General features: G+C 41.9%; 1 protein-coding gene across 4 annotated transcripts; it reads right to left on the bottom strand.

Annotated features, from left to right (window-relative positions):
• Positions 1-9,092: 9,092 nt before the first annotated feature.
• SCML4 (Scm polycomb group protein like 4) lies at positions 9,093-82,849 on the bottom strand. Of its 4 annotated transcripts, XM_083176939.1 has the most exons (10): positions 82,450-82,849; positions 42,159-42,370; positions 32,975-33,094; positions 27,786-27,915; positions 26,671-26,871; positions 19,751-19,945; positions 17,696-17,971; positions 15,623-15,768; positions 14,790-14,924; positions 9,093-11,567 (listed from the first exon to the last, which is right to left on the bottom strand). In XM_083176939.1, exons 1-9 carry the CDS (start codon positions 82,529-82,531, stop codon positions 14,799-14,801), a joined length of 1,488 nt encoding a protein of 495 aa, XP_083033065.1. In that variant the 5' UTR covers positions 82,532-82,849; the 3' UTR covers positions 9,093-11,567; positions 14,790-14,798. The 4 variants fall into 4 exon arrangements, with proteins under 4 accessions (XP_083033065.1, XP_083033064.1, XP_083033066.1 ...); XM_083176938.1 differs by lacking the exon at positions 9,093-11,567 and having other exon boundaries at positions 11,845-14,924; positions 82,450-82,845; XM_083176940.1 differs by lacking the exon at positions 9,093-11,567 and having other exon boundaries at positions 11,845-14,924; positions 17,696-17,968; positions 82,450-82,833.
• Between the last annotated feature and the right edge of the window lie 33,825 nt (positions 82,850-116,674).

Raw genomic sequence — 116,674 nt, 5'->3', positions numbered from 1 at the left:
ATAATGTACATTTCAAACCCCCAGGGGTTTCACCAATTGTGGTACAACTGGGCAGTGAAAATGAAAAATTAAATTTTTTACACAAAAATGCAGTTCTGGCTCAAAATTTTTCATTTTCATAAGGTATGAAGGAGAAAAAGCACCCCAAAATCTGTGCCCCAATTTCTCCCGAGTATGGCAATGCCTCACATGTGACCAAAAAATACCATTTGGGTGCATGGCAGGACTCAGAAGGGAAGGAGTGATATTTGGATTTTGCAGCACAGATTCTGGTGGAATTTTGGTGGGTGCTATGTCACATTAGCAAGACCCCCAAAGCACCAATACAGTGGAACCCCCCCACAAGTGACCCCATTTTGCAAACTACACCCCTCAGGGAATTCATCTAGGGGTATAGTGTACATTTCAAACCCCCAGGGGTTTCACCAATTTTGATACAACTGGGCAGTGAAAATGAAAAATTACATTTTTTTACACAAAAATGCAGTTCTGGCTCAAAATTTTTCATTTTCACAAGGAATGAAGGAGACAAAGCACCCCAAAATCTGTGCCCCAATTTCTCCCGAGTATGGCAATGCCTCACATGTGACCAAAAAATACCAGTTGGGTGCATGGCAGGACTCAGAAGGGAAGGAGTGATATTTGGATTTTGCAGCACAGATTCTGGTGGAATTTTGGTGGGTGCTATGTCGCATTAGCAAGACCCCCGAAGCACCAATACAGTGGAACCCCCCCACAAGTGACCCCATTTTGCAAACTACACCCCTCAGGGAATTCATCTAGGGGTATAGTGTACATTTCAAACCCCCAGGGGTTTCACCAATTTTGATACAACTGGGCAGTGAAAATGAAAAATTACATTTTTTTACACAAAAATGCAGTTCTGGCTCAAAATTTTTCATTTTCATAAGGTATGAAGGAGAAAAAGCACCCCAAAATCTGTGCCCCAATTTCTCCCGAGTATGGCAATGCCTCACATGTGACCAAAAAATACCAGTTGGGTGCATGGCAGGACTCAGAAGGGAAGGAGTGATTTTTGGATTTTGCAGCTCAGATTCTGGTGGAATTTTGGTGGGTGCTATGTCGCATTAGCAAGACCCCCGAAGCACCAATACAGTGGAAGCCCCCCACAAGTGACCCCATTTTGCAAACTACACCCCTCTGGGAATTCATCTAGGGGTATAATGTACATTTCAAACCCCCAGGGGTTTCACCAATTGTGGTACAACTGGGCAGTGAAAATGAAAAATTAAATTTTTTACACAAAAATGCAGTTCTGGCTCAAAATTTTTCATTTTCACAAGGAATGAAGGAGACAAAGCACCCCAAAATCTGTGCCCCAATTTCTCCCGAGTACGGCAATGCCTCATGTGTGACCAAAAAATGGCAGGACTCAGAAGGGAAGGAGTGATATTTGGATTTTGCAGCACAGATTCTGGTGGAATGTTGGTGGGTGCTATGTCGCATTAGCAAGACCCCCAAAGCACCAATACAGTGGAACCCCCCCACAAGTGACCCCATTTTGCAAACTACACCCCTCAGGGAATTCATCTAGGGGTATAGTGTACATTTCAAACCCCCAGGGGTTTCACCAATTTTGATACAACTGGGCAGTGAAAATGAAAAATTACATTTTTTTACACAAAAATGCAGTTCTGGCTCAAAATTTTTCATTTTCAGAAGGTATAAAGGAGAAAAAGCACCCCAAAATCTGTGCCCCAATTTCTCCCGAGTACGGCAATGCCTCACATGTGACCAAAAAATACCAGTTGGGTGCATGGCAGGACTCAGAAGGGAAGGAGTGATTTTTGGATTTTGCGGCTCAGATTCTGGTGGAATGAATGGTGGGTGCTATGTGGCATTAGCAAGACCCCCGAAGCACGGTGAAATTATGAACCTAATAATCCATAGATGTGTGGTATATTTTAAAACACTCCTTTATACATAGGCCGGGTTTGTCGGGGCAAGTGTCACACTGGAAAATAGTTTGCTTTCTTATTCCCTTTTTATAGCAAACTTTGCACCTTTTTTGTGTCCTGCCCTTTTTTCCAGTGGAGGGGATTTCATCAGGAAAATGCTGCCCTGGTACAAAACGGGGGCCAGTACTAGAAGTACTGGGGCCCTCTGCCTGCTGGTTCCCAAATATTAGGCCCTTTATGACTTCCTCTTGAAAGTGCATAAATGTCCCCCTCTGGCTGGTAGAACGGAATAGCACGTAAGCGTTATACAGTGCCATCTGGATGATATACACGGCCAGCTTCTTGTACCAGATTTTTGTTTTCCGCAGGGGACTGTACGGCTTCAGTACCTGATCTGAAAGATCCACTCCGCCCATGTACCTATTGTAATCCAGGATACAATTAGGTTTTGAGGTGTGGGTACTGGTACCTCGTACAGGGACGGAGGTGGTACTGTCTCCGTGAATTGTTGTCAGTATAAGGACATCCCTCTTGTCCTTATATTTGACCAACAACATATTTTCGGTGCATATTCCCCTGCTTTCACCCCTTCTCATTACTTGGGCAATGTGCGTTTTTGGGAGGCCTCTTTGGTTCTTGCGCACAGTACCGCAAGCTGCTGTACCTCTTGAACCAAGGGCCTTAAACAGGGGGATGCTGGTGTAAAAGTTATCCACATAGAGGTGATAACCTTTATCCAGGAAGGGGTGCACTAAATCCCAGACAATTTTTCCACTAACACCTACGAGGGAGGGGGGGCATTCTGGCGGTTCAATTCTTGAATCCTTCCCTTCATATACCCTAAACCTGTGAGTGTACCCTGAGGTGCTTTCACACAGCTTATACATTTTTATGCCATACCTTGCCCTCTTACTGGGAAGGTACTGGCGGAATTTAACCCTTCCTTTAAAATGTATAAGGGACTCGTCTATGCAAATGAATTTATCTGGGATGTACATCTCTTCAAATTTGGCACTGAAGTGATCAATGACCGGCCTGACTTTGAATAGCCGGTCAAAGGTGGGATCATCTCTGGGTGGGCACTGTGCATTATCGTTGTAATGCAAAAATTTAAGGATTAACTCAAAACGAGTCCGGGTCATGGCCATACGGTAAAGTGGGGTGCTGTACAGAACATCTGTACTCCAATATTGCCTAATTTCTGGCTTTTTTACTATGCCCATATGAAACACCAGACCCCAAAACGTCATCATCTCTACTGCATCTACAGGGGTCCACCTAGCAAATGATGACGTGGGGTTTTGAGCAATAAACTGCTGGGCATATAAATTAGTTTGGTCCACCATTAAATTTATAAAATCATCAGAGAAAAATTATTTGAAAAAGTCAATTTCTCTGAGACCTGTGGAATCAAATTGGATTCCTGGGATGGCCAAAAACTCAGGAACCTGGGGCTCAAAATTGTCTGGTGGTGGGGTCCATACGAGATCAATTATTGGGGGGGGGTCTCAGCTGCTCTAGAGGAGGAAGAGGAGCTAGAGGAGGAAGAGGAGCTTAAGATGAATCCTTCAAATTCCCCGCTTGCCTCACTGGCTGTGTCAGAGTCAGAGGCAAGCATGGCATATGCCTCCTCCGCTGAATACATTCTTCTGGATGACTGGGATGACATTTGGGATGACATTTGGGATGCCATTTTTATTTTTGTGTTTCTGGTAGTGAAATGTTTCAACACGTGTATAGTGTAGGGGGGTACAAACTTTATTTAAATGTAGTATGTAGTGTGTAGTGTGTATGTAGTGCAGAAAAAAAAAAAAAAAAAAGGTCCTGCGCCAAAAATTGAGCACAGATGTTGGTCAGTAACGTCCGTCACTGAACAGCGCTCAAAGGCAACAGGAATTTGATCAAAAAAATTTGATCAAAAAAAATTAAAAAAAGACCCCACCGCACCCTCAAAAAAAAAAAAAAAAGGTGATCAGTGATGCGACACTGATTACCAGTGAGGGGCAGCAGGTGCACAACCTTTGTTGCAACTGACAGTGCAACTGGCAGGTATATATAAAAAAAAAAACTCTGCACCCCCAAAAAGTTGCTGATCACCTCAGATATAGTGATCAGCACAAAAGGGGGGGGGGCAGCAGACACAAAATATAGCACTCTCTATCACTCTCTGTCACTATCTCTCTCTATCTCTCTCTATCTCTCTCTATCTCTCACTATCTATCACTATCTATCACTCTATGACACTGCAGCAGCAGCACTGACAGTTATATATATAAAAAATAACCCCTGCACCCCCAAAAAGTTGCTGGGGGTGCACAAAAGGGGGGCAGCAGACACAAAATATAGCACTCTCTATCACTCTCTGTCACTATCTCTCTCTATCTCTCTCTATCTTTCTCTATCTATCACTCTATGACACTGCAGCAGCAGCACTGACAGTTATATATATAAAAAATAACCCCTGCACCCCCAAAAAGTTGCTGGGGGTGCACAAAAGGGGGGCAGCAGACACAAAATATAGCACTTTCTATCACTATCTCTCTCTATCTCTCTATCTCTCACTATCTATCACTCTATGACACTGCAGCAGCAGCACTGACAGGTATATATATATAAAAAAAAAACCTGCGCCCCCAAAAAGTTGCTGATCAGTTAATTTATACTGATCAGCACAAAAGGGGGGGGCAGCAGTCAGTTGCACACGCAGTACAGCTGTATATATATAAAATATATATAGCACAATCTGTCACTATCTCTCTATCTCTCTCTATCTCTCTCTATCTCTCTATCTATAACTCTATCACACTGCAGCAGCACAAAATATAGCACTCTCTGTCACTAGCCCTCTCTATCTCTCTCTATCTCTCTCTCTCTATCTCTCTATCTATAACTCGAACACACTGCAGCAGCACAACACAGCACAGCACAACACAGGAAGTCACAAGAAGTAACAAGATCCAGGAACGCTACAAGCAGTGATCAGGTAAGTGTTTGCAAGGATCAGGTCAGTATATCGCGGCAGATAGGCACGGTGACCGCACTGCACGCAATTCCAGACCGGAATGGCGTCTGCAGTGCAGTCACCGTTAGTTTAAATCACCCTCCATGGCTGTGATTGGTTCGTCGGTCCGACGAACCAATCACGGCCTTTGGGGGCGGGTGGGGGGAGGTGGGGTGACACCAGTGTCACCCTTACACCCCGTGGTGATTGGTGCTGTACTTTACAGCACCAATCACCACCGATCCCTGTGTCACCGGCGAACGTTATTCGCCGGTGACACAGAAAACGCTGTAATTGGCTGTTCACACTGAACAGCCAATCACAGCGATCGCCGACGGGGGGGCGGCATCGCAGCCCCCCCTGGGCATGCAGGGACATGTCTGCTGTCAGGGACAGCAGACATGTTTAAACTGTCACCGCGTCTATAGACGCGGTGACAGTTTTAAGCCATGACGTACATTTACGCCATGTGTCGGGAAGTACATCCCGGCCATGACGTAAATGTACATCAAATGTCGGGAAGGGGTTAAATGAATTATTGTCTGTTTCCATGAAAATAAGGTTGGGACTATTGATCCTAAAAGGCGCACCCTGAACCTTTTATCCGATTTTACTACTGTTGTTCCATATCAGGCATAGGAACTCTACAGGGTTTGGCTGCCATTTATAAGTTTGATATACAATCAGGTATTTAGTAAGAACCATCACCAGCGCGATTTTGGTACCACACTCTAGAATATATATATATATTCACTGGGTAGCTTTGCACAGCCTTCTAAGTCAATAATGGCTGGGTGCCCGCACTGTATGAAGATAGATAGCATCAGCGTGTGTGCGGCACCCCAATATACTTGTCTCAGTTCGTTAAAACGAAAAGTTTATTTGCAACGTTTCACTGTCAACGTTTCACTGTCAGGCTAAAACAGCTTATACATATGGCGGGAGCCATCCCCTCCGTGCTGACAAATGACGTCAGCAGCGTCACGTGCACCGCAAGTCTAGCGTGCACCCATCACCATAACAACGGAACAACAATACATAGAGACAGCCGTGTCCTATAATGCAATGCATATATAAAAACAAAGATGGGAGTTAAACACGCTTATCTCACCATAAGTGGAAGGTACAGTGGGCTAGGTGTTCAGATGGTAAGTCCCGGGTAGGAGGGTGATGCACCACCGCACAGGCTTGAATAGGCGTGTATCACCTATTGAAGCCTGTGCGGTGGTGCATCACCCTGCTACCTGGGACTTACCATCTGAGCACCTAGCCCACCGCACCTTCCACCTATGGTGAGATAAGCGTGTTTAACTCCCGTCTTTGTTTTTATATATGCATTGCATTTATTGTACTGTCTGCACTTGTACTTTATGTGTAATTTTAATTCTTAAATTTATTTTGATATTTATTCTGAACTGTTACATCAATAAATTCTATCTGGTAAATACATCCCTAAAGGGGTCCAGATTTATTCTACATATTTTACATATCAATTGTGAGTCCTTTGCGCCATCTCTGTCTTCCCTATCTATAGAATATTACTTTGAGCTGCCTGGACAGATTCTTAATCCATACAGTGCACTCACTATGAGTCCTAGGGGATTACATGAATAAGGCTAATACTGTACAAAGCACAATCAATATGATCAAAGTCTTCTTAAGGATTAAAGAGTAACCTCTGTGATGTATGGATTACTTCTGTTATGTTTCGATGGAAGCCTTTCACCATACCAAATTCAATGCCTCTAAGCACCTTTTTTTATAGAGTTATTTTTACTTGAATGAACACACATTTACAGTTTACCTTTTGTCCCTTGGAAATTATTAGTAATCTGATTTCCTAATATGACTATGAGAAGGGCCATCTCTACCATCAGACAGCTCAGAGGTGGAACTATCATTGGTGCAGCAGGTGGAGTGGACCAGGGCTGAAATTCATCTTCCCCCACCTCCCCTCTTCTTACCTCTGTCCTAACATTGTCGGGCTGGGTGTCATTCCCACCTCCTTCTTTTTCATCCTCATCCTCACATTCAGGCCGTTATTCTAATCCTAACGCTCCCCTGTACATTCGCACAAGTGAGCGAGGTTTTGCCACTACGCATGCGCATAAGCATTTATGCACACGTGCAAGCTCCGTTTGCGAGTGGGCACAGTGAATTGATTATTCAGCAGTCTGTTCGCACCGAGCAGTGGGGGCAGGGGGCAGCAGGGATGAGTAGCGCCCATGTCATGAGCATGTCCATTAAAAAGCTGGGGCGTTCCCATGGTAATGTGGCTATGACGCAGGTGTGGGGGGCGGGCAGCTGATGTCACCGGATGTCAGCTGCCCACCCACTTCCCGTACAAGGATGCTGCAAACCTAAGTCACCAGAAAGTGAATTCGATTTGTGAGCGCTGTAGAATCATTCGATGTTCAGTGACCATCAAATGATTCGACCCTGCTGAATGTTTTTCAAAAAATCCATTTGCAGGTGTGAGGGGAAACTCGACATGTGAGGGGGGATGGACGGTCGTGTGGGTGGTGATTGGTTGACTCGCTAAGCTGCAGATTTCACAGCCCCATTCCCAATTCTGATTCTACCACCTGTGTAACATTTCAGGCATTTAGCACTTTCTCACTTTGGAAGAGACTTAGGGGTAGATTTATTAAGCTCGGTGATGTGATAAAGTGTCCAATCAGCTCCTACCTGTCATTTTTCAAACCAAGCCTGTAACTGCACATTTAGGAGCTGATTGGCCAGTGATAAAAAACAGACACTTTATCACTTCACCGAGCTTAATAAACCTGCCCCTAAAGCTTATGCCAGGTCTAGTTTTGCCTCATCAAGTGGAAACTCATCTGGCCTCACTTTCACATTTCGCTTATTTAAACTTCCACCCATCCACAACACTGCCACCTGACTTATTTTCCTCTCTCAACATTTAACTTCTGCCATTCTCTGTACCAGTCACCTTCAAAATTCTCTTCATCTCCAACCCCATTGCTGCCCACACTATCCCTCTGATCCTCATATATCTAACCTCCTCACTGATTTATGCTTCTCACTCCCATCTCCAAGACTTTCCTATGCGGCTCTATATTTGGGGGAAATGCACTCCATGGCCAATTTCATTAACTACTGGTCTCCAAGGCTGCTAGTGAGACTGAGACGTAAGAACTAATCTATTCATCAGCAAACCTTACTTTTGAATGCTGCAGTTTTTGGTCAATAAATGAAGTCAATCGAAAAATATTGGACAATGCCCTAGTCAGCAGTTGAAATATTATTATTGTCCTGCTTTATGTAGACTCTATATACAAGCAGTATGCACAGATGAAGCCAAACATTTTTATTATAATCATTACCAGATCCCTACATTATACAGTTCAAAAAACTTAGGTGAATGAGATGTACACCCATATTCACCCCAAATACTTCTCTCTCAAAATCTCCTGCGATGATCACTGAGAGAGCCTGCCCCGACCTTCCTTTGACATCCTGGGCCCGATTCAGATCTGATTACATGGCTGGGAATGTGTACAGTATATTTTCGATACACTGCGCATGATTACGGCCCGAAGTATGCATGCACAAGGCCATCCTGCAATGAAAGCCTGCCACTTGGCAAAGTGATTGACAGGAATTAGTTGTCTGGGGGTGAAAACTAGCCATTTAATGGGTATGCTTCAAAGAAATGCAGGCATGTCTAGGAAAATGCTGTGAGTGTCCAGGAAAATGCTAGGCGTGCCCAAGTGATTTATGGGAGGGTGTGTGACATTAGCTGCAGTCCAGATATGCCTTTATACATTGCACTACCCGGTAAAGTCCAGGTCTACGTGACATCTCTGAGTAGTTGTGGTCAGTGAAAAACTCATTCAATGGTGAGTCTGTTACGATGGGTTTTGGACATATTTGCATGGCTGTGAATGGATGTGTAGCTGTACACATCCATTGCGCAGTATGCACATTGATTCGCAAGGCGGTAATTTACTGTTGGGGGTACAGTATGTTATATAAAGCACAATGCTTTTGCTTTGTGCCCAAGTAAGAAGCTCTGTTGCATCCAGCAAGTTAGGTTAGATGGCTCAGAAAATCTGCAAGCAAAGTAAATGCATGTAAAGAAACGGACTGCGTTTAATTCATTGTGTTTAATCTCAATACTTTGACAGAATTGAAAACAAAGCATCAAATATGAAAGAAACTTAAAAAGTCATTTTTATTAGATTTAAAAACATTAAGGCCAAGTATATTCCATTTTTAATTACTATGCAAACATCAAAGATACAATACACATAACGGTAAATGTACAATTACAATATTGAAAACATGCCTCTAAATAGTGACATTGTACACTTTAATAAATTCCAAATAAAATATATGAAAAAACTGAAAGCACATTTGACACTTTTTACATTGTACATTTGGTAGTATTTCTCCTAACACACCGCACACATCAGTGATTGGCACCACCCATAGAACACATGCTGCTGTGTAATCCTTGGCTGTGAGCAGGAGTGTACTCCATGTATGGCAGATTGGTGCATATATAAAGTTCCATCATGCACCTTGTTTGACGCTGGTATGTTTAAGTATTTCAATGTACAGTATATTATACTTACATACATATATATAGAAAATACACATAACGTCTATGGGGCCATTATTGTCACAAAAGAAACCTAAATGTTACTCATAACACTTCTTCCATTCATCCACTGTTTCAGAGACCCAGGATCTTCTGGTCGGGTTTGGTCTATTAGACCAACAGTGTCTAGGTCTACAATCCAAAGGTTGACAACTAATGGTCGACAGCGTCAAAAGATACGTTTTTCATTTTTTGAGTGTCTATGCTCGCTGTGCTTCGGGTACGGTGCCTCGCTGCGCTTGTCGCACAATTATAGCCCAACTCTATGCCCACGTGGATGGTAAAGCATGAACATGTCATTTTATTTTACAAAAAACTCATGTCGACCTTAAAAATGCATGCCGACATTTTGACCATGTTGACCTTTTGACCATCAACCAATGGTTGTTGACCTTTTGATTGTCTACCTAGACACCATAGATCTAAAGCCTGGGTTCCCTTCCGGTCACAGTGCCTGCTTTGTCCATGGTTGATAAAAAAAATAGATGGTAGGTGTTGGCAACAACATAAACAAACTTGAGGGCATACTTACTTTAGCTAAACCACGTTCTGTGAAGGTAACTCTGTTTAACTGCCGAGGAGACATGACATATATGGCTAGATTACATTTTAGGTGCGCACTGGTCAAACACAATGCAATACTGTCTATGCGTCTTGGAGTATCTATTGTGATTACACTTTCTGTACATACAGTCTGACCTTATTTTAACACAAAATAAATTAACATAGAAAACACATGAATACTTCTTAGATGTGAAATACAGCTTTCCCTGAGCTTTCTAAGCCCAAACAGACAACAGACATTGCTACCGTCTTGCTTCTAGTGTATCTATAAGCTACATTTTGTAGGCATGACATATGTTTTGATATACTGTACGGCAACAATGGGCCTCATTGGTTATGTAAACATTTCAGTAGCGGCCCTCTAGGACAGGCCTCTTTCTAACTTGTCACATTGTTTATTCTCTATAATAAACTGCACTGCAAATATACATTTAATGTGGCATTATTTGGAATTAGCACCATGTATGTTATCATTAACTATATAATTTATGCATATAACCTTTCACAAAATACTGTGAGTCTCACCTCAAAGGTGCCCATACACGCTGTGATAGCAGAGTGTAATGCCATGTGATGTGCACTTCCGTGGGCATCGCATCGCACAGTACAAAAAGTATGTGCTGCACAGAATTTTTGTACTGCCCACGGATCGCATCGCATGCAAAACGCATGCATTACGATGTGATCCAGCCCACAATGCATTGTATGGGCACCTTAAGCTGTGTACACATGGTGCAATATATTGCTCAGTGTCCCGTTTTCATCAGCGACCAGAGATGGTCACTGATGAAAAAGAGACTCTGCCGGGGGAGCTGCAGAGGGAAGCAGCTGATTGCAGGAGCTAGCATGCACCCGGCGATTTATCGCCCACAGCACATATAAATCACTCAGCTTAAAATCACCTCATATGTACACAGCTTTACTATAGCACCAAACTGACCAATAGTAGTAAGCAGTAATTATGGAATTGGTGGGAAACAAATAGACACTGACATATTACAGTACTTTCTTTAGCACCAATTGGAAAAATGATTTGCCAACCTATTACATTTTTATGGCTGTTTGGCTATTACTGATGCCTCTACTGTACTGGAGTATATTGTGTACCATAGGTATTCCTAACACAATGAGGCTCATTTGCTAAGCACAGAATATGGTAATTTAATGATTGGCACCAATTTGTCTAATGGTGTGTACACATGGTGAGATTCCTTTGCTATTCGACTAAAGGTGTCCATACAATTGTTCAGTGCAATGAGATGCGCACTGCCGCACACATCTCATCGCACGGCTCAAAATGTATGTGCTGCTCATAGTTTTTGTACTTTTATATAAAGCTGACAGTAGAATTGGGAAACAAAACAGTATGTCCTACTGTACATTCGGACTGGAAAATTGTCCTTGTTTTTATTTTGATTCATTAGATTTTGCAGGAAGAGAACGAAGTATTTCAGTGCTGTAATAGTAGAAAAAACAAAAGGAATTCTACTTTAACACTTTATAATCACAATAAATACATAATCTTGTTCAATTATTATTTTTTAAATACCTTAAATTAAATTCATTTTCATGACACTGGGTCCAATTCAGATAAATTCGGCGGTATATTTACTAATATGAGAGTTGTATAGAAGATGGGATGTTGTCATTCTGATTCTATTACCTACTAGAAGGTGCTAAATAGAACTTCAATACATCTTAGTAAATTTATCTTTTGGGTTGGGGGGGGGGGGTTGGGGGAGTGTGCCGATATTTTGGACAGTTGCAAATATCGGCACACACCTATTAGAAAATGGCCGCATTTGAATTGTCAAAAATGTCCGCTAAATTGATATTCTGTGTCTATTTTCAACAATCTGTGGCCATCTCTACCGATCCACGGTATTTCCAACCAGGGTCTTTCCAATGTAAGTTCGATCTACTCTACACTGAAAAGTGCAGCTATTTCTGACTGTCAGAAATATGGGCACACATTGAATACCCCCTTAATATTTACACACATCTGCAATGTTTTTAGATCTGTACATGTGCAAACCCAGTGTACCGATGTCAGTCGCAGTGCCCCTTACTGCAGCAACATGATTGACATGGTACTGGCATGTAAAGTTGATACTGAGGTTGCCGCAAAAAGCATCTCAGAAAACAGGAGCGTGTCTGCCGCATTTCCAGTGGCTTTAACCAAGCATCCAATTCTGCGTTATCAGATATGGCAGTAGTTCGTATTACGTATCGTATTAAGTATCTTTTATTTCAAGATGTCTCTGCAGCATTTGCCTATTTCAGTACAGTTGCTGTGTACAAAAACGCAGCGGAGGAGCTAATAGCTTACAACTCTGAATCAGACCCGTAGTTGGCTAAATCGACACTTTGCATTTCAGATGACAGCATTCATGAAATTAAAAGAAATTGAGATGTCCCAGCTCAAGCATGGTATTCCAAGCATTCATGAGGCCAAAACATATTTGTACATACAAGTGTCAGATACATGGCAGTTAAATGTAATCATTCTGTAGAGTTTTATTATTATTCTATTTTATTTATAAAGTAGATTTCAAATAATGTATCTTACTTCAAAGCAACCTATTTACTGCATAGTTTAAAATGCACATATATATATTTATGTAGAATAATATTTTTTTATAGAAACGGTGTCTGGCTGATCCAACTGGACATCAGGGAAATCCTCTGGGGGCCTCAGTGCTTGAAACAATGCCCCTCAATGTACTGGCCATGCCCTTTCCCACAACAATTTTGTTGGTCCCTGTTTTACCCGGTGGGCTTTTAATTCTTTAATCTAGTACTGTACAGAATTGGACTTGAACAGACCAAATAAATAGTACATGTACAATCAATCTATTTTGAGGTCTGATTATTGGATTACACTGGGGAACAGTAGCATAAAATAGTTTTTTTGCTTTATGTGGATTTTTTTATTTGTAGCTGATAAACAATATACTGTAATATAGCCATATGATGTAGATATGCACAAATTAAAAATGGTAATTCCCTACCTTTGAGGTCGAATATGAACAATAACACAAAAATACTACTTTGTAGGCCAGATGTATCAAGCTTCAAAAGTGATAAAGTGGAGAGTGATAAATAACCAGCCAATCAGCTCCAACCTGTCATTTTTCAAACCCCCACATATACAGTAACATGGCAGGTAGGAGTTGATTTGCTGGTTGTTTATCACTTATCAAGCTTGATAAATCTGGTCCTTTAGATTAAGGGGGTGATTCTGGTTGATTCGCAAGGCTGTAACATAAACATTCATTCACAGGCTGTGGGGGAACACCCACATCATTCAATGGTCGGCGACCATCGAATGATGGCGATGGTGCACACATATAAAAGTGACTCTCAAATCACTTACATATGCATGGAGGCTCGGGAGGAAGTGGGCAGGCAGCTGACATCCAGTGATATCAGCTGGCCGCCTCTTGCACCCACGTCATCGGGGCATTTGCGTGAGAACGCCCAGCGTTCTCATGGGAACACCCATGAAATGCTGGGGAATCCCATATGTAAATGGTCCGGCCCCTCCATGCCCCCCGCCAGCAATGTGGGTGCGTGCATCAGGAGAACAGTTTATTCACCGTGGCTGCACGCACCCTGCGTCTGCACATGTGCAGAAATGCGCCTGCTCAAAACATCAGCCCCGTGCGAACAAAGGGCCTGATGCAAATGTGAGGAGAGTGCATAGGTGATCACCTGTCTAGTGTATACTGTGCATATCTGAAAACCTATTTTTCGCTGTATACAGCAAAACAACAAGAACTATACAGTTACCACTTTGTACAGTAAGTGCCTACGTAAGGATTGTAAACTATAATAGTTATGTCCTGGTAATTAAAAAAATTACAAGCATTGCACAGTGTAATGATATATGAGAGCTATAGAAAAAATTATATTCGAGCAGGAGACACTTTATAAGAGTGAAATCTGATATTCCTGGAAATCCAAAGTGATACTTTTAGGTTTCCATGAGACCCATGGTGTGTACACACGGTAAGATGTGCCTTAAGATCCTATCCATGATCCGATCAGATCGGATCGTGGATAGGATCTTAAGGCACATCCGGTTTGCATCCTATCTTGACTATATAGTGCAGATCTGCACTATATAGACAAGGCAGCCAAGACTTTCTGGCTTCCGATACGTGAACGCGCATCGGGATCGGATCGGGATCGCAAGGGTTAAAACCCTTGTGATCTGCATCAGATTCCGATCCGATGCCGATCCGATGTTGACTATATCATCAACATCGGAAAGGAAATCGGACCGTGTGTACACAGCACCAGTTAAAATGTCAATTATTGGTTTGATATTGGCTATTTGTTGTAATATAATGTTAACCGGGATCTCATTTCATCTTCCAAGTAAATAGTTCAGTGTTGGTTAGTAGTTCCATGCTTGCTTTGGCAGTGCTTTTACAGTAGCATCTACAGTAATGCGCTGAAGTGTGAATTCATTTTTGTTGATCTACAGTAATGTCAACCACATTCAGAGCAATGACTTGCACACCTTTTCAGTAATAAGGATTGGCTGATATGAAAATTACACAACCATTTTTAAAACACAAGCTTATGACAAAAATAAAAAAAGGTGTCATTATGGCCTTTTCATAAGGCAACATGTTATCACTCTACCATGTGACAGTGCTGAGTTACTAACATGGAAACATCAGAACTTCGCTTGTTTCAGCTTATCAATATGGTAGCAAAGCTTCAGGGCAGGCCCCAGTTTTAGTCCCAAATACTTCATAACCATGTCACTCCTTAGAAGAAGCAATGCATTGCCATCAATCTCCTATACAAAAAGAAACAGAAGGTCAACTTGGTCAGTTTTTATGTGCTTCAAAAGTGATACAATGGAGAGTGGTAGACAACCAACCAATCAGCTCGTGCCTGACAGTTTTCAAACACAGTCTGTGACATGGCAGGTAAGAGATGATTGGCTGGCTGCTTATCACTCTCCATTTGATCACTTTTGAAGCTTAGTGCATCTGGCCCATTGTGAGGTAAATTTACTAAAGCTTCTAAAAAAGAAAAGATGTGATGTTGCCCATTGCAACCAGTCAGATTCTGTCTATCATTTTCTAGTATGCCATAGAGAAATTATAGACAGAATCTCATTTGGTTGCTATGAGCAACAACATCTCTTTTTAGAAACTTTAGTAAATGTACCCCTGTAATACACATAAGTGTACAGCTCTTATATGGAGCCTAAGTGGGGAAACACCAGGGTCTAAGGATCAACATTCTGCAGAACTATAAATTGGGGCTGCAGATGTTTGGCCCACATTAGGAAGATGCTTTTATTCCTCCTGTAGATTATGTTATATCCATACATAGTTAAATATAACAAAAACTCTTGCTCATTAAAATAAGGGTAGATCTAAGTTTGATATATAGTACAGCATGAATATACAGTAAATGTTCTGCAATTGTTAATGCAAACTTGATTACTGTGTATCACTATTGTATTATGGTCAAAAAGTCACTTACATGTTTTCTGAAAAGGTCAACATGGGGTCCCAATGATTGTGGATCTGCATCTTTCACAAACCAGACGACATCTTCCACACTCCAGTTGGATGGATCCTTGCTAGTGGGTCGGACTGCCTCCTGGTTTTCAGGAGAAGGGCTTGAGGCTGTAATGAAGAAAATGTATTTACTGTACCGTTTGTGATTTGTCATATCTATGACACCAAGGTAGAAGTTGTTTCATTCTGAATGGAATGTCCTTTATGTATTACCTTCCTAGGCCTTTGATCACAGTTATACAACACTTTTGTAAATTCATAGACCTTACATGTAATACGTATGGGCCCTCATTCTGGTTGACATGCTATGCCTCAAATTCGCAGTGGACATGTATTTTAGTTTACTGCACATGCACGGCGTACACAATGCGCATGTGCCAACATTTTCAGACCTCCAAACTTGCATCACTACGAGCATAAAAATGATCGCATGCACACAACGAAAGCAAGGTGTGTTGTGGGTGTCTCTCTGGGCATGGCCTCGGAACACTGCCTTGAGTGCACCCACCTTTGTGTACCACTGCGAAGGCTCCTATTCAGATACGGTGTGGGCAGTGTTGCGCATGACTGCAAGCGAACGCTTGGCATTTGTATTTATACGTGTGGAAATGCGCACAAACGAGTAAACCAGAATCAGGCCCATGCGGAGGTCAGCCACAAAAACTTAACACATCTGGCCACTGGAATCAGTGGTAGTCATATGGATCACCTTCTCCTATCTTTGTCTCTACCTCGCCTCTGACTGTGCCAGTCTCTCTCACTTGCCCACCCTTTGTGTGTGTGTGTATGTGTGCATCTGTCTCATTGTTTTGTGTTTTCTTACAACTCCATGTGTTTCCGTCTCTAGGTAATGCATGTGCATCTTTGCCACCTGTGGCTTTTTGCCTCCACTCCTCTTGTTTTGACTTTCTCTGAAAGTGAGGGCAATTTCTTTGTGTCTGTTTTCTCTTTGCCCCTATGCCAGGTACAGTTTTCTGTTGCCCTGCACCTTCTTGAGGAGTCGGTGGAACCCTAGTGGATGCTGATCGAAGGCAACATGGGTAAACGGAGGTACAGATTTAGCATTAAAGCATTTAGGGGGTGCCAACATCTCTGTCAGAGATGTTCAAAATATCATCTAAAAATGCCAGCATCGCTCAAGTTTTTTATATAAATTCAAATACAAAATGTTGTGTAAAAAAAGATTACATTTCCTACATAAGGTAAACAATACAGGTCATCATGATGAATAAAAATGCTTGCTTGACAATTTTCCCACCTATTTTGACAAATTCACCTGGCACTCAAAGGGTTTAAATACATTATTATTTTTTAAACTTAGGAAACTAACGGCCCCCATACATAGAGCCGACTTGTCCTAAGGACAAGTCGGACCCAATTCTCCTCCGAGCTGCCCGGCAGCTCCCTGGGAGGCTCACATATGATTTAGGACTAGATGTGATATTTTTTACATGTGATAAATCGCATGCGATTTATCACATGTAAAAAAAAAAATAACAGGGAGCTGCAGGGCGGTGAGGAGCAGTGGGGGCGGGTGGCGGCGGCTCTGAAATGAGTGGCCGGCTAGGGAGGAAGCATTGGGGCAGCAGCATTATAAGATCAGTCGGGGCGTGCGGCAGTGACCATCTGTCTCCACTGTCCAGCGCCGTAGCGGGCGGGCAGCAGTGGCTATTACATCTTTAAAATAATGTGTCAAATGACTCTCAGGCTTTTGATGCACCCGCCCCACCGATTGCGATGGATCTTATGTCCCGCCGGTCCGACCCCTGGGGCCGGGTCCGATACGCACGGGACCGCGAATCGGACCCGACACCATGTCATGAAGAAACGATTTAGTCCGATTTAACGGGCCGATTGATCACAATCGGCCGAAATGGGACCAAATGTATGCCCACCTTAAGATACATATGTTTTAAAATAAATAGATACTGTAAATATGTATTTTCCACTGGCAGTTGCAGCACAGTCCAAATTCAAATAGGGGAACCACACCTACTGCCACTTCACTAGTTCATCAAAATATAAATGTTGTTACCACTTCTGTTTCCCTCATGATAACTTCCGCTTCGAGTCGGACTTGATGTTTGGCGCCTTAGTCCTACTGATGATTGGCCTCCTGAAGACATTTGGCTAGAGCGATGATTGCATGAAGACGAGGAACTTCCTCCCCCACCCAGACGTCCTTCTCCAGAGTTCTGTCTCATTGGGTAAAGAGAACCCATATAGTTGTAAGCAGAATCAGATGGATCAGCACTGTATCGCTTTGTATTCACAGGATCAACCAAATAATCTTCTGGAATTACAGTTTCTGCTGAGAAAAAGGCAACTACATAAACTCTTAAATAGTAAAATTAATATTACTGCTATCAAAAAGAAGTAACTGATTTCAGCAAAGGGCCGGGTGTTAGAAAGATAAGACATCTTTTTATTACTTAGATCCACATTAGAGCTAACTTGCATCTCTGATACCAGTGGCGTAACTAAAACTTTTGCGCCCCCCCGCCGGACAATTTCACCGCCCCCCCCCCGGGACAATTTTGCAGCTGCCCCCCCCCCCCCCCCCCCGTTAAAGGACCCCCCCGGGAGCTGGCAGGGGGGTCCGTGCGGCGCGGAGGTACCTGTATTAAAGGAGAGCCTGGAGGTCCCTGCGCTGCCTAGTATGATGCTGCCGGGGTCCCTGCGCCTGCGGCGCTGAGTATGATGCTGCCGGGGTCCCTGCAGTGAAGTGGAAATAACGCGCTATCTCCAGCGGAGATAGCGCGTTATTTCCACTTCACTGCAGGGACCCCGGCAGCATCATACTCAGCGCCGCAGGCGCAGGGACCTCCAGGCTCTCCCTTAAACAGGTACCCCCGCGCCGCACAGACCCCCCTGCCAGCTCCCGCTGCACCCACATGCAGTGGGGAGCTGGCGGAGATCCACCAGCGCCCGCAGCCCCCCGGCGCCTCCCCGCCACCGCGGGGGCTGCGGCCTAATTGTTACGCCACTGTCTGATACCCCTTTCACACTGCAGCTCTTAACTGGTAAATTGCCGATTTTTTTAGCCTTTTAAAACGATTAGAGCTGCAGTGTGAATGCGCCAGTCTGCATTTACCGGTTACAAATAACTTGCCAGTGCGCCAGATCAGGCAGCGGGGTCCGTTCATTGAATTCCGGGTGACAGCTCCTCCTGACTGATCTCTGCTTGCAGTCAGTGTTCCCTCTAAGCTGTGCGCGTGTGCGCGCGCACACAACTCGCCGAGCCCGCGCACAGACATTACAACTGAGCGCACAAAGGTTAAAATCTTGTTTTAGTGTGCCATGAGTTTAATAAGGTTGAAAATCACTGCTATAGTCTATATGTGTGGTGTGTGAAGTCTGTAAACATTCAAATTGCTTTATTAACTCAACAGAACTCGAAACCTAGGCCTGTATACGTTATGTGACGCACAAAAATGTACATTTCCTTCCAAAGTTGCACAGCCAATATCTTTTTCTGCACAAAGCCTTCGTAAAATTAGAGGGAACATTGCTTGCAGTGTCATCTGCCAGCACCTGGGGCTGCTCTCCTCTGCACAGTGAGGATTCCGCCGTGTCCGGCTCCAGGAGTACAGGGAAGGGTAGCACAGTGTGATGTGGCTGATGTGAACTAGGGAGGCTGCAAGCAGAGATCAGTCAGGAGGAGCTGTCACCTGGAATTCAATGAACGGACCCCGCTGCCCGATCTGGCACGCTGGCAGGTACCAGGAGAGGGGAGGGTGCAGGACAGGTACCGGGCGGGGGGGGGGGGGGGGTTGTAGGACAGGTACCATGGGAGGGTGGGGGTCTTGGGGGGGGGGGGTTGGGCAGGAAAGGTTCCAGGGGAGGGGAGGGTTTGTAGGCCAGGTACCAGGGGAGGGGGGTTCTGTTGCTGGGTTTAAAAAATGACAGGTAGGAGCTGATTGGCTGATTGTTTATCACTTTCCATTGTATCACTGTTGGAAGCTTGATACATCTGGCCCTCTGCCTGGTATCTTCTGCCAATTTCTGCAAGCTTGTTTATCTCCGTCCAACTCTCTGAGATGATTTTGAAACTTTAAAAATCAAATTTGATATTGAAACCAACTCTTACCTGACTCCATCCTTCCAGTATCATATTCCTTGGGGTTATCCAAATTAGTGCTATACTGTACAAAGGGCTGATTGCTGAATAGATTGTCACAGATGAGGCTGCGACAAAGCTTCTTCAGAAAACGCAGGACATATCCTATGCTGTTCACAACAGGAAGGCTGAGGAGGTGCTGTTTGCCTTCAAATGAAGCAGAAACTGAAAAAAGAGCAAATACACCAATTTATTATTACAAACACTGCTGTTACTTTACAGGTTCCAGTAAGCAATGTCATGCCCAATTTTTAGGACTTCTAGTGGATGTTGACACTTGTAGAACCCCTGGCAGTTAGGACTTATAAAGGAATATATTTATAAAAAAGAAATAGCTCACTGAATTGCAAGACACCTTTATTGAAATATACATTTTGTTAAATCCTTGTTTACCCATGTATTATTTAAAAACATCCTGTGGCATAGGTCCTTTTATTTATGCACCACGGAACTTGATAAAACAAATAATATGTGCTACATCCCTGATGGAGATGAGAGGTCACTTTCAGGCACTATCATACTGTAGGAATGAATGGACCACTCTGGTTGGACCAATTAGAGCAAGCCCATTCATGCTTATGAGAGTGTCCTTTGTAAACCCTCTCCATTTTAGTGACTCACTGGGTCCAAAAAGGTATAAATGATGTGAAGAAAAGTGTATTATAAAATACACTTTTATAAAGCAGTCACATACACTTAGGCCCTTATTCTGGTTCAATCACAAAGACAAATTCCTTCTCAAATGGACAAAACCATGTGCACTGCAGGTGGGGCAGATGTAACTTGTGCAGAGTGAATTAGATTTGGGTGGGGTTTTACTGCAAAGTGAGATCTATATTGCAGTGTAAAAATAAAGCAGGCAGTACTTACCCTGCGCAGAAACAAAAAAACACCTAAATCTAACTCTCTCTACATGTTATATCTGCCCCCCTGCAGTGCACATGGTTTTGTCCATTTGAGAAGGAATTTTCCTTTGCGAGTGAACCAGAATAAGGGCCTTAGTCAATTACTGTATCTTTCTCATTGTCAGGCATTTTTGTCTAAGACAATCATTGATGGTGTCATGAATTTTGTCACATGATGGTACATTTGCTGCAGCTCTGCAATCCACTCTAGTATTCATAGTATTCTGTATGCTTTATAATGTGCACTAGATCTTTTCTTGCTATAATAAATTCTCTTTTGTGGGAAAGACAGCTTACTAATTATCTCAGCAGCTACAAAATCATGAATGACTGAACAATTCTGGCAAAGCTGACTTTACTTGTGTGCCTTTCTTTCCCTCCGAATTGCCAGTGTTTATATGCTCTTTATGCACCTAGTCATCCCTTTTTTATCCTTTTCTTTCATTCCTGTACACATGCTCTGATTCAGAGGTCTACACAGCAGCAGTAGTGGCTGCCACAAGTGCATCTGTATGGCAATACTATTGCAGATGGAAATTATATTGAGATTTCCACCATGGCTAATTGGAATCCTATTGAGAAGCCAACTGTCCACAGTGCTAAACCACCAATATGCACACAGAGGCGCATAATTGTTCAGACATAGGCTACACCATTGGCCATTACAACTCAGAATGTCTAGCAGAAATGCGTCTTTTGATGCAGTCCCTGATACTGACATGCCTGTAATTAATAACCCCCCCAGTTACCGTTTAGGAATCTACATGCAATTCCTATCTATGTTCTCTGGCAGTAATCATCTCGGTGCATGTGCAGTGCGTCATCAACACAAAAAGGGGATTTATTCAAAGGTATGATAGGTGGCGCTTGACAAGATCGGCTCTAGTGGGCGGCTGTGTTCTGGGATAGTCTGTGCCGGAGACATTAGTCAAAGAGGAAAATGGTAGCAGCACTTGGATTTGCTTAAAATATGTAAAAATAAATTTAAAATAGGGATTGGATTGATTTTACAATTAAAATATTTAATAAGAGAAATGTTTAAGGTAAAAATACAATTATGTGACCGACATATAAACCACATCATCCTTGAAAAAAATGCTAGAAAGTGTAGCAGTAATAAAGATAGATTTGCTCAATTGATGGAGTGGACTGTCCGTTCCTAAGTGTGCCCCAGTGAGTGCATAAATGGATGACAGGTAGTAAGGGGTATAGAATTACCATCCACCTTAGGTGTAGTTGGAAGCTCTCGGCTTCCTCCCTTTCTCAACGGGCAAGCTGGTATGCAGGTGTGTTTGAAGTCAGTACACCATGTAGGTATAGAATGAGCAGATAGCACCAGGCAGGATGGCGGAGAATCCCGTTCCAGAAAATATAAGTACTTGGCAGATGGAAATGTGTTGAGCTGGCCCAGATAAGTCCAAGGTCCAAAGCAAGGGCAAAGTGAGCAGCAGGCATGTGACGCGTTTCACCGTATGAAGCAGATTCATTTGGTGAAACTCGCAGGAATGGACAGTCCACTCCATCAATTGAGCAAATCTACCGCATACACGTGTTAGAAATTTTTTCAAGGGTGATGTGGTTTTATATGTTGGTCACATAATTGTATTTTTACCTTTATCATTTCTCTTATTAAATGTTTTAATTGTAAAATCAGTCCAATCCTTTATTTTCATTTATTTTTACATATTTGAAGCAAATCCAAGCGCTGCTACCATTTTCCTGTCTTGGACACAAGTGCAGAATGAAATACTGTGTGCTTACATGTGTTTTTCTTAGACTTAATTGATGTATCGTCCACCATTTACATGGAGCCTATATGAAATTGGCTACATTTACTAAAGATGGGAGTTGTATTGAAGATGGGATGTTGCCAATATCAACCAATCAGATTCTACTGATTATTTATTTAGCACCTTCTAGAAGATAGTATATAGAATCTGATTGGTTGCTATTGGCAACATCACATCTTCAATCTAACTCCCACTTTAGTAAATTGACTGCATAGTTGCCTGTTGTTTACAGTGACCATGGGCAGTCTGAAATTTAATTGAGTTGCTCTTATACATTTTGGCACATGGAAATGTCCTATTTTCCAGTATTGAAACTGCCCAATGCATTTCTTCTTTGCTAAATGTTCTCAATATCTATTGTTATTTTCTATACAAATACAGTATTTATTTATTAATATAATTTTACATGCAAAAGTTCCACTATTATCACACTGATTAAACATGACATGATTGTGATTACAGTGTTCCAAGTTTCCATGGGCAGTAAAATCAGAAATGCATATAAGAAAAATGGTCACCTTTACAAATTCTCAGCATTGTACTCTGGCCTGCTTACAGCAGTGACACTTGTGTGAGATCAACCTGTATTACTTTCACACATGTCATATTAAACTTAGAGAGTGACGGAAACGTATGCTTACTTCCAGAGGGTATAACAGCCAGGAAAACATTTCTCATGTTTTAGAGATTATTATTTTCCATGTACATAAAATAAGTGGAATTATAGGATAACTTTGCAAAGGGGATGTGGGTGTAGTTCAATAATGATTTAATAGAATTGTGGATGCACCATTCCCTGGATCTGCAATGTTCATCATACTTTAAATAGTGCCCTCAGTGGCCTATATACAATGGGTATAAAGTGGGCAATGGAAATTTCTTTGCAGTGCCATCTAGTGCAGTACCTATTGCTGGCAGAACTATCTTTCCTGTGACGTTGCACAAAATATGGCACAAGGGCAACCAATAGAAAATACACTGGCACTGAGTTAGAGCCTTTGCTAATTTCTGCACAAGTACCATCTCTTTAAGGACATCTACGGAGAGTTATCCTGGAGGCAGTGGGCAGGGCCAGCATGTGCCCACTCTCCTATGAACTTATTATTCATGTCAAAGGGAAGTACACTGAAGAGGGGCATCTGCAGCCCAAACTGTTTTGTAAGAGGGGAGGATTGCAGCTGAGGGTTAGGGTATAGCGGATCGAAGCTGTCTACATCGACCATGTTATGGTCAACACCCTTAGTCGAACCCATCTTGATATAGACGCCTGAATATAGTCGGCCACCTCTAGATTGACAGTAACGGAAGTTAGATGCCAGTGTTAGAGCGACGGTCACATGGTTGACATGAGTTTTTCAAAAAAATTTGGTGCCGAATGTCACACAGGTCCTAGTGAACATTATATATCTGTGCTCGCCATGCTTCGGGCATGGTGCCTAGCTACGCTTGGCACACTATTATAATCTCACTCTAGGTCCATTTGGCACCAAAATTTTTGGGAAAACTCATGTCGACCATGTGACCATCAACCACACTCCCGTCGCTCTAATACTGGCATCTAACTTCCGTTGCTGTCGATCTAGACGCGGTCAACTATATTTAGGCGACTAACTAGACGGGTTCGAATAAAGGTGGCCATACACACGTAGATTTATCTTCAGATCTGGCTGGTTGGAACAAAAACATGGTTATGGATGAGAGCAACTGACAGTTGACCATTTGCTTGGAAATGCTGGAAAACTGCCAAACTGTCACTCATCCATAGCCATGTTTTTGTTCCAACCAGCCAGATCTGAAGATAAATCTTACTAGTGTATGGGAGTGGTCAACCATAAGATGGTTGCTCTAGATCTCATAGATCCGTTGATCGAATAATCAGTGTGAGGCTGCTACAGTCACAGTGAACCCTGGTGAATATAGTGAAAAGTACACATGTTCTTGTGGTTGTTTGCACACTAAAAATGTTCTCATTGGTTCTGTAAAGTTATCTTTATATTGCTATTTTAACACAATGCAAGTAAATCCTACCTTCTGTATTTTTTATTTAGACTTATATGTCTTAATTTTGTCTGTGGAGGCCCACACTGCATCTATCCTTATTGTATTTGAAGGGTTCTTTATTATGGTATAAAGCAATTGTTATGGGTAGTGTAGGTTTCATTTCTTTGCTTTGTCAGGTTCATTCAGCAACTACAGTAGCATTTCCCTTATCACGTGCACGTCAAGCTTCTATGGTGCGTCCGTCTCATGTGATACTTTTTTAGCAACAAAACGGATGCATCCAACATTTCTACTAGAGATTTGCTCTAGGTTTCATGGAACAAACACTAAAAAAACAGTGAAAGCAACAACAAAAGATCCAAGTGCAGCTCTAGTCATCCAAAAAAGACCATGTTATATCAATAAATGTATCTTCTAACCTGAATCGCATATTGATTAGCAGAAATCAATTCTCAAGCCACAATATATTGAAAATGCACCAAGACCATTTACTACAGTGTTTCTAATGTGCGCAATGTGTTAAATCCCTATTTTCATATACACACATACTCTCTTATACAGAGCAGAAAGAAGAGCAGCCATTTGATATATTAATATTCATTAGTATATATATATATATATATATATATATATATAGGGGTTGTTGCAGCCCGGCACTCTCCACAAAGTCTCAGCTGCCCTGGTGCCCCACCGAAGGGGTATTGGTAGGAAATAAATGCAGACTGGCACTCCGGGGTCTTTCAAACAAGCGTGTTGTCACAGCAATGAAACCAACGTTTCGGGGGTGGTCCCCCTTTGTCAAGGTGTACCTGTACACCTTGACAAAGGGGGACCACCCCTGAAACGTTGGTTTCATTGCTGTGACAACACTCTTGTTTGAAAGACCCCGGAGTGCCAGTCTGCATTTATTTCCTATATATATATATATATATATATATATATATATATATATATATATAGGATAATTATTTAACTTTTCTAACTGCACCCTATGTGATTATGCAGCGTCAATTCACTATCAAGCTCTTTGTTTTTGTTGCATTTCATTGTGATAGCATTCAGCAGACAGTATTACTACTTATATAAAGAAAACTAATGACCCGTTTGTAATGATTGGCAGTTGTGTCACCCCAACTGATGGCACTTCCACATCTCCCTGTCTCTGGCAACCTAATGTGCACATAGTGTATCTCACCTGGAAGTGTCAGCTACAGTACCTGCACAAACACATCCAGTACAGACCTTACTGCACAGCAGCAAACCTCTCGGATCCCATATACAAATACTTCATTTTTTTATTACAGATATGCAAAGTGATTGCTATCTATGATAGAGAAGACAAAATCACAGTACACTTTAAATGCCTTGAAAATTAAGCACAGTAATCAATGATTCTGGGCAGTACACATTTAAAGCATCAATTAAACAAGATGACTCCTGTATAACAAAATTTACTGCTGTGGCAAAATCAGCTAATGTAGTCATTAAACAGAAATGAACTCATTCCATTCATCTAGCACTTCAAATACTGTGCACTTCATAAGAATCTGGAAAACAAGTGACTCTATTACTATACAGTAAATATAAAAGGTGATGGATATAAACCAGACCGGACAGGTGTGTGGGGGGGGGGGGGTTGTGGAATGGCAGGACAGGTACCAGGGAATGGGTGGTATATTACTGGTGAATTACCGTTTTTGTACCTTTCAAAACGTGTTCAATGTTAAAGGTACAAAACGTAATTAACCAGTAATATACCGTTTACAACATGCAATGGGAAAGGGTATTTATGGCTCAGACCCGTTTGAAGACCAGTTTTAAAATACCGGGTCATAACCCGTTTAGGCAATGTGAAAGCAGCATAAGGTTGCAGATTCTTCATCCAAAAGAGGGTTTAAGTGGACAAGAAACAGATGATTAAATATAATAAAAATACACTTTTATATTTTATAGCAGCAGACAAATTTGTTATGCGTTTTTATTGGCTGCCTCTGCAGATTTACTTACTGCAATAAATAAAGTATATGCAATCACTTGCTGAATACCATTAAAAAATCCATCCCATTTTCAAGTCAGTGATTTTGAGTAAATTAAGAAAGCAAAATAGATGGCTAAGTAAACATGAGATGTTAAATAAGAAACTAAACTAAAAAGTGAAATGTGGGAATAAATAAAATTGCCATGTCTTTGTTACCTGACACCATTTCTCCTCCATAGCCCTGCTTTACAAGGGAGAAGACACTTTTCTGCTGATGGGCACAGTCAATGCAGGCTTGGACTGCTTGTTGCAGCACCATGGAAGGACGCTCCGGCCCAAAGTGATCAGGGAGTAGCTGGACCTTTTTTCTGTCAAGGTAAGGCCCTGTGTTAGCTTGTTTGTTCACATAAATGCAAACTGCAATTTAAAGAATAAAAAAAAAATGTTTGTTAGAGCTGACCAATAAAAGCAGTTGTATGACAATCTGATTGTGTTGATGACAACTAACATTTTTATTTTTCCTACTGGACCTATATGCGGCAGCGGTTACATTACTGCATACCAATTGCAGTGTGCCCTGGAATTACCAAACTACTATATACCAAGGCACAAGGCACTTCAGGTTTCATACAGACTATGGGCCAGATGTAATATAATAGGGTGTGAGAATAAGAAAGTGAGAGATTTGGATAGTTTTCCCATTTTTTTAAATATTGCAAATTAAACCTGTCGACCTAGTAACCATATCTCCTCCAAGGGTAACAGCAGTTTTCTACCCAGCTTCAGCTTCTTGCATTCCCCCTCTATTCTATCCAGTGGCGTAACTATACATTTTGCTCCCCCCTGCCAAAACGTTTGTGCCGCCCCCCCCCCCCCCCCCCCCCCCCAGGCATAACGGAGAAGCTGAAGCAGGTGAGAGGAAAGGAGACCAGCAGACACTGCTGCTTCCCTTGGCTTCAATGCATCCTAGGCCACCCTAGAACGCCCATCCTGTACACAGTAGCCAATAGCCGGCTCTGTGTACAGTTTCAGGGGGGATTTGTCGTCTCTGCCATGGCCGCACCCGCGCTGCGACTGACTCGCCTCCGGTGCTCGTCCAGTGGGCAGCGGCAGGCAGCAGCATGTCAGTGCATTGAGCGGGTGCCAGCGCCCACACAGACCCTGCTGCCACTTGCTCCCCCAAGCGGCTGCCTTACAGTAGTTACGCCACTGATTCTATACCCTAGCATGTGTCAAACCTGCCCCCAGTTGTGTTCCTGGTTCTTGTTATCATTCCTATATGTTGTGATTTGGTATTGTATTTTCTCAGTGTTCAAGACATGATCTTATACCTGTAAGTGCCTGTGGCACTGCAGAGTTGGGCACAGTAGCTGCATCCTGAGGAATAGAGCTGATGTCTGGTTCTGGGGTGCTGCGAGGAGGCGAAATTGCTAATGGGGTCATTACAACACGGGATTTCAGCTGCAAAACAGATAGACATTGTTAATAGAGAAAAATTGGAAAGTGTTCAAAACAGCATATTCAAATGTAATAAAACAGATGGTTCTAAATTAAATGTGTGAATGTTTTACAAAATAAATTGAAATTGTACCTAAAGTACAGTATAAAGTAAAGTACGGTATAGACTGATGCATTGTGATGGGTTATAGCCAATGTGTAAGTTAATACTGTGGTTAAAAAGCAATTTCCTTCTTTAAATTTATTTTTAAATGTATTTTTCTGATATTTTCCGAGTCATTTCAATTTACACGCTGAAGTAGTACAGGAAAATGGGTCAAACATGAAATCAGAGATGACCCAAATTCAGGTTTGCAATTTGGCCAAATTTGTGTCTTTAGCAAAGTTGGTTTTATCATAAACAGGAGGATTCAACACAATATTATATTTCTATATTTATTTAAATCAAATTTTAAAATGATACATTTTGTATATCAACATCTGCAATATGATTAAGATCACAAATGCATTGAAGGTACTGTAGTATTTTTATGACCTCCTCTAACCTGAATCCCTTATGCTTAGGTGTAAATGTACTCAAGTGTGAGTTATGTTGCCCATAGTAAGATTCTCACTATTATCCTCTAGAAGGTGCTAGATAAATGAAAAGTAGAATTTGTTTGGTTGCTATGGGCAACAACTTCTAAAAACTCACACCTTAGTAAATTTTCCCCTTAGAATGAGGCTGCCTGTAGAAAAAAGAAGAGGTAGCCATTACTTTGTCTAAAACACTCATTAAATTTCACCTTATCAAAATACTAACAGCTTCAAGGTGGAAAATGAATTAATAGCTTGCACTCTCATATATGCTGAAGAAGCCAACAAAATGGCTGTTTTCCCTCGCTGTGCACAATACGCACACTTTAACACCTATAAATAAACTGGTGAATTTACATGATTTATCTCCACAGTAATTACATGAGTAGTGGCTTTAAAAAGTGTTGACACCCTTTTTTCTCGCATCTTGGCATAAAAACAAATTTCTAGATTAAGACTGCATTTTTGTACTTTTTTTCTAGTTAATTACAAATAAGAACAAAGGATACTTTACTACATAAGCATAGATAGATATGCGTTCCTGAAAAGGGGAGAGACTTTGTCATGCTAGAGAAATGGCACATGCTTTGGGACCTGGTGGGGCCGGCCCTGGACCATGGTCAGGGCCGGCCCCACCATTATGCAGAGTATGCAGCCGCATAAAGTGCTACACTGTACAGGACACAGGATGCAATGGGCAACATCGGCGCTTTTCATTTTCAAAGCTTTTGAAATTTACTCGTAAGTGTACTTTGGCCAATTTTTCTGTAAGCGGCTCTACTACTGTGCTGCTTACAGACAATTTTTTTTTTACAGGGCATGGCCATACTCCTCCCATTGATCATGCCCCCTCATTTTACCGGTTCCAGCAGAGCTGTTGGCGCTCCTGCTTGTCAGACTACACCCTTTTCTGTGGCAAAATATAAAGTATGGGAGGAATACATAAAAGGGTTTATTCCATCAAGAGGCACCAAGATCTGTATTCTCTTACCAAGAATGTTTCGCTTTGGCCGACCCCGAATATCTATTGACATAACACTGGAAATGCTATTGCTACATACCATTTGGCAGTCTTGTGCAATCGGAACAACAACCTGACTGGGAATTAATCTCCCTTCAAATTGTGACTGTCCTGTCAGAAGCAGTATGGAGGTATGCATAAGTCCTTGCTCCAATAGTTTTATTTTAGCCACCATTACATAAAGCACAGATTAATGAAGTGCTTCGGCATCTCTGCCATAGAAAAGTGTAACTACCATTGTTACTATAATCCTCTTGGTGGCTTTCATACAAAATGCAAATATTGTGTATACTTGAATAATTAAGCACTGTCTGCTTTCTATTTGTAAATAATTAAGAAAAAAGCTTTGCTTATTTTATTTGACATGCAGAATGTGTTGAGATCAGTGGTAAGAAGAACAGAATAAATCCACACTATTTGCATAATTAATAACATTTAAAAAAAAATGCCAAAGGAATTGAATACTTTTTATAGCCACAATAAAGTATGTCTAAATACAACATTAAGTGATCAAACAAGGCACAATAATTCAGGCAGTAAATAAGGACACATTATCTTTCCCTTAAAAATAAATAGCGACTCTTTGATGTGATGTTTGTATTCATTATCCTGATGTACTTTTACTGCTTATAAGTAAATATTTTTACACTATGTGTTTATATTACATTAACTAGAACATCTTAGATTAATGAATTTCTCATAGCACAAACTAAGGGCCAGCTTCAGAGGTGGGCACTAATCGCGTCACCACTGCGTATTGTATGTATTGTATGCAGTGGATCTAATAAAGTATGCTATTGCTATATCTGCTGTCTTTAACACAGAGATATCACATCTGAGATCCAACGCAGCATCGGTAGCACTGTTGAAACTATATCCAAAGAAGCAGCTGCTGGCATGCCCACAAACACTAGCAACACACTTACAAAATGCTTGCAGGATACCTCCCAACTGTCCCGATTTTCTGAGAAACAGTCATGATTTTTTTGTGACTATCCCATGTCCCACCCACTGATGGCAGTGTCCCGCGGTGTTGGTGGGCAGTTGGGAGACCCTCCAGCTACTTGATGCCCATGGCATGTATTTACAGGAGAGAGAGTGACAGGGGCCAAGGCCAGCACATAGGTGAAAATGGGCAAGGCCATGCGGCAGTGCCTAAATCATAGAACCCGCCCCCCTGTCTGAGATGTCACGCTCCCTGAATTCAGACGAGCGTATTCAGCCCTCTTTACATTACAGAAAAGTTGGGAGGTACTGTATGTTGTAGCACAGTTTAAAATTCAAATAGGGGAGCCATACCAACTGCCAGTGAGTCCCATCCAGTGTTTGAAATTGCAGCTCGTGTGCCTCCCATATTTGAATTTTAAACTATGCTGCAGCCCACTTCTGGAGCCGCCACTGCTTTCAACACACTTGTATTTGTCTAGCCATACCTGTTACCACCACCAAATGCTCTTTAACTGTCGATTCAGCTGCATCCAAATCCTCACTATGACCGTCATATTAAATCCATTGTGCAGTGTGATTCAGTAGATAAAATATCAGCTTTTATTCTAAAAGAGCTGGTAATGTGTCCACCTCTGAATCAGTCCCAAAGTTAGCACCACTACACTAGCTCCCTTTCAATTGAAATGAGTGATCTTTTGAATGTTAATCAAAACAAAAAGTAACCCATTGAAAATGATTGGTTTTACATATTTACTGAAAGTCTGCGAGTCCTGTTGGAGAAAGTGCGCAATATAAATAAAACTTACTTACTAATTACACAGTTTCTGGCAATATGGAGGCTATTTACAAAGTGCACTTTATGCGCATCACATAACCTTCCTTTGGCACCAGCATGAATCGAAAGTTCACCACGCACACTTCATGGAGCATTACTTTTGGGAGATGCCCACTAAAACAAGAAGGATGCTAAGCTGTGCCAAGGCAAAAACATCCCTTTAGAAGCCACTCTAAGAAATGTAAATGTTGCATCAGAATCTGCACTTCTACCATTGAGTGGTATTCTATTTCAATAAAGTACGGTTCTCAATTTTGTTCCTAAAATACTGCTCTGTTAAGCATTGGCCATTTATTACATATTGGGACAAATATCATAGGGTGTAAGAATCAGAAATAGAGATTATTTGAGCGTTGTCCCATTTTTTTAAAGCAGCAATCACTTACATTGAAAAAAAAACAGGTTAATTTTGTTATTGAAATGATTGCCGCTTTAAAAAAAGAGGGAAATCTCCACTTTCTCATATTCTCATACCCTACATCTACTACCTTATTACATTTGGCCCATTGTGTCTATTGTATGTGCATACACGTATGCAGTGGGTGTTAAGCAATGAAACCTGGAGACTGCCAGCTCAGAGCTGCTGCTAAATCTTTTTGTGAGGGGGAAATGGCACGGTGGTCCTCTGTCCAATGACAAATCACAGTGCAAAAGAAAATCTTCAATTCTAGATGCACCTGTGGAAATACTTCATAATTTGCAAATAACATTCCTCACTTCGTCATTCTGTTTGGCCAACCTCTGCTATTCTGCAATATTGCACCAACAATAGACTCACACAGTGGGACCAAAGCTGTTTTATACTGCGCAGCTGACATATTGCACTTAGTAAATAACCTCATTTGTGTCTGACTCTGAGGTACATTTTCTAAAGCTTCTAAAAATGAAAAGAGGTGATGTTGCCTATAGCAACCAATTATATTCTATTTAATATAATTTTCTAGGATGAACTATAGAAATGATAGAATATGACTGGTTGATATGGGCAACATCACCTCTTTTTATTTTTAGAAGCTTTAGTAAATTTACCCCCCTGGCTTTGCATTACATTTAGGGCCTGATTCCAGTTGGTTTGCAAAAGCAAACTCCATCTTTAATGGACAAACCATGTGCATTGCAGGTGGGGCAGATGTAATATGTGCTGAGAGAGTTGCAATTGGGGGGAGTTATTTTGTTTCTGTGCAGAGTAAATACCGGCTGCTTTATATTTACACTGCAATATAGATATCAGTTTCAACACACCCCACCCAAATCTAACTCACTCAGCACATGTTACATCTGCCCCACCTGCAGTGCACATTGCTGTCTCCATAAAACAAAAATCAAACCAACCAGAATCAGGCTCTTAGTGTATTACTCACCTATACACTTGTAAAGCATGTTTAGCCAGATTTAATAACATTGTAATAAAAGTATATTTCAGAGGCTACAGTTATGACATTTTAAGATTATTTAACTTATATTAAATAAATGCCACTTTTGGATAGCACTGATAATATTGGTCATTCCATTACATAGTTCAAATAAAAAACATCTTAGCCGACCATACAGATTTGCTAATTGTAAATTAAAAAACACAGCGATCGGTATATTCTTGCCTCAGCAAAATCTGTTGAAAAATTCTGCATGTAAAGACAAAAGGTTGGTGGTGTATCCTGAATAAAAAAAAATCAAATACTCACACTCCGAAGATGCAATGCTTGAAGATTTATTGTGAGGGCATGCAGAGAGTAACAACGTTTCGGGTTGGCTATGGACCCTTCATCGGGTAGGGTGAACAGTGGTACAGGAGCCCTTATGTACTAAAACATAAGTGAGAACAATGCTATCAGTTCCCAATTCGGATACACCACCCTTTTCGTCTTTACAAACAATACATAGCAATGAATCACAATACTATAAACACACTCATGTTGTTACATATTGTTATCCTAGTGATGCACATGGAAGTAAATATAAAATAACCTGATACTAAAACAATCCTGACATGTGTCTACAGGTACAGTATGTGGTTCAGTAGAAAGAAATGAAATAATCTCCTACTAAAACAATCCTGACACTTGTACTTTGTATTAGCACCTATTATAGCACATGTAATGAGTAGTACAACACACCTGCTGGTCAATTGGCAGATGAACCCAGGTACTAGTATAGTCCAAATCGTCCATAGTCAAAATCTCAAGTAAATAATATAGTCAAGAATGTATGGTTCTAGACTCCGGGGAGTTCAAGGGAAACCACATAGTCAAAATCGTACACACTGTTGCCAAAATGAATGCCATGAAGACATGAATGCCAGTGCCAACAAAGTATGTAAAGGGTGCCGGGGCACCTCTATCTAGATTGGGTAATATGTACCTGCTCCTTCCCCCTCTCAGCGACACTGATTTTTGCATCTGAACAGCAAAATGTAATGCTGGGGGCATATGTAATATCAACATTTAAGCATTGCAATGGTGCATTTCTTCTATGTGTAACAGGAGACAACGGACCACACCGGTACCATTGCTTACCCCATGGCATAAGACACAGGTTGAAGACGACTAGAAATGTGTAGTTTGTTGCAACAAGTTGATGTTCCATCTGTTTTGGGCAGATGAACGGTAATGTTTATTAAGAAAACCCCATAAGACAATGTACTTGACATGCCAACAAAGGACGGTCCAGGGCATTGGCGGGTCTGTTCTGTGTGGGCTGTATGTATGGTATGCATTAGATCCCTTGATAGATCTGCAGACATCACTGACTAGCAGGTGCTGCTTAACCAAGCTTGTAGTTCATATGCACCCGTAATGCCATGCTCAGAGGGTAGCAGGTTCTTATAGCAAGACAATGTTCTACCATACAGGTTCAAAGCCATTAGGTTATGGCTGGAGGAGCATTTATCTGAGTTTGACATCATGAGTTGGCCCCTTGTTTGCTGGATTTGAACCCAACAGAACATGTAAGAAACATTTCAAAATGAAATGCCTAAAATGGCAGTGATCCATCATCGACAAATATTAGGGAATTGTGGACCTTTATTTAGGAGGCACGATGTACACTATCTACACAGAGAGCTTGTGAAGACCATGAACCATTGTGTTGCTGCTTTAAATTTAAAGGAAGACCTTCCGTGCACATTATTAGATACTGTAGGTGTTTCAGTTTTCTGGCACATGAGTCTATATACACGTTCTATAAATCCACACATACACAATGTACAATTGTGAGATGTACCGTAACACATACACACGGTAGCAAATTATATATATTTTATTAACATATGTTTGCTACCATTTTTGTTATGTTAAATGATTGCTACTAAATCAGTTAATGAGGATACAAAATATAATATTAGACTACGGATGTGAGCATTCTTTCTTATATAGTTATTTATATGGATTCTAGGAATTTAGATTACAGAAAGGAATCATGGTCCTTATTCAGATTTGGAAGCAAACATAAAATGTGACTGGAGAAAATCTGCATTTAGTTATTTTGCAGAGAAATCCAAGAGTCAACCAATACAAGTAACAGGGGATGTGGCTTCTCTGTGAGTACACATTACCGTAATTATCAGGAAGGGGGACCCTGGTTGGAGCTGCTCTTACTCAACTCTGGCATTCCAAAGCAGATACAGAACCCTAGAACACACAGACACTGTAACAACATGTTTTTTAGATGCTGCAGCTATTGGCAGGGGGAGCAGCTCAGATATAGTCAGCTGGAGCCTGGACAGCCTCCTGCCGTATCAGTTACAGGTGACACCCCCATAACAGCACTGCAGTCTAGGGATGGCCATCGTTGCCTTTGCCATCGATGGTTGCCATCGATGGCAAATGATTTTAAATCATCGATGGCCATCCCTACTGCAGTCCACACTACCTGGCATTCTTTGGAGACAGACTTACAGCAGACCTGTCTGGTGCTCTTTACAGGCTCTGTGTGGCTGGCATGTTGCAGTAGGGGTGTCAGGCATTCTGTGTGTCACCCACTGCCGTGTTGCATATTGCAACTTGGGATGGGGTGAAGGAGGGGTGCCCAAATTATATTTTTGCACCTGGGCTCACCACCTACAAGTTCCACCACTGGATCCTAGAGACATTGCTGTCTGCTCCACCCTAAGTAGACCCACCATTGATAAGCTACAGTCAGTAGTGAGGGGAGAGAAGAGATGGAAAGGGCAAAGCGGGATTAGCTTCAACACTAGCCCCGCTACCAGACATGCAGTCAGAGGCACACGTTTATTTTATAAATATTATTTTAACGTCTTTTCTATTTGAAGCTACAGCTATGCATGAGTCGCAGCATTTGCTCCCAGCATTATCTGGCTGTATTGTTTTTTGTGAATAGCCTGTTGGATCATGTGCCGTCCTCTGTAATCTCTCTGTGCTTCACACTTTCCTTCCTGTTTTCTCCTTTAACTGCCCCTCCTCCCTGCCTCTCTCTAGGCCCCCTTCTGCTTCACACTTTGTATCTCTCTCTCCCCAATGCCCACCGCCCCCACCCCCCAACTTCTCTCTCTTTATCTCAGTCTTCTTGTTCTGTATAAAAGTATAGATATGCCCCTAGTGGTGCTGCTTGGGGAAACTTTGCTCATTTCCAGGCTCTCCCGCCAGTAGCAGTGTAGCTATGGGGAGAGCTGCTGCTGGAGGCAGAGGCTGCATATGCACAAGATTTACCAAATACAACAGGCATGATTACATTTTATAATAATGTTTATATATGTCTCTTATTTAATTACATATTATTATACCACGATCTGAGGAAGTCGATGATACTGAGTAGGAGGAGGAGAAACGCATAATCCACAAATACCCACCCTCTCTGGATACAGTCTCTCTGGATACAGTACTTTTACCAGAGTCTATACTTATCTACCATCTTGGGGAAAACAAAGGATTAAAAATATCCCCCTGGATCTGCAGGACATACCCAGGGCTCCGGCACCAGACCACACATGGGAAGGTACACCTAACCAGGTCCCAGTGTGGAATTCCACTGGTCTGGCCATACCCAAAATAAGAGACTGTTCTGTTCTTTTTTATATATATATATTTTGACCTTTATTTTTATTTTTTATTATTTCTTGGCTTTTTAAACAACTAATCAACACTAACAGTGCCCGTTTTGCAAGGAATCAAGTCTTATACCCTGAACTTCTAAACACTAAAAAAGAGGACTTTTTAATACATACCTCCAGGCATTTATTTATACTAAAAAGCTGCTAAACCTAAATAACCACCTGAGTTTATACATTTAACTATATACAGGCCAGTGATTTATAATTTATGTATAATAAATACTAATTTTTCTAAAGATACTCTCCAGTGCAGTTTTTATATGGTTGATTTTTTATTATTATCTTTACCTGCAATTTTTACACCATGCAGCTCTACAGTGTTCTGTTGAGGTGGAACATTTTAACCTCCACATTGGCACTGCACAGTAATTCTTACAGAAAAGCATTCTAGTTTGCAGGTGGATGCCAAAACCCATACCACTGGCCCTGTCTCTGCCTAATGGGGGGGAGGGGGGTTAATTAGGTGGCATAGAGAAATGAGTTCTACCACCTCTGCATGACCACTTTATGCCCTGCTTATGTGATATGTATGTGAGTTAGATCACAGAGATTAGCTGATAGAGAAATATTAAGAGAAAGCAAACCTTGGAGAGCCAATGTTGATTGTACAGATTACATTCTGTTGCCATGGTGATGGAGTCATTGAGAGCGTCATGGATAACATACTTCTTATGAGTTGTAGTAAGCTGTTTGAATAATCTGTGACATTTAGAAATGGCTAATAACAGCCAGAATTGGCAGAGTGGGTGTTGTAAAAGGAGAAACAATTTACAAAATTAATCAAGTGAGTATGCAGAAAATCCCAGTGCTGCAGGATTCAGGAACAGATGGCTAAGATATAAAAGTAAAATGTGTATTTAAAAAAAAGTAAAAGTAAGCACAGAAGTGAAAAGGTGGCTTGTGGGACTGATTTACGAAGATGCTCCCTCCACTGAAAGGCCAATCTCTGTTTACAGTTTAGTCATATACAAATCCAGCTGTACTGTGGGCAATTCAAGTGGATGGATCACATACTGGGGGCAGGGTGGCATCTACCTCCCGTGCTTGTAATGATTCTGAAAATTTAAACTGTGCACCATGCACCCATTATAGATACGCCCATGGTCTTGTTACAAAATGCACTCGTGAGGAATAGTCTTACATTTTATTAGGGGGTGCACTGTCATAGGGGTCTAGCACCACCTATTGGGCTGCCCATTGGGTGTGTCTAATACAGCCAATCAGGCGTGTCTACCATCATCTATTGGCATGCACTACAATATAAAACGCCTCTCAGCCACACCATAATCTCCTGCCTATTTCAGTTTTAGGGCTAGATTCTCTAAGCTTCAAAAGTGATAAAATGGAGAGTGATAAACCACCAGCCAATCAGCTCCAACATGCCATGTCACAGACTGTGTTTGAAAAATGTCAGACAGGAGCTGATTGGCTGGCTGTTTATCACTCTCCATTTTATCCCTTTTAAAGCTTAGAGAATCTGGCCCTTAATCTTCTAAGTACTCTGTGTAACAGTACATGGAAATAAAGTCAAAAACATATATGGATGATGCAGGTATGTAGTGATATGACAATGGTCTAGTAATGCAAAATACACATAATTGATTGATGGTCGGAGGGATCCTGGAAGCCCTGTAGCTAAAGCACCGTAGTGTCAGTGAGGTGTATATAAAGGTGGGCACAGCATTAGGGGGTGCCTGTGCACACCTAACACTCAATGTGCGCTCGCCTATGTACTATAGCCGTATATGCAGTGTTACTCTCAATGCAGCTCTATGAGCAGTGGTGTAGTAATAAGGGTAGAAGCAGTAACAGACTCTACTTGAGGGCACGGCAGCAACTACTATATGCTACACAAACCCAGAACAGCCATAATAAAGGCAAGGAGAGGGCAGACAGTAACCAAGGCCTAAATGTTTTAAAGAGTTTAAACCAAGTATTGGTACATATCTGCTGACTTTATTACGTTGTACCTACAGCATCACTTATAGTGTGAACAACATATTTGCACGGAGCTGGACCGAAAAGAGGTCACAGCTAAGGGGCGGGTGGGTGAGGTATTTGGTATAGGGGGTGTGGCCTGGTGCCAAAACCCCCAGTTTTTAATTATTTTCAGAGGGGGTGCCCAGCCCTCTGCTAGTGAATGGGCAGCCCCTGGCAGCCTCCATCCCTCCCATGGGTGACATTGCCACCCATGGGAGGGACAGCGGGACAGTCTCCAAATAGTGGGACAGTTGGGAGGTATTTTTTTGGTATCCTGTAAAGATATACAGTATGGCAAAATGTAATAAGCAGCAGGATTTTGTGTCAGAGATTTAAACATTTTAGCATTCAGATGAAAGAAGCAATTTTTATTACGGTAAAAACAATTACTATTTTAAATCTGACTGCTAACACCAAAATCTAAGTACTTTTAAAAACCTGCTACCTATTATATTATTCCCCAAATCCTATTGTCATCTATAGATGTTTGCTAAATAGAGTGTGGAGGTCATGACCCCCTTTAGTAAATGTTGAAGGGGTTATTGCTTTTTCATAAATGGAGCCCTTAGGGTGTCCATTTGCAGATCACAGCCTTATAGACTTCTATTCCACAGATATAAATGGGCTCATTAGAACTGTGCTCCTGCTTTAGTTTGTCAGCAGCACATGATTTAAATTCACATTAACTTGCTCCGCACATGCTGACTAGGGTATTTTTTTTCTATTGTTTGAAATATTAAAAGAAAAAATTACTATACTGTACAGATTAAATATATAATTCATTGAAGTAGGCCTAATTTTTCAAATATGATTAGTACGCCCAAACAGATAAATGGCTATTAAGGCTTACTACCTATGCACATTCAATTAGTATATACAAATATATATTTATCTTGTTCATTTCAGACTGCTACATTAAGAAATCTAAATAAAAATAGCATAATAAATGTAAAAACTGACAACAAAAATTCGTTTTTATAATTTCAATAATAGCATGTCATTATATTTTGGTTAAGTGTATTATTTATTCCCTTCATCAGCATGTAAAGCTGGGTACACACTCGCCCTTACTCAGAACTAATTGCGGTACACATTTGGGTACTTATATGTTAGTTGGGCGCCCACTAAGCTATTTGATTAGTTTTACGCGTCCCCTCGCAGGGCTCGGTACGCTCGCCACGCTTCGGGCTTGGTGGCTCGCTGCGCTCGCCACACTATATATAATCAACTCCATGCCGACATGGATAGTGGGGGTATGAGCGTACTAACTATAGTGGGCGCCCAACTAACATATAAGTACCCAAATTTGTTCTCAAAATGGGCAAAACCATGTGCAGGTGGGGCAGATGTAACATGTATAGAGAGTTAGAGTTAGATTTGTGTGAGTTATTTTGTTTCTATGCAGGGTAAATACTGGCTGCATTATGTTTACACTGCAATTTAGTTTTCAGCTTTAACACACCCCACCCAAATTTCACTCTCTCTGCACGTTACATCTGCCCCACCTGCAGTGCACATGGTTTTGCCCATTTTGAGAACAAATTTGTACTGCTATCAGATCTGAATAAAGGCCACTATGCGATATGCTCAGTCAACAAAATCATTAATGATCTCCATTGAACTCCCCGGAGCTCCAGAATGAACGATATAGTGCATACACACTGAATGATTTGACATACAACAAAGATAAAGATACACTGTATAGATTGCTTAACCAGTAGCCATCTTGTTTTAGGAAAATTTATCTTTATCGCTTGTACTGTACATAGTGAACGGTGAATAGTATGCAACTAATTATAAATTAAATTGTCAAAACGGGGGTGTTGATAATGACCCGCAGGAGAGCCCATCATTAATTATATAGTGTGTACACGTAATCGTGCATATTGTTAGAAAATATCTTATATTGTTTTCCCAGCTTAAGCGTAATCTAATGCTAGACTGAGATCTGTCACAGAAGTGTAGTCACGTCTTCCCTGCCCTACACTAGCATCAATACAGAATTTGATTTCCACATTGGGAAACGCGTTAAACATCACTGATGCAGTGATTTTATGCATAGGACAGTGGTTCCCAAACTGTGTGCCGTGGCGCCCTGGTGCCCGGCTTGCTGTTCCATAAAAAATTATTTATTGTAATGTACAGTAATACCCAAAATGTGGACAGACAGAAGTGAATCCTGTCCATTATCACATAACTGACATTAAGGATGAGATATAAACACAATTTACTTAATTGAATAGTTTTTTCTGATTTTATCAATGAGAAACTTTTGCCCAAGGGGTGCCGTGAAAAAATTCTAATACTCAGGGGTACCGCCCGTCATACAAAAAAGTTTCGGAACCAATCGACGTAGGAAGTTCGAACCAAATCTAAATTTTAATACTGTTTCACATTGAAAAAGATATAAAAATTTACTTCCTATGTAGCTCAGGGCCGTCATAATGGTATTGTTGGACCTAAGCAAAGCAAAGCAAAGCACTGGGGCCACTAATTAAGTAAAACTAAATCAAACCTTCCTGGAGTGTCTTTCCACCTGCCATCCAGTAATTAGCATGCCTACAGCCATTAGCCAGGGTTGCCTACTTCCTGGCTGCCTGCTCCAGGAGGCACACGGGGTGGCTGATTGGCACACGGGGTGGCTGATACCCTGCCATTAGCTGATTGGCTGTAGGCCAGTACAGGATGTTTACCGGCAGCTCTGATTTTGTGTATTTCACAACCGAAGCAGCTGGGCAGCAATCTCTACTAGCCTCACAAGAAACTTCAGAGGCACCAGGAAACTCCTGATCAAAGGCCCTTAGAATTGTGGGGCCCTAGGGCAGCTGACCCTTAAGCCCATGCGTTAAGATGGCCCTGCTGCATCTACAGGGCTACCTGACCAGAAGCACAGACTCACCCTGTGCTCTACCAGTTATCTAATAAGAACTCAAAACGTAGGTGTATATTTACTAAAGCTTCTAAAAATTTAAATAGGTGATGTTGCCCATAGCAACCAATCAGATTATATCTATAATTTTCTTTGATGCAGTAATGATAGACAGAATCTGGTTTCTATGGTCAACATCGTCCCTCTTTTAATTTATAGAACCTTTAGTTAATTTACCCGTAACTGTTACATGTACAGTAGCCTTGGGTGGAGTGGCACAAGAGGCAATTATAATGAAATGCAATTTGCTTAAGTCTGCAATTCTCAGTGATTTTCTCTGCATTATATAAAGCTGTGGTATTTTTTATACCAGCCAGTGAGAGTAAGACTGTGATATGATGCCCTGCTCTCAGCAGAATGCAGGCCATTTCTACACACCCTATGCGGGGCAATAACCACTGTACTGTATGTTTGGAAAGGGCCCATGCACATACAAGAGTGGGGCTGGACTTGTGGTTTGTGAGTGGTATTCTCCTTTCATGCGTTCATTCAGACTAAAGCTGGGTATACACATGTAAGATCACATGATCTACTGACTGCCCAATATTATACAACAATATATCGTATACGTATCAGCGTACACAGTGAACAATATATCACATGTGGCGAAAGCTACCACACCACATCATAAAATGCATCTTATATGCAATACGATTGTGTGTACACACTACACATTAGGGGGTATTTATTTAGCCACATGCTTTAGCCCAAAGCTAAATGCTATCACCTGAGGTATTCATTTAGCAGTAAATACCCCTTGCTTTCACCAGCAAATAGCAGTGGGGTTAATTGAATACCCCCAATGGCTGTGAGGAGTGGTTGCAGAACTTGCAGGTACCAAATTATAAATGCACATTAACATGTGTAGAGACTGAGATACTCAGAACCGTACCTTGAACCCAGGCTTCCTGCCTCTCTTCTTTGGAATTTTTACAGTTGGGATGGATCCAGCTGACCCCGAATAGAGGTTGTGGACAGTCATTTTCAGAGGACTGGAATGAAGTGGGGGCCGCCCTCGCTTTCTGCCAGGTATTCTTGGAGATTGCATATCCCCAATGTGATCTCTCACTACAAGTACAGAATGATTCATGCACCAGAACAGGCCTGAAAAGGAAGAGAACAAGCATTTTGTTTATCATCAAATCCAGTTTGGTAAAGTAAAATCAGGTCCATAGTTTGGATGGTGCCAGGTTCAGTATGTGTAAAGCTGAGGCTTATATAGACAGATATTACTGTAGCATTCACCATAAATATAGCATCCTGCATATGGTCCTTGTTTAAGATGGACATTCCCTGACTTGCTTGCTATTACAGCTACTCAAAAGAACCTTTGACCCCGGGGCACATACTGATCTTTCCCGCGGCCAAACCCATGCTGTGCAGTCTGCTGTAACCACCAGCCGCACAAAGGTGGACTTTGGCTGGCAGTATCTTCATGTCTTCCAGATGGCTGTGCCAATGTAACTACCTGATGGAACAATCCGGGGGGGGGGGGGGCACCCAGCCACGTGCCCCTCCTTTCATTTCTGACGGCTGCCAGTCCAAGGCATCACAGAAACTCAGGGTTGATCTCATTCGGACTGAAATCGCTGGCACAATGGTGATGAGCTATTTATTACGATTTAAAAAGAGTAACCACAGTTGTTTGACAATAAATGGCTTCACCCAACCACAAACCACGAGTGAAAGAAAAGTTTGAGAGTTACCATTCATATTCTCTATGGGTATGTAAACTTATGAGCACAACTGTGTATATACACTAGCAAGCTCGCTCGAAGCAAAAGCTTTGAAGGCTAGTCTGCTACCTTCTGTGTTTGTACATGTGTGAGAAAGAGATGTAGTTTCACTCTCTGCCAGCAGATGCCAGTGTTTCGGAGACTCACACACACTAGACATACAGTATATATAGATGATGTGTGTGTATGTGTTTTGTAGCACTGCTGTCATTTTTAAAACTTTGCATCACAAGAGATTTTTTAATTTTTCAATAGAAATATCCCCACAATGTACTATGTGTATCTCATAGGTACATAGCGATAACCATTGTCCCTGCATGTTACATACCCAGCATATTGGAAAGACTTCTTCTGAGAATCTGACACTGCACATACGCACAGTCTAAATTTTTGGAGCTGGATGAGAGCTGTGGGTGAGAAATCTTAAGATCTCTCTCGAGGTAGCAAGCCTCCATAGGCATAAAGTGGTTTATGCCATCTCAGGATAGGGGTCAGACTGTAGTCTCCATTGGTAACATTGGGGACTGCGGTTTACAGCACTAATTAACTTTCTGCAGGAGATTTCTGTAAAGTATTCAGTATTAGGCTGTTAGTGCGGGAATGCATACAATTATGCAGAAACTGATACATAGACCCCTTAGAAAATGAAATGATTATATAATCTAATCATTGATAAATATTATGGTTTTTGAAATGTTGTAATATACTGTACAGGTCGAGTATCCCGTATCCGAATATCCGTTATCCGAATTATTCCGAAATACGGACATTCCAGAAAGTGAAAAATTTTTTTATTTTTTTGCTAAAAACTCACTGGGGACATATGTAACAGCATCACTGGGGACATGATATGTAACTGGCACTATATATGTGCAAGACAATGATTGCTTTGCATTCAAATTCAGTGCTGAGATAGTACACACATTTTGTTTCACGTTTTGAAACCTTGTTTTTTGAACAATTAAAATATGTTTGTGTGTATTTTATGTGGTAATAAAATATATTTGTGTGTATATTATGTGTTTATACAGCATAAATGCAAGATACTTCAAAATACATCATTGAAATATTAAAATATTCCGAAATACGGAATAATCCGTTATCCAAAATTCTCCTGGTCCCGAGCATTTTGGATACGGGATACTCAACCTGTATCTGCTTTTCTCATTTATTTTCTAAAGACATTACCGAGTGCTGAATGAATATAATATAGTTACATGGCTTTGTTCTAGTAATTAACTCACTGTATATTTATTATTTGTTTATTAAAAGTTATTTATACAGTATAGTGCATACATATTCCGCAGCGCTTTACAGAGAATATTTAATCATTCACATCAGTTTCTGCCCCAGTGGGGCTTACAATCTATATTCCCTACATGTATACCCTACAACAGATATTCCAGGGTTAATTTTGTTGGGAGACAATTAGCCTACCAGTACATTTTTGGATTGTGGGAGGAAACCAGAGTACCCGGAGGAAACCCACGCAAGTACGGGGAGAATATACAAACTCCGCACAGTTAGAGCCATGGTGGGAATCAAACCCACCACTTCAGCACTGTGAGGCAGTAATGCTAACCATTATACCATCAGTACTGCCCCAGTATATAGGACAAATGGGCTGATACAGAGCTCATTGCTATTCTGCAAAGTTGCAGATGACTGTAGATTGCTGCCTCTCTGGCAGAACGAAAACCCGCCCTGTGTAAATTTGCGTAAATTTGCGAGAGAACGAAATGCACTCGCAAATCCATACTCAATTTCCAAGCCATTTAATGGTTTTTCCAGTCTGTGCAAATGTATTTCTGACCCTTCCAAAAATCTGCAACAAAGACAGGCTGATCGAGGCTGATGCTAGCGTCAAAGACCCTCCTTGCCTGGGCACACCTGCATTTTTTCTGACACTCCCAGAAAAAGGCAGGTGTCCTACAAATGCCAAACGCCAGCTTCCAGTAAGTCAACCTCCAGTCACATTGCGTTTACCATCGAAACACAGTTTATTTCACTATGTGCGCACAAGGCCATTTGCTGATCAGCGATCAACTCTGAATCAGGCCTAATATCTGTTAAAATGATATTAAAAACAATTGTGATTACTAAACAATTGTACAGAATATAAATAATATAATTATAAGATACTGAAGGACTTTCTAAATAATTAAGGAGCATGTCTGCAATAGACAGACATATTATGAACATTGTCATAGAAGTTCCACTAATATCATGGAGTATGCACCTGTTCCCACCCGTGCACACACTGCTCCCACATTTTACAGGCTTATATCTCCTTATATTTACATTTTTATGTTTCTCTTTCCCTTTCTATCTTCATCCTCTTCTTTTTTTGGCATACATTACCAGATTTTAATTTTAACTAGCCAACTAGTTTGATGGCTGGATGGCTGGATGGCTGCACAAGCTTCAGAATCAGCTTAGTTCCTTTAAAAGGAAGTCAGACCAGCATGCCCTGCTGGTTATAGTTTATGCTTTGTTGCAAACTGGTCCATTTTCCAGGTGGCTGCCTCCCATGCTCATCCTGTGGAAACTCTGTCTATCTGCTGGACAACCTGCCAAAAAGTTTTGCCATCCATGCCTTGATCAGAATCCCTGGCCTGTTCCAGTTCTAAAGAGACGTTTTTAGGGGAGCCGCACTATGGAATTAGGAAAAAGTATTATGTTTATTCAATGTTCTTGGGGTCATAACTGACTGTCATTAAAGACATTTCTTCTGTTTAAAATCACCTCCCAATATTGACCCTTGGGTCTTAAATTGTATGTGTGATGGTCAGTGGTGCAGACCCGAGTTGTGGCACATATATTAAATAAAAAAAGAGAAGAAAGAAACTCGAGTGGGGTGCACAGTGCACCCCACGAGTTTATTTTTTCTCTTTTTTTCTTTAATATAACAGTTCCAGTTCTATTAACCTCTTTTTTGTCTCCCTCATGTCTCCTTGTGCTTAGCCTGCAAGTTTTTACCATCGACACTGTGCGATATTGCACCTCACTGTGCCTCCTCTTGGCTGCTGAGATCCAGCCTCGCTCTAGTCTGTGTGTTCTAGTCCAGTTTTGTATTCCATATTCTCCAGCTAATTCTGTTTGGTCTCTAGACAATTGTGTAAGCCCCTCCTGCTGGAGGTGTAACTCCTCGCAGACACCTGAGTTACGCAGTTGTACTGGATCCCCTAACATTAATACCTGTAGATCCAGTAATTACTGTAGCAGCTCTTTTATCCTAGGGCAGAAGCCATGTACTTGATCTTGGTGTTTGTCACCTTGCATTGACTGTAGACAACAGGTATGATGACAGAACACAGACGCATAGAAGGGTAGAGAAAAGCTGCTGTTTTTTATATACAAAATAAAGCAACTGATCAGAGTGGCAGGACTTGCGGCCATTTATTATGTAACATGTGCTATGCTAACATCTAGCTGATGTAGTTCATGGCACTGACCTGTATTTCTGAAAGGGAAAGACTGGTCACCTACATGACTTGGCTCTGGACTTTCCAATCCTCACCTGTTGACTGTAGCTCCATATCCATTGATCCATACTGTCTTGTGTCACCGGGTGTGGGGGACATTTTCTTGGCACTCTCTTCATTAATTTAGTATGTTATTTATATGGCGCAAATATATTATGCAGTTCCTAGAATATTTAGTCATTTACAGCAGTCCCTGCCTCAGTTAAGCTTACAATCTATAGTACCCACCACATATAAATGCATACAAACTAGGGTTTATTTTTAGAAGTAATAAATGAACCCGACTGCATGTTTTTGGATTGTGGGAGGAAATCGCGGTACCCATTGGACACCCACACAAACATGGGGAGAACATTAAAGCTTCATACTGGTAGGGTAGGTATTGGTTGCAATTGAATCCATGAACAATGGTAACCACTGTGCAATTGTTCTATCCCTAATACCAACTGAGCATCTCTTAAATGACACACCCTACCTTAATATTAATGCTGGCGATGGACATCTCTTTATAACCAACTTCTACCTATCTTCAACTACTACTGTTCTAAGGGCTAAGGGGTCCCGCAGTACTAGAACAAAGTACCCAATTAAGTTGCCACTGAATATATGAGCTATGGCTTCAAATAATTTGCATCACACTATATTAATTAAAATGTCAAGATTTCTATATATGACTAAACCCTAAAAGCAGCTCTGAGACCTGACACCATATCTCATTATTGGAAAACTTATCCAATTTAATATAAAGGCAAAAAAAAAAAACACAGGGAGTGTAGAATCAATCATGAGAATGAGCCTCAGCTGTCTGGGGCACCCGAGACAGGCAGGTTGTAATACAAGATCAATTCTCATCACTTTATATCTCAATGGGGGAATTCTAAAAAAATGGAGGAATCATATAGTGGATGTAAATGGTTTTTTACATGGTGTTAGAGTACTTTATATTCTATTAAAAGCACACCATCGGTTTATCTTTAGTTTAAACTGATAGTAAGCTGGAGGTAATTAGCAGGGAGTTCTATAAAAAGTACTTCTTTGCCTAATTAAAATATCTTTTGATACTGTAATGTGATGTTTTTAAGAGATAATTAATCTCTGTAATGCATCATCATCATCATCTCCATCTACACAGATATGAAAAGATTTGAAGTATGATATTCTAGTAATGTGTATGAACTGGTTTATCATTACCTAGAATTGTAATGCATGCTTTATTCTTTGTCTGTTTGACAACCTTTTACATTTGTCAATAAAGATACAGTAAGTGTTGTTCCAAAGTCCATTGGCTTTCTTGCCATACTTCTATGTATTTATGTAGATAGCTTTGAAAATCAAAATCCAGACTATTTCCATTTTCGGATGGATGCTTTCATATACTAAACTATTCCTATTAATTTGTTTCATTAATTTATCAATTCAAAATACCGTACACTGATTTACTCTGAGCATGTTCCCTGTGATATAAATAATGAATGATAATTAATAATCACACATTAGCTTTATGCCACCCATCTCACTATGCCAAATATATGTTTTGGAGGATTTTATTGTTACACTTTATGCAAAATGGTGAAGTCTGGCAGCCTTCCAAAGGGAACACAGTGCCATTTCTCAAGAGACCATTAATTAAATAGCTGGAAAGCCTTGATACAAAATAGGCATAAAATTAGAGTCTTGTTTTGCATTAGCTCAGGGTCACGGTAGTTATGATTAAAAAGAGAATGCACATTTCCATTTCTAATTCTTGGACTAAATTATACATTTTACTGGAAACAGACTTTTTTAGCGAAGAAGGCAGTACTTCAAATACATAGTTAAGAAGAATTTTATCTGTTCAGATATAATAAATATTAACATTCTGGTGGTGGCTGTACAATAAAAATACAAGAATACTGGAAGGAATTTGCAAGAGTGTGTGCTGTGTATCTTTAGACTGAACAGAATTTGTGTGTGTGTCTGAAATTACAAAATTTGCAGTCACTTGTCTGTTAAAAACGACACCGCCAATTTACTCTTGATCCAGTATTATGAAATTATTAACAGTGCGCTATATACAGTTATAATAAAGATTGACAGTGGGAAAAGTACCTTGGGCAGACAGATAGGGGGAAATTTACTAAAGGAAATTTGTAAAAAAACAGGTGTATTTGTATTTAGAAATACACTTATTTTTGACATTTACTATCCCGAAAATACGGCAATTCGTATTCGTATTGATGTGCTATCAATACGAATACGAATTGCCGTATTTTCGGTATAGTAAATGTCAAAAATAAGTGTATTTCTAAATACAAATACACCTGTTTTTTTTTACAAATTTCCTTTAGTAAATTTCCCCCAGAATATTCTAATATTCTATACATATTAAAAAACTTTAATTTAGAGATTGATCACACAGCAAAATAGCTCCATCACATTTTTAGTAACATAGTAAGTTACATCTTTCCTTAAATTGGCGGTTTTTGCTCACCCTTATGTCTGCTAATGGGTTTATTTATAACTAGCATTTGCCCGTGGCTTTACTTGTGTGAATGTGTGTTGTTGCTCAGCGGAAATAAAATACACCATGTTTAACGCGTCTGGTCTTTATTGCTCCTCTCCCTGATGTCGCATTGAGATAATACATACCTCAGTTTCTTTCTAGGTCAATAGGCTATACATGCTGAATATATAAATTCATAATTTCATCCAGTAGTTCTTGCGTAGTACCAGAATAAACAGGCGGACAGACAAAAATGTTAATATTTTGTTTGTTTCCAATGCTAGTTTTCAAAAAAATCCAAGTACAGACACAACTCTAATGGTGTGTACACACTTGTACAATCTGCATGAGATCCAGATGAGATTTTGACTGAATAGTCAAAATCTCATCGGGATCTCATGCAGAAAGTCTTGGCTGCATAGACTATATAGTGCAGATCTGCACTATATGTATGCAGATAGTCTAAATCAGGCATGTCCAACGTTGGCCCTCCAGATGTTATGAAACTACACATCCCAGCATGCTTTGCCACAGTTTTGCTATTAGAGAATGCTAAAACTATTGCAAAGCCTGCTGGGATGTGTAGTTTCAAAACATCTGGAGGGCCAACGTTGGACATGCCTGGTCTAAATTGTATACATAGTGAAAATCTCATCTGGATCTCACGCAGATTGTACAAGTGTGTACACAGCATTACAGTATGTGACAATGGGGTGATAAAATGTTCTGTACTTTAGTTATATAACAGTAATGAGAAAGGATTTTGCACTGTAATTTATCAAAATCCTTTTGCTGGGACAATAAGAGTAATGCCTGGTGGAGAGTGTATAGTAAAGTGATAGTTAGTATACTGTAGATACAGTATCACTTTTCTTACGGGGGCTCTTATACAGCTTTCCAACTGAGCACACAGCACTATTGGGCATGTGCTCTGTCTTCTGTCATCGGTGAGGCATCTAAAGGTTCTTCTCTGGTGGAACTGTAGACTGCAGCTATAGGAGTCATTTTTCCCTATTGCTGGAGGTACCTGTAATTATGATGATAATTATATTTGCCTAGGCCATGTGGAAAAAGCAATTTTGCTTTTAGGCTTTGTAGTACCAAACTTTTATCAAGAGGTAAAAACGGTATTATTCATGTTATCCATGTATCCACATAATGTAAGTGTTAAATGACTTTTTATTATAGCCCAAAAACTTGAAAGGAAGTTAATTTCCCAGGGTCTGGTATGGGACCATAAAAACCTGCACATAAACAATGATCATGTCTGCAGTTCAGGGAAGACCTGCGAACTACCCAGTTGTGATGCTTCCTTCCTGGCATGTGTATACCAGAACAGGTTGTTTGTTTACACAAGAACCAGGGCCTGAGCTTCAAATGCTATTGGTAGATAAGGCCATCCGCCCCTGACAGAATGTTTAAGAAACCCCAGAGTGCAACACGTACTCATTCCACGGTTTTTGGAGGGTTAAAAGAATACCAAAGGAGGGGGGCTAAGGGGGAGTGCAGCCTGGGTTTTAAATACGAGAAACACAGGTTGAAAACTGTCCATTATCTTTGAAGCAAGTCAGGGGGTGAACCATGATTCTATGAGGGCACCAGAATTTCTGAAGAGGCTTCACTTCTACATTGTTCCATGCTACATGTGATCTGAGTGGTGGGTCATTTCCCTAATTTTATTTTATTGAAATTCTAATTTCTTGTGTGTGACTATCTAAACTATTATATTCTTGTAACCTTTCTTTTTCTGTAACAACAAGCTTTGAAGTTTTGACTTGGATTACAAATTTTAATCTTAGTTCTGGTTTGCTGTGTTTTCCAACCCAAGTCCGAGAGGCGTGTTACCATTTACTTTATGTATTAATAATTTTGGGTGTGGGTAAGAGTCAGAGCTTGCCATGGGTAAGTTCGGTACTCTGTCTTGTGGTAGTGACCACCCTGATTTACCACTCGCGCTGAGGTAACCAGAAAGGTGTCACAGGCAACAAATCTCAGATTGGCTTATCTGGGGAATCGCCACGCCTAGAATTGTGACAGGCTTCATAGACAACTAAATAATAAGATTTAAAAATTATTTACAAGTAAATTCAACAAGGTGGGACATTTTATTAATGGATGGAAACATATAACAAGTATCTGGTGGGGCGCTGAATGGTGGGCTGCTGTCTGTGCTAAGCTGCAGGGTACTTGTGGAGTATCACGGCTCCCACGACCTTCATCGTATGCTGATTGTATGCTAAAAATCGCATCGCATACGATCAAATCGCATGCGATGCGATCGCACCCGATTTTCCACTGAAATGCATCAGAATGCATTGAAATGTGTATTAAACTTGTGAAATGCCCCCAAATGCCATTTTTCATAGTGCACCACCCCCACTATCAACGTGAACCCGAAGCGTGGCGAGCGCAGCGAGCCAGCGAGGGGCGGCGGTACGCGTCCTACGACCTTTTCATACCCCCACTATCCATGTCGGCGTGGAGTTGAGAATAGAAAGTGTGGCGAGCGCAGCGAGCCACCGAGCCCGAAGCGTGGCGAGCGCAGCGAGCCCCGCGAGGGGACGTGGATACCTTCACAGCTATACGCGTCCCCTCGCGGTCTTCACAGGTATCCGCGTCCGCTCGCCACGCTTCGGGCTCGGTGGCTCGCTGCGCTCGCCACACTTTCTATTCTCAACTCCACTCCGACGTGGATAGTGGGGGTATGAAAAGGTCGTAGGACGCGTACCGCCGCCCCTCGCGGGCTCGCTGCGCTCGCCACGCTTCGGGTTCACGTTGATAGTGGGGGTGGTGCACTATGAAAAATGGCATTTGGGGGCATTTCACAAGTTTAATACACATTTCAATGCATTTTGATGCATTTCAGTGCAAAATCGGGTGCCATCGCATCGGATGCCATCGTATGGCATCCAAAGCGATCGCATCCGATTTTTGAGCAAAAATGCTCAAAAATCTGTAAAAATCGTAATCGGGTGCCATCGCATCGCATCACATCGTATGCCATCGTATGGCATCCGATGCGATCGCATACGATTTTTGAGCAAAAATGCTCAAAAATCGGTAAAAATCGTATCACATCGTATGCCATCGTATGCCACTACATATGGCATACGATGCCATACGATGGGAGCCGTGATACTCCACAAGTACCAGCTGCAGTTATATAAAACGGGGGTGTCAGTCCCGTGTATACGTGCAATGAGAAAAAGGGGGTATAACTGCGCTATGTGGGTTGGTAACAATGAGTAAGTGAATACCTTATTAATTATATATAACACAATTTTAATTAAAAATAAAATGGATAAAAATATACATACAACATTTAAGGGTAAAAACAATAACGATAAGTGACCAAGTGGTCTATATATGTGTATAGTCACCAATAGGTCAAATGACCTGTTGTAGCTGAGTGTCCGTTCCTAGTTGTGCCTTGATAAAGTTGCTAGTGCAACGAAAGGTGTCGGTGTACCACACAAGTGACCTTTTATATCTCAATCACCATCAAGCTATTTTAATCTCCGGATCAGCCTCAGATCACAAAAAGCGGTTCTCCCGGGTGACGATCCGGTCGAGACCCTCATCTGCTTTCAAGGGAGCCAGTGCTACAAACGTCCCAGGCTAAACAAACACAGGAGGCTGCTTCCTCTATAAAGCCATTTTGACAACCTTTAACCTGCTTCCAGGATCAAGCTATACTAACAAGGCACAACTAGGAACGGACACTCAGCTACAACAGGTCATTTGACCTATTGGTGACTATACACATATATAGAGAACTTTGTATGTATATTTTCATCCATTTTATTTTTTAATTCAAATTGTGTTATATATAATTAATAAGGTATTCACTTACTCATTGTCACCACTCCACATAGCGCAGTTATACCCCCTTTTGGCCATTTTATTAGCCTGTTCATTCCCCATACAATAGTTTTGTATATAGACCGTGACCGTGGTTCCAATTATAATCACTGTTAAAAGTGGTATCTCCATGAAGCAGCAAGCAATCCAGTTGATTCTATGTCTTTGCTGCAGAAACTATTGTGCTCTCTGATAAATGGGCATCAAGCAGTCTCTCACTGAAACCATTAATGTCATATATCTTTGTCACCACAGCTGGAGATCTCACTTCTTAAGAAATTAAAAGCTCCTTAAATGTCTTAAATGATGAAAGACATAAATAACAAAAGTCACTAGGCTAAGAGAAAACTTCTTAGAGGAAAGCTATTATAGGCCAAGTTTGTAGTAACCTACTAAACTGTTACTATAACAGTTTCAGTTGTGTTAATAGATAATAATGCCTTTTTTTCAGGTGTTACCTACAGTACGTTACTGCTGCAAATGACAAGGTTTAGCCTGTTACTAGAAGCAATATACCAAAACATAGGAGGAAGCACTTAGACTTTGATCAAAGTTGTGCAAGAGTTTCAAAAGAATGTTCAATTATATTTAATTGTAACCAGTATTTGTTGGAAATATGTTTTGATGGTAATTTTCTTTGAAGCCGATAGAACAAAGAAAAGATACATGACAGCAAAAGTGAGTTGCTAATATATCTCACTCTTTATTCCAGGATCTAGCTTGTAGCAAAAAGGGATGGAGCATTATGAGCAGGGCCGCCAAGAGAAATCCTGGGCCCCGGTACAACAACTTCCTGGGGCCCCCACGGACGGAGCTCCCCACACACTCTGCGGACCCGTTGTTACGCCACTGCTTCCAAGGTGGATACACGTACAAAAATGTACACCTATTACACATGTCACACACCCATTACATATTATACCACATGCCAAAATGCTCATTACACGTTATGCCACACACCGTAATGCTCATTGCATATTAAGGGGTTAACATGCTCTGCCAGGGTTTAACATTCTCTGCCAGGGATTAACCTGTCTGCCCTGATTTACATGCTCTGCCAGGGGTTAACATGCTCTGCCAGGGGTTACATGCTCTTTGCAAAGGATTTACACATACCCTCCAACATGGCCCATTCCATTAGTTACAAAATGCTCTGTTCCTGGACTTCCCTGCAAGTGGCAGTTACAGATGTGAGCCTGCAGCACAGTCCAATATTCAAAAAGGGGTGGGGGGGGGGGGGGGGGTCACATATACTGCCACCCCAAGCATCACTGTCCTGGACTCACTGGCATTTGATGTGACTGCCCCTCTTAGAATTTTGGACTGTGCTGGAGTCCAACCTCTGTAACTACCACTGGCAGGGAAGTCCAGGAACAGACCATTTTGGGGAAGATGTATTAAGCTTGGAGAAGAGATAAACTGGAGATAAAGTGTAAGGAGATAACGCACCAGCCAATCAACTCCCAACTGTCATATTTCAAACACAGCTGATTGGCTGGTGCGTTATCTCCTTACACTTTATCTCCAGTTTAGCTCTTCTCCAAGCTTAATACATCTACATGTTGGGGGACTTACCATACCCTCCAACATGGCCCATTCCATTAGTTACAAAATGCTCTGTTCCTGGACTTCCCTGCAAGTGGCAGTTACAGATGTGAGCCTGCAGCACAGTCCAATATTCAAAAAAGGGGGGGGGTCACATATACTGCCACCCCAAGCATCACTGTCCTGGACTCACTGGCATTTGATGTGACTGCCCCTCTTTGAATTTTGGACTGTGCTGGAGTCCAACCTCTGTAACTACCACTGGCAGGGAAGTCCAGGAACAGACCATTTTGGGGAAGATGTATTAAGCTTGGAGAAGAGATAAACTGGAGATAAAGTGTAAGGAGATAACGCACCAGCCAATCAACTCCCAACTGTCATATTTCAAACACAGCTGATTGGCTGGTGCGTTATCTCCTTACACTTTATCTCCAGTTTAGCTCTTCTCCAAGCTTAATACATCTACATGTTGGGGGACTTACCATACCCTCCAACATGGCCCATTCCATTAGTTACAAAATGCTCTGTTCCTGGACTTCCCTGCAAGTGGCAGTTACAGATGTGAGCCTGCAGCACAGTCCAATATTCAAAAAGGGGGGGGGGTCACATATACTGCCACCCCAAGCATCACTGTCCTGGACTCACTGGCATTTGATGTGACTGCCCCTCTTTGAATTTTGGACTGTGCTGGAGTCCAACCTCTGTAACTACCACTGGCAGGGAAGTCCAGGAACAGACCATTTTGGGGAAGATGTATTAAGCTTGGAGAAGAGATAAACTGGAGATAAAGTGTAAGGAGATAACGCACCAGCCAATCAACTCCCAACTGTCATATTTCAAACACAGCTGATTGGCTGGTGCGTTATCTCCTTACACTTTATCTCCAGTTTAGCTCTTCTCCAAGCTTAATACATCTACATGTTGGGGGACTTACCACCAAATAAAAAAAAACCTGTGTGTCCAAACCAGGGCCCCCCTGACAGGCCCGGGCCCGGGTAAATTGTACCTGCTCCCCCCCTCTCTCAGCACCCCTGATTATGAGATGGGGTCTACTGTGGTAACAATGGCACATGGGACTAAAAGGATGAAGGGTTCTGGATGTCCTATCTAACACAGATGTCCTAATCTCTTGAAGGCATATTATACCTGTCTTGTAGCTTCACGTTGTTATCCTTTCTGCAAGTCAAACCTCAAATCAAATCGAAAAAAAGAAACCTTGATCGTGGTCACATAATAAATTATTGAATATATGATGTCTGTATGGTAGGGGAATATATTACAAATACAATCCAATGCTGTTATTTTATTCACTGTAAAATGCTATTTCAGTTCTTTTATTTATATTGAAATTCAACAATAAAAACCCCTCACTAAAGCAGTCCTCCTTATGGTAAGGAAACTTTAGGAAAAAAGCATATTACACGTGTATCTATTTTAATCCTTTTGAATGCCAAGGGAGTTTGTCAAAATAGGTGTGAAAATCGCCAAGAAAACCATTTTTATTAAATTCTTTGAGTGGCAACGTTGCTGTGAGAGATCCTCAAAATATCCATTAAAACGCCAGCATTGCTCACAGCGACTGTTATTTTTTGGGGGGTGCAATATTTAACTAAACTTCTATTATTTGACTTGGCTATAGTTACATTTATTTATTTAAACATTTTTAGTAGTTTATTCCACGATCGCTCACAGCACCGTTGGCACTTAAAGGGATAATACCGTCAAGGAATTCCCATGATGGGTCATTAATAAATGATTGCTTTCTTTTTAAACCTTAGTATTTCTCATATCATTAATATAATCATTGGCATTATATTAGTGTGAGGAATGCATGTAAACTAATTGCAAAAAAGAACTAAGGCCCTTATTCTGGTTGGTGCGGATATGTCCACGTGCGTTCGTTCCGCCGATGTTTTGTGTCTGCGCATGTGCAGAGGCATATCTGCGCATGTGCGAAAGGGACATACGTCAAATTTCTGCATGAATTGTTTACACTACAAACAGGGGGAGGAGAGGGGCGTGAAGGGCTGTTTGGCCTCATTAACATATGCATACGCCCCACGTTTCATGGGCGTTTCCATGCAAACGCTGGGTGTACGTATGGTAATGCAGCCGTGACGCACGTGTAGAGGGCGGACATATGACATTGCCGGATGTCAGCTGCCCGCCCAGATCCCTGCTTTTGCACGGAGAAATGCCCGAGTGGTCTGAGTTTGCGGGAGCTGCCTGACTGCTCGGTCCTGCATTCGATGGTATGCGACCATCAAATGATGGGGGAGGTTCCCAGAGATGGAGGAGGTGTATACATGAGAAATCCACTCGTGCTCCGTGCGGTCAGCAGCTTACCGCATTCGGACGGAGTGAGCGATCCGTACGGAAGGCGGGGTTTAGGACGCACGGTCCTGGCCGCATATTCGGCTCCGGCTGCACAGACCAGAATAAGGCCCTAAGTTATCTTAACAAAGTAATCTGGAAGGTGGAAGGTGATGTGTTAATCAATATTCTTGCATAATAAGTTAGCACACAAAGCAAATTAATATGTTAGTTACATATGGTGCAATTTGGTCGCTGAGCGATTTTGGCTTGTTATTGCTCGGTGACCATATTGCACAGTGTACCTTTTTTCAGTGACTTTTCAGTTTTGACTGACAAGTCACCACTGAAAAGACCAGCAATGGGTGGCTGCGGGAACACGCTCCTAGCAATTTATCATCTTGTACACAACAAAAACCCATTTAGCTAGCAGTACTGGCTAATATCGCCCCATGTGAACAAGGCTTAAAGAACAATAAGGAGTACAGCTTTCAAAAAAAAAAAAATCTTCTTGAGTCTGAGGAAATCAATATGACTACTTCCAAATTGATGCAGGCAGCATCTAATGTATACTGATTAGCTGCTCGGGAAATATCTTTCAGTTTTAGTGCTTTCTCCTCCTCTTATATCCATAAAAGGGGATACACAACATACCTTTGCTTGTATTACCATGTTTATATATGTCCTGCCGTTAGTCTCTACATACATGTAATAAAAAAAACCTTTTTGGATAGAAATAGCTTTTTTGAAACATTTGCCAATATTTATCTCATGCAATGAAGATATTAAGTTGAATACAAAATACAATATTTATGAAGGAAACATATGCAGCGCTTCTTCATAGTATTTTTACATTGTAAATATTCAACATCCACCAGCAAAGATTTGGACAGTGCAAGATCCTTTGAAATGAACAAGACGACTGAGAGATTTTCACTCAGCACTATTCACTAAGTGCCTTACATAGTTACACTTGGGTACTGTGGCCCGTTCACTTCTGTCATTAGAGATGTGCAGGTTTGTGTTTTAGAACTCCAAACTTCAACTAACACAAAATTAGGGGATATGGGCAGAACTGAGTCCCGAATCAGAGCTTCCCTTTGTTCCAGAACTCAAATTTAAAATCAGCATCTTGGGTTTTGGACTGCTTGTAAGTCCCTCCCTTGTGATTTCAGGTGCCATTTGACACAAAACGTGACTGGAAATGACTGAAAATTAATGTTATTAATGTATCAATACTGTAGGAACAAAAATAGGACCAAATAATATGATTTTAGCCGTTTATGTATATTTCAAGCAATCCAAAACCACATCCAAATCTGAATCAAAACAATTGAGGGTGTTTTTTCGAAAATATAAAAACTAAATCCAAACGCTGTGGGTGGTTTTGGCAAACCCAAAGCTCGGGGGGGTCCGAGAACATATCTAATTGTATATTTCGCAAGGTGACAATGATTGTGGCACTATCTATTTACAGTATGTTCTTCAATAATTCATTAACATGAAAAGCTAAAACAGAAATTTGTAGCAGTCTTACTGCGTTAGGAAGAAAGAGGTGGTGATTATAAAACCAAGCAAACATCAATTCCTGGTTTTCTATTTCAAAACCAAGGGATCCCCAGCTATAGTTTGCATTGGCACTCTGATTCAGAGTTGATCACAAAAGCAACATGTGCAGAGAGTTAGATTTAGATTGCAATGTAAAAATAAAGCAGCCAGTATTTACCCTGCACAGAAACAAAATAACTCACCCAAATATAACTCTCTCTGCACATGTTGCATTTGCCATTTGCCCTACCTGCAGTGCACATGGTTACGCCCGGTTGATAACGTTTTTACATTTGCAATTATGTCTGAATCAAGTCTTCACAAGTACAGTGATTATTCAAAGAGAACGTGTTTATAATTGCACAGAAGATAAAGATACATCAAACATACATCAAAATTCATTTATTTCCTCATAAAAAGTGTATTTGAATTAGGATTTTTGTAACAGTTTCCCAAAGATTACACGTATAACTGTATGCATATATGCTTTAAGTAATATACTGATACTCTAATAGATTACAAGAAAACCAGTTTCTTCCTGTATCCTGTTAGTTATTTCTGGCCAAGACTGTAGTTGCAGGTGGCTGGGTGGGATAAGTTTTTTGGCTGCTGTATTTAGCAGTACTGTGAGAAAGTATCCCAACCACATTTCTTTTCTCACACTGAAGAATCTCAGTGCCTGAAATTTTATTTTTTAGAATAAGAATTGTAATTGCTGAGTTAAACATTCATATTGAAAGTCCATACAAGTAAACAGTGAAATGTCTGAAGACCGTTGAGAAGTAGATATGATCAGCAAGTTTGTGGCATTGCCGCAGAGTTTTGGGAATAAGATCAAGTCTTGGGATGGGTCATTCAAGGATATCTATATTCTTCATCTTAAATCACTATAGTACTGTTGCTTTTGCAGATTGCTTTCAATTATTGTCCTACTAGTTACCAGCCCATAAAAATGACAGAACTACAAAATATTAATGTCAGCGCCAGTAGCCGTGCACACCTGAATAGAGCAACACTTGAATTGCTCTGCCAGGAGCCATCTAGTGGCTGCTGGTCGGCATAACACTTGAATTCCACTCATAGAGGCGAGGAGCAGCATTAGTCTTTTATTATATATAATTTAATGACAACTTTACGCTTTACCAAGTAGCATTCTGGCCAAAAAATTCCATTTCCTCATTAGTCTCATAAAAACATAAGATTTTCTGCTACATCTCTGCATTGTTTTCTAGTTGTTGTGTTTTGAGTGGGTTTGGTTGCCAGTTATCAAGTCAAAATAAAAATGTTGACAGGATGAAACTGTGGACATCCAGCATGTCAGCATTTTATTATGTTGACAGTGACCACATTAACATTCATCATGTAGGGATGGTATTGGAATCCCGGCAGTCAAGATCCTGACAGTCATAAAGGTGCAAGCATCATCCCGATGTTCAGAATTCCAACGCTCCTTGGTATTTTTAACCCTAAACACACCATTCCTGCAGCCTAACCCTAACTGTCCTATCCCACAGCCCCTCACCTACCCTGTCACCTTACCCTAATCACAGTATTTGTGATTTTGACCAGTTGTCTAGTGGTTTCTTCCTATCCCCCCCCCCCCCCCAAAGCCTAACCCTACCCTCACAGCGACATCTATCCTAACCCTAATCCTCATTCTTTCATCTGAGAAACATAGCCAGAAATTCCCTCAGAAGACCTGCCTAAAGTCATACATGCATTTATTTCATCACGACTAGACTACTGCAATGCTCTCTACCTGTGTCTTCCAGCAAAAGAATTGCACCGCTTGCAGCTGGTACAAAATGCAGCCGCCAGGCTATTAACTAACCAGCCCCGCTCCTGCCACATAACTCCCATTCTGTACTCCCTTCCCTGGCTACCTGTAAAATGGCAAATCGTTTTTAAGATTGGCTTATTCACTTTCAAGGCCCTTCATGACCAGGGCCCAAGGTACCTGTAGCAACTTCTGATTCCTTACTGTCCTACTCGATTACTACGATCCACTGAAGAAGGACTACTGACAGTACCCAGAATTTCCCTGAATTCATCTGGGGGTCGAGCTTTCAACTTTGTTGCTCCAACTCTATGGAACTCTCTTCCTCGCACAGTGTGAGAAGCCCCCACTGTAGAATCCTTTAAAGATAGACTAAAGACGTACATATTTACTCAAGCATTTTACTAATATCTACTGTTTGGGCTTGTTTTGTATTTTTAGCAGTAAAGACAATGGTAAAGCACTTTGAGTCCTATTGGGAGAAAAGTGCTATATAAATATCATTATTATTATTATTATTATTATTATTATTATTATTATTAACCATCAGCATCCTCAGAATGTCAACATTTTATATGGCGAAATTTCAGATGTCAACATTGAAATTTCAGATGTCAACATTGAAATTTCAGATGTCAACATTGTAAACCTGTTATTTGGTATAGGCGCAGTCAGCTATCTGTTATATTCTTAAAAAAGAGCATACTGTGAATTGTAAACTGAACCAACGTTTTTCAAAGCTGATTTATATAGATTTTATTATTTTTTTAATTATGACCAGTTATTTATATAGCGCACACATATTTCGCAGCGCTTTACAGAGAATATTTGAACATCACATCAGTCCCTGTCCCAGTGGAGCATACAATCTATATTCCTTACCACATGTACAAACAGACATTCTAGGGTTATTTTTTGTTTGGAGTCAATTAACCTATCAGTACATTTTTGGAATGTGGGAGGAAACCGGAGTGACCAGAGGAAACCCACTTGAGCATGGGGAAAATATACAAACGCCACACAGTTATGGCAATGATGGGAATCGATCCCATGACCTCAGCGCTGTGAGGCAGTTACACTGTTAGTGCTGCCTCACAGCACATTTAGATCCAGCATGATAAAGTGCTGTGTTGAAGGAACACATGGTGCAGAGAACACCATTACTACACATGCACCATGCCTATGATTTTTATTACATAATTGCCAAGTTTTCATTTGCTGAAGTTGCCATTTATGCCACATACGCATTTTTAAATGTACTGTATCAGTTAAATACAGGGTCTGTTAATGCAAAAAGAGCCAGTATATACATATTCATATTAATCACATTTCTGCTGCCATCACGCAGTACAATGCTCTTTAGAAGATCTGCATAAAAACAGTCTCTATATTTCTTTGCTAGACTGTAAAATATTTTTTTTTACAAATAGAGATAGAACCACAGAGATGCTTATATATTAATACAGATACAGGTTGAGTATCCCGTATCCGAATATCCATTATCCGAATTATTCCGAAAACCATACATTCCAGAAAGTGAACAAAAATTTTATTTTTTCTGATAAAAACTTACTGGGGACATCTGTAACAGCTCTACTGAGGGAATGATATGTAACTGGCACTATATATGTGCAAGACAATGATTGCTTGGCATTCAAATTCAGTGCCTGATTTTTCAGTGCCAAATTTTGTTTCATGTTTTGAAACCTTGTTTTATGCACAAATAAAATATATTTGTGTGTATTTCATGTGTTTGATGTATATGTACAACATAAATGCAAGATACCTCAAGATACATCATTGAAATATTAAAATATTCCAAAATACGGAATAATCCATTATCCAAAATTCTCCTGGTCCTGAGCATTTTGGATACGGGATACTCAACCTGTATATACAAAAAATGTAAATGTACTGTGCTTTGCAACATACTAATATTAATGAGTTTTAACCATTGCAGTGGGAGATCCAATTAAAGGATAGGTGTTGTGGGTCAATTTATTAAGATGGGAGTTCTATTGAAGATGGGATGTTGCTATAGGCAACCAATCAGATTCTATCTATTATCTTCTAGAAGATGCTAAATAAATAAGCAGTAGAATCTGATCAGCTGATATGGGCAACATCACATCTTCAATAGAACTCCCATCTTTATTGACCCCCTTATTTACCCCTCGCAGTCAGCTGCAATGTATTCTCACATATCTGGTAATCATAGTACATAAACATAGCTTGGTTTTGGTGAATTGCTGTTGTGTGCCCTGTAGAATGCAACAGGGGCAGCACTATCTTGGGTGTGTAGCTAAGGATTTCCTTAAAAAATAATGTTAGTGATGCTCTGTAGATCTGGCTGGCTATATCACAAAATCAATAAACTATTGCTTACTTTTATATAAAAAAATCACAATCTCATACAAGCGCGACCTCATCTAGAGTATTGTGTTCAGTTCTGGAGGCCATGGGGGAGATTCTCTAAACAAGAAATGCGGTAAAAACCCTGTTATCGGGGTTTTTACCGCATTTTGGGATGCTCTAAGCATCCCCCGCCGGGTTAACGCCAATGGGCTTCTACCGCATCCCACCGCCGCCCCGCAACGACCCCCCGCTGCCCCGCATCGCCCCCTCACCTGTGTCCGGGCAGCACAGAGCTGTGCTGCCCGGTCCTGTGACCTCCTCCCTGCACTGATCCTCTTCCGGGTGCAGGGAGGAGGAGAGCCTGGCGCAGCAGCAGCAGCGCCGGGTGTGTGAGGGAGGGGGGAGCCGCCAGGACCTGCTGGGACCCGGCGACTCTCACCGCAAAGGACAGTTCTTAATGCAAGAGCTGTCCTTTTGTGGCATACCAGAATTGGGGTACCCTTTTCTGTGCCCCTAAATCATTGGTGGGCAGGGTTGCCTAAAAATACACAGGATTTCGGGGGGTTGCTAGGCAACCACCCCGCAACAGCAAGGAGGACAGGAGGGACTTTAGGACCCAGCACTTACACAGGTCCTGGGAGAAGCAGGAAGTCAGAGCCCTGCTTGTTGCTGGGCAGAAGTCGTTGTATCAAGTGCCTCAGGAGAGAGGAGGGACTGGTGTGCTGGGTGCGAAGGAGATCAGTGAGAAGTGTGCCCGAGAGTAAGGAGTAAGCAGCGCGTTATGCAGGGCGTGCTGAAGAGAGAGAGAAGAGCAGCGTGCGGCAGGCTGGCGCCGCGAAGTGGGTGACGCGGCCTGGAGAGAGAGCGGGACGGAGCAGGGAACCGACACAGCCCGCAGCGCGCCCAGCAGCGGAGAGTGACAGCCGGCGCACACTGAAAAGATACCGGCGCCCGTCGGGAGAGAAGTCGCCCACGTGAAGGACGGCCAGCAGCAAGCGCAGGGAGAAGAGGCCGCGGCGGTGACCCAGAGGAGTCAGCGGCTGCGGCACCCAGACAGTCAGCGCACCGGTGACCCAAACGAGAGGGAGAGCCAGACGGCAGACGCTGAAGGCCCCGACCGTGACCAGCAGGAGCTGGCAACCCGTACGCACACAGAGGTACTGCAACACTACAGGCTCCCTCCATCTCCCCAGCCAGGGCCCACTTTCTCACCCAATCAACTGACCCCTAAACCCTGGTGCGCTTCAGCTACTGATTACCCCTCGGCTTCCATAACTCCCAGCTGAACCCCATAGACTGCCCAGCAGAGTCCCTCGTGGTGATCGGGGCAGGGACAGGGCCCATCAGGTGAGCCCCTCTCCTGTGACGCAGGAACTCAACGCTAATTGCACTCTCTGTTGGCGGCATACTTCAGGGACACCCCATAGAGTGGTGGACTGTATTACAGTTTATAGGCTAGCTCCGCTCCCAGTGGAACTTTGTGTGGAGTGAGTTTACAGTGCTGGCATTGAGCCAGAAGTTGCCGGCACCCCTGTGCCTTGGATTACAAATCTCATTATTAGTTATTCAATGGACGCGGTGCACCTAGGCCAAAAAGGTACCTAATAACAGTAGAACTGCGCAGTTCAGGGACTTATTCTGTGGTGTCTGGACACTTTTGGTTATTTATGCAAGTATCAGTTGCTGTATCTTACTGTCATTTATTGGGAAAACTATTACATGACTTTTTGATGGTTTGCATTGTTTACACTGAAGTCATGTTGCATGGTGATCTCGGTAACGCAGCATACCGTGCGAACTGCGGCCTACAGGTATCACAGGTGGCCCCATTGCGCACGATATCCTCTTTAGGGAATATTCTCATTCTTTTGCCATTCGTTGAAATTGTATTTGAGTCAGTTCATTCCTCTGTGAGAAGTATATTGTGTGAGGTGCGGCCTATGGTGCCACAGTGGCCCCATTGCGCACAATATCAGTTAGGCGAAGTATTCGTTAAATCTTTATTCATAACCTACCTATTGTCTTTATTTCTTTTGAATACTACTGCATTGTATTATTGCATTGTTTAATCATATTTTTCATAACGGTGATCTACGGTCCTTCTTGCTGCAAAATAAATTATTTTGATCACCGTCCTAACGTGTGGTGACCATTGTGTGTGGTTGTTTTGGGGTATTGCTTTCCCGGGGTGCCCTTGTCCCTCCGCCCTCTGAATTGCAGGCGAGTGAAGCAGTCAGGTAGCAGCCAAGCAGTGCCGAGAGGAGAACAAGAACACCAGGTAACGGTCACACATCTGCACGCAGTCTGACAACATCACACTTTGCTATAATTATCGCATATGTTAGAACATATGCGATAATTATAAATGCGATGGGCGGCGAAGGGGGGCGGAGATTCTTAGAGAATCTCCCCCCATATCTCCTGAAAGATATAAATACATTAGAGACTGTACAAAGAATGGCAACTAAAATGGTGCATGGCCTACATCACAAAACATACCAGGAAAGACTAAGGGCCTTATTTTGGTTCATTCTTTCTGACAAAATACTTCTTAGATGGACAAAACCATGTGCACTGCAGGGGGGGCAGATGTAACATGTGCAGAGAGAATTAGATTTGGGTGAGTAATTTTGTTTCTGTGCAGGGAAAATACTGACTGCTTTATTTTTACACTGCAATATAGATCTCACTTTGAAGTAAAACCCCACCCAAATCTAATTCTCTCTGCACATGTTACATCTGCCCCACCTGCAGTGCACATGGTTTTGCCCATCTAAGAAGGATTTTGTCAGAAAGAATGAACCAAAATAAGGCCCTAAATGATCTTAATATGTATACTTTAGAGCAGAGAATAGAAATGGGGACATGATAGAAACTTTCAAATATATCAAGGGCTTTAACTAAGTACAGGTGGGAGACATTCTTCACATGAAGAGGAGCAGCAGAACACGAGGACATGCACTGAAACTAGAGGGAGGAAGATTCAGGGGAAATGTGAGGAAGAATAACAGAAAGAGTAGTAGATAAATGGAATAGCCTCCTATTAGAGATGGTAGAGGCAAATACAGTAGTACAATTTAAACATGCTTGGGATAGGCATATTGATATCCTTACAAAAAAATATGGATCAAATATGGTTTGAGGTAACATGTTTAAAAAAAGGGGCAGACTAGATGGGCCAAGTGGTTCTTATCTGCCGTCAAATTCTATGTTTCTATAAGCAGAACTCACTCAGCAGGAGAAAACCAAGTGGACCAATTAAACGAATTAGTACATGTGAGCATGGCTAGTTTTCCCTGGTAATCCAATTGGCTCTCTTGGTACTTGAATGGATGCAATTTGGCATTAAATATGTGTTTTACCTGCTCATTAAGAAATAAGGCATACGAATAAGGCTGCAACTTGCAAACTGACATGCAAGAGAAAATGTTTTACCTGTATAGCTTGGAGCTATAGATATTATCAGCTATTCTTGTCATAAGGAAGATCTTGTGCAGGATACGACAGGTCAATGGATGGATTTGGGATGGAGGAGGTAAGTGGTAGTAATGCAACAACAGGTTACATCTAGTACGGCCAATTGCTCTACCGCACAGATCGAAGGCAAGCTTGCCCAGAAAGGTGGTGTGGTCTCATGCAACGTTCCCACTGACATCACTATGGGGCGGGTCCTTTGGGATGTCCCCCATTACATCCCTCTACCCATACATCTTTGACAGGAGCTGGACACTGCAGTATAATGTCCCATTGCAGGTACACACTTGCCTATTCACTTTAAATTGCAGGGAGTGTCCGGACAAAAAGCTGCTGCACTCCAGCTTAACACTATGCCCCCACCCCACACACACTCTGGCAGCTGTTCAATCAGACTCACTGATGAAAACTGGGTGGGTAATGATGAAATTTGTGCTAAAATTGCATCACAGCAATGCTGGTAATGGAGCAGGGCCGCGATGACGCAATCACATCATCACGCCTGTGCCGCAGCCCATTTTTCTGAGCTTTGTCTCCCTGCCAATCATAGGTATGTAGCAAGGTTTGCAAATAGTACCCAGTGGGGCAGATGTAGTTAAGTTAAGCCTGGTAAAGTTATAAATCGGTAATAAAGTTGAAGGTGTTAACTAACCAGTCAATTAGTGGTGTTTGAAAAATGACAGTTAGCAGTTGATTGGCCAGTGCTTTATAACCATCCACTTTCTCACTTTACCAGGCTCAATGTATCTGCCCCAGTATCTGCCCCAGTGCCTACGAGTAACCTGCATTTCACAGTGTCCAGTACTGCCTACCAACACTATGTAGTTCCCAGTGTCCGTTATTGCCTACCAATATCCTGCATTAATCAGTGTCCAGTATGGACTAGCAATACACTGCAGTTATCAGTGTCCAGTAGTGCCTGCGAATACATTGCAACTTATAAATATAGACCAGTACCATGTAGTACCTAGTGCAGGAGTAGCTGTTGTTAAGTCCCATCATGCCTTTCCACAGTTTTGCTATTAGGGAATGCTAAAGCTATGGCAAGGCATGCTGGGATTTGTGCACATGTGCACACCCCCGACATTGAACGACTTTGGCGAGTTACATACTCGCTGGGTCATTGGCAGCGGGGAGGGAGTGCCGAGGGCAAAAACAGGGATCACCTATGGGAATTGAAAAAGCTCCAAAGTGGAGTGAAACACGTCAGTGAACTATTTGGGGCTGACTGACCAAATCCATTTGGACCATCTAACACTTTGCGGAGTGACCATTTAAGCCTCTAAACTTCGTGTCTTGGACAACATTCTTGGGACTTCCATCTGCCCTACCATCTATTGGGCCAAATAACTGCAGGAGGTACTGCATCCTCCATCAAAGCTGCCCATGGGGTAATCTGCATCCATCTATACAGCTATACACCAGTGAGGCCAGACAGAAAACGTAATATCACCGCAACTTACCCCAACCAGCTGGTTCATTAATACGGTACCATATGGACTTTTAAGATCAGTCACTACACCCCCTGGTCATTTCCCCCCCATTTTTTAACCAACCATTTTTTTACCATAATATTGGTCTTTATTAATTTGGAGTTTTTATGTGTTTTATTCTTTCTTAACTTATTATTAACCATTAAAATGACCCATTATTGGTACTGGCAATATGTAATTATTCACTCTATTAGCACAGTCACTTTTATTTCTTTCTTGCATCACCCATGGGAATGGCCAGTGTTTTATTGGCATCCCCACGTAAACGCGTTTTCCCCAAGGCTACGAGGGCGGGCCGATGCCTGGCGGGGGCAGAAGGCTGACAGCACAGGATGTCAGCCTCCCGCCCAGTCTTCGACCTAGCGCTCGTAAATAAAAGTCAGTTGACTTTAATTTGCGAAGGCAGAAGAAATCAGCAAGCGGTAATGAATCACCCATAGTTAGATTAGTATGCGATATTAATGTTTTTGTGCATTTGTTTGTTGTTATAAACAAACATTAATTACAGTAGACACAGTGATGGTCAAATCTTACATTGATGTTTGCATATAAATACTTCAGGGACAGCAATGGAGTGGGAAATTGGAACAGGCACTAGTTCCCAGTGGATTTCAAAAGTAATTGCTATTATTTTAGCATTCAAATAGGTCAGTCATGATGAAGCCTTCTAATAATGGTGTGTCTTGCAGTGATCTAGTGCTGGCATTATTTCAAGGGAAAGACTGCATCTGACACACTGCTGAGTCGGCTACTACATGTCAATGCCTTGTGTGTAATTAGGACACAATCTATGTCTGTGAATTAGTAGGCAAGTTAAATGTGTCATGTCTTGAAAATACAAGTAGTTCCATTTCTAGAGAACATGTCAGTGTGAGATTATTAGTTCTTCATTCCCTTAAGATTTAATAAGCATATACAGGAACTCAGAGACACAATCATGTCAGAGACAAAAACCACTGGTTGTATTCACTGGTAGACGCGGACACGTCTAAGTCTTTTGGAGGCCACACTGTGCAGGCAAGCCAATTTTAATGATATTGTACACAGTCTAGTGTTCTATTATAGTCAAAATCAGCCATAGTCAAATCACAAGTAAATATAGTCAAGATTGTATTGTTCTAGATTCCAGGGAGCTCACAAAAGAAAAGGCCAAGTCAAAATCTTACATAGCCAAAATCCCACCGTGTGTATGCACCTTTTACTCTAGTTCAGGATGACAGGTAAAACTACTGTAATTATTTTTAAATAAATAATGTAGGTTAAGAAAAGGCAGCCACTGTGTAGGAGTCTGACGTGGTCTTCAATATAGGAGAAAATCAATAAGCATTACAGGATGAAATTCACAGCTTAAAACTATTTCTCATTTATTTCAAGATGCATCCTTCCTACACCAATGAGAATTAGAGAAGCATCAATTCCCAGATATTGAACTGCAATTTTAAAGCTTTTTTTAAAAAAAAAATACATTGCTGTGTCAATCTTTCATGTGAATAAAGTATTTTTTTTTTTTTTTTTGGTCTGATTCCTCTGCTGCCCTATACTTGAAACCCCACTTTTTTGTGAAGAGCACATTATTTATCTGGGAAAAACTGAGGTAGATTAATAAATTAAAAAGTAATTTACAGACCACTGCTGCTCTGCCACCTTGCTGTGCCAACCCATGTGATTTGCTGCAAATTGTTCTACTCCTGCATAAATGAAAGTGCTCAGCCCTACTAAAGGGGATTTTGTATTGCAGCCAAGCCATTTTGGTTTATAAAAATAGCTTATGCACCAGGTAAATAATCATGTCTTGATCAAATGATCAAACATAGTAGTGGAGAGTGATCATAATCTTGCTGGAAGATAATCATCCCGTCATAGGTATCTGAACTATTTGAATATGTAAGAAAAAAAATAGTTTTTATCAAGATTCATTAGTATACAGAACTAAAGAGCAGAACAGTGCCCATATAGCTGCCAGTTGATTGATACTTCTTAAGGTGCGTATACATGGGCTATAATCGCTGGCAATATGGTCGCTGAGCATTTAATTTGGCCCCTTTCACGTCAGCCTAGTCCCTGCAATTTCCCTGCATTTTCTGGTGTGAGGGGGGGGGTCGAGAGAACCTCGCCTGCCTGCTCCGTGTCGCATTACCTGAAGGCAGATTTGGGGAATCCATCCTCCTGCATGTGGACTATCAGACTTGCACAATACCAGCTGGAAACCCTTTGCTGCCGTCTCTGTCTCTTCTTTCTGCACGCTGCATCCCAGCTGCTCGTGTCTCTGGCACCGGTGGGAAGGAGCACACAGTAGCTCCGTCCCCTGCAGTCACCCAGCGGCTTCCCCATTGGAGGGTAGCGTGCAGCGCTCTCTTCCGGCAACGCGGTTAGCGACACGGAAGCCGGGAAGACGGCTGAGTACCTTTCACATTGGCCAGTATCTCAGGAAGGGAGCAACCCTGGTAGCTAGCAGGGTTAAAATCCCAGGACATTCCTGGGGCCAACCAGGTAATATAGGCCAGTGTAAAAGGGGTATAAGATGGGAGTTCAATTTCTGATGGGATGTTGCTATGGGCAACCAATCAAATACTATATATTATCTTCTAGAAGGTGCTTAATAAGTAGATTCTGATTGGTTGCCCATAGCAACATCCCATGTAAAATAGAACTCCCATCTTAGTAAATTTCTATTGTTCAGCCTTATCAGATGACAAGACTGATGAGTATAAATAGCAAACTTTTACTGAGGTACTGATATCACATTTCTTTATCTTATTTTGATTGGCCACTAAACATATCCTCTAGTGAGAGACAAGGTTGTGCCTCCATACACACTCTACAGATATCTGGCTATGCTGCTGCTGGATGTTAACACAATTAGCATAATGGGTTATAAAAGGGTGGACTGAACAGCACATAAATGCATGCGGGCGGAGAACTGGTAGCATCACAATTTCTGTACATAACTGCTTTGTGCAGAAAATCCCCTTAGACTTCAGAAATATTTTGGGTACTTGTGTAGTTTCACGGCGCCCGATATATCGGATGCGATATAGGCCGATATATCGATGTGACCTGAAGAGATTTTTGACCTGTTCATAACCCCACTATCCACTACGCATGGAGTTGATTTTATATAGTGTGGCGAGCGCAGTAATCGGCGTCCCCTCGCGGGGGCTCGGTGGCTCGCTGCGCTCACCACACTATATACAATCAACTCCATGCGTAGTGGAAAGTGGGGTTATGAACAGGTCAAAAATCTCTTCGGCCGATATAGCATCCGATATATCGGGCACGGTGAAACTACACAAGTACCCTAATAAGACAGCCACCAGTAAACAAAATAAGGAATGCATACACATTCAATGTCGGACTGGGGCATTAAGGGCCCACAGGGAATGCAGTGGTAGGGGCCCTCAAAAAGGGGGTGTTGTCAGCCCCCACAGATGCTTGCCTAACCAGAGCAAGCATTGTCTTGGCCAGCCAGCAATGCACTGTAGAAATTACACCATAGTCTGCTGCAGCATAAGGTAACATATGATATATGATATATATATATGATATAATGTATTATTCAAGTGTACAGTCTGGAACCTGATCCTTAGTCCAACCTTGCATACATTAATGCTAATTTTGTGTGATATTCCCCTCAAATAGTCATGTTGGAAGCGGGTTCCCACAAAATTGAAGAACTTAGGTGATGTCGCAGAAGTAATCTCCAATATTTAATGCAGAAATTCAGTTTTCTTTTGCAAAAACAGTGAAATGTGGAATGTGTCAATGTCTATGGGTTACAGACCTAACGCTTTTACATGAGTCGTCATCGCCACCTGCACAATAGAGTGGCAATGGGAGCAAACTGAAAGTAAATCAATTACAATCACATTACTTATTGTCCACTGGGACAAGCTCTTATCAGAGGCCTTTTCCCAGCAACTCAGACATAATAAATTCAGGTGAACAAAGATTCCTTATTACCGCAAATTGCAACGATAGGGAATAACTACAACTATTTATAAAAAATAATTAAAAAATATTTAAAAAACGTACAGTAAATCATCATCATTGTGCATCTTATTCAGACACAGTAATGTACAGTACTAACAAAGCAGCCCTTATCATTATAAAGTACTTTATTTATTGTCATTTTAATTGTGAATACTAAAGCATTGGAATAGCTTATAATTATATTGTGCAGCTCAGGAAAAGAGCCCCCCCCCCCCCCTGCTTCTCCACCTCAGGTACAAGAATAACTAGGCCAAAGTGAAACTGGACACTGAAACTACAATGCAATTAATATACATTCATTCTAAATGACACAGTCACAGTAGATGTTTTGGGCATCTATAGGACAAGGCTAGTGACATATACACATGCCTAACATGTGTGGGGGAGGTACAGAAAGGGGTCTATGAAACACAATCTAAGGAAAAACTAAAATCACCAGTTGTTTTAACAAGATAATTCAGAGCATCTTCCCATTTAATGTCTTGAACATGTAATACAAGCTGGACGGTCACTGGTACTGACACATGTTTGTGTCTTTGACATTAATTTTTATCAAAGATAAACACTCCTCATGGTTGTTTAAAATACTGTATTAAGCGATGCATGCAAAACAAATCAATCTCTGGATTAGTTAGCAAAGTATAAACATACAATTCGTCATTGGACATCTGCTACAGTGTTATAATAGCCTGCATCAGAGCGAGTAAGGGCCATTTCTAAAAACTGGTCGCACAAAACCTTGCAGACAGAACTGATCCGTGTTCTGGTTACAGATGTGTGGTTTGGTTCTCCAACCCCTGAATTTTGTGGTTCCGAACAGAACCAAACCCCAGTTTGGATACCCCGTGAAGATCCAATCCTAAAGCCGCGTACACTTTTTTGAATTTTGAGAAACCACCTGAACTTAGGTGTAAACCCATCCAAATCTTATCCCCCAGTTATTTATTAAAGCAAGTGTGTGATGCAAGGGCGTCACTACCATAGGTGCAAAGGGTGCAGCTGCTATGGGGCCCAGAGCTGAAGGGGGCCCATCTTTTACTGTCTAAGTAATATGTTTTACATACATTTATCACCATCATTTGCTAAATAGGGGACCCTTACAAACCGTTGCTATGCGGCCTACAAATATCTAGGTACGCCTCTGGTGTGATGGTCTCAAATTATATAACTACTTAAAGCTTCATATTATGAAGAAGGTTTGTCACTTGATGGTATTATGATATGAAGCCTTCAGTAACATTATTATAATGGTCCAAAAAAATCTATGCTTTTAGTATGAGAATTTTAAATACACATATAAAAATTACATACAAAAGAACTATTCAGTGGTTGCATTTTTTGTTTATATGAATAAGAACCACTAATATGGAGCTGTTCTTGGTTAGAAAACCAAAGAAGAATATAAAACTTTCTAATGTTCCTAGTTTTAACCTGGTTTGCTGTGAAAAGCCGTTTACCGCCTTAAGGTGTGGACAACATGGTGCGATTCGGGTTAAAATTTGATTTTGACTATGCAATTTTGTCTATCAGATTTTGGGCAACTGTACTTCAGCCCTAGGCCAAATACATTCTATAGGCAAGATAGCCAACATAGACTTGCCTGCACAGTCTATTTTTTTATTCGATATTGACTAAACAGGGGCACGCATCGGCATTGAATGCGGCTGAACACTGCGATTCAGATTAACTTTCTATTCGACTTTGAATATACAGTATATAGTCAAGAATTGCACTGTATGTCTGCGCACAGCTTTAGAAGTCATATTTGGAAAGATCCCTGCTTAGTGGGTGATTGCTAATAACTGTCACAGTTTCCTGATCACCCAGCAGGTCACATGTTGCAAGTCACCCAGCAGGTGCACAGGGAGAGCTCAACTGTCACAGTGGTGGTTGTTTATGGCAGTACCTTGTCACCTAACTCCGAAACAAAGCAGCCAACTAAAGCGCCAATATGATTCTTCAAATCTATGTTCCAAGACATTTAATTTGGTATATGATGTGCTCAGCTCAGACAATATCATAGAAATAGATCAATCACAAAAGTCATCCTTCTGCTATTAAGATAAAGATAAGGCAAATTAATTCATATTTATATTTTTACAGAATATGCAGAGATGTAGCTAAATTAATTGCACTACTCAACAGCCATTTTACATGTGACATAATGGAGTTTATTTAGTGCCGATCAGGCGAGCTATGATGGCGACCAGTGTCTATTGCTCACCGCCATACATACAGATAGTGGTAGATGCTCAAATTAGTTCAGTAAAACTTTTCAGGTGCATGCAAGGGAGGGGTTAATACTTAGTAAGTAACAAGACATTGGTTCCCCCGGCACACTGAATAGTTTTAACAACCAATCTTGAACACTACATGATAATAGAATTCAGAGATATTGGTTACATATACCTCACCGCCATAGCCTGCCCTCAGTATTCAACCCACCCCCCTGCACTCGCCGTTTCTACCTTGCTGTTTCGAAAAAGCAAGGTGGAAATGGGGAGTGCGGAAGTCAAAACTGTGGGGCTCGCTGCTTTAGCAGCAATGTTCTGCGGAACATAGAATAGTGGCCAGTGAGGGGGTTAAACAGTGTGGATGGCTTGTTTTCGGCGATTCTCATCATAAAAACCCGCTCAGCAGCCACATTGAATATAGCCCAATATATAAATTTGCATCAAATCCAAATAAACCATTAGAAATGTAATATCATGTTAGAAAATCATTTCTGTGATTATGGGACAGCAAAGACACTAATAATAACAAAATAATAATAACAAAATCAAAGCTCTGTCCTAGGTCACACCCAAAAGCTGAGGTGAGCGGCACAAGCAAGCCGTCTTCCAGTGCGGTCAACATCGGTTTCAATTTGAAAAACAGTATTTTCTGTAGTACAGTGTAACATGTCAGATGGAAATTCCAACACATAATGTATAATGATGTTTATTAGATACTTTTGACACACCTGCTTTATCAAATAAACACAGAGCTAAAAAGATTAACAAAGTGAGGTCTGGTGATTGGGGTGGCCTAGATGTCTAATGAAAGCAGCTGATGACCTATTCTTTGTTAAAGTGTTATATACACACTATAAAATTATTTTTCCAATCTGGCCAGTTGGAATGAAAATCTGGAAATTTCTAAGAACAAATTACAATTAACCATTTGCTCTTTAAAACAGGAAAATGGACACAATTTTGTTTGTTTTCTAAGTTTGGGAGCAAACTGTCAATTGTCATTTGCTCACAGAAATTTCCAGATTTTCATTCCAACCAGCCAAATTGGAAAGACAATCTTTTAATGTGTATGGGCCTCTTAACAATCTTGGGCGCAATGAGTGATGTAGGCTGGGGCAGAATCGTGCATTAATTTGACCAGATGACAAAATTTCCAACAATTCTTTTTTATGTTCAATAAATACTTGCATTATATATCAGTAATAATTGGTGTTGTCCATCGTCATTTAAACAGATCTTCAGTCTGAGGGGAAGGTGTATCAAAACTTCTAAAGAGTGGATAAATAGAGAAGTAGAGAAGTTACCCATAGGGACCAATCTGCTTCTACTTATCATTGTATAGAATGTATTTGATAGATAGGAGCTGATTGGTGGCTCTGTGCAAGTTCTCCACTTCTCTGTTGATGGTGTAATACATTTCCCCCTGATAACAGCCCTTAGGCCACAGATAGCTGTAAAGTCATTTGACCAACATATTTGTATTCAGATTATCTTCTCCTGCAAGATATTCTATGACTAAGCATTCTCATAGCTGAAGTATAGTACAGTAATCCTTTAAGGTGATCCTCAGGAGCTCTGAGGTGATGTTTGTTGTCCTTCGGTAACGAATAGTCTGGAGAAAGCTGTGTGAGGAATCTTTAAGTCCAAATGTATGACTTTTACAGCTATTGTCAGCATATAACAAACAACTATTCGGCAAACATGCTGTAATTAATTCATTTTAATTTTAACAACAACATGTGACTTCAGCAGGTGGTGGGAGCTTAATATGCTTATTTCTCAGTTTCCTGCCCTCTGTTGAATCAACAAAATGCAGATTGTAGAATTTGTAAAACCAATGATTTACTAGACTGTAAACATATTATTTGGGAAATATCCACGCAGGCAACACTTACGGTAAACTATTATTGCTGAATCAGTGCAATCAATGAATCATTACACCATGAAGACAACAGTGTTTCTATTTATCATGCAACATTTAATCCGTACCATACCAACAAACACCCACATGAGGTACACAAGAGAAGTAGTGGAAATAAAGTTCCTCATATGGTTGAATTACAACTAGTAACCGGTTGTAGGGGGGAGGGGGGTGTTAGAGACTCTGTAAACAGCAGAATATAAAACCTATACATTTCTTATGTCCCAGGACTGGATTTAAACAGTATGGCTATGAGGTGCACTTGTGGGTAATAAAGCCCTATGGGGTTTTATAAAATAAGGGAAATCTACATATATATGAAATCTTTACCCTCTTCAAGATAATCAATGTCTCTAGTAAAATGAAAATCTTCTGTTTGAGGGCTGGTGTATTACCATGTAATACCATGTGCTTTCTGAGCATACTGTAGCTCATAATACAAAGGAATGCAAATTCCCTGTTTAGGATACATATCACATTTGGACATTGTGTAATCTGTCCATCCATCCATGTCCCATATAGCCACAATCTGTGCAGTCACTCGCAGCATTCTAAGGATGCTCCGGACACTGGGCAGTGATTCTATTCCTGACGTTGGCTGCTCCGTCCCTTGCAACATTATGACATCATGTGGGATTGGCACAGGGCATTCCAGAGCACTGTTAGCTGCCGCTGACTGTATATGAGACAATGCATCTGTAACCCCGCATCTTAGACCTGCTGCATTTGTAATTGCATCTGTGTGTGGCCTGCTGCATGTGGGATTTTGCATGTCTGGTTGCATTGTAGACTATAGGACCCCTCCGACACATACACACACACACACACACACAAACACACTTGTATTAAGTGCCCCAGGCCCCTCCAAAGCCTTAACCCAGCTCTTTAAACCATTGGAATAAATTACATTCACCATGCCTAAAATGCACAGGAAAGATGCTCCATTGTGTTACTCAAGTAGTGTCTTAGGTGCCACCTAGTTGTCTACATTCCTTTAGCAAATGGTAGCACTGGCCCTGTATGTAAAATAGAAAAGTAATAAAAAGCTAGACGTAAAATTCCACAGCTACATTCATTTTCCAATTTCGTTAAATGATATATTTTTTATAGGAAATTTTGCTTACCCAGCAGAAGTACTATAGCAATGCAGAACTGCAGTGTATTGCAGAACTCAAAAGCTCTGAAAGGGCCTTTGTATTTTCACGTACCCACACTGCTTTCTCAAGGAACTATAGATCATTATGCTGCACTGCAGTGTTGGTAAGCAGAGTTAGTACACACAATAGATTTCTATTCACACAGTGAGATACATATAATCTGGCACGCATTATATATACCATAGTATGTATGTCGTCACCCTGTAGACAGAAGCAATAGCAAGCATATAATGTGCAAACCAGGACTCACTCTCCATACTAATCCATCAGGCCAGTGCTACTATATGCATATTCGCGTGATCCATTTCCTACAGCTATAAAGTGAATGGCTGTAAGCATTTTGGTTGGTCAATAACTCCAGCCATACACCAATCAGCATGCTGACAGCTTTCCACTGTCTGGCAGCAGACTGAGGGGTAGATGTATGAAGCAGTGATAAGGGAGAAGTGATAAAGTGGCTGGTACTTTATCACCGGCCAATCAGCTCTTGACTGTTAAGTTACAGACTGGGTTTAAAAAGGGACAGTCAGGAGCTGATTGGTCGGTGTTAAAGTACCAGGCACTTTATCACTTCTCCTCCCTTATCACTGCTTCATACATCTACCGCTGAGTGAATTTTGACATAGTACTCGGTTAGCATTCACCCAGTTACTTCAGGTGCATACACATTAGACAATATAGTTAAGGATATGCGCAATAATGAAGATTGTTAATGATATATTCTTGCATATAGTCTCAAGTGTAGGTACTATAGCGTTAACCATGCATGCTACAGCGGGTCGTTAGAGATGTCCTCCTTCATCCATACATGCAAGGCAATACATACATGCTAGCAAGAGTAATGCTGTGGTGCCACCCCCCCCCCTCCCCCCCCCCCCCCCCGCCATCGTTCAGCAGTGCCGGCACCCCACCAGGTCCCAGTCATCATCGATATTGCGCTGGGTACACATTGTTTGATATGTACCCAGCTTTAGACCCGGTGTGTAAAGTTCTAATGTTTGAGTAAATTCCCCCCTTATGCAGCCAATGGTAATAGATTTGATGATGGTACTGCTCACTCACATTTATTGAATAAATGACTAAAAGAAACACGTAGCCAAAAATAGCATGCATTAGTATCTTTTTAACATGCATGTACTAGTGTTCCTGTATCCCAATCTAAACTAATGTCATTTTACAAATAAGAAGTATTTCCCCTAGAAAAATGAACAATACGCTAGCATTCTTTATTGGGAGTGCTTGAAAACATGTTTCTTTTAGAAAACTGGAATTAACGTATAGGTTCTGGAATACTTATTTGATATAATATTCCCAAACATATAAAAAAAATATTTTTACTAGTAATAAGAAGATATAATTTAATTGTTACATACTGTACATGCTTAATCTGCTTTCTCTACATCCCTAAAATAGCAATTTGTAGTCAGTCTCAATTAGCCTATAATTCTGGGGATGCTCAGCTGTCAGGCAAATATGGCAGTTTACTTCAACAACAGCTGGAGAGACATGGTTGCAGGCCTCTGGGCTAGTTCACTGTAGCTGCGTACCCAGCAAGTTCTGCTTGCCGCTAAGCCTCTTCTATACAATCACTTAGAAAATCCATTATTATTATTATTATTACAAACTTTATTAACTATATTGGAACAATGACTAGTTTATGTTCCATGCCTGACTAGTTAAAATCTTTAATTCTATATTTTTGATCTAGAACAGTGGTTCTCAACCTCGGTCCTCAGGACGTTGTGCACGTTTTCCAGGTCACCTGACAGGTGCACTCATTATTCACACACATTTGAAAAGATCCACAGGTAGAGCTAATTATGTCTCCTGTGAGTTTGTGAGGTGACCTGGAAAACGTGCACTGTTGGGGGGTCCTGAGGACCGAAATTGAGAACCACTGATCAAGAACATTATGTATTAGGTATTGAGCTCAGTGCTTCATTGTGATTTAGTAGACTATGTGCTCTTAGAGATGACTGCTTCCCAATGACTTTATAGCTGGCTTTCTTACACTAAAAGATGGATTCCCCATCTTGTGATCCCGTGTACTTAAAAGCAGAATTATGAAAAATCCCTATTTCCCCGACTCCAAAATTGGCTATTTTGCACCTATCTAACAGTCTGTCTAGTAATGAACGATATATTGTAGGCCATATTTTGATCACATCTAAAACCCTGATTGCACAGTATTGGCGTTTCACCCGAATCCCAACCATCCCCCAAATCAAACAAGCTGTCCAAAGCCACTGCGAATATGAAACCGCTAAAGTGCGCTACTCTTCCTCGACCTCCAATCCACTAATCAAGTGGCTTGGCTGGTCTGAGTACTGGACCACTAGAACATAATTCATACTCTAATATTACGGTAATGGCCTCTGTTTAAGTCTATAGCCTAGTCTCCCTTTGCTACTGAGAGCTTTCTGAGCACCTCCTGATTGGCCTCTTTAGTAATGTTGAACTATAAATGCATATATATATATATATATATATATATATATATATATATATATATATATATATGTACGTGAATGTATCCATGTGTGATCTTCTGTTATTTGTCCCCCCCTATTTTCTTTTTCTTTATGTACCCTATTATTTATTCTGTAATGTAAAAAACTAATAAAAACTAATGTTTAAAATAAAAAATAAAAATAAAGCAGAATTATGATAAAGAAACTAAATTAATCTTAAATGACACTATGAAAAAGTACACATGGTCAGGTATTTAATAACACAGTCATAATGTTATTGTTTTCTTTTCTTTAATAGTCTCATTATAACACATTTACATTTGTATAATCATGTACAGTATTCTGTGCATGATTTCTATGGACTTATTAGTCTGACCAATGATATTGGGGCCCTAGTGAGTGCACTGAAGTGTAATATAGAAGTTCTGTTTTTTGGGGGATAGATGGTTAAAAGCTACTGGTTCTGATGTACATGGAAATTTAACGTGTTCTGCTACAGTTCTTTCAGGAAGTATGCTTTACCTTTCTATTTCTTTGAAAAAACAAAAATAAATAACTAGATAAAAAAGACTTTTAAAGGCAGTACACAAACACACCAAATACAAAGCAATAGCTTTCCCAGAAGAGGCAATTAAGAAGAAATATTAACATGTTAGACTTTACAAATGACGCTGGTAATTGGAGTGCACCGAAAAGGCTAACTGAGGTCTCCTTTTGTATATTAGTCAGACTCCTCTCCCTCTCTGACAAGAAGGGGGGGGGTAGAGTTTTGTACTGTCACTGCTAAATGTGTCTGGTCACACATTTAAATCCTAAATATTATGGTTATTATAATGATAAAACCCCTGTTGCTACAGAATCCACCTAGACAAGGGGTTTCCCCAGCACACACATAACAATACACATTTACACCACAAACTACAACATTAGCACGTTGACTACTACTCAATATACATCTGGTGAATTCAAGAGGGTGGTACATTGAAAGAAAAGAGGGTCAGAGGAATTTGGGTTTCAAATAGCCATTTTCTTGGTAAAAAAGCGGGACAATTGTGAAGACATCACTATATAGCAAATATTTGTGTTCCTCACTAGCATCTGCTGTCTGTGCATAGTATCTGAAATTATGCGCAACATTTAGTTTATGATGTGTAAATAATCTCATTAGAAATTGCATATCTAAATCCATGTATGAACTTTCATTTACCAAATGACTAATAAAAGAGCATTATACAAACAAATAACAACAAATATTAGGAGCCATGTTGCTCTGAAGCATTGAAGATCTCTACAAACAGTGAAAGCAACGTTACTACAAAATATTTTCCAATAATAATAACAATAATTATCATCATCATCAATAATTTATTCTCAATTTTCCCTTCTACAATGGGATGGCAAGAACAGAAGATTATATTAAACATACATTTGATTATTTTAATAACATTTCTGAGTTTAAATCTTAAAATGTAATAAATAAATAAAAAAAAGATAGCCCTATGCTGTTAGTTACTGGGTCAAATCCATCTTGCTCTATACATGCTTGTCTGACGTGCATTACTATCAGGATGACATTACGCTATTTATGTTGCTAGGTTACTAGAAGTGAGTTTGCATATTCAGTCTATATTATGTGCATTTGTGATATACAGCCAAGTGACACAGACAAGGATGTTCACTGAGAAGCAATACGGATGCAGCTTGAGATTTTATATATATATATATATATATATATAGATACATATATCTATATATATCTATATATATACATATATAGATATATATACAACCCAATAGTGTTATACAGCGCCCATGTGCAATTTACCGATACAATGATTTCAGTCTTTCCACTTTTAATAAAGTATTGTCAACCAAGATTTCTTTTTATAGATATATAGATATATAGATAAGATATGGATAGATATTTTACACTCTGAATAGTTTATGGCAATAATGGTGATCATTTGTATAATATGATAAATATATATATATATATAGTTTACACTTGCTTTTCATAGATAGATACATAGATAAATTAGCAATTAGGCCTTAATTAACAAAAACTTGCATGTTGAGCTTTTGACAAGATAATATATAATCACAGTTTATCAGTTTAATTCTTTGCATCATGCAAATAAATGTGTTTAGTTATGACAAAAGATAAGATTCTTGAATGGCTAACAGCGCTCTTATTTAATTGTTGTACTCGTAAGGAACCAGAAAACTTGAACGTGATCACATTACACTATGCATCCACAAATAGAACATGCGAGGATTACCAGTAGTCTTTATGATAAGAGAACAATCATGTACCAAAATGAAAAAAATGAAATGTGAACACACACAGTAAAAAGCTCTGAAGTTTTGGTCACTTACAAGCAAAAAGATGTGCCTTACACCTGAGCACCACGGTGGCCAAGCTCTCAAATCCTATTATCATAATGTGACGATGTAACAGTAAACCTTAATTGCAACTTAATGTCAGCCATGTCAACCAACTGCAATTAATGTCACTTCTTAAAAAGCTTTGAACTCTGCCAAACACATCAAAATATTACAATATACAAGATCATACCAAAGCTGCATTAGTAAAGATTACACCATCTGTAAAACCAAAGTCATTTAAATGACCAGCAGGATATATAAAGAGGGTGTCCAGTAAGAAAGCTTTCCTTCCAGCTGTAGAAGGGCAGGACTACTTGTGCAGCTGGACCTGTATCTGACACTTGGAAGTAGTACTGACTGTGCAAAGTGGTACTATCACAGCACAGACTGGCCGGCATACAACTGTGGTCTTCTCATGACAGGGCACTAGGCTGTCTATAGTAATCATCATAAAGTAACCAAATAACACAACAGCTTGCGTTCTACTTTCACTTTATATATCTGATATAATTTACATGATCAAATATATTGTTTGTTGATCTTAATTAAATGCAATACAACCTCCATCCACATATCTGTATCAAAAAATATATCTTTTTGCATCATTGTAGCATCTGATAAACAATTTACAAAGCTAACATAAACACCCAATAACCATAGAGACAGGGTGGGTATGTGAAACAACTATTGCAAATAACATATACAGTAGAGCTTGCTGCACCTACATATTCAGACATTATACCCTGTCATCAAGATAGTTCATTTATGTATATATGATCCTAAATCTCTTTAGTGCATAGTGAACGCTTTAGAATCAAACAAACATGTCCTCACAGAATCACACAGACAGAAATCTATATTGCACATTGCATAGTCACAGCATAGCATACAAATAAGAATTGGTGGTGCTCATGCAGAATAAGCAGCAGCATGGCAGTGCACACATCTCTCCTTACCTTTGCCTTTTAGAGAACAGTTGTCAGTGCCTTTACAGAGCTCTGGTGTTTTGACTTGAAGGACAGATGATTGCCAGCGCATGCACACACACCATTGCAAAAGCCATCTTCTCCCTGTCTGCTAGCAAGCTGTAAGTCTCCAGCAGCTCAGCTCTCCAGCTGCAAACATCTCATTAGACTAATGCATTCAGCACAGGCAGAAAACTCGATTTACCATAGCTACAGCAATGAATTTCCATTACGATGACAGATTCAACCACATCATGTCCGGAAAACCAGCCAACCACTGACTTTTAAAGAACACACACATTTTACATGCAGAAAATGAGGCCTGTGTGTTGTGTCCCTTCCTCTCAGCTGCTGAGCCAAAAAAATGTCACTGGACAAAAGTATATATTTATTGTGTATGCAGTTATATAATGCACACGTTATATCATTTGCAATTTAATCTTTCTGTTCTGTGACAATGTGACATTATGTGAATAACATTTCTCCAGAATAATAAATCCTTGAACTGTATTACAACAAACACTATGAATATTATTAAGTATTTTTGGTTATAACTACGCCGTCTACAGTTGCCATAGCAACCAGACTGTAACATCTCTTTGTCCTGATCATGCAGCAGCCTGGTGTTCTACCGAGCTAGCATGAGATCCACACATACAGTTCCTAGAATAGCACAATGTGATAGTGAAAAACATATATGCAGATAAATAAACATCAGAAATATGTTGGGCTGTCCATATTACAATGTGTTTCGCAGCCAATATGCATTATTGTAATCATGGCATGCTAACAGTTACAATTACATACAGCCCAGGAAGGTTTAAGAACCCACTTAGGTTATTATTTATGCAGATGTAGTCATGTATTAATTCTACATGAATATTAGACTGCCTTTCAATCAGCATTCAGGAAATTCATCATGGGGATAAGCTTATCTCTCCCTAAGCGATTGTGAATGTAATGTTATTAGAGGAAGAAGACACTGCTGCTGCCTGTACATAGTCTCCCCTCCTCCACCTAATTGTAGCCCTCTTCTGCAACACAGAGCCTATCTGCCAATAAAACACTCACACACATATACACACACACACACACACACCTGATAACTGTAAAAATGAATATTAAGTACGTATAATAGTATACTAAGCATAGACGTCAATCCATTTGCAACATATTGCTCTTTTCTAGTGGTATTAAACCTCGATTATCTGACTGCACGAGAAAGCCTCACGTCTACACCCCTTCCGTCCTGTCAGACGTGGGTTGTGTGGTGGTGTCCTCTCTTTACACTTCCGTTTATTTACTGCACTGAAGAAAGTTGGAGGGTTTGCTCAGAGAGTGATCATACTAAACATATTCGTCTTATTAACATGTGTGGGTCACTAAAAGACTTAATTAACTTAGTGGCAATAGTAACAAAGTCAGAAAAGTGGGAATCAGGGTCACAGTAAGGCTTACAGAACTGCAGGAGGTTACCCCGGAAAGTACGCATTAGAGTGCATACACACAGTTCGATTTGGCGGCCGTCGATATTGATTCAATATCAGCAGGTGATGGGATCCAGCGGGGTGCCAGCTTCAGCTGGCAGGGAGGGAGGCACAGTGCTCGGCGGGGGGTATGTGACAAGGGCCATGGTCTTTCTTTCAATCTAGACGAAATTATTTATTTTCTACTTTCGATTTAGACGCCATCTGGATAGAATCGGTATGTGGCCAAATACTGTGCAATTTTGACTAAATTTCTATCGATTTTGACTATAAAGTCATAATCAATAGCCAAAATCGCACGGTGTGATCATACCATTAGAGAGTGAAATATTTTAAACATTTTTTATTAAATAATTCCATTTTGCAAATCAGAAAGATGAGCATGAAGAAGCTGCCAATGTGCAAATACTGTACAAAAAAAAAACAGTTTGCATTTGAACAGTAATAACAGACATAGGTGTTGGAACAGAACAGAAAAAGGGAGGGGAGCTTGACAACCCCCCCCCCCCCCCCCCCCCACACACACACACACACATTTGAGAGTCGCCACTTAATGTACTGTATGGAGATAAACCCCTATTCATCTGCTCAACCTCACAACCTTCACAACCATTCTCCACTCACCTCCAGGACCCTCCTCTTCCCTGCACCCAGCCCAATCCCCTACAGTGTGTGTGGCTATTTACTGTATGCTGGCCCCTCCTCTGGGACCAGCCGTGTGTTTATTTTTATCTCCCACTTTCTCCTTCAGCTCCCCCTTTCATCGTTTCTTCCCTCCACTCTCAACACTGCGCTGCCCCCCCTCTACCTCCCTCACCTATGTAGCAAGTTATCTATAGCTATAGTTAGTTAGTTATCCATCTATCTAAATAGATAGATGGTTCGAAGGGTAAATTCAGCTGTCTCTAAGGGGGTGACATTCAGCATTGATGTAGGGTGAGGTGCTGCTAGTGGGCCTGCCAGTGTACAAACACACACACACACATAGAAAAGTAAAAACTTTAATACACACAAGCACGCATACTCACTGTACTACAATCCCACAACAGAGCGGCTTCTCTCCTGTACAGAGAGATTCCCAGTGATCCACAATGAGCTGAGATATGATTAGCTGTAGGGCAGGCCTCTCCATGGAAATGCTTAGAGCCAATCAGGGCTGAGCGAAATCAATGTTCAGCCTGTCAAGTGGTGAAAAGTGGGCGTGTCTGTGAAAACGGACGTGGATTTGAGAAACATTTCTGACACACCAGATCCGACTTGTTTTAAAGTCGGATCTATTTTGTCAAAATCTGCCATCAATGCTGTCAGAAATGACAGCATTGAATAGGTGGCAGCCGCTATTTCACCCGGCGGAAATAGTGGCCGATATTAAATACCTCCCTAAGTCTTTGAAAGATAGTAACAAGCTTCTGGCTGAGAGGAATATCGCTGTCATTATTAACTACTACAGTTTTCCTATTTGACCTTTCTTAATTGTTTGGACATTTGCTGGCTGGCAGTTACTTGGGCCCTTATTCTGATTGACTCATAAAGCTGTGAAGTTCGCAGCCTTTTGAGTTCACCAAACGCTGCACAAACCCCCCCCCCCCCTCGCATGCTGCTATCCTCCGCAGGCATGCGAATGGGTGTTTTGTATAAACATCCATTCTCAGCCATGCATGTAAGGACAAAATCATTAGATGGTCACCAACCATGGAATAATTTTGCAAACACCTCTGTGGTGTCTCAGATCTGTGGGTGCCCTGTGCGCCGATCTGTTCACTAGGCTGTGAGTAGCGAGCAGGTCTGTTCATCCCATCCAACACACTGTGCATCCCAACTCCCAAACTTTGCATCCCATCCCCTATACTGTGCACCTAACCCCATTTCCCATCCCATACACTGTACACCTTACCCCCAGATTGTGCATCTGACCCCATTCCCCTTCCCACACACTGTGCATCCCATCCCTAATACTGTACATCCTAACTCCCATCCCACACATTGTGCATCCCCCCCACACACACACACATCTGACCGCGCTACCCATCACTCCCCATCCATGTTGAACTCTCAATGACAATGGCAGCCAGAAAGGGAAAGGCCCCTATTGCTGTCTTCTGTCTTCACAGCTTGCTAGCAGATGGCTCCTCTGAGGCTGAGAGATCCGATGAGTCATCATCAAATCTCAGCCTCTATAAGCTCCAGTGGCGTTCAGCTGCATTCATCAGCAGACGCAGCACAGTGCCTGCAGGATGTGTATTTATTTATTTAATACCAGTTTCATATATAGCGCACACATATTCCGCAGCGCTTTACAGAGAATATTTGACCATTCACATCAGTCACTGCCCCAGTGTAATTTTTATTTTTCCATTTTTCTCTTCACGCAATACCTCAATTTGGTGAATTCCACTCATCCGAGAATAACATCATACAAGAGGAAAAGCCTGAATGTAAAGAAATCTAAGTATTGTTTCTCTTTGCGCCATTGATTATACTGTATATCCCATTTTTCTGTATGCTATATTGTTGAAGTAAAGGTGTATCTTCAGGGATAAGTGATCTTAGGCAGCATTGCGCCGCGCACCCACTGTCAATTCTGTTTTTGTATTGCATTTTGGCCACCTAGACAGGAGTGTGCTAGGCAGCATCTGTATTAACATGTTGTCATTTAGGGAGAAAAGAGCATCTTATCTAGAAAAAGTATTTTTAGATAATACCGATAAAATCGAGCCTATAGATGAAGACCTAGAGGGAATCATGTCTAAACTAGAAACCCTGTTACTGAAAGAAAGTAAACTCTGGTGGGAGGTGGTGACTTTAGAAAAGTATGTAAGTCACAAACTTATCCCCAAGGGTTTAAAAATAAATAAGATCTCCACCTTTTCTTCAGCCAGTGAGGAGTTTAAGCAGGAATGGGAATCCATCATTGACAACTGTTCCACTAGACTAATGGAGCTTATTATTCAAGAAAGAAAAGGGGAACTTAATAAATTAGAAAATGATATTAAGATGTATAAATCACTTGCACAACCCTACTCTAAAAATGAAGGTTTTAGAGAGTTAGAAAGTTCCATTGAGCTTAATGTGAAAAAGATGGAAAGATCACTCATACAAAGAAAGGTAAAAAAATTCAAAAGAGATAAAGAAATTGCTCCCCCCCCCCCCCCCCCCGATCAGGAGGAAAACCTCCCTAAAAAACTAAAAATCCCACAAAATTCTAAAGGAGACAAGGAAAGGGATTTTATCCAGAGAAGAAGGGCCCTCGGAAAAAACTACAATAGGGAGAATTGGGACAATAGAAATTACCAGCATGACAGGTCCCCCAAACAGGTTCCATACAGAAGGAATCACAATACTAGGAGAGAATATTCCCCAATACGGGATAAAAAACATTATAATACAAGAAGAGAATATTCCCCCAAACATAATATCAAACGGTTCAGAGAACAAAGAACACCAGAATGGAGAATCCCCAAAAGACCACAAAAGTCGAATATACAAAGATCACCGACTCCATACAGAGAATTGAGTGTTAACAATAGATTCTCCCTTCTGGAAGATTATGACTTTGATACCCCGGAGAGATATAGAAACTCTCCTTTGCCTTTTTAAGAGAGAGACCGGCTAAACTCCCTATACAGATAATATTACCCTATAGGGGAACTAGGGGAGGAAAAAAGAAACCCCGAAAAAGAGGCACTAGTAAATCCATGGTAAAATCCAATATAGATACCAATAAAGAGATACTCAAAACTAAAAAAATGTATTTGAGCTCACATATCTTGTCAGTAGATGAATGTAATATACTAAAGAAGGGCCTCAAATATGCCCTTAACAACCATGTCAATACATTTGAACTTTATATCGATGTACAAAGATTCATCTGCAAGCTCACTCTGAAGCGGTTTTTCCATAAAGAAAACACAATTGAAAATTCAGAAAATCAGAATAAGGGCTTTAAACCTAAGTCAGTGTTCTATCCCCAACACCATAAAGGACCGTTTTTGGAGACCTTTGCTACCTTAGTTTTAGAGGATGCTAAATCTATAGAAATTAATAGATCTTAGTCCAATTTATCTAAAAAGGAAAAAGAAGCTGTACAGTCCCTAAAAGATAACAAATAAATTACTATAAAACCTGCAGACAAGGGGGGGTGGTGGTGGTGGTGATTTTGGATACCTCCAACTACAAGGCTGAAGTGATGCGCCAACTAAACGACACTAGCACTTATAAAAAACTAAGAGGTGATCCAACCACCACCACCCTCCCCAGGCTGCAATCTTTGGTAAATAAAGCACTAGATCAGGAAATTATCAATGCAGGGGAGGCTAAATTTCTTATCAATGAAAGACCTCTCACCCCTGTTTTGTATATTTTACCAAAGGTACACAAAAAATTGGTCGACCCTCCTGGTCAACCAATTATTTCAGGGGTGGACTCCCTTACTGCAAACCTATCTATGCTTATTGAAAACCATCGCCAACCCCTGGTCCTGTTGAACAAATCCCATTTAAAAGACACAGGGGATTTCCTTAAAGAAATACCAGCCATCAAATGGGAAAGTGGCGATATGCTAGTAACAGCAGACGTAGGGTCACTCTACACCAGCATCGATCATGATGATGGTGTAGAAAGTGTCAGACGCTTTTTAGAGAGATCTGATAAACCAATACTTCTTCAAAATTTCATTATTGAAGGAATTCAATTTATTTTACAAAACAACTTTTTTTTGTTTAATGAAGAATTTTATTTACAGAAGACTGGTACCGCAATGGGCACCAGATTCGCCCCGAGCTATGCAAACATGGGAGCTTAATACCATCTGGGCTCCCAACCCATTTGGGGCGAATCTGGTGTCCTACATGCGTTATATTGATGATATTTTTTTTGTTTGGAGAGGGGATAGGGACACCTTAAATGAGTTTTGTCTGTACCTGAACAACAATAATCGTCATATAGTTCTTTCCTTTGATGTCCAACCGATTCAAATTAACTTTTTAGACATCCCTGTATACATTGAAGATGGTATATTAAAATTTAAAAATGATATAAAACCAACCGACTCGGGATCATATATCCCTTATTCTAGCTGCCACCATGATCACTGGCTCACTTCTGTGCCAACGGGGCAGTTTAAGAGGCTTAGAAGAAACTGCCTGGATGATTCAGTATACACTGCCCAAGCCATAGAAATGAAAGAGAAATTTTTGGCTTGTGGATATAAGGATAACATTATTACGAAAGGCCTAGAACAAATCCAGGAGAATCATACCGGAGAAAGGGCAGTTGAATGTTTGGGGAAGCCCACAAAAGAAAAGAATGATAACTATGCTTATGCTTTCGTCACTACATTTACTGATGAGCATAAAAAAATAGAACGCATCTTTAGGAAACACTGGAACATTGTCCTAAAAGACCCCATTTTGGGGAAAATTGTTTCGGAGAAACCTAAACACATCTACCGACGAGCTCCCAATCTCCGTCAAAATTTAGCAAGCAGTAACTTCTTATCAAATGCCCCAAAGCCCGGAATAAAGTCAAAAGGTTTTTAAAGATGTGGGACGTGCCAAGGGTGTAAAAACATCAAAAGCCCAGGCAAAAATAAAAAAGGAGGAATATACCATTAATGGTTACAATATCAAAGTTAAAGATTTTGTGACCTGTAACTCTAAAAATGTAATAAATACGTTAATGTGTAGTTGTAACAAATATTATATAGGGCGGACTTCCAGGCCCTTAAAGGTTCGCATTGGCGAACACTTAAGGAACATAAAAAAGGGTCACGCCCTGTCTGCACATTTTAAGGCAGTACACCAATGTTCCACAAATGCAATTGTGGAGTTTGGGGGCCTCAGGGTTATAAAAGGGAACCTGAGACAGCCTGACTGCACGGTGGCCCTTGCTAAGGCCGAAATGAACCTCATTTACAACTGCAAAACCCTACTACCCAGTGGGCTCAACAGTGATTTCGAACTTAAATGGTTCCTGTAGGATGGTTGGGCCCACTGGGTATGCTCCACTATACTTGTACAAACCTGCTGTAAACCTTATGATATTGATCCCTGTATAGTGTTTGGTCTCCTTATGCCAAGCTGCATCTAAAGAGAAAATCTTCCTATTGTAATTCAGGTACAGACGAATTCTATCAATATCACTTAAAGGAATAAGTAAGACTTAGACAGATCGTGCCATCTATAATACATTAGATTTAAATTTATGTTAGGATGGTTATTTTTGATATTTATCCTTGTATAATGCATTGACCTTTGCATAGTGCTTTGTCCCTCTGTGATGAGCTTTACGTATAAAAAAGAAAGAAATCCTCTCATCATAACTCAGGCACAAATAAGTCCTATTAATAAGATCATGCAGAGGAACAAGCAAAACCTTTGATAGCCTGCACTGTTTATAACACTTCAAATCACAATATATATTAAGATGAATGTCTGTATACACAGCTTTTTTTATTCAGGAACGCCCCATATTGTAATACATCTGTACATATGGGACTAGATCCAGTTAATGCTGTAATAGGATTGCAATATAACTGTATATACTGTATGGGACTAAATCCAGTTAAATGCTGAAACGGATTATAATGTGTCTGCACTTTTGTTTACATACAGTGTACCCGGCTGCCATGGCAACCCGGCGAGAATCCTCCAATATCCTATCAGCAAACCCCTGAGCCTGTGGAACGCACGCATTTCCTTCCTGGCGTGCGTTCCAAGATACTTCCCCCCCCAGCCGCATCACGAGGAGAAAGGCACAGGAAAAACTGCGCTCCAGCAGCGTCCAATAATAGCCTTTCACTTCCGGCCGCTTGCGTCTCAGCGGCACTTCCGGGTAGGCCGGAGAAGTATACAGCACAGTTCCCGGAATAAGTCTAGTTATCCCTAACCACAGTGGGAATCTAGTACACCAGTTAACTTCCTTTTCCTGGTGCCATCGGGCCTCTAAACAAGCACCTCCGGATTTGATGACATCATACGGGTTTCCATGGCAACCGGATGCACTAGCATCGATATATGAAATATGGACTTGTAAATTACATTAGATTTGTGGACTTTTTTATGCATAACAATTTACCTATTATTAAAGCTGATATTTATATAACCAAAGAACAATAAGTGAAATGCGCAGTTTACGCACTTATTCCGTAGCTTGCGTACCCTTTATTCCTAGCTACGTGCGAACAAAACGTAGCGCAGCGTAGCGTACCTTTTCCGTGTATTGTACACGCTGAATCAATAACAGTAATTAGAAATCCCTTCGCAGTACTTAGTCTCTAATCTGCGAATACCTTTTAAGGACAATGTCCGTAATATACGTTATCGCTAGATGCGAATAATAGACGAGACCACAATATAACAAGTGAGGAGATAGATTCTCCAAAATAGTGTATTTAGTCCCTAGCGGACAAAAGGGGATTACAGAAAGAAGAAAATACAGGATAACACGTGATACAATTATCTAACAATAATAAGTATACTTTAAAACACTAACAAAGGAACAGAAACAGATACAACTATAATCAGCCACATTACACAGAACGGGAATACAAATGTTACCGTCATGGAATAGCGCAGCGCAGTCCAGTCGGAGCTCGCTATATTCAAATAGAACTATAGCCCGGTCAATGGTGAGGGGATAACAGCAGTGCCAAAAGTGACCGAGCCAGCCCAGGGTTCGCTATCTTTATAGGGTCAAAAGGGGGAGGTCAAAGGCCATTCTTATTGGTCCAGTGTTCGAATGTCCAGTCCTCAGTGATTGGGGCAAAGTATTACACCTGGTTTGGATTGGTGCAGGGGGAGTGTACTTTGGTGTCCTTTGCGTGTTGGCATCGTCGTCGGGGGTCGTAAACAGCAACAAGAACCGGTTATAACTGGATTCCTTTGTCTCACACAGTTTAGCAGAAATAGTCCTTGAAATATGGATTTTGTCCGTAATTATCGGACCATATGAGTTGCGAAGTTTTCGCAATGACCGGAGTGCTGCGCATAAGAAACGGAACATAACGATACTAAACATTATACAGACATAGTGTGTATTGCTGATTAAACTATGTGTAGTGCTCTAGACCTTTAATTAACTATAGTTTATTTGTTGTAAGTATGGTATTATGAATTTATGTGTATTAGTATGGCTGCGCTTATGATCCACTTTGTTACACAGACTCGGGTATTTATACTTTATTTGCGCAACTCTGCGAACCAAAATGGCGGCTATACTATCCTAAAATGGCATGTGTGCAACTCGACTTTAACACTATGTATTGGCTTTTATACTTTATGCAGATATCTCAAATTTGTTTGATATTGGGACTATGGAGAAAACAAGGTGGACGTGTCACTTCCTGTCCCATTTCATTGGCTGTTCATCACATAAATACAGGCTTTTCACTCTACTCTGGCATATCATAACCTTTTTAAGAGGGAAACTGTCACAAAACCACGTGAGTTCTGGTACGCCCGGAGTGACCCAGTTCTTCTAAATAATAGAGCACCCACTCTTTAGAGTATTCATAATAAAGGACACACACAAATTCAAATTGTAATTTTTATTTTTCCATTTTTCTCTTCACACAATACCTCAATTTGGTGAATTCCACTCATCCGAGAATAACATCATACAAGAGGAAAAGCCTGAATTTAAAGAAATCTAAGTATTGTTTCTCTTTGCGCCATTGATTATATATCCCATTTTTCTGTATGCTATATTGTTGAAGTAAAGGTGTATCTTCAGGGATAAGTGATCTTAGGCAGCATTGCCCCACGCACCCACTGTCAATTCTGTTTTTGTACTGCCCCAGTGGAGCTTACAACCTATATTCCCTACCACATGTACACGCACACACAGACATTCTAGGGTTAATTTGTTGGGAGCCAATTAACCTACCAGTATATTTTTGGATTGTGGGAGGAAATCGGAGTACCCGGAGGAAACCCACGCAAGTACGGGAAGAATATACAAACTCTGCACAGTTAGGGCCATGGTGGGAATCAAACCCATGATCACAGCGCTGTGAGGTAGTAATGCTAACTGTTACTGTTAATAAATAAATGAATGTAACAACACCCTCCAGTGGCTTGCACCAATAGGCAGATGCCTAAAGCTGCCTAGTGGCCTTCTATACATATATGATTCTATTCTATAAGTAGCCCCTACAACCCTACAAGTAGCCTCGTAAATGATTGGCAATTTAAAAACAAGGGTATTCTAGCACAAAGTCTCGCACCCTCAGCTTCTCTCAGGAAATTACATTTAGCCGTTATCAACATTATTGTGGTTTGGTGCCAAGAAGCTTAAAATAAACAAGAAAACTGCATTTACATGAAGTTACATTTAAGGCATATCAGTTTAAACTTAATATCTAGAGGTTTTTGCAAGACATTCCACATTAGTAAAATTCTCCTATAACAGCAATAGAGCTGCATATATTAGCATGTGATTACATATACATGAACAGTAACAATGGACCTTATTCTAATCCATACAGTCCCCTGCACGTTCACACAGGAGAGCGATAGTTTGCAACTGCGCATAGATATGAATGAGCATGTGCAGCCGCTTGGTGCGAGCGGACTTAGTGAATTGATTATTCGCCATCCTGATCGCACTTAGCAGTGGGGTGGGGGCAGCAAGGCGCTGCGCCAATGGAAACACCCAGCATTTCATGGGCAAAACCAGAATTTTGCAGCTTTGCGTGTAAACCAGAATCACCACCAATCTGTGTACATCAATGCCACATAAAGCCCATGGCAGTAATAGCTGAGGTGTAAACGTATTTTCACACTAGTAAGCCCGCTCGAAGCAAAAGCTTCGAAAGCTAGTCTGCTACCTTCAGTGTTTGTGCATGTTTGAGATAGATATGTAGTCTCACTCTCTGCCAGCAGATGGCAGTGTTTTGGAGACTCATGGACACTAGACACACACACACACACACACACACACATATATATAGGATCAGAAAATGTTTTCAGTTTAGCTCTCAGCAATTTAAGGATAAATACTACTTTATGCCCATCATAAAATGTGTGTCTGTTACCACTATCATTCCATATGCATGCATAATAATATCCTCAGATGTGAGAGCCACAAATGTTCATAGTATTAATAGTACCACATTAAAAAAGTAACAATAGCCCCATTTTATATGCTTTACACAAATCATACATTGATTCTCTTTCCTAATAAGGCAAAAGTCCTATGCTGTGTTTGAACAATGCTTTTTATTAAGTAATATTTTAAACATTAACCAATAATTATGTGGTTAACGATTTAAATAACTTTTCGGTTGCAACATTTCTATTTTTAGATTGATCTTTAAAAGTATTATTTTAATCTTGGCCATCTGTAAATTCTAAGATGTTCAGTTTTCCAATCCAGATTTAATTTTTTTTTTATGCTTTGTGGGTACAAATCATTATTGAAGAGTATTAAGTCCCATTTTTGTCAGTTTATGCTTGGAAAGAATGCACCTTAATCTTTAGCTCTGTAGATCAGAGATTTTAAACCTTTTTTTGATTCACGGCACTTTGAACAAGATGCTAAAATGATCAATGTGTATTTAATCATAAGCCATCATCAAACCTACCCAGTGTCTAATACATATTAAGCAGCACCAAATCCCAGATTGCATTGTATTGGGAACATCTTAAACCTTGCTCCGTACCTTCTACCTTCAACAGAATACAACTAGGGTATCACATGGAATGCATTACAACTAATATCCAAGGCATATCTCATGCATTATCCTGTAACTGGAAGCCTAGTACCAACTGCTTTTAAACCGCTCCTCCACTATAATGCTAGTTTGTTTACCCCATGATTTCTGTCTCTTTCATATGTTGGCAGTGATCCCTATATTTTATATCTCTCTCTTTCTGGAGTGATGGAGGTTTCTCTATCATATAGGCCCTTATTCTGATCTGTGCGGAAATTCCCGCATTCTTACGGAGCGGTCCGCACGCCACGGTGTTTTGCCGCATGCGGCCATCGTCCGTAGAAACGCCCACGTGTCCTCCGCATTCGGACGGACTCACTCTTTAAGAACAGGGCGTGTTTACGGACGACATACAAACCATGCGTGTGCGGGAGAAACACTCCGATTCGGCACGGTATTACAGAGTATTACAGAGTATGCTCGGGAATACCGCATCCGACCGGGAGCCAAGCGGTGCTACCGCACGTAAGCGGAGTATTTACGCCAAACAACCCACTATGAAGTATCTTCTGCAAGACATCACATGACCCACTTATTCAATTACCTATCCTCATAAAAAACTGCTTATTTGGAATTGGAATCAATTAGATGCCAATATATCCTTACAAGCATGCCTAACACATGCATTGCACACATTAACCCTTACAGCAATTAAAGCAGCAATGGTTTCAATTAAAGCACTGACAAGCGGCCTATTAGTGAGTAATGAGTAAAGGAGTAGATTGTATTGGGTTCAGGTGTTAATGGTTGTAGTCATTAGGCGTACGTTCGCCTACCGCATGAACGAGTGGTGTCCGCAAAGCAATAGTACACTTGTGGACACCGCACATTTCAGCCCTTTTTGCTCGCGTGCATTCGGAGTGGTTTCCGAATGTACGCCCCCCAACATAAGTGTACTCCCCCGTGTCCGCCCATGTTTCCGCCCCGTTTTGCCCACTTTGAAACTACGCCCATGTGTCATTCCGCATGACGCCCATAATACGCCCCTATTTCCCGACTGATTGCGGTGACCAGTTTTGGACGGGCTTTGTCCGAACTGGTACCGAGTCAAGGCGTGGCACATGCGCGTAGCGTTCTCCACGCATGCGCAGACGCCGTAAAGACGCTATCCGTAAGAACGCGGTAAAGTCCGCATCAATCAGAATAAGGGCCATAGCCACCAACATCTCTGTCCTTGGTTCTCTCACTTAAGTAGCTACTGCTTTCCTGATGTTCACAGTTTTTATTTTACACGATTCTCTTACATCTAGATTTTGTTCTCAACGTAGTATCGGGGGGTATTCAATCCCGACATTCATGACCCTGGACCGTTCTTAGCTTGCTCACCTGTTTAGCGAAAGGCGGGACTCAATATCCCACCTGTCAATCGGTAAAAAGGGGGCATGGTCAAGTAAATTGCAGTGGATTGTCAATATTCGGCTGTGATCTCAACAATTCATGGCCATTCTCTGCAAAACGGTCCTGACAGCTTTTAAAGTCGGGTCCATTTTGCCAAGATGCCTCTTCAATGCTGTCGGGAAAGAATTGAATAGGCACCCACCGCTATTTCCCCTGTCGGAAATAGTGGTGGGAATTGAATACCCTGCTATACCTGCAGATTGACAAAGTATTGCTGTGATTGCAATTGTGACAATCCAGCAAGTGTATGTGAACTGCAATCAACCAGACACACCAGTCTCTAGTTCCTACAGGGCCCATGTTTTGTTATCCATGGAGCAGTGGTCCAAGTGGAAATTGTGAATTGCGGGTATGGATAAACAAAGGCTGTAGTTCTGTGCACGCGAAAGGCGCACACGCTCCCGGAAAAAGGGGGTTGCCATTCATATGGGCCTGTCCTTAAGTGTAGTGTAGTGTACCACACCATATACCATTTATGAATAGTAGAACCCCTTATACTATCTAGTACTAGTGCCCCTTACACCTTATGCCACATGGAATGAGTCAAAATTCACACGGAATGAGTCACAAATCATCTTATACCACACAGAATAAGCCAAAATTTACATGGAATGAGCCCAAATTCCCATTTTGCCACAAGGAATAAGCCAAAATTCCCATTATGCCACACAGGAGAGCGAAAGCGGGGGATGCAAGGACAGAGAGACTGACAGCAGGGACACAGGGACAGAGATTGACAGCGGAGATGCAGGGACAGAGAGAGTTACAGCGGGGGAAGGTGGGCAGTGAGAAGAGGCCATTTGTGCGATGAAGCACTATAGCAAGCTATTTACTTTGCATGGCTACCATGGGTCCAGCAACGGCGGGCATGAGAGCTGGACACACCCCATGTGAGCGAGGGTGTCATTTGAGAAAGGGAGAGAGGCAGGGAGTGAGATAATTATACAGAGAGAAAAGGGGGAGAGAGGGTTTTAGGGAGAGAAAGAGTGAGAGAAAGGGAGAAAGAGGGTGTCATGTAGAGAAAGGGGAAGAAACTGAGGTAGAAAAGGTGTCAGGGAAAGATCGTGAGACAAAATTATAGAGTGGGTGTCAGGGAAGAGAAAAGGTGAGAGAGAGAAAAAGCAAGAGAGAGAGTGTGTGTGTGTGTGTGTGTGTGTGAGAGAGAGCGGGTATCAGGGAGAGAAGGGGACATAGAGAAAGGGTGTCAGGGAGATAAAGAGGGAGAGACAGGGAAAGAGAGAGAGAAAGGGTGTCAGGGAGAGAAATTGGGAAAGACAGGGAAAGAGAGAGAGAAAGGGTGTCAGGGAGAGAATGGGGAGAGACAGTGAGTAAGAGAGAGAGACTGACTGAGTGTCAGGGTTAAAGACCATGCCAGGTAGGGACTGTCTAAGAGAGAGAAAGGAGACGTGTGGGGAAAGTGGTGGGGAGGAGGGCAATATAGGGGGAAGAGAAAGCAGGGCAGACAAAAAGACGAGAGGGAGGGAGGGTGAGACACAGGGGAAGAGAAGGAGGGGGAGCAGAGGGTAGAGGGAGAGGAGAAGATGGATAGGAAGAGGAGGGGAAGTGGTGGAGAGGAGGAAAAGAGGAGGAAAGGGGAGCGGAGGAGGGAGAGCGGTGGAGAAGAGGAGCAGAGGAGTGGAGGAAGGGGAGCAGAGGAGAAGAGGCGGATGAGGGAAACAGAGGAGGTGAGGGAGTAGAGGGGGAGCAAAGGAGGATGGGGAGCATAGGAGAGGAGGAGGTGTAGCGGTGGAGGGGGGGTGGAGGAGAGCAGAAGCAAAAAAGGGAGATGAGGAGAGGGGTTGAGGAGGAGGGGAAGTGAAGGCAGGGAGGAAAGGAGAGGAGGAGGGGAAGTGAAGGAGCGGAAGATGGAGAGGAGGGGAGTGGGGAAATGAGGGGAGGGGTGAGGAGGAGGGAAAGTGAAGGGGAGGAGAGTGTGGAGCAGAGGCGAGTGGTAGTGGAGGAGAGAGGGGCGGAGAAGGGACAGCAGGGGTGAGGGGATGCAGAGGAGATGGGGTGAGGAGGAGGGAAACAGAGGAGAGGAGGAGGGGGAGCAGAGGAGAGGAAGTGAAGGGGAGGAGGGGAGGGGAGTGGAGGAGAGCATGACGAAGAAAACAGAGGAGAGGAGTAGGGGGAGATGAAGTGAGGAAGCAGAGGAGAGGAAGAGGTGGGGGGGCTGAGGAGAGGAGGAGCAGAAGAGAAATAACGATAGAATAGGGGAGGGGGTGCCTAGAATAGGGGTTGAGGAGTATGGAAGCTGAGAAGAGGAGGAGGGAAAGCAGAGGAGGAGGGGAAGTGAAGGAGCGGAAGATGGAGAGGAGGGGAGTGGAGAAATGAGGGGAGGGGTGAGGAGGAGGGGAAGTGAAGGGGAAGACAGAAGGAGAGTGTGGAGCAGAGGAGAATGGTATTGGAGGAGGGAGAGCAGGGGAGAGGGGATGCAGAGGAGAGGGGGTGAGGAGGAGGGAAACAGAGGAGAGGAGGAGGGGGAGCAGAGGAGAGGAGGAGGAGCAGAGGAGAGTAGGGGAGGGGGAGCAGAGGATAGGGGGTAAAGAGGATGGAAGCACATGTGAGGAGGAGGGAAAGCAGAGGAGTGGAGTAGAGGAAGCAGAGGAGTAGGAGGTGGTGGTGGAGCTGAGGAGAAGGAGAGGAGGAGTGGAGGAGAAGAGAAGGGATACCATGAGTGGAGAGGAGGAGGGGAAGAAATGGAAAAGAGGGGGAGAGGAGGAGCAGAGAAATGAGAGCTGGAAGGGGAGAGGGGGTGAAAAGCAGAGGAGAGGAGGAGTGTAGAAGAGGAGGGGGAGCAGAGGTGGAGCAGGGGGGAGCGGAGGAGGTAGAGAGGAGGAGCAAGATAGTGGGAGAGGAAGGGAAGTGTTGGAGAGGGGGAGAGGAGGAAGAAAGGGAAGTAGAGGAGGGAGGACAGAGGAGAGGGAGCAGAGAGGAGGCGGATGAGGGGAAACAGAGGAGGTGGGGGAGCGGAGGAGAAGGAGGGGCGGAAAGGGGAATGGAGGAGGGGGAGCAGAGGAGAGCAGGAGCAAAGAAGGGAGATGAGGAGCTGGGGCTGGAGGAGGAGAAGTGAAGGAGAAGAGGAGAGGGAGGAGAGGAGGAGGGGAGAGGGTGGTGGAAGAGAGGGGAGAGGAGGAGGGGGTGAAAATGAGTGGAAGTGAAGGGGAGGAGGGGAGGGGTGTGGAGGAGAGCATGAGGAAGAAAACAGAGGAGAGGAGTAGGGGGAGCTGAGGTGAGGAAGCAGAGGAGAGGAAGAGGTGGGGGGGCTGAGGAGAGGAGGAGGAGCAGAAGAGAAGTGAAGAGAGAGTAGGGGAGGGGGTGCCTAGGATAGGGATTAAGGAGTATGGAAGCAGAGAAGAGGAGGAGGGAATGCAGAGGAGGAGGGAAAGCGGAGGAGGAGGGGAGGAGTAAAGGGGGAGGAGAGGAGAAGGAGGCATGTAGGAGAGGAGAAGGGGGATCATGAGCAGATGAGAGGAGGATGGGAAGTGAAGGAAAGGAGGGGGAGCGGAGTAGAGGAGGAGCGGAGAAGGGAGAGCACAGGAGTGGGTGAGACGAAGGTTATGAAGACAAGTAGTAGAGGAGGAGCAGGGGGAGAAGGGGTAGGGGGAGGAGGAGTCGAGAAGAGAGAGAAGTACAAGTGGGCGCTGTGTACCTCCTGTCACAATCAGGGTAGGGTGGGGGGAAGAGGAGGAGGGTAGGGGGAAGAGGAGGAGATGCAGAGGAGGATTTGACATGTAGAGGATGAGTGGATGTACCTCCTGTCACGATCAGCAGTGCCCTGTTTTTCTGCCCCTGCTCCCAGGTCTGCTGCACACTCTCTCCCTTAATCTGCACTCTCTCTCCCCCCCAGACTTGGCTGGTGTAAAACGGGCCAAAACGGGAATGTCCCTGCAAGATCCTGGGACCATGGGCCTTATTCTGGTTAGGTCGGTGAAACGGACATACGGTCCGTTTCACCGTACGTTTCCCATACGCGGACGGTGAGCGAAAGTCCGCCCACAGAACAGCCGCATAAGGACGGTCACAAACACCGACAATGGGGAGTGGCGTACACTTGAGCGTACACCACCGGACGGGTCTCCTCTTAGACACCGTTAACTGGCGTACAACAGAGCGTACACCACCGTATACGGACGGGTCTCCTCTTAGACACCGTTAACTGGCGTACAACAGAGCGTACGCCACCGTATATGGACGGGTCTCCTCTTAGACACCGTTAACTGGTGTACAACAGAGCGTACGCCACCGTATACGGATGGGTCTCGTCCGTTTTCACACCGACATCTTCCGTATATCTGAGCGTATATTTGTATATCTGAGCGTACGCCACAGTGCAAGGACGGGTCTCGCCTTTTTTCAATGGAAAACTCAGAGTGAGAGTGAGCGTACGTCCGTGCACGGTGGCATACCCTTCACATATATGACTGCAAATCTTGCCTTTCAACTATAATTAAGACAATTAATTAATTATTCTAACTGTTATTCAATAATTGTTTTGTATTAACTCAATTGTCTACCTTAATAAACACCCTAATAAAACAACATTTTAACCCTCATTACATGTATATTTAATATGTTCTAATGTTGCATTTTAATCACTATCTATGTCCCCCCACATTGGTTTTACTTTTAAATAAAGTTATGTTGGTGTTACAGTGAAAAAGTTGACACATGTCGACTTCTGTGAATTGAGTGTCCTGCTTTTTAAAGTATACAAAAACACTTACTGAATGGGTGTAGATAGTTATAAAATAACTACATTGACATATATAAGCAGGTCTTAGAATGAATCTTACCTAAAATTAAAACAACCTTTACATGTAGAGAAGTGTAGAAAGATATGCTTCCAATGTGTTTGAGGGCTGTGTGTGGCTTGCAGGTAGTGAAATCATGGTTTTCACTTAATAGGCTGCAGCATTGCTTATTACATTCAGGTGTAGTAATCAGCAGACCCAGGCGTCCGTTCTCATACGGTATCTCTAGGGGTGGTCTGGAGCTATCTTTGGCGTCCGCCTGTTTTTGGCCCAAAATGCATGTTCGCCGATCGAGCGGTTGTAGCACCGTACTTTTTTGGTGCACATCCCCGTGTACGCCTATTTTTACGCCCAGTTTTCCTCATTATTCCGTCCGTTCCCCTAAAAATGCCCCCATGCCGCCCACAATGACCGTACTCTTGCGGACAGGTTTTTTTGCACGGAGAGACCCGTCCGGGAGCGGTGTGAGGTCGCCGCACATGCGCATTGCGAATGCTACGCATGCGCAGATGAAAAAAAAAAAACGATCCGCCCGTATAAGGTCCCACCGTACCAAGCAGAATAAACCCCCATATTCCCAGGTAAATCCCTGCATTTTCTGGTGTGAAAGGGGCATTATTTCAAATAGCCGGGACCTGCAGTGCTCTGAATACAGCTGGGCAGCCCCCCGCTCTATGCCCGACTGTCGATGGCTGTCACTTCTGCCCAGCGGTGGCTGTCCCCCAGTTACCACGAACATGTATTTCCCCTTGACAATGAGCATGAAATCCCACATGGCAACGAGCATGGAACCCCTGGCAATGAGCATGGAACCCTTTATGGTGTTTGACATAATACATAATGGACATTATGGTATGTGGCTTAACATGTAATGGGCATTATGGTGTAAATTTGGCCGCATTGTCCCTGTTTGTGAAGCATATTGTGAATTTTGGCTCAATCCTATTGGTATAGTGTGTATTTTGGCTCAATCCATGTGGCAAAATGTGAATTTTGCCTTAATCTGTGTGGCATAATGTGAATTTTGACTCAATCCGTGTGCCATAGTGTGAATTTTGGCTCCTTCCATGTGGCATAATGTGTAAGAGGCAAGTCCAGTATAAGGGGGTTACTATTTTGTTGCATGATTTTTATAAGGGGTATATGGTGTGGTAAACTTAGGTGACCACATAAAAGGTGCTGAAATGCTGTCTACCAAGTTTTGTCTTTCAGTATTTTTTTTATGAGTGCCGCCTCACCCGGCAAGTATCTTAGGACATTGGTGTCCTGCGGGTGCACCTTTGGAGGGCACCCGGCAATATATATCCTGTGAGTGTCGGAATTTGTAAATGTAGCTGTCTTCAGCCATTAATGAAAAGCACCCTATACCAATAAGTATGGATCTTTGTGCATTATAAATAAACTTCTTTATTTTTTGATGTTATAAAAAGGGTGGGTACGTGTTTCCTAGCACGGCGCCCGTCGTTACAGGTAGTGTACCTTAAGTTAAGGTACACGACCAACGCGATGGACCCGATTTCCTTTGAATAGCCAGCAAAGGCAAAATCGCGTTGATAGCGTCGGTTGCGTGCATTAACATGGCACACGACGCGACCGACGCGATCAACGCGATTTTGCCATAGGGTTCAATGTTAAATTATTTTTAACGTTGTAATCGCGTTGATCGGGTCGGTCGTGTGCCATTATAATGGCACAAGATGCGATGGACGCGATTAACCATATTTTACATAGGAAACAATGGGAAATGGGCCAATATGGCCCATTTCTCATTGTATATGCCCCCGTCATGGATATTAATTAATGCCCCCCCATTGTGAACGCCACCCCACTATTGACGCCAACCCGAAGCGTGGCGAGCGTAGCGAGCCCGCGAGGAGTTGGCGTCATACCCCCACTATCCACGTCGGCGTGGAGTTGAGAATAGATTAGTGTGGCGAGCACAGCCAGCCACCGAGCCCAAAGCGTGGCGAGCGCAGCGAGCCCCACACTAATCTATTCTCAACTCCACGCCGACGTCAATAGTGGGGGTATGAAAAGGTCTGAGGACGCATACCGCCGCCCCTCACGGGCTCGCTACGCTCGCCACGCTTCGGGTTGGCGTCAACCGTGGGGTGCCGTTCACAATGGAGGCATTTGACCCATCAGGGGGGTTCAAATTGGGGTTTGGGGACAATTTTACATTGAATCCAATGTAAAATAGGGTCCCAGGGACCATTTCACATTGGATCCAATGTAAAAATCCGGTTTGTCGCATCGCATGCGATTTGGTTGCATGCGATGCGACTGACCCGATCAAAATCGGTGGCGCCGTGCTAGGAAACAAGTACCAAAAGGTGTGCTGGCCCCTCTGTCCTAACCTGGGATTTATTCTTATATGGATTGATTGTCTATGTGATTGTACTGGCACCGCACCCTGCCATTGAACTTGTCTGAGGCGTGTGTGTCTCCCAACTATATATGGAGAGAGAGAGAGAGAGAGAGAGAGAGTAGGGGGTCCGGCAACTCCACTTAAACAATTCCTCGGCGGGTGCCTGCTCCCAGCTGAATTCCAGCTAAATAGACAGTTCTAGTGTAGACGCAGCACTCCAGCCTTGAAAAATAATGTGCTTTAATTGGTCAAAGCATACAAACAGATATATATATATATATATATATATATATATATATATATATATATAGCGATCCCAAAAAGACACGTCACTCCGGGTCTGGTAAACTCAAAACGTAGTTTTACTGGTGTCTACGGCGTTTCGGGACAAGCCCGTCTTCAGGACATACTCCGCGGAGTATGTCCTGAAGACGGGCTTGTCCCGAAACGCCGTAGACACCAGTAAAACTACGTTTTGAGTTTACCAGACCCGGAGTGACGTGTCTTTTTGGGATCGCTGTATGTGGTCAGGGTTCCCCTGACTATTGGACGAGCACCCGGGCTAGCTACACTTGTTACACTGGTGGGCAGTGCCGGATCATGTGGAGATATATATATATATATATATATATATATATATAATCTCCACTGCTGGTCGGCACTCGTTTCAATGGGCCAAGTCCAGGTGCACTCTGCAATATTACATACAGGTCCAAAGAAAGAGGCACTCCGGTATTGATATTCAAAAGCGGTTGTATTGATAGCGCCAAGCGCTTTCGGGGATGAAAGCCCCTTCCTCAGGGCACAACAGCAACAACCAACATTACAACAATCCCCCAAATAAATACCTTATCCTGAGCAACAGCCGCCCCTTCGTATCGCGCGCCGGCGTCCGGCTCGCCGGAAGTCGTCATCCAGGAACTTCCGGTGGGACGCGCTGTCAGCCAACGGGGAGCGTTCATGCGTTCCACCCGTCACTGGCTTGCGTTCCACCCATCCTCCGGACATCCTCTTCCCTGCTGAGACCGTTGCCAGGCGCCCTATAGATACAAAAGATGAGGCTTTTACTAAACAGGAAGTGTGTAACCCAAATCACATATAATACATAACGTTACAAAACATAAACAAATGTGCAGAAAAAATACACCAAAAAATACATGAAAAATACATGAAAAAATAGATAAACCAAATACAGTTATCGATGGCCAGGTTATCAAATGGAATGTCAGAACTGGCAGATGTATATATAAGACACATGACCCCTGTGTACATGGGCCGCATGGATGGAGATACCACCATAATGATAAGGAATGTATGAGCTAAGTCAAACTGTTCCAGTTAATTTTTTCATTGAGACCCCCGGGATTTGTGGTCCCAAGTCTCATAATCCACTGTGATTCCTTAATAAGCAAGATTTTTGCCCGATCCCCTCCCCTTAATGACATAGGGACGTGGTCTATCATAAAATAGCGGAGGGACTCCAGGGGGTGATTTAATGCTTTAAAGTGGCGGGCCACAGGTTGGTCAATATTACGGCCCCTAAGTGCTAGACCGATAGAAGATCTATGGCCTCCCATGCGTTCTTTAAATTTACATGTGGTTTGGCCCACATAGTAAAGTCCACAGGGACACACTACTATGTAGACCACGTGGGTAGAATTGCATCCCAACACAAATCTGATGTCATATCTCTTGTCATTATGCGGGTGTTTAAAATTCTTGCAGGGAATAAGCAATTTGCAGGTAGCGCAATCGCTACATTTATAGCATCCTGGTGCTTTAAAGTAGGTGTTAGGGCATCTTTTTTTGCCCATATCGGTAATATCCGTATGCACCAACCGATCCCTCAAGTTACTACCCCGTGAAAATGCCACAATCGGTCTTATATGTTTAAATCCTGGGAGGTCAGTGTCAGTACTAACTATGGGCCATAAAGCCTTAGTGGCCCGTTGAATCACAGGGTTCGAAGAAGAGTATTTACAGACCAATGGAATCTTATTTTCATCCGCCCTGGGCTTAGGAGTAAGAAGATCATTGCGATCCATTCTCAAGACCCGTTTTTTAGTTTCCTCAAGTAACTCCTTCTGGTACCCCCTGCTCTCAAATTTGTGTACTACCTGATCCAAACTCTGAGGTACATTTTCCCTGTCACTAGTGACCCTGGCCGTGCGGATCATCTGCGACAGGGGGAGGCCTCTTTTTAGAGCTTTGGGGTGGAAGCTAGATGCTTCCAAAAGAGTATTACGATCAGTGGTTTTGTTAAAAATGCTTGTGGTGATATAGCCATCAACAATGGTCAGATCTACATCCAGAAAGTTCGCCCTTACTGGATCACAGGTGAACGTAAATTTAATGAATGGGCTTGAGACATTAATTTCAGTCATAAGACGATTAAATCTTTCGGCCCCACCTGTCCACAATACAAAGACATCGTCTATGTATCTAGTGTACATTAGCATTTGGTCACTAATGGAAGGATCTGAAAAAAATAAATCATGCTCTGTCTCAAACATATATACATTCGCGTAGGAGGGTGCCACAGAAGATCCCATGGCACACCCCCTACGCTGTACATAAAACTCCCCGTCAAATAAAAAATAATTGCGGCGGAGTGTCAATTCAAGAAGTGACAGAAACAATTGATGGTTAAACTGAGCATTATCCACATTGGCATTAAGGAATCTCTGCATTGCCCTGAGACCACCCTCATGCGGAATCGACGTGTACAGGCTGCACACGTCGAGACAGCACATCAAGGCACCCTCAGGGACCCTGCCGAGCTCTCTAAGCTTTAGTAAGAACGATGTAGTGTCCTTTAAAAAGGTAGCTTGCAGGGGGAGAATCGGTTGGAGTATACTGTCCAACAGTTGCGACACCGGTTGGAGTAAGGATTCACGGGCCTATATGATAGGCCTCCCTGGTGGTCTAGTAGGATTTTTATGAATCTTAGGGAGTGAATATAGGATCGGGACCCTCGGGAACTTAACACACAGCGATTTCCAAACTTTAGTGGGTATCAACCCCTCTTGATGTGCTTTTGAGAGGACCCCAAATAGCTCCTGTTGATATTCAGAGGTGGGGTCTTTCTTTAATTTTTGGTACACTTGTGAGTCCCCTAGTTGGCCCAAGAGTTCACTCCGATAGTCGTCACGATTCATGATAACTATTGCCCCGCCTTTGTCTGCGGGGCGAATAATTATCGACTCATCTCCCTCCAGGGATTTCAAAGCCGTAAAGTTCTTCCTTATTCAGGTTGGGGCGTACTGCCCTAGGTGTAGCAAGAAAATGTGACACAGAGTCCTCCATCAACCGGGTGAAAGATTTAATAGAACTATTATGAGTGATAGGGTCAAACTTGGACCTTACAACCTTCGTGATGAATGGATCGAAAATAGAGACAGTATCCATCCCTGTTGACTGCTGGAAATGCTCATTGAGTCTCAATCTCCTTGCGAACTGATGCATCTCAAGTTTTCTTGCTACACCTAGGGCAGGACGCCCCAACCTGAATAAGGAAGAACTTGCGGCTTTGAAATCCCTGAAGGGAGATGAGTCGATAATTATCCGCCCCGCAGACAAAGGCGGGGCAATAGTTATCATGAATCTTGACGACTATCGGAGTGAACTCTTGGGCCAACTAGGGGACTCACAAGTGTACCAAAAATTAAAGAAAGACCCCACCTCTGAATATCAACAGGAGCTATTTGGGGTCCTCTCAAAAGCACATCAAGAGGGGTTGATACCCACTAAAGTTTAGAAATCGCTGTGTGTTAAGTTCCCGAGGGTCCCGATCCTATATTCACTCCCTAAGATTCATAAAAATCCTACTAGACCACCAGGGAGGCCTATCATATCGGCCCGTGAATCCTTACTCCAACCGGTGTCGCAACTGTTGGACAGTATACTCCAACCGATTCTCCCCCTGCAAGCTACCTTTTTAAAGGACACTACATCGTTCTTACTAAAGCTTAGAGAGCTCGGCAGGGTCCCTGAGGGTGCCTTGATGTGCTGTCTCGACGTGTGCAGCCTGTACACGTCGATTCCGCATGAGGGTGGTCTCAGGGCAATGCAGAGATTCCTTAATGCCAATGTGGATAATGCTCAGTTTAACAATCAATTGTTTCTGTCACTTCTTGAATTGACACTCCGCCGCAATTATTTTTTATTTGACGGGGAGTTTTATGTACAGCGTAGGGGGTGTGCCATGGGATCTTCTGTGGCACCCTCCTACGTGAATGTATATATGTTTGAGACAGAGCATGATTTTTTTTTTTTTAGATCCTTCCATTAGTGACCAAATGCTAATGTACACTAGATACATAGACGATGTCTTTGTATTGTGGACAGGTGGGGCCGAAAGATTTAATCGTCTTATGACTGAAATTAATGTCTCAAGCCCATTCATTAAATTTACATTCACCTGTGATCCAGTAAGGGCGAACTTTCTGGATGTAGATCTGACTATTGTTGATGGCTATATCACCACGAGCATTTTTAACAAACCCACTGATCGTAATACTCTTTTGGAAGCATCTAGCTTCCATACCAAAGCTCTAAAAAGAGGCCTCCCCCTGACACAGATGATCTGCACGGCCAGGGTCACTAGTGACAGGGAAAATGTACCTCAGAGTTTGGATCAGGTAGTACACAAATTTGAGAGCAGGGGGTACCAGAAGGAGTTACTTGAGGAAACTAAAAAACGGGTCTTGAGAATGGATCGCAATGATCTTCTTACTCCTAAGCCCAGGGCGGATGAAAATAAGATTCCATTGGTCTGTAAATACTCTACTTCGAACCCTGTGATTCAACGGGCCACTAAGGCTTTATGGCCCATTGTTAGTACTGACACTGACCTCCCAGGATTTAAACATATAAGACCGATTGTGGCATTTTCACGGGGTAGTAACTTGAGGGATCGGTTGGTGCGTACGGATATTACCGATATGGGCAAAAAAAGATGCCCTAACACCTACTTTAAAGCACCAGGATGCTATAAATGTAGCGATTGCGCTACCTGCAAATTGCTTATTCCCTGCAAGAATTTTAAACACCCGCATAATGACAAGAGATATGACATCAGATTTGTGTTGGGATGCAATTCTACCCACGTGGTCTACATAGTAGTGTTTCCCTGTGGACTTTACTATGTGGGCCAAACCACATGTAAATTTAAAGAACGCATGGGAGGCCATAGATCTTCTATCGGTCTAGCACTTAGGGGCCACCACTTTAAAGCATTAAATCACCCCCTGGAGTCCCTCCGCTATTTTATGATAGACCACGTCCCTATGTCATTAAGGGGAGGGGATCGGGCAAAAATCTTGCTTATTAAGGAATCACAGTGGATTATGAGACTTGGGACCACAAATCCCGGGGGTCTCAATGAAAAAATTAACTGGAACAGTTTGACTTAGCTCATACATTCCTTATCATTATGGTGGTATCTCCATCCATGCGGCCCATGTACACAGGGGTCATGTGTCTTATATATACATCTGCCAGTTCTGACATTCCATTTGATAACCTGGCCATCGATAACTGTATTTGGTTTATCTATTTTTTCATGTATTTTTCATGTATTTTTTGGTGTATTTTTTCTGCACATTTGTTTATGTTTTGTAACGTTATGTATTATATGTGATTTGGGTTACACACTTCCTGTTTAGTAAAAGCCTCATCTTTTGTATCTATAGGGCGCCTGGCAACGGTCTCAGCAGGGAAGAGGATGTCCGGAGGATGGGTGGAACGCAAGCCAGCGACGGAAGGAACGCATGAACGCTCCCCGTTGGCTGACAGCGCGTCCCACCGGAAGTTCCTGGATGACGACTTCCGGCGAGCCGGACGCCGGCGCGCGATACGAAGGGGCGGCTGTTGTTTAGGATAAGGTATTTATTTGGGGGATTGTTGTAATGTTGGTTGTTGCTGTTGTGCCCTGAGGAAGGGGCTTTCATCCCCGAAAGCGCTTGGCGCTATCAATACAACCGCTTTTGAATATCAATACCGGAGTGCCTCTTTCTTTGGACCTGTATATATATATATATATATATATATATATATATATATATACACTGCACCAGCACTTTTCTTAATAAATTTAAAGCATTATGTGTTCCGCCTACTTTCCTCCGACCGTATACAATGGACTCACCCCTAAGGGGATAACCCAGATTTGGGACACCGAAGTGACGGGGAAGATATTGTGTGTGCGTATGTATGTATGTATGTATGTATGTAGCCGACGTTTCGGACCCAGCTTGATCCTTAATCATGGCATTTTGAATCCCATACAGAAGTGCAACTTCTGTGTGGGATTCAGAACACTATGATTAAGGGATAAGCTTGGTCCGAAACATTGGCTTACTGTGCTTTGACATAAGGAAATAAAAAGTAAAGCATTTATTTACTGCTGCTTGGTGAGTGCCCTAATTCTATATAATTGTGGACGTGGACCATTTAGGATATAAAGCACCTGTATGCTGAACAACCCCTGGGCAGGGTCGGCGCTACCCGCTCAGCACACCCTGCAAAGCAGGTAGGCGCCAGCCCTTAGAGGCGCTTCCTCCCCTCCTACGACATTGCAGCTGCCGGAGCCTGCGCCAGTCAAAATATATGACAGGCAGCAGCGTTGCCAGCAGGCTTAGCACGTTGCACAAGCAGCCCGGGCATTGGGGGCCTTTAATTAAATTTGGTCACCGGTTGCAGCACTCTTGGCTGCCAGCTGCCCGCCGCACAACTCTGAGTCCTGCGCTTAGCGACGCTGCTCGACTCCTCTCCGGGTCACGGTGCCAGGGGGACCTTGCAATTACCTTCCCTCTGTGAAGCCGGGCAGGGGAGGTCATGCTTGCAGGGAGAAGAGCCGGCGGTGGTTTCTGGAGCCGACTGGAACACAGTCAGAGAGGCCACGCTGGGAGGCACTGCCTGTCTGACAGTCTACAAAGGTACGTGCTATGGTACAGATGTGTCCCACCACACTACTTTCCTGCATTTAGCAGCTTACTTTAGCACGATCGTGAAGAGTATGCCAGGTGTGTCCACATTGCTGCCGGCTTCCATTGAACACAGTTGTCGTTGCTACATGAACACACTGGTCCCATTGCAGTGTGGTGGAGCATACATATGCTCTGCATTGTATGCATCACAGCAACATCTAAAGAGCACATATCTGTAAATAAATGGGGCAATTATCCAAGGCCAGAACGGTGGGCCACTATAATGTTCACTGTGTCTCTGAGTGTTTATTCATATGCTTAAATATGTGAGTGCCACTGCTACCTCTGTGTTAATACAGTACATAGTTGGAATAATGTGAAATGGCACTATTCGAGACATTATGTGTAAGTGTCATTTCTGTGTGCATTATGGGGCCAATTCTAATCCATTCGCTCCCCAGCGTGTTCGCACCAGGGAGCGATGGTTCTGCCCTGCGCATGTGCATATTATCATATGCAGAGCTTCTGTGCAGGCGCCTTCGCTACCTGCACAGTCAGCATAGTTCTCGCACAGGGGCGGTGGGCCATAGTAATGCCCAGCATTTCATGTGCATCCCCAAGCAAATTATGGCCTTTCCCATTTAAATGCGTCCAATTTAGAGTTTGCAGGGAGGCGCCAAAAACCCTTGCACCGGCCCTGCCCCTGGGTGACACTGGACATATTTGCAGGACTTTGCAGGGGCTATTTGTTAAGCTTACTAGGCTAACAATTGTTATCATGCCTCTGAATGAGGTAATATGAAAATAAGATTTATTGTAACCAAAAAACTGATATGATGCAGGAATACAAGATGGTAGATGAAATTAAAACAAACGCAGAGCACCGATTCTTGGATGACACGGAACAGGATGCAAACAGTTACTAGAATAATTATTGCAGTGTCAGAAAACAGAATCTTGAATGACACACTACAGATTGTATTTGATTGTAATAGTAAATAAAGGTGAGTATCTGTGTGTTTGGATTCAGGTAAAAGTCCAGGATGCTGACAATGACTGTGAGAATTAAGGGAAATCCAGATATAACAAAAGCACAGAAAAACTATGTACAGTGCCAAGAATCTTGAAACCAGCCAAGCCTAGAGACAGCCCTCAAGAACACCAATAAGATCTGCACAGGAGTGCTTGTGAGCTGGGCCTAAATAGCAGTTCCCAGGTGTAGGCACAGCTGCTCATGGTTAGGTGATTAACTTGCAGGCCCGCTATCCAGGCCCTTGGCAGAGTATGACCCCTAGAGGCAGGTAGGAGACACATAGCAAAGAAACCAAAATAATAATTTTTGGTAATTGCCTGGCATGTTATTTAATTTGTTATAGTTTGAAGTGTGTATGTACCTCACTATGGCCCTTATTCTGGTTGGTGCGGTAATATCCGCGTGCGTTCGTGCCGCCGATGTTTTGTGTCTGCGCATGTGCGAGCGGGACGCACGGCCACATTCCGCATGAAATGTGTACACTACGAACAGGGGGTGGAGAGGGGCGTGAAGGGCTGTTTGGGCTCATTACCATATGTTTACACCCCGCGTTTCATGGGCGTTCCCATGCAAACACTGGGCGTACGTATGGTAATGCGGCTGTGACGCACGTGTAGGGGGCGGACATATGACATTGCCGGATGTCAGCTGCACGCCCAGATCCCTGCTTTTGCACGGAGAAATGCCCGTGTGGTCTGAGGTTGCGGGAGCCATCGAATGATGGGGGAGGTTCCCTGAGATGGAGGAGGTGTATTCATGAGAAATACACGTGCGGTCCGTTCGGACAGCTTCTTACCGCGTACGGACGGAGTTGGCGATCCGTATGGAAGGCGGGGTTTAGGACGCACGGTGCTGGCCGCATATTCGGATCCGGCCGCACCGATCAGAATAAGGGCCTATATTCCACTGTGGGTGCAATAAAGTGCTGTTTATACCTTTCTCTCCTCTATACCTGTGTGATTGCTGAACCTAGGGATTCGAGTACACGACACGTGACAAACTATGGTTCCACTACCCGTATTCTCACAGCATTTGTTACCACTTTTTTTTCTTGGTTATCTGTCTTAATTTCTTGTTTAATTGGAGAATTATAATTAGTAACCAGTGGCAGTTTTTACCTATGGGCTGCAGCCCTCCAGGTAAAATCCGCCACTGTCTCTGCCTAAAGTGAAGCCAGATGCAGTCTGAGAGACTGCTCTGGCTTCAATGTGACTGGCACTAACTTCCTATTGGAAGTCTGACCTGCCACTCACTCAAAGCAGTCCCATTGGGAGGCGTTCCCTTTCTCCGGGATGCCTCTCTGTGCGCAAATGCGCACACCGTACACCATTTGAAATTCGCTGTTCTAAGTGATTTCTGAGGCGTTGCCTTTTCTTAATGAATGAACTGAACATTTTATACAAATTTATTGATTTCCTGTCAATATCTGACATTTCAAAATGCTCATTTAAACTGCATTACTAACTGTAAAGATCTACAATGTACAGCACTTCGAGCAGATGGTGGGGTATTCCTAATCTCCATTAGAGATTTATGTTCATTTGTCAAATCCTTGTGAAGCTTTTCCAAGCTTGTAAAGTAATTTTTAAATTCCTTGGGTAGGTAATGTGGTTTATCAAAGTCATTAATACAGTGTAGGATGGAGCTTGTTTGCATGATCAGTATATATCTGCAAAATCATTGTCACTGTCATTATTATGTTACTACTACAGATTTATTCGCTTATAGATCACATATTTCCTGATTTGATGTATATTGAAATTGAGGTGCTGATGATACTGTGTTGTCACTGATGAGTGTAGTTTTGGTTTTAGGACCTCATTAAAAAATGTATATAGTTAGCAAATGTACATCACTACGTACACTCAAGAAAGCCGATGCTGGTATCTGGATAATACTACAGAAGCATGCTAACGGCGAGAGCATTACCGTTTAAAACGTGCCAAGCCAGCTTTCTCCTGTCTATATAGTCACTGTTGACTGTAAACAAATCATATTACACATGAGAAAAAATGGGTCAACTCATGTTATTTGTAGTTTTGATATTCCTATTTATAGTATTAATGTTTGTTTATAATAGTTCACAGTGCATTTTGTAATGGCCACTTCTCAACAGACTATGCAGGGAATTTAATTGTAAGTGTTAACACATTTTCACATGAAAACTTTTCACTTTTTGTGACTAGTGTTAACATTCAATTCAATTGCAAGTGAACTTAACATGTGATACAAATGTTAGGAAATACCCCAAGCAGATGTGCTTATTTGAAGCCAAACCAGTTTGACCAAATTTAGCACATGGGTGTGGTGTTGAATGAGGGTTAGGTGTAGATCTTGGAACCTTTCAAGGAGGATTGGGCTTGGCTGCTGTCTTCCTGCCAGTCATGGCACTGGGCATAATAGGTTAGGTTTGATTAGAAAACTGGTAGCTGCGCTGGACACAACAGGTTCAGTGTAGCAGAATTGTAATCCAGAGACAGTCAATGCATCAGGTGAGTTTCATTGATGTCTCCACATTGGATAGCAGGAGTCTGAACAGATTAAGTAAGCAACATAAAACCAGCAAAATATGCTTTACACAGTCTCTAGAACTGTGGCAGAACCGGATGATGTACAAAGGGACCATTATTTGGCATATAATGAAAAGAGTGGCTTGGTCATGGTGACTAATGGAGTAGTCGTCAATGTCACCAAGTGGGTCCACTAGAAAAAGGGCCACAAAAAGTAGGCAGAAGATAACTTCTGAAGGATATGGCAGCAGATGTGATATTATGCAGTGACTTTCCCTGGAATAAAGCGGATGTGGTGAAACGCATGGAAAAAGCAAGCCCAGAAGTAGTTTCCCAAAACGTTCAACCAGCAAAAAATGAAGAGCTTGTAGGGTGACACATCAGCTACCTACCTATTCATCCAGGAACACTTGGGCCATGAGTGTCTCCCTGTGTCCTAAGGATGAAGACCTGAAAAATAAAGTATCCTTCCCCAGAGAAAATGATCATAGATAAAGGGGGCATGAACATTCCGCACTGCAATGAAGTAACAAGATCCAGGAACAGGAAAACCAAATTATCATTACATGCAAAAGAGTCAACTCTGAACAAGTGGATCAAAAGTGCGCAGGGTGATTGAAGTGCATGGAAGTATGCCATGGAAGAAGAATGTCCTCTGATGCACACATCTGTAGAAAAGAAACAGGGGATGATAAAAAGGTGTTTGCAACATATAACACAGTGCACTAGAATCAAGGGGACAAGTGTGACCCTGGTAAATGAATGTTTATTCAGAATGTCTCTTTACAGTTATTCTTGTTATATAATTTACTGTTTGTTTTGTCTTTAACATGCATTTCCTGCATACACTGAATATATATTTATAAAAAAAATGTGTATACAGCACTGTTTTATACACCAAAAACATAGGTGAAGGTATATCCCTTGGGTTTTTAACAAGGTTTGTCAAAAGCTATGAGAAAGTGGTTGGATCCTATAATGAATAATATGGGGGGGGGGTTAAAAAGAAGGTATGTGCTAGTGTAACCAGGAAACAGCACATAGGTATAGTGTAAGAAAATGAGGCAAGTACTCTTCATACCTCCAAATTGCCCAATGGTTTTGCGACACAATATCTGTGTTGAGGTTTTCAGTTTGCTGTCCAAGGTACTGCAGACGATTGTAAAACCAGAACCGATGCTTGCTCTGTTAAACCCAACCCTCCATCCCTAAAAGTGAACGCTATTCGATGTGCCACATTTTGCTTGTGGCTAGGGCTGCATTGGCAGAAATGTCAAAGTCCCCTAATCTCCCTACAATATTTAACATGATCTACAACAATTAGTACAATTTGAAAAAAACTACAATACTTCAGACTCGCCAGCTATAGTACAGGGAGACAAAAGATTTGGGAACTTGTGTACTTCTTTCCTCATTACCTATCTTTAAAATCTTGCCCATTTTCTATTATGACCTTTTGTGTGTATTGTGTGACTTTGTGTCTATACTATATTTCTGTTGTATTATACCTCTAGATGTTTCAATAAAATATGGAATGAGTGCTAGATGTGATAAAGGATTGAGAGGAGAGTGAAGAACGCCAAAGTATGCACATGAGGAAAAAAAATGTTAGTATAAAAATGATACAATGTTTACAACTCTTCTTGTGTTTTTAAAAGTCCATTTATCTATCCACTTACCCTACCTCTAAAAGGTCAGGTGGCTGGGTGAGGTACCACATCAGAGTGTAACAGCCGCTTCTGCCCTCAAGCATCCCAGTATGCTTTGGCTCTTGCTGGTGCCCAATGATGTCACTATTTTCCAGTAGCCGCGGCTTCAGTGCAGGGTGCTGTAGGAAAGGGCGGGCCACAGGCTGCAGCAGGTCCAGCTTAATGGCTTATAGTTGTCGGCAACAGTATGATTATATTTAGTCTATACATTTTCTGCTGTTTTGTAATAAATCATATAATACCCTAGCAAATGTAATGATAACATAGTAAAACAAGACATCAGATTACAAGACATTCGGTTTAATGTAAGGGTATCTTAAGATCTTAATAACCCATGAAATGATGCATCTTCCAATATGTTCCCTTTTGTAAAACTCAAAATTAACAAAACTATTTTTCCATTGCCAGCAGAGTAAATTAAAATAATGCATTCTAAAATTCTTTGTCATTCAACAATTACGACTTCATTTACCCTAGCACACTGTACAGTATGGATGTTTGTAGAAACAGTCATTTTTACTTAAATATCTCTAATAATTTTGCACCATTGACTTATATGTGTCAAAACTACATTTTTCAATTGTTCTATGAATCAAATGAATGTAACAGATTATGGGGGACATTCAATTTGTACAGATATTTCCCAACAGGGGAAATATCGGCACTCACCTATTCAAGGGTGCCGTTAACATTGAAGGGTGTCAGGTCTGACTTTTTTTTTAAAGGATTGTCGAATTCACGGCCATTTGACAATCCGCAGCAGTTTTCACCAATCCATGGACTTTGACATGATACAACAGGAACATTGATTTCTGACTGTTGAGTTACTGTCAGATCAAAGGAATACTTTTCAACAGTAAAAATCCCATAGTGCATACCACCCTATATGCAAACTAGCTGATCTGCTGACTTCAACTGGGCAAAGTTTGCTGGGCTGAACATTTTGATAGCATTAGTTTAATTTTTTTTTTTTTATTCTTAAATAACTGTTCAGGGTAGCTGTGGCTTCTATACTGGTCACAAGCACCAATTGTAAACCTGTATTGTAATGTATTCTAAAGTATGTTTCTCAGCAATTTTACAGTGGCTTGGCCGTTTGTAATTCAGCGGATTGAAAAACTGAAAACCAAAGCTTAGTAAATATAACCCTATATGTTTTACTAGGCTTAATACAGTGGTCGCCAACCCGTCGCTCGTGAGCTAACGGTAGCTTGTGTCAGCGATCGGGGTGCATCGACCACTCTGTCGCCGTATGCCCCTCCATTATTCACAACCACCGCTTCCCTTTTCCCTGAGGGGAGGAGAGAGCATTGCGCG

The sequence above is a fragment of the Crinia signifera genome, chromosome 3 (genome assembly GCF_055691185.1).
Source record: "Crinia signifera chromosome 3, ASM5569118v1, whole genome shotgun sequence".
NCBI classification, from domain to species: domain Eukaryota; kingdom Metazoa; phylum Chordata; class Amphibia; order Anura; family Myobatrachidae; genus Crinia; species Crinia signifera.
The sequence above is the reverse complement of the archived record's forward strand: the minus strand, read 5'-3'. Positions and strand labels throughout refer to the sequence as shown.

Coding starts and splice junctions, on each gene's coding strand:
- SCML4 (XM_083176939.1), bottom strand. CDS start 82,531: ATGCGCTGGCAATCATCTGTCCTTCAAGTCAAAACACCAGAGCTCTGT. Junction 33,095..42,158: donor GCAGGAAGCCTGGGTTCAAG/GTACGGTTCTGA, acceptor CTTATGTTTTAG/TACATAAGGGCTCCTGTACC. Junction 27,916..32,974: donor AAGCATTGCATCTTCGGAGT/GTGAGTATTTGA, acceptor TCTGTTTTGCAG/CTGAAATCCCGTGTTGTAAT.